This window comes from Podarcis vaucheri (genome assembly GCF_965113315.1).
Source record: "Podarcis vaucheri genome assembly, chromosome: 2".
NCBI classification, from domain to species: domain Eukaryota; kingdom Metazoa; phylum Chordata; class Lepidosauria; order Squamata; family Lacertidae; genus Podarcis; species Podarcis vaucheri.
The window spans coordinates 33974289-34089069 of NC_138760.1; the positions used below are offsets into that span (position 1 = coordinate 33974289).

At 44.2% G+C, this 114781-nt stretch overlaps 1 protein-coding gene and 1 long non-coding RNA gene across 3 annotated transcripts; both read right to left on the minus strand.

The window, feature by feature from the left end:
- Positions 1-1227: 1227 nt before the first annotated feature.
- On the minus strand, positions 1228-99679 carry LOC309525586 (E3 ubiquitin-protein ligase RNF213-like). The gene is made up of 62 exons (XM_082210933.1): positions 99512-99679; positions 98758-98916; positions 92032-92228; positions 90687-90958; positions 88993-89264; positions 81503-81712; positions 80639-80834; positions 79468-79523; positions 78748-78901; positions 78444-78599; positions 75607-75705; positions 74476-74598; positions 73187-73364; positions 71702-71875; positions 69542-69700; positions 67636-68225; positions 61684-61849; positions 61308-61525; positions 59882-60022; positions 58446-58607; positions 57007-58141; positions 55651-55844; positions 55108-55260; positions 49581-53177; positions 48628-48764; positions 47907-48002; positions 46977-47095; positions 46357-46473; positions 45773-45928; positions 43125-43260; positions 36673-36864; positions 36121-36260; positions 35369-35514; positions 33822-34040; positions 32915-33096; positions 26433-26547; positions 25338-25438; positions 23887-24069; positions 23241-23398; positions 23045-23153; positions 22648-22762; positions 20615-20831; positions 19953-20143; positions 19298-19420; positions 18480-18590; positions 18031-18273; positions 17712-17793; positions 15701-15735; positions 15304-15398; positions 14258-14420; positions 13087-13267; positions 10940-11028; positions 6014-6265; positions 4932-5064; positions 4428-4508; positions 3734-3911; positions 3403-3604; positions 3197-3274; positions 2739-2936; positions 1951-2040; positions 1657-1835; positions 1228-1512 (listed from the first exon to the last, which is right to left on the minus strand). Exons 3-62 carry the CDS (start codon positions 92168-92170, stop codon positions 1359-1361), a joined length of 14040 nt encoding a protein of 4679 aa, XP_082067059.1. The 5' UTR covers positions 92171-92228; positions 98758-98916; positions 99512-99679; the 3' UTR covers positions 1228-1358.
- Positions 99680-101061: 1382 nt separating this feature from the next.
- Positions 101062-113805, minus strand: LOC309526154. 2 transcript variants are annotated; one of them, XR_014216692.1, is made up of 4 exons: positions 113700-113805; positions 108767-108855; positions 107496-107680; positions 101062-101206 (listed from the first exon to the last, which is right to left on the minus strand). It is a non-coding gene; the product is annotated as an uncharacterized lncRNA (long non-coding RNA). The 2 variants fall into 2 exon arrangements; XR_014216693.1 differs by lacking the exon at positions 113700-113805 and adding an exon at positions 112000-112268.
- Positions 113806-114781: the final 976 nt, after the last annotated feature.

Sequence of the window (114781 nt, forward strand, 5' to 3'; positions counted from 1 at the left end):
CCTGCTGAAAAAGTTTGCTGACCCCTGGTATACATACTTCTGTATCAAGAAACAATTTTCTGCAGGACTGGGTAAGGGTGTCTGCACCTATTGAATTGAGCTCATTTATGGTTGAAACAATTCAACCCCCATCCCCAAATAGTTTGGCTTAAAGATTATTTTATCAACCAGAATTTAAATAATCCAGCATTTCCCTACTATAGCACATAAAGACAAGTCATTGTTAATGCAATGGACGCCTTTTTGTAGCAAACATTTGGTTTATTAAATGGAGTGAGCAGCAATAGAGCTCTTATACATTGGTGAAAACTGACCATGGGCTCATCCATAGTAGGATTCCAAGTCTACTGCTCTGTTAGCACAATGAATTGGAACACCACTGCTAATGACATCACTTTAGCCAATGCATTGTGTAAGCACAACTCTGAAGCAGACCATGAGTATTGCTTACTCATTAACAATGTGTAGAAGAAGTGTGAGGTTTGTTGTCTTCACATCAGATTCACAGCTCAGTCACTCAGTTCAAATGTCATATTAAACACAATCATAATTTAGTGCAATGAAAATCAGGTACACGTTTTTTTTTGCATGCATGTTCAGAAATACCAATTAATATCTATGTTTTTATCCAACAGAAGTAAAAGTTCTTTCATAAGGGCAAAAGAGGGGGGATAGGCTAAAGGCAACTTAGGTCACACCTAAGTGTGTGCTTTTTAACTGAATTGCTTTTAAGGCATAACTTAGGGCCATGTTCACACTCATTTAACTGTGTACTTATAGTTTCCAGTGCTGGGCTTCTAGTGTGTTCACATGTTACCCAAAATATGTATCCTGTACTTCTTTATAAAATGCTTATAAAAAACTACTGTTTGATGCACCGTCTCTGAAATCAGCTTCACACCCATCAGTGTACTTCAGCTGTTGCTAATTCATTTCTTGCCAAAGTGTGAACATCATTGCACAGAGTAAAATACCTGAGAGGAGGAGGATTAGTTCATTGCCTCTGATCCAGCGGCCTGTGACACTACACATCTAGTTCTGGCTATTGAATCCAATTGCTTTTTCTACCCCTTTCTTTGAATACGATTGAATCACTAAATTGCATTTTATATGGGGAAAATGTATAGTTAGTTGTAGGGAGGGTGGGTGTTTCCTTCAGCTTCTGAAGCAGTAATTATTCCTAATACACTTTCAGTTAGGATCTCCTTTATTATTATTTTTTTGGTGTGTTGTTTTTTTTGCTCAGTGCAAGGAAAGCAAGACCTAAAACTCCAGTACTTTGTTCTTCAGTAATTTTTTTTTTAAAAATTGGTTTGGCAAGAAGATAGGATGCACTGTCTGCCGTTGATGCTGCTGCATTAACCAAGTCTTCGTTCTCGTTTCAGAGCAGCAGCCACTTTCCAGGCAGCGATACACTGGGAGAGCGGGATCTCTTCTGGGAATGTAGCCTGTAGTTCTTCTAATATGTTGCTCCCTTTCGTTTCGAGGTATGAAGTAAGTGTTTCCTTAAGGCTGGGAAATAGAGAGTGAAAAAGAGGGAGTGAGCACAAGTATAATCAGCTATTCTGCAGTACATCACACTGTTCAAGAGCACAAAAAGAGCTACATTCAGGTAATGAAGAAAATATGCAAAGATTGGGCTTGACAGGCTCTTACCTCCACTTGGGATCGAACACCTCCTGAGCTTTGGGATGTTTGAGCTTCAGGATGATCATTTCGTGCAACTCTTGGAGGAAGGACCCGAGCCCAGCCTGCATAAGGAAGGCATGGAAGAGTTCTGTGTTCTCTGCAGTAAGCTCATCTTTATAGGCTGCACCAACCTCTGCGAAGGGATCCTGAAAGGTAGATGGTAAGGAAGAGAGACACAACAGCACTGTTAGGAGCAGAGGGGGAAACAGAGAAATGAATCATCAAGTTATCACACACTTTACCCCACTTTGTCCTTCCTACCCTTTTCAGATGCAGCAGCCGTTCGGATTTATAGCACGAAAGGAGCTGCCACAATGCAATGGTGTGCTCGAGGTGACACTGGCTCAGTGCCTGAAAGAAACACACAAACATCTGTTTTTTGAAAGAGAGTTACAAGTCAGAACTAGTTTTACAAAAGCTATGAAAGACAAATTTAGAACTGGGATGGGGAAGCTTAAAAGAACCCATATATAAGAACTTGAGCAAAAACAAGTTTTGTGGCACCTGATTTACAAATTCAGTACATTAGGCTGTCATAGGGCACTTGATTTTATGCATTTTCCCACTGTAGGAGGCTAACACAACTAACCCGCCGTAACTATAAGCAGGGAGACTGGCAAGAACCAGGTAACTGAAGCAATCTTGATGAGGGAAAAAAATCAACTAAATAACAAGAACAATTCAATAAAATAAAAAACTGAAAGTTAACCATTGCTCATCACCATCCCCACCACACATCCTTCTAAGAATGGCAAAAAGGGCTGGGCATATTCCCAACTTTTGCCATACTGTAAGCCTCTTTTAATTAAATGTGTCTCAACACCGGCTGCATTAAGCTGTTCTAGGGGACTGCAAAGGGCTACCTAAGAACATGCGCCTGCAGTCACACCTACCTGAGGAGCAAAGATAAATTATGAAGAATATGGGGCAGGGAGAAAGGTAGCTGCCTTCCTTGAACTGGGGGCAAGTGATATATTTATTATTTTAGTCTAGCCTGGTTTACCCTCACCCCATAGAGACAAGTTAAGGCCCTGATCCCCTGAGCTCACCTTCAGCACGTGGTCATTTGTCTGACTGCTCATTTGCAGGATATCTTCGACATATTCAGTCAAAGTCATCTTTGAGTCTCCTCCAGCCTTAGCCAGGAATCCTAAGGTTATTTCGGTGACAGACAGCGCTTCACAGATGTCACTGTAGGATAGCAACTTTCCACTGATCATGCCAATTGTGGAATTTGGAAGAGAAATCTGTAATTCAAGGGAACAAAAATCCACCATAATACATTCATCACTGCTTCCTTTTTCTCTAAAGAAAAGATGAGCAGGCAATCCTACAGGATATGAAACAATTATAAAACATAGCCAAATGCAGCATAGGCTGTCATAACTTCATGTTCAGTCTCCAGAGAGCAAATATAGTATAGTGTTGGACTAGGATCAGGAAGACACAGGTTCAAATCCAGAGTCTCCCTTATCTCTTTACCATGAAGCTCATCTCAGAAGCGTACCTGGCTCAGCTTACTGTTGATATCATTGAAGAGATGCTCATAATTTTGCTCATGTCTGTACACCAAGGTTGGTATGCCCTGTTAGGGAAGAAAGCAGAAAATATGCCAGTGAGCAGAGCTTTGCAATAACGTTCTCTGGGATGAGAGATGGATCTTACAGGCACCAAGAAAGCTAAGTGGCAGCATCACAATCCTTTTATACATACTTTCAATGTGATTAAGGGCTTCCCCTGTAGGAATCTACTAGCAAGTTGCTGCTCAATTTTTTCCAGATCAAATTCCTGGAGGGCCTCCCCTCCTTTCTTCATGCTATATTGGCAGTTGGACAGGATCAATGGGATCAAGTCCCTCTCCACATTGTAAGCGATCACATGTAGATCTGTCACTTCAGCAGGGCTGACAGAGTATCTGTTTAGAAGGGGAGGGGGAGCACAAGAATGAGAAATCTTGCTCTGCTGCTGATTTAGCAACAGATAAGGCTATCTGTCACATTGCAAGAAAAAGTGTGGATTCTAACAGATGCATACACAGGCATACCTTATGGCATCTGTTGTATCTCCTACAGCATAGACAAAGTCATTGTGTAGGCCAATCAGATAACGAGCCAAGGCAGTGGAACAAAGGCCTAGGCCACGTCGGCGAGGCAAAAGGATCTCAAACTCACTCTCCAGGGTTAGGTCAGTATCACAATAACCTTTGGGAAGTTTAATTTCACCTGCAATGGAGGAAGGAAACATCAGTGAGCAACAAGCTCAGACCACTGGTGGGTGCTCCCCTTTTCTTTTTGATCATTTCTGGCTTTTTAAAAATCATTTGTTGACTCCAATACTTTCTGAAAGCCAGAAGTAAGTCTTGGGCATTCTGGATGAACAAATGGATCATGGTACATCCTACCATTTAATCTCTCTATGTTAAAGGGAAACGAGTATTGCAAAGGGAGAGAATACTAGAAGGAATAGCTTATTTAGACCTCAACAGATAAGACTAGAGAGTTTCTTTCAAAGTTAAAAAATAAAAGGGAAAGTTTGGCCTCCCATGAATAAATAAGACCAGATCTTCACTTGGGTGATAGGGGTGGATGAAAGTTCAGTGTGCCCTGTTTCTATTTACATTTTTGAAGTTTTATAAGCAAAAGTCTGCATAAAAATTATGCACATTTCCCTAAGATATTTCCCAGTCTAACAGAATGCATTTAGTACATTAAATTTAACAATGTAAACTGACAATTTACCGTGGGTTTCCAAGGATAATCTCAGCTTGTTCCATACATCCAGAAATGTATTCACTCTGCTTTTCATAAGATTCTTGAATTCTGCAGAAAGCATAAGGAAACAAACTGCAAGTCAAGACTGTGAAGTTCTGTAGCTCTTTCTAAGAGTGCCTCAAGTGCAGTTAGATGTGTTACAAAGAATTAGAATCTACAAGCAGCCCTGCTGGAGGGGGTCATCTAGTTCAGCATCCTTAATTGTACTTCTATTGTGTCCTTTATGCCTATATCATGTACTTTGACTGTACACAATATGTCCAAAATCAGAAAAGTGATGGTTTTCCCCAGGAATCCATCTGACTTTCTCCTTTAGGCATGCAATGGGTATAGAGTGATAGATATACTGTACACAAGTTAACAAACTCTCCTGTCATTGGGGCTGTTTTGTAAGTTTAAAACTTGGTGTGAATCACTTGCCTTAATGCTGTTTATGCTTTGTTAACTTGATCTATGGCATGGCAGTCTCACCTGGTGAAGTCTTGTTGAGGAAATCTCTAATTGTTTGGTATTCTAGCTCAGAAATGTTCTGGAACCTCTTCACCAAGTCTTTCTGCAGGGCCAGAATTTCTGGCAAAAACTTCACCAGCTTCAGTTCAGCTTCCTAGAAATGAAGCAAAGTAAGGCAAGTCAGACGGAAAAGGTTGAAGATACCTGAATTAAACCTCCTCTGCACTTATTGAATTACTTTTTCTACTTTCTGCTAGTTTTTAAATAGGATTACATTTCCACTTGATAAGTATGAAGTTTGCTGAATTTGAAAAGGCATTTCCAAGATATGTTATGCAACAGGCCATAATTTTCTTGATGTAATAAGTATTGAAGAACATATATAGAACATTTTACACAAACTTTAGTTAGTAGTAGTATTAAGTGAAATAGAAGCTTTTATACTGAGCAAAAAGAATGCTCAAGGGTTGTCAAATTAATCAATTTCCCCATTGTGATTTATATTTTAATGGTGAAATCGGGATTGATCAAAATCACATTAATTTTTGAAAGGAGTCATTTTTATCTGAGGGCTGTGTATTAAAATTTGACAACCTTTCTCCCCTTCATATTAATTTTTTCTACTCATTAGTTGTAAATAAACTATAAGAAGTTTTGATTAGGTAATAGTGCAGTACCATACAAGTCCTTTCCTAACTCCCCAGAATCCTATTTTTATGTATCATTTAGCTAGTTAAACCTTTGGAGAATGTGCTCATTAAGGAGCCTCCAGACTAAGAATGATGTTTAATCTTCACGTGAACAGGTAAAAATAGTATTTGAGTGAGAATAATAGTACAGATTAATCTATGACTTAAAAAAGGTCAAACCACCTGCATTGTTTGAAGTTTATCAGCTTTTGACAAGTAGTTGACAGGAGAGCATCTGTTCTTAAGATCAAAGTGAAAGGAAGATGCAAGGCTGTGTATTGTATTATTCCCTTTATTTATGAAGATTAGCTCATATTCATTATGAAAAGCAGCCTGCACTTCAGTGCCTGCACTATGGTTTCTGACTCATATATCCCATGCCAGGGCCACTGATAAAGAACTCGACATGCTCACCTTTTGCAAAAACTTCCACAAGATGGGCACCGTTTCCTTGCCATCTTTCTGCTGGACAACATGCTCCAGGTGCTCAACTGAAATCCGCTTCCTGCAGCTCCACATCCTGGAACAGTGTACAGTGCTGTTGCTGGGTAGTTCAGACAGGAAGGTTGCAGGGTCACCATATATAATTTTTGCTATTGAGTTGGAAGCCATTGTCTTATCTTCACTGATCTGTTGATTCACATCCAGAAGTGTTTTATCCAGAAACTACATGGGTGTAAAAGAAAGCGAGTCAATATAAGAAGTGGCCTCTTTCTTAAAAAGAAAACAAAAGCCTCCCACCATGTCAGGCATTCTGATAAATAGGGCATTGTGTTTTACAAATATTCTTAAGTAAAAAAAATATGGTAGTTCACTGATTGTTTTGTTCAATAAGCAAGTAGTAAAATGAAACATTTTAAAATTTTAAAATTTTAAAAATGAAGCGAAAGGAAAGTCCAATGCTGTAAAGAAAAATATTGCATAGGAACCTGGAATGTAAGAACCATGAACCTGGGTAAGTTGGATGTGGTCAAAAATGAGATGGCGAGAATAAATATTGACATCCTGGGCATCAGTGAGCTAAAATGGACGGGAATGGGCGAATTCAGTTCGGATGACTATCGTATCTACTACTGTGGGCAAGAAACTCGTAAAAGAAATGGAGTGGCCCTCATAGTCAACAAAAGAGTGGCGAAAGCTGTACTGGGATGCAGTCTCAAAAATGATAGAATGATCTCGATACGAATCCAAGGCAGACCTTTTAACATCACAGTAATCCAAGTTTATGCACCAACTACTGGTGCTGAAGAAACTGAAATTGACCAGTTCTATGAAGACTTACAAAACCTTATCGAAGTGACACCAAAGAAGGATGTTCTGCTCATTATAGGGGATTGGAATGCTAAAGTAGGGAATCAAGAGATAAAAGGAACAACTGGCAAGTTTGGCCTTGGAGTTCAAAACGAAGCAGGGCAAAGGCTAATAGAGTTCTGTCAAGAGAACAAGCTGGTCATCACAAACACGCTTTTCCAACAACACAAGAGACGACTCTACACATGGACATCCCCAGATGGGCAACATCGAAATCAGATTGATTATATTCTCTGCAGCCAAAGATGGAGAAGCTCTATACAGTCAGCAAAAACAAGACCTGGAGCTGACTGTGGCTCAGATCATCAGCTCCTTATAGCAAAATTCAAGCTTAAACTGAAGAAAGTAGGAAAAACCACTGGACAGGTAAGATACAATCTAAACCAAATCCCTTATGAATACACAGTGGAAGTGAGGAACAGGTTTAAGGATTTAGATTTGCTGGACAGAGTGCCTGAAGAACTATGGATGGAGGCTCGCAACATTATACAGGAGGCAGCAACTAAAACCATCCCAATGAAAAAGAAATGCAAGAAAGCAAAGTGGCTGTCCAACGAGGCCTTACAAATAGCGGGGGAGAGAAGGCAAGCAAAATGCGAGGGAGATAGTGAAAGATACAGGAAATTGAATGCAGATTTCCAAAGAACAGCAAGGAGAGACAAGAAGTCCTTCTTAAACGAGCAATGCAAAGAAATAGAGGAAAGCAACAGAATGGGAAGAACCAGAGATCTGTTCAAGAAAATCGGAAATATGAAAGGAACATTTCGTACAAAGATTACCATAATAAAGGACAAAAGTGGTAAAGATCTAACTGAAGCAGAAGACATCAAGAAGAGGTGGCAAGAATACACAGAGGAATTATACCAGAAAGATATGGATGCCTCGTACACCCCAGGTAGTGTGGTTGCTGACCTTGAGCCAGACATCCTGGAGAGTGAAGTCAAATGGGCCTTAGAAAGCACTGCAAATAACAAGGCCAGTGGAAGTGATGGTATTCCAGCTGAACTGTTTAAAATTTTAAAAGATGATGCTGTTAAGGTGCTACACTCAATATGCCAGCAAGTTTGGAAAACTCAGCAGTGGCCAGAGGATTGGAGAAGATCAGTCTACATCCCAATCCCAAAGAAAGGCAGTGCCAAAGAATGCTCCAACTACCGCACAATTTCACTCATTTCACATGCTAGCAAGGTTATGCTTAAAATTCTACAAGGAAGGCTCAAGCAGTATGTGGACCGAGAACTCCCAGAAGTGCAAGCTGGATTTAGAAGAGGCAGAGGAACCAGAGACCAAATTGCAAACATGCGCTGGATTATGGAGAAAGCTAGAGAGTTCCAGAAAGACATCTACTTCTGCTTCATTGACTATGCAAAAGCCTTTGACTGTGTTGACCACAGCAAACTATGGCAAGTTCTTAAAGAAATGGGAGTGCCTGATCACCTCATCTGTCTCCTGCGAAATCTCTATGTGGGACAAGAAGCTACAGTTAGAACTGGATATGGAACAACTGATTGGTTCCAAATCGGGAAAGGAGTACGGCAAGGCTGTATACTGTCTCCCTGCTTATTTAACTTATATGCAGAATTCATCATGCGAAAGGCTGGGCTGGATGAATCCCAAGCCGGAATTAAGATTGCCGGAAGAAATATCAACAACCTCAGATATGCAGATGACACAACCTTGATGGCAGAAAGTGAAGAGGAATTAAAGAACCTTTTAATGAGGGTGAAAGAGGAGAGCGCAAAATATGGTCTGAAGCTCAACATCAAAAAAACGAAGATCATGGCCACTGGGCCCATCACCTCCTGGCAAATAGATGGGGAAGAAATGGAGGCAGTGAGAGATTTTACTTTCTTGGGCTCCATGATCAGTGCAGATGGTGACAGCAGTCACGAAATTAAAAGACGCCTGCTCCTTGGGAGAAAGGCGATGGCAAGCCTAGACAACATCTTAAAAAGCAGAGACATCACCTTGCCAACAAAGGTCCGTATAGTAAAAGCCATGGTTTTCCCAGTAGTGATGTATGGAAGTGAGAGCTGGACCATAAAGAAGGCTGATCGCCGAAGAATTGATGCTTTTGAATTATGGTGCTGGAGGAGACTCTTGAGAGTCCCATGGACTGCAAGAAGATCAAACCTCTCCATACTGAAGGAAATCAGCCCTGAGTGCTCACTGGAAGGACAGATCGTGAAGCTGAGGCTCCAATACTTTGGCCACCTCATGAGAAGAGAGGACTCCCTGGAAAAGACCCTGATGTTGGGAAAGATGGAGGGCACAAGGAGAAGGGGACGACAGAGAATGAGATGGTTGGATGGTGTTCTTGAAGCCACTAGCATGAGTTTGATCAAACTGCGGGAGGCAGTGGAGGACAGAGGTGCCTGGCGTGCTCTGGTCCATGGGGTCACGAAGAGTCGGACACGACTAAACGACTAAACAACAACAACAACAAAAATGAAACATTGTTAATGTGCCCCCTGCCAGGGATACCAGGAAAAAGAACAGAATAGCACAAGTAAAATTTGGTATTACAATAACAATAGTCTTCTTTATGTGATAGTGGAATTTCTGAAGGACAAAGAGCTTCCAGCTTACGGGTGTCCACTTGGAAGTACTGTACGTTAACTATGAATATATTCCAAAATCAACAGTTAAGCAATACCTTTCTTGGGACCCATCAAAATGTCACAGTTTTAAAGAACTCTTCATCATTTTTGAGAAGAACACAAAAGCTTGCCACACTTTTGTGACATTTTGGTTGGTTCCAACAAAGGTATCGCTCAATTGTTAAAAATGCCTGATTTCTCCAAGGAGATAACACTGGAGATTTTGTGTTTCACTTTATTTAGAAATATACAAGCAGAACCTAATTGAACCAATCGGGCAGGCCGATTGAAGTGGTATCATCTCTGATTCTACTGGAGCAATGAAAAGTTCTGACCTTCTTTTCCTTATTTTTGGAAGGATTTGAGAAACCCTTTCCATGTCAGTCTCCAACAATACAACTCTCTAAAAGTCACCAAAAATATGTTTGCCAGTAAACAGAATACTGGCTAGGTTGGAGCAGATTTAGCATCAATGCCTCAGTTCCATAACCTGCAATTATGTTTGGCAACTGTGTTAGCATTCACTAATCTAGCTTCCATTTGAAAGGCATTTAAGAAGGCAAGGAAGAATGCAGAGAGGTTTTATTGGAAGTGTAGCTGAAGTCCTTATCCATGTTCTCATGTTAAAGTAATTTATTGCACTAAGTGAAGAGAGCTCCAGTGATGGCAGAGCCAATGGATGAGTGCCATGAAAGAGGTATCAAAATCACCTTGAAAGTAGATTATGCTCTCCAACACATAGCTTGGTCTCAGAGGGCAGAAGAGCCCTGAAAATCAAAACCACAACTGGGGCATCTATCTTGGGAGATGTATATATGATAATATTTGGAGAAATATTTCTCCCTAAAAGTACATATATGTGGAACAGATTTTAAAAGGGGGAGAAAATTATTGTTAATGGCTGCTCATTATTCAATCTTTTTTGGGGGGTGGGTCTTTACAGCTCCTTGATCCCTGTTTTGAAATTTAAGGGGAACATGGCAGGAGAGGTTTTACATGCCAAGGACAATATTGCCATGGATTTTTACATGTGCAACTAATAGTAAGGGCATACTGTTTCACTTACATTTGTCCTGCATATTTTCATTAAATCAGATTTTTAAAAAATGAGGTTCTCATGTTACTAACATGCATGGTAATCTCTTCCGAAAGATTATGCCTATTTGCACTTCATTGGCTGAATGTTATTGTCTCCCTTGAGATGTAGGTCCAAATCATATCACACTCAGCACTCACAATATTTCTTGTCTACATATTCAGATATGCTTCTGCATAAACAGGTAAAATACATGTTCAGTGTTTCACTGTAGTCATAGGCATACATCATTGTACTGTATACCTGTTACATGGCTTAGCAATGGAATACATATGATCCATTGATCAATAATTAAATCAGTATACTGTTAGTGATGCACTTAATTTTATTTACCTCTAGTTCTGGACGAACAACATTTTGAGCAACAACTCCTTCCCAATCATTTCTGTACTGCTTCGTAGAGAGTAGACTGTCAGATCTCCCTGCAAAAGAGCGTTTATTGTGTGTCATTCCTCTCTCCTAGCATGAAGTTACAGTACAATCGTAAAGGTAAAGGTAAAGGGATCCCTGACCATTAGATCCAGTCGTGACCGACTCTGGGGTTGTGGCGCTCATCTCTCTTTATTGGCCGAGGGAGCCGGCGTACAGCTTCCAGGTCATGTGGCCAGCATGACTAAGCCGCTTCTGGCGAAACCAGAGCATCACACGGAAACACTGTTTACCTTCCCGCCAGAGCAGTACCTATTTATCTACTTGCACTTGAAGTGCTTTTGAACTGCTAGGTTGGCAGGAGCAGGGACCAAGCAACAGAAGCTCACCCCGTCGCGGGGATTCGAACCGCCAACCTTCTGATCGGCAAGTCCTAGGCTCTGGTTTAACCCACAGCGCCACCAGCGCCCCTTACAGTACAATCGTACCTTCATGCAAAACTTGTGTGATTTCAACCTTGTGCAGCTGCAAGCCAGCCAGCTGAATTTGTGCAAATTAAGTGCACACAAGGCAGAGAACTTAAAAGCTCCTTTTGTGCTTGGTTTTCCTGGACCTGAAAGAGCCTTTAAGCTCTCTGCCTTGCTGACCAGGCTCTGGGATGCTCTTGTGCAAGCTTTTAAGATGCTCTCATGAGATCTGACAGGAAGTTGGATGGCCTTTTGAGATCTCATGAGGGGAGGGAAGTAGAGCCTTCAATGTGGGGTTCCTCAGGGTTCAATTTTGTCCTTTTTTGTGTTTAACATCTACATGAAACCACTGAGTGGGGTTATTCAGAGGTTTGGGGTATATTGTCAGCTAGATGCTGATGCCACACAGCTCTACTCCTTTACATGTGCAAGTGTGGCAGTGGATGAGCTGGACCATTGAGATACCTTGGTAACAGACTGAATGAGAGCCAACAAACTGAAGCTCAATCCAGATTAAGACTGAGGCACTGTTAGTGGGCTGTTCCCTAGACCAGATGGATGGGAAGTTGCCTGCTCTTGTTGGGGTTACACTCCCTCTGAAGGTGCGGGCATGTAGCTTGGGGGTACTTCTGGATCCTTTGCTGTCGCTTGAGGCTCAGGTGGCCTCAGTGGTATGGAGCGCCTCCCTTCAAATTTGGGTGGTGGCCCAGCTGTGCCCCTATCTGGACAGGGACAGCTTAACTTCTGTACTCTATGCTCTGGCAACCTCAAGGTTGATTACTGCAACATATTATACGTAGGGCTGCCTCTGAAGATGGTTTGGAAACTTCAGCTGCTGCAGAATTTGGCAGCCAGGTTGCTCACCAGGGCAAGGCAGTTTGAGCATATTACACTGATCCTGGTCCAACTGCACTGGCTGTCAGTTAGTTTCCGGGTTCAATTCAAAGTGCTGGTTTTGACCTATAAAGCCTTAAAGGACTGCAATACCTCAGTGACTGCCTCTCGCCATACAAACTGAGCTGTACCCTGCTACCATTATCTGAGGCCCTTCCTCATGTGCCTCCTCCACAAGAGGTCTGGATGGCAGCAACATGATGATGATGATGATGATGATGATAATCCCAGAGCCCAGAGAGCAAGACGGAGAGCTTAAAAGGGGTAAGGCCCACTCAGCATGCTTGCTCCAGAAGGTAAGGATGGTCACATGGGGGTGGTTCAAGTACACACTTTTTGCATATACACATCATCCCCAGAACGTAACCCCTGCACAAGATGTGATCATACTGAATTTAGGATGGGGCAACTATGTAAAGTGGGCAGTCATTTAAGATTATTTGCAGCACTTCCTACAATATAGTCTTAAAAACAAGGTGCTTTTAAAAGCAATGTATCTATATGACCATTCATTACTACTACATCCTATAATTATTTGCTTTATCATAATCAATATTGCAGTTCAACCCTACATAGCTCTGAAAGGGACTTTTGCAGCAAAATACAGAACAATAAATAACACAAACTGGGCCATTTTAGAAAGCTGTGTGCTGTTGCCACTACCACATTTGAAATACAATGCCGAAGTCTATGCTGTGGGTTTTATCACTGATTTATGTAAGCAGCCCGATGATAAGCTGCTCTCCTTACATTGGCCTGTCTGTTGCTGAGGCTCCTTGAGAAGGCTACAAAGAATGAGATGGACAACATTGGTGGTTTCATCAGCACTCTTCCCAAGAGTATTCTTCAGTTGCTCCAAGTCCTTAAGAATATGCTGCATGAGAAAGCTCACTGGATCTTCAACTGGTGGTTTTATGATCTGTAGCAGGGACTTCAAGAACAGAATGCAATATTCAGAGCAATCAATGTGCAGTGCTATTGCAAGGCATGCAGTCAGTCATTTATTTCATAAAATTTATATGCTGCTTGACTAGTGAAAAATCTCAAAGTGCTTACAAAAAGAATAAAACAGAAAGATTATTAGTAAAAACAATCAAAACATTTATAAAAATTAAAAACCAGCAATACGTTTCGGGGTTTTTTAAACTCATCATTCTAAATACCTGAGAAGGCTTGTCTAAACAAAAATGTTTTTAGGAGGTGCTGGAAAGCGTATAGTGAAGGCATCTGTGTGATGTCAATGCCACCTGATGCCAAATTGTTGGACAACTGTGATAAATGATTTCATCTCTGAGGAAGCCAGAGGTCTATTGTAATGAACTGTCTACCACAAGTGTCCACTATAGTATGAGAAACCGAGTACAGTGGTACCTCGGTTTAAGAACTATTTGATTTACAAACTACCAGAAGTAGTGTCCTAGTATGCAAACTTTACCTCAGTCTAAGAACGGAAGCCGAACAGTGGAAAGGTACCGGCGGCAGGAGGCCTTATTAGGGAAAGTGTGCCTCTGTTTAAGAATGGTTTTGGTTTAAGAATGGACTTCTGGAATGGATTAAGTTTGTACACCGATGTACTACTGTACCTTTTCAGCTTCTAGGAAGCATTTATCCATGTATGAAGCTTGTTAACAGTCTTACTTTCCCTCCATGTATTACTGAAATGTAACAAATGCATTTCTGCATGAATCGTTAACAACCACATTAAAAAAAATACTTTAAAAAAAACCCAGTGAGGCACTTTGCCTCAAGTGGAAACACATCCCAGGCCAGTCCTGCTGGCATCCGATCATCTCCTTCACACGATACTGAGAGTAAACCTTTTTATAAAAATTGAGCTCCATTTCAGATATGCTTTCTTAGTTTCCACGCAGCAATGCTTTTCAGACAGAATTGTGTGGTTCCTAGTTTTATTTGAAAATACCTGGCGATCTTTTGTGGCTCCCAAAAGCAGCGACAAATGAGTGAGCAAGCGAATCAGAATCAGGACAGCTGCTGGAGACATCTCCCTCTCAGATGCAACCTTAGCCTCTCTTTTTTCAGGTTTTCCAAGCACATGGCCGGTTTGTGACCTGTCTTGAATATTCCTGTACAGAATAATATATACAGTGTGTGCACACTTGCTACAAAACAGTACTTTTCCGCGCTTAAAAATTCTATGATTCCCAGACATCCAGACAGTAATTATCATCACACTAAAACAAGAGATACAAACATATTACATACGTAGTATATAAAATATTAAAATACCATTATTTGCTGTTATATATGTTTTCACTTAAAATACCCCCTTGACTTGTATACACTGCTTTAATTATTTGTTTTTAATGCCGTTGTTGTATTTTTAGTGAACTGTTTATCCTGTAAATTGCCTTGACGTGCCTTATATAAAGTGATGTAGAAATACTTCTAATAAATAAATAAATAAAAATATGGGGTGGTGGCTCAAAGTTAAGAAATTAGGAAAGCCATCGTACGATCCTGCCTTCTTTCTTGTTTGTTAATACCTGTTCTATACCTGCCTACTCAGAAGTAAGTCCAACTGAGAATTACTCTCAGATAATTGATAATTGTGAGCAGCGGAAGCCACAGTTCTCCACTTTGGACATAAAATAGGGAGTGCTAGCTCAATACAAGCCCGGTCTTTGGGTCAAAAGTGGAACATGATAGAAAGAGGAGAAAGGATAGGGAAGGGGACAACCACAACTTCCTAAATAGAAGGTTTTGAAGCCTTGGTTGTTCTTCTGAACATGGCCATTGAAATAGGTGAACTGGAAATCACTGCAGTATTCTAAGAAGGTAAATTAGTTTTTTCTACCTCTAAAGTTGTTATAACTTGATGGGGCAGAGCCCTGTTCTAGAATAGATTCACCTTAAATAGCTGCAAATATCCCACCTCCCAATCTTTACGGAACACTCTAAAAAAGTATATGCCATTCCACATTCCAAAAAGCTAACATAAAAACATACCCTGCTTCACGAAAGCCGGACACTGATTTGTGGTCCTCACCTCCTATTACAGCACCACACTCATTACAGAAACCACGCTGCATGGGACGGCCACACTGAAAGGAGAGAGGGAGGGAATATTAGAAGCAGAAAACTGAAGTAATTCTGCTTGGTAAAGCTTAAGCTAAGGTTCAACTATTTTCCAAAATGTTAAGGAATTGCAAAACTAAACTAAACTAAACAAACAAACAAGCAAAAGCCACACACACAGCAAAGTTCTGATTTAGTTTGCTTTACAAAGCAGCCCTTGAAAACATGACAGAATGTTGAAGGAGAATGAAGTGCTACACAAACTGTAGCACAGACTGCTTTTAAAGAAATAAACCAGAAGATACATACAATCTGTGAAAGCTCTTACCTCTCCAACACCGCAGGGATGGCCATTTGGACATACTGATTTGGGGAAAAAAGAAAGGATTTATTTACTTATTCATTCATTTGTCCTTTACCTGGAGGTCACAGGGAAGTTCACAATATAAACTCACAATATAAAATCACAAAATACATATCAAAATAAAAACAACCCAATAACCCCCCCCCCATTTTTAAAGGGCATCGGATGTCAATCAACCAAAGGCCTGTGTAAAGTGGAAAGTTTTTGGCAGGTGCCTAAAGGTGTATAATGATGGTGCCAGGCAAACCTCCCTGGGGAGAGAATTCTACAATCGGGGAGCCACGGCAAAAAAGGTCCATGCTTGTGTTGCCACCCTCTGGACCTCTCATGAAGGCGGCACATGAAGCAGGGCCTCAATACAATGGTACTATCAATGGAACACAGGGAATTCTAACCTATCGAGAACTCATCCCCTGCCCTATACCTGATGGAGTTAAATATAAAATAACCAAACATATAGAACAGGGATGTCCAACAGGTCGACAGCGATCGACAGGTTGACCCTCGGTTGTTAGAAGTTGATCGCGGGTTCATTTTCGTCCGTGGGTGAAAAGGATCATTCGATCATTCGGCCCCACCCCCTCCCTCTTTTCTCTATCTGCAAATGATTTTAAGAGCAGAAGACGGGATGACTTATTGCTTATGTATTTTTGTCACCGCCCTCCTTAAAAAAAGGTCAACAACTTTGAGATCACTGCCAGTTTTTCATTCTGAGAGTAGATCACAGTCTCTTGGGAGTTGGATGTCCCTGATATAGAAGAACAAGCCAGCATGGAATCAGAGTCAGCATGGCTTCTGCAAGAGCAAGTTCTATGTCACAAACCTATTAATGCTATTGGAGAGTGTGAACAAGCATATAGAGACGATATGGTTGACACGGGGGACCTGGACTTTCAAAAAGCTTTTGACAAGGGACCTCACAAAAGACTCCTGAGTAAGCTTAGCACTCAAGGAATAAGAGGAAACCTCCTCCTGTGGATCAGGAATTGGCTACGTAGCAGGAAGTAGAGTAGGAATAAATGGACAGTTCTCTGAATGAAGAGAAGTAGGAGAGTCCTTCATATATTGGGACTGGAACCTGTGATTGTTCGTAAGTTATCTAGTTAGGGCTGAGCAGTGAGGTTGCTACTTTTGCTACTAAATTGTTAAGGGTTGTTAAAAAGAGATTGCAAAGAGTTCCAAAAGAAAGAAGTGGGCATGCACACGAAAGCTCATACCAATAACAAACTTAGTTGGTCTCTAAGGTGCTACTGGAAGGAATTATTTTATTCTCTTCAAGCTAATTACTGGGCAGTAAAATGGCAAATGCAATAAAATGTAAACTAGTGCAAACTGATGCATGATGGGGCAAATATGAACATATTTCTGCTAATTCTGACAACAGAATCTGATCTCAAAACACCTCTGGATGCTTTCAGAAACAAATAGGATATTTCTATCAATCTGCTACTTGTTCCCATGGTACACATCAAAATATATTGGAATGTTTCAGGTCTGCTTATTTCACTTGCACAAAGTACATTTAAAGGTTTTTTTTTGATAAGTACTTCACATTTCTGAGAAGTTAACACTACTATCAAGATTCTTTTTAAAAAGTCCACACTGGGTGGTATTCAACAAGCTCATTCTGTCAGCACAATGACTGTGGGCTGTTCTGGGGTTCCCTCAGCCTCCTGAAGCTGTTCTGAAGAGGTCACAGGGGTGCATGGGGAGGAAAGACGGGGGGGGGGGATCTGCTGCAGAAGTGGAAATCCTTGCACTAAAAGATTGAGTGAATTGGGTACCACCCACTGACACTTAACCATATGTCTTTGTGCCTAAATGGAGAGATACGACACAGTAATTTGACAGGAGAGTAATATATGGAAGCAAACCCCATCATTCCCTGGATTATTTCCACTGTTTTCGGGGGACAAGACACCACTGGGGGAAAATAGCTCTCTAGACTGCTCCCAAGCTTGAGCATGGTACTTACAATAAAATCGAAGTCCTGCTGCTCCTTCCCATCTCACAGCCTGAGCCAGTAAGTCTTCTGGCATTGTTGGCAGAAAAGCACCCTGGAAGGGGAGAAGGAGAATATCAAAGTGGAACTAGAATAATATGCAGTGTCCTCCTACTCATGCATTAAGATCTTCAATTGAAGTCTTTTGCCATGTGCTAAAGTGTGTTATGCTTGCATGCAGGAGAGGACTGTTTCTGTGTGATGGCAGACAAACAGGAAATGCAGGTAAAACAGTAATGAGTGCAGGAACTGATGGGAATTGCAAAGGAAAACGGAACATTCACTACTTTACCTGCATGATATGAGGTGAGAATGCCAGATTCCTTAGAGGTTCAAGGATTCGATTCTGGCCAGACAGCAAGACAGCAGCAGTGTGAATTGCCATTTCAATCACTACCCTCTTGCGGCTGGAATCTTGGGGGCTCAGTGCCAGTGAGGGGGGATAGTTATCCATCAGAGATTCTGCAAATCTCTCCAGCTCTGGAGAAGGAAGAACGTTGGAGCTCTGGATGAACTCCTTGATAACATCACGTTGCTGAAATAAGAAGAAAATTATTTTACAAAAAGTAAGTTGAGATTTGTCAACTAGACTCACCTCAATGGATTTTCAAATGAAATTTGGGGAAAACGACAGCCTTTGCTCAGTTCTATAATTGATATCCTAAATCTTCCTCTCTCCTAAGGAAGCAGCACTTGTGCACAAGGCAATATGCAAACTGGCACCAAGACAAAGGCATTTACCTTCTGTTTCGGATGAAGACTTGGCTCCTTGCATCCATACAGAGATGTGAACTCTCTGAAGACAGCCAAGAGAAAATGAACAGCCTGGGAAGACTTGGAGCTATTACTCTCCTGAAATCAGAATGTGGAGAGGAGAAGAAGGCAAGAAAGAGAGATTACCAAGAGTAAAACTTACATCTTTAGCTAGCAGCAGTCATGGATATTACTGTTGGGCATTGCAGAAAACAAAAAAGTAGCAGATCACAAATATTTTTTAAAGTGCACCGGTCCAAATATATCTTTAGAATATATATGTGTGGCCAAAAAGGAAACAAAAGGCACACCTTTTGTAAAAGGTTTCCTGAAACTTCCAATTTGGTAGTCAATAAGGTCCTATCAGCTATAGCAAACATATTTCAGTTTGCCAAATTTCTCCCTATAGGTAGCCCCACCCCAATATGGAACACAATATATAAAAGCACACTATGAAATGGCACTGTGAAGAAAATCAGCCACTAATAATGATTTTATAGTAGAGTCAATGTTTCTAGTATGACATGGAGTACACTGAAGCTCAGATCCTATTTGCTAGTCTTAACATTCCAGTCAATGCAATAAAGGTTTGCAACCTGATAAGCCCTGGGAGAGAGTATCAGAATACAGCTTGGGACAATTTAAAGATAAGTACGAAAACCACTTTAATACAGCCCAGATCTAGAAGGAAGGAAGGAATGGAAAATCACCAGAAGCACATGAAATCCTAAATGCTACAAAATAAGAGACAGTCCTCTTTAGGTCACTATGGAAGAGCTGTTTTGGCCAGAATTAAATAGCTGTACCTTCAAGGCTGCTGCAATGCCATCCACCTGGCATTTTATCACTGCTTTTCCCAAAGCATCACGCACCACTTTATAGTTCTTGCCATGTACCAGGAACTGATCAATCAGACTGGAGTGAGATTTCTGAGGCACAGAGCACAAAAAGTCAGTTGTTTAAAGCCTAAACACTGTATAGCATGTGATACAACTGAATATCAGACATGAAAACACTGTTGCTTAAAAAAAATAAAAGAGGGCATGAGGTTGGGGGGTGGAAGAAAGCTGAGAGGAGAGAAAGGGACTCTGCTGTTCTATTATAGCAATGTGTAAAACCCCTAACAAACCATAGATAAGAAATATGCAAACATCAAAGCAAATTGTATGAATATCATATCACTATGATAGGATCCATGGGTCATTCAGTATGAACTCTTTGGTACAAAACAGAATTCACTATACTTAAAAGCATCTCTGAAAGATGCCCTTGTCATACCTTGATTCCATTTAATCACTACCCTCTCTGGGCAAGTCATCACATTCTCAGCCTAAGCAAAACACATTCGTTTAAAAAAATAAATCCCCCTTAACATACACACCATTTGACCATTTCTACTTTATCCAAACTACTGCCCAAGAATTAATAAGATGGTAAGTGCTCAAGAAAGAGCTGTACTACCTGTTGAATTATTTCTGCTGGAAATATCCAGTTAAACTCAGACTCATTAGAAAGTCTCTGTGTGAACTCCATCCCATGTTGTTTAGTAAGTGTGCGGATAAGGTAAACTCGGTACCAGTCATTTTGAATCTGACTGCAGAACTGCTTCACTTTTTGCAGGTAGTGTTGCTTCTCTGTTTCTTGACTACTAGCTGGAGAGAGAAAGGAAAAAGGAAAATGCTTCCGAATTATGTTTCTGTGCGCTCTGGCTTCCATCACGGTGCTCCGTTGTGCCAGAAGCGGTTTAGTCATGCTTGCTACATGACCCGGAAGTCTGTCTGCATACAAACGGTGGCTCCCTTGGCCTGAAAGCAGAGTACGCCGCATCCCATAGTCGTCTTTAACTGGATTCAACCTTCCAGGGGTCCTTTACCTTGACCCAACACTTTCAGAAGCACTGAGAATAACAAATATAATACAAAGCTTTGCATTCAAAAGAGAGTACAAATCTACTGGTAGGAAAAAGACAACTACAGAAGCACAGAACCAGTATTTCCCCCCCCCCCTGTTAAATATGGACACAGAGGATAAACCCATCCTGTAATGCATCTAGTGGCAGGAACTCTTTCATACACCAGTTATTTGGTACATATTTTATTCCGGTTTAACAGAATCCCACTTACCTGAAGTTCCATAAAGTTCAAAGAGCAGCTGTGCAGCCCTATCTATACACAGGCGGATGTGAGCCACTCCCTGCAAGTACTCAATGGTGACTTTTTGAGAGGTTTCATGGCTGCTCCTGCTTTGTTTTATGTAGTTTGTTAGGAAGTGTCCATCTTCTCTCAGGCAGTTTGCCTTGCTTTTCTCTGAGGAGACTCCCAATTTCTCATACATAGAATCCTGAAAAATGAAACATAATGTTTTCCAGTTATTGCTCACCATTGCTCACCATACCAATCTTTGTTAAATCTATTGAACGAAGCATTTCTTATTACTGTGTGCATTGACACTGCTAGAAAATAAAGTGCTCAGGGCTTTTCCACATTTCCCCTTGTCCCATGCCTAGAAAGTACAGGTCCAAACAGTTTTCTGTTTGTCCCATGCTTTGTAGGCACAAATCCAAGATGTTCTGCCTTTGCCTTGCCATGGAAAACCAGCTCTTTAGCCCTAAATCTGAACAAACAGCAATCTGCACAAAACTCAGTTGCTGTTGGTTCTGATTCAACACTAAACTGTGGGTTTTCCCAGGGGAAAGTGACAAATGGAGGTGTGGATAAGCCCTTAGTATTGTAGGGAGAATCTTAAGAGACCCTAGTCATCCACTTCAGAAGGCAGAATTTGCAGAGGCATTTGAAACCTTGGCTGGGTGGACATAATTGTGATTTGAGGACCCGATCCCCGCTTGGGGAATAAAGACACGTGGACACAGAATGTAAGGTTAATGGGTAAGGTAAAGGCCACAACATTATTGATTACAGCATGTGAGAAGGTACTGACTTAGGCATTGGACCACGGAACATTAGACTCCACCCACTCGTAGAGGGGTGAGCCTGAGGAGGGGTTAACCACCAGTAGGGGAAGCCTGTTGATGCTAATCCAACTATAGGCTCTCTTCCTGATGTCACCGAGGGTCGTGCCATGGCCCCCCGCCACACGGGCATCAGACAGGATCCACGACCGCCGGATTCCTTTAGCGGAATACCCAAAATTGTTGGGGAAGGCGATGGCCACACCTTGCCCCCCGAAACACCAACAACACATTCCAATGCGTAACCGCCAAATACCATGAAAGTTGTGACGGTTGCTACGAGGTAGGCGAAAAAAACCAAGAGGCCAGGCCAATTTAGCCAATTGGAAAAAACTCCTACCAGGCCCCCTGGTTAAACAGGGCGACCAACCAGAGGTCCATAGCAAAGTCTCAGGAACAGCTAATCTAAAGAGAGTGGAGGGTGGGTGACTCAAAGAAAATGTGTGTACAATGGTGGGGATGGCTGGCGCGGCTGCGTTTGAGCAGCAAGCCACGCCCCCGCCAAGCTTCCCTATTGGGTGCCCAACCGGGGAGGGGCGTGGCACGCCAGCCCTGGAGTTGAAGCAGGGGGCGGAGCGCCCCCTGCATGACGCAGGAATCGTCTCCCGATCACAACCCCTTCCCTTCCTGGGAGGAGGAAAGGCTTTATTTGACTTTGTCATGCCTATATTGAAGGCTCTAAGGAATGGCTTCACTTTCAGAGGCTTTGCTTTTACCCTTCTTTAACCAGTTTGGTTAATTAGGAAGGGAAGGTTTTCCTAATTGTTCTTTATTCAAGTTTCACTTAAGTGGGGGAAAGGGCCACATGAGCCTTAAGTACTAAGAAGCATGTCACATTTTTCCAAATACTCCTCAAGCAGAACTCACTTAGTCACAATGAGGCACAGCAGCCTGTTCATTCATTTTTCTTACTGTAGCTGCTTCTCATTTTTCCACAGAAGACAATGGACCACTGCAATTTATTAGACCAGATAGCCAAAAAAATCTAGTCTAATCAGTTGCTCTACTGTAAATGTATACAGGCAGAGCTGGCCTTACAGATACTGCATGTCTGTTTCTGAAGAGCCACACAACCTAAGACTTTGGCAAAGCAAAAAGAAACTGAAAGTATACAGGGAGCACGGCACAGGTCTGGAAGTTCAAAACATCTGGAGGTACCTTGAAAAGTTATGGGGCAAATATACTTACCTCAAGGCAGCTGGCAAACAGCATGTACAGTACTGTCTTGTCTTCTTTGTCTAGGTTGCATATTGATTCTGCTTCTGATAAATATTTTTGAACATGGACTTTCACATCATTGAAACTATAGAAAAAGAGAAACCTCCCCTTATTAATGAACAAGGCACATGCTTCTCTATTCTAAAAATGAAAGGAGACCTCCACTGTCAGAAGTATGCATTCAGATGATGTTGCACAACAGGGCTAAGGGAGAGAGCATTCAGAGTTTCAGAACAGCAATAGCTGAACTCATATGAGGACCACTAAGACATCAATGAAATCAGAGCAGGTATCAGTGGGGTGAACACTGAAGGAGAAGCAGGGTATATTGCCCCCAAATTGCATGTCCCAGATAAAAGTTCCTTACCTGTATTTTAGAAGCAACTTTAGCACCACAGAACGGATTACAGGAGTTTTATCCACCACGTCGTTAAAGGGGGATAGAGTTTTTGTGTACACACTGTCATTATTTGAATCTAAAGAAATAATGAAATATGGTACAGAGACATGAAGAAGTCAATACGTTCAGGGAAGGGCAAATTGCTGGGAGCACATGAACATACCTTTCAAAAGCGGCTTGTGAACAAAGAGGAGGTTCAGCAGCTCTTGGATCACAGCTTCTTCTGGGGGCTCATTGTCTTTGAAACACATAGTAGAAACCAGCTCTATGAAAAAACGATTGCAACACTTGCGGAACTGGGTCATTTTTTCAATGGCAACACTGTGGTGGTGGAAGAGAATTGGGGAGAATTACTTATCTAATTGACTGCAGAACTTGCATCACATAGTTTGTGAGCAATGCTAAAAAATGCCTGGCCAACAGTGTTATAAGCAGGACCTACAAATAAGGTCAAGTTTAGGGGTCAATCCAACTAGCCATGCCTTCTTGCAGGATACACCATTTCATTACACATTGCTATGTTTTGAAGGGTTGCTCCTTAAGGCATTTTTCTAAAGGTTTTATGTACTTTTGCAAAACTTGGGGTACCCCTGAACCTGTAAATTTCACCTTGTTGTGTGTGAATTATGCCACTTTAGCTTCCCAAAGATCGTCCCCTCTCCAACAAACATTGATAATAGAGGGAATGATTAAATCCTCAGAAATTAAGGGCCAGAAGCTGAAATTATCACCAGAACTACCAACTGCTGTGGGATATAAATGCAATCAATCCAATCAATCAATCAATCAATCAATCAATAAGGCATTACCGGATCTCCTCAGATACTTTGGGAGAAAAGTCATCTGGTAATTCAACATTGCAAAATGGACAGCGCATCTCTCCTGGTACCAGCCGTTGTTTTATGCAATGATGACAATACACATGATCACAAGGAAGGTGGACTGGCTCCCTAGGATCTTCCAAACAAATTGGACATGGCCTCAAACCATAACTGTGAATATAACACAAACATGTATGTGGGTTTAATGTATATTTAATTATAGCCCACTGCCCAGGTCAGCAACAAGGAAACAGGCTTAGGAGCTACATGAAATTCTTTGACTGTTCCATTGCTGTTCTTGAGTCATCATAAGTGCCTATATATTTTGCAGTTACTGGCGTCCTACCCAAGATGCCTGCACACCAAGTGCTCCTTTGACTATGAGTTGGCAGGTCTCAAGGCACACAAGAGGGATGGGTGCTGCTGCTGACATGTCTGAGGCTGTTACAGCAGGGTGGGAAGGAAGGAAGTGAGGAATGGGAGGTCTGCAGGAATGCTACTAGGCAGATGTTAGTAGCCAAGGGGAAGAAAGAGCCAAAAGGGTGGGTTGGTCCATGCAGTCTATACAGCATGTTCCAAAACATACAAACAATCATGGGATTGTACTCTTAAATATAAAATGTATGGTGTTCCATCTGTCTAAAGCTCCTCCCACCAGCAGAGCTTCAAGCTCTGGCAGGGGGTGGGGTGGAGAGAAGGCGGGGGCATGGCTGGCATGCGTTCCAGAGGGGTGGCGTGTGTCCCGGGGGCGTGATGCACCGCCTGTGGGGGAGTGGCGCCCAGTGCAGGGGGGAGCAGCAGCCGCGATGGCACACCACCGGGATCGTGTCGCTGGGGGCAGTGCACTCCCCCACACCCCTGTTCCTCCGCCAGTGGCTCCTCCTGCAGTCCCTGCCCTCTTGGCATCCATCCATGGCATCCATGTGTGGGCACCGAAGCTGGGGGTGGGAGCAAAAGGCAAATGCCTCACAACATACCCAACACCTGTCTGTTGCTGTGGCTGAGCGATTAAGAAACTAGTCCTTGCTCTTTTACCTCTGTCATGACTAGTTTTTTTACTAAGCATGCACAAGGTGCATGGGGCCATATTACCCCTTCTCCCGTGTACTCTGCCCTGTTTGGTGAGCCACTACCTCACAGCAGGTCTGTAAGCCCTGCACAGGGAGCTATATGAGTACTGTGTTAAGAGGACTCTCATTTTTTCCCTTTGTGCACTATGTTCCAAGAATGACGTGAGCATGAAGGGACTTGAACCACTGCTTACAGGGATGCCTGAGAATTTGCACTACTGAGGTCATTTGGGCTTGGTAGTGGCATTTCTCTCCCCTTCCTAATCATAATGAGTGCAGGATTACATAGCCTGCCACCAATTCCAGGATCCAAGGGGAACCAAAAAGGCACTCTCATAAAATGGAATGGGCTCATCCCAAAGGCATTACCTGCAAAACACTGAACTGGCATCCTCCTTGCACAGACATAGGATATTCATGACTTTACAGAATGTGTTATGGGTTTTAATGTCTGAATCCCCTTGAAAACACTAAAAAGAAGAAAAGCAATAGTATCACATTCCAAAAGTGCAGTTTAAAAGTATAGGAACATACAGATAAAACTATCCTGTTCCACTCGGTTCTAAACACTTATCACCACAGTAACTACAATAACACTGCTCTGTTATGGTCTTTGTGTCGAATGCTTTTAATACTGGTTTCGATACAACAATTCTCATGTTTTATGTTATTTGCCTTCTTGAATTTTCGATGATGTTGATGCTCTGTGTTAAAAAAATAAAATAAAAAGGATGTTGCTTACTTCCTTTTTTAAAAAAAAATTATTGGTTTTACAACTTTTTTATAGACAATACACACAAATAAAAAGACAGAACAAACATGTATACGTTCATCTCCTTTTTTCATAAACTTCTTTTCTCTGACTCCCCCAAACCTCCCCTTTCTACATCCCAATTCCAAAAAATATTTCAGCAAGTCCTAAATTAGATTTTTAACAAATTTAGTTCTTTATTGGTTCTTTTCTTTTACTTAATCTTTGGTCGCTGTAATCTCCTTTTCAAGAACCTCAACATTTTAGCATTCATTAATTTTATAGTATTTCTTAAGATAAGTTGTGAATTTATTCCAGTCTTCATCTGCCGTCTCTTTCCCCTGTTCACGGATTCTGTCAGTCATTTCAGCCAATGTCATATAGTCTATTACCTTCATCTGCCATTCTTCCAAGGTGGGTAGTTCTTGAGTCTTCCAATGTTTTGAGACAAGTATTCTTGCTGCTGTAGTAGCGTACATAAAAAAGTTTCTATCTTTCTTCGACACCAATTGGTTACTAATGCCCAAGAGAAAGGCCTCTGGTTTCTTAGGGAAAGTACACTTAAGTACCTTTTTCATTTCATTATATATCATTTCCCAGAAAGCCTTAATCTTCGGGCACGTCCACCAAAGGTGATAGAAAGTACCTTTGGTTGCTTACTTCCTTAGTACAATAAAGAGATGCTTTGCACCAAGTGAGAATAGAATTCTTACTTCTCCAAGGCGTGAGGTGAACTTTTTTACCAGGTTCTTCACCTCTGGAATTTCTACTCCAAGGAGCACATGTTCCACAAAGAGGGACAGTGAGAAAATCCTATTCCATTGGTTCCTGTGTTGTGGAGGAAATCCAGAGTTAGACAACCTGCCCAGCTCTTCAAAAGAATGTTTGTGCAAAAACAGCAACTTGAGAAAACGTGTGACCATTTTTGAGGAAGATGGAGCCTGGATAGAAATTGCAGGTGGATGAGGTGGAATTACAGTTCACCTACAATTCAACAGCAAATAAATTCTGCTACTGAAACAGGTGGAATCTACAGATTGTAAGTGAGATTTATTGAGGAGAGAGGCAGGCCAATGTAATAATCATTTAGTGTATCAGGATAGGCTTTCTAGCAAAGGAGGCATAAAAACCAAATGAGGCACAGGAAATCAAAACATAAACTTGAATATTAATCAAGGTTACTGGCAATCTCACATAGTTCTACCCATTAGAACTCCTTAAATAAGATCTTGTATCAAGAGTTTATAAGGAAAGAAAGCAAAAGGCTTTGGCCAGTACAGTGGCGTAGCGTGGGGGGTGCAGGGGGGGGCGGCTGCACCAGGCGCAACATCTGGGGGGCGCACTCGCACTCACAGCTCTCTGCCCCTACCTGGCTCACTCACTCTCTCTCACTACCTGGCTGTGCGAATCCGATCTGAGCCGCTGGGTTGCCACCCACTGTGGAGGGGGTGGGTGCCAGGCGTGCAGTGCGGGGAGAGAGCGAGGGACTATCTGGGGCAGGGACAGTGCAGTGGCCGCCCAGCGCAGCACTGAGCGCAGGAGAGAACCACACCAGACCAGACCAGGCAGCAGCAAGAAGAAGCTGGCAGCAGCGGCAGGTTAGGGGTTAGGGGGCGCAAATTACTTGCCTTGCCCCGGGTGCTGATAACCCACGCTACACCGCTTGGCCAGTAATCTCCCAAATTGTTGGTTTAATACTGGGAATTAATGGTCTATAGAGTCGCTGCATCACGCCTGGCGCTGTCTCAGACCCTTGGCAATGCTTCTCCCACCAGCAACCAGAGTAACTGACTAGCACATAGTCCCCCCTCAAACTGCTTTAATGTGCTATCCTGGAATGTGGCAGGATGGACGTCCAAACAGGATGGCGGGGATATGAAAGAGTTCTTAGCGAAATTCCAGATTTTGGGTATATAAGAGACCTGGTGCTTAGAGACGTCACCCCCCCCTTCCCTACCGGGCTATGACGCCTTTGTGATTCCTGCGACCAAAACACATTTGTTTGGGCGCCCTAGTGGAGGCCTGGTAACATTTGTCTCGCAGGAGCTTCAACTTAATATCTCTCCTCTCTTTTGGTTAGAGAGTAATTGCATTCAAACTTTACATATCACTAACAGCCCGATTGGGGACTTCATATGTGTAAACTTGTACAATCCATCTACCTACTCCTCTTCTCATTCAAGTCAGCTTTGGGAGGATTTAAGATTTATCCTCAATAAATCTGTGGCTGAATTTCCAAAGTCAGAGATCCTTATAATGGGGGACTTTAATGCCAGAATCGGAGCAGATATAAGCTCATTCACCGATAAGTCGCAATTATTCATAGAAGAGGAGTGGTTTCCTACGTGGAATTCACATGATAAGACCATTAATAGGGCTGGCATCATACTGCTGGAGTTTACCATAAACTACGGGCTGCACAGCTTGCATGGCACACCCAAAGACTGGTCCGGGGGATTCTATACTTTTCTAGGATCTAGAGGGGCAAGCGTTATAGACTACATCTGGTCCTCCTCGGCATTTAATGATAAGGCATATTGTTTCAATGTGTTCAACAGAACCGAAAGTGACCACCTTCCAATCGCCATCTCCTTCCTCCACACATAGCTGGGGCTTCCCAGCTCACTCCACCCCCAGGATCCACTGATCTTAGCTCCCGGACGTAAGAAGTGGGATTTCTATCTGGAGCAAGACATAAAAGTCCTCCTAAATTCCCCTGAGATCCTAGCCCTGAAAGCTCAGCTGTTAACAATGACTGTGAACCATTTCTCAACTTTCCAGCAAATTCTAGCCTTCTTGCTTCCTTCACTTACGAAACCTGCCCGTGCAATTCTAACCTGGAAGAATCAAACTTGGTTCGACCAAGAATGCAAACAGTGCAGAAGTAGGCTTAGATTTCTTCAGTCTGATATGAAATCAGACAGCACCCAGAGCAAAATCAGGGAGTTAGCCCAATTCCGTTCATACTACAAGAAGCTGCTCCATCATAAGAAATTGCTCTTTGCGAAAGAACGCTGGACGGCACTGTCAGTGGCCATTAAAACCCGTGACGACAAGAAATTCTGGAATTTAATTAATGCAGGTTTAAGACCCCCCTCATTCATCGCTAATAACATTACAGCAGCCAGTTGGCACTCTCACTTTGCTCAGCTGTATTCCGCCCCAGATCCCGAAGTAAATGTTGTCTCCACTCTTCCAGCATCTGCCTTGCCCCCCTGGGAGCCAGTCTCCCCAGAGAGATGTATACAACTAATCAGCACGCTCTCAGGGGATAAATCCCCGGGGGAGGATATGATACCACCTGAGGTATTCTTATCGAACCAGACGTGGTGGGCCCCTATTTTAGCATCTCTCTTTACCACTATTAATGCTACTCTTAAGATTCCACCTAATTGGAAACAGAGCATAGTCATCCCAATACATAAAAAGGGGGACCCACAAGATCCGCGTAACTATCGTCCTATCAGCCTGCTAGATATATCATACAAGGTCTACTCTAGATTCTTGCTAGAGAAATTAATCGAGTGGGCTGAAGAAACAAAGCTATTCCACCCGGAACAGGCTGGCTTCCGTAAAGGTCACAGCACATCTGGCCAATGTCTTGTTCTATTTACCCTGATTGATAAATACCTAAACAGGTTCAACTGCAAACTGCACGCGGCTTTTGTGGACCTGACCTCCGCTTTTGACTCCATCCCCAGAGATAGGCTGTGGCAGAAGCTTAGTTACACTAACATAGATAAGAGACTCCTCCACCTTCTTATGGAAATTCATAATGACATATCGGCCAGAGTAAAATTCGGCCCTCTGGGTGCTCTATCTGATCCTTTCCCTCTGAATAAAGGGGTCAAACAGGGCTGCCTCTTGGCCCCTTTTCTATTCAATTTCTACATCAATGACATCGTTACAACCATGAAGGCCCTAAATCAATCTGCCCCCTCTTTACAACAGCTCAAGATCCCCATATTACTCTATGCGGACGACATGGTGATACTGTCTTTAACCAAGCAGGGCTTAAACAACATGCTCAGAGGGCTCATGACATATTGTGATACCAACTCCCTCAAAATCAATTTCGCCAAAACCAAAATTCTTACTTTTGGCAAGAAAACTCGGAAGCCTTTCTGGAATTTTGAGGGCCACTCTATTGAATACTGTTCAGCATTCAAGTATTTGGGTATCACTTTTCAGCATGGGCTTAGCTGGTCAGCTCACCTAAATATGACCATCCTGGCTGCCCGCAGAACCATCAAAGCCTTGGAGAAATTCTTCTATGCAAAAGGCGGCCAGTTGGTTCCACCAATCAGAAAAGCTTTTATCAGCAAAGTCCTCCCAATGTTACTGTATGGGGTTGAAATCTGGGGGTGGAATTTAAAAACACTACAACGGCTGGAGATTCTGCAAAACTCTTTTGCACGAAAGATACTGGGTCTCCCCAAGGGCTCGGTTGCTGCACAGTTGAGAACAGAACTGGGCCTCCCCTCCATTGTTGCGAGAGCCCACATTAGAATCATTAGTTTTTACTGTAAATTAATCAATGCCCCAGGTTCCCTACTAGCTAGGCAAGCCTTTTTAACTTGTTCTCAAACCAACAAATGGTCCAAGGCCATGGAGACTATTACTGCACACTACTCCGTCCCAGACCTCGACACGCTGTCATCTTGGCACCAACATAAAATCCGGGCCTGGATTCTTACAAGAGACGAAGCCATGGACCGGGCACAGTCCTCCACAGCCCGCCTCTCCATGTGGCTCCCTAAAGTGAAAGTGGTAAGATCACTTGCCAACTACTTGATAGACCTGACGGAGCCCAATTTGAGAAGAGCATTTACTATGGCCCGTTTCCATTCTATACCCACGGCCTTCCTGCAGGGGATCTACTCTAAGACCCCTATTACTCAGCGTTTATGTCCATGCACAATGAATGAAGTAGAGGACTTCATACACTTCTTTTTCCATTGCCCTATTTATGAGCTAATAAGACCTAAGCTCCTCCTCCTGATCCCGTCCACCATTACATCTAAGGAAGACTGTTTGAAATCGCTTCTTGTGGACGCAAATCCCCAAATTTCACGTGGGGTGGCAATCTTTATAGTGCAGGCTCTGAAACTCAGGGCTACTTTGACTGGGTAGTGTGTCCTAGACCTGGACCTGTTTTAATTCTTTTATTAGTTTTTCAACCCAATGTGCTGAGACTATTTTGGGGCCATTTTATGTTTTATATACATCCGCATTTTAGATTCTTGGCGTTGGCAACCAAATCTTTACATTATTGTATTGTTGTTTTATTGCTATGGCCAATGGCTGATGCAAATAAAGATTCATTCATTCATTCTATAGAGTGGTACCTTGGTTTTCGAACAGCTTAGTTCTTGAACTACTTGGAACCTGAATGCTTCAAACCCGGAAATGAATTTTCCAGTTTTCAAACTTTTTTTTGAAGCCAAACATGATCCGTTCTGAGTATAAGTTCCATTTTGAGTGCCACACTCAAGTGGCACTGCAAGTGAGTAGGCAGCTGCCACCACAACAACCACCCACTCCTCCAGCAGTCCCGGCACTGAGTGAGGGAAGGCTGGGCCGGGTGGCAAGTGAGCAGGTAAGGGATGTCGCCGCCGCCACCACCACCCAGCCTGCTCTTGCTTGCAGCAAGTAGGAGCGGGAGCAGGGCTGCTCTGATAGGCAGCGCGAAGCCTCTCTTCCCAGCTGAGAGATCCCCACCCTGCTCTTGCTTGCACACAAGTAAGAGTCGGATCGGGCAGCTCAGCTGGGGAGCACCTGGCTGCCTTCAGGTGGTGCAGGGGCTCTCAGATGCAGCTTCCAGGCTGCCTCCACTTTCTCTGACCCCAGCAACTATTCAGCCCCGCTGCCTTCAGGTGGTGCAGGGGCTCTGATACTGAGGTGGGGGCTCCTTTAAACTTCTCCCTTGAGGGGAATAAAGCCATGAACCCCTCAATGGAAAGTGTGATGGAGCCTGCACCTCCCCAGCTGAGCAGCCCCGATCCAGCTCCTGCTCTTGTGCAAGTAGCAACAGGTTGGTGGGCCCTGCACCACTTGAAGGCAGCCAGGCTGAATAGTTGCTGGGGTTGGGGAAGGTGGAGGCAGCACGGAAGCTGCATCTGAGAGCCCCTGCACCACCTGAAGGCAGCCAGGCGCTCCCCAGCAAACCAACCAGAAATGAATCAAAATCACAAGAAAACATAAAACAACACTGACCCTGACCCTAATTCTAATCCTTACCCTAACCCTAACCCAGAAATGGTCTTGTCAGATAGCAAAATTCACGTTAAATTGCTGTTTTAGGGGTTGTTTTTAAAAGTCTGGAACGGATTAATCCATTTTGCATTACTTTCCGTGGGAAAGCGCACCTTGGTTTTGGAACAGACTTCCGGAACAGATTAAGTTTGAGAACCAAGGTACCACTGTACTTGGCTTAAGAGAAAACAAAAATCTCTTTCCAGTCGCCTGTAACATATCTAGCATCTCATATTTAGCTAAGAAAACCAGAGTAGAAAGATGACACAGAATGTTGAATAAAATATTTCTCTGCATGTTCTGTCCTCTAACATTCCCAAACATCTTCCTGGCTCAGAAATCCATGTTGACTTAATTTAAGGTCCTCTAGTAAAATCCAAATAAACTCCTTGTTTTGCAGGGAGTTTATTTATTATTATTTATTTATTAACTTTTTATGCCGCCCTTCATCTGAAGATCTCAGGGTGGTTCACAGCATAAAAATACAGGATAAAAACATGAAATACATAGTAAAAACAAGAACATTCACATGTTGCTCATTCCAAGCAAGAAGATTGTGTTTGCAAGTACAGTCATACCTCGGGTTAAATATGCTTCAGGTTGAACGCTTTCGAGTTGCACTCCGCGGCGACGCAGAAGTAACAGAACGCATTACTTCCAGGTTTCATCGCTTGCGTATGCACAGACGGTCAAAATGACGTCACGTGCATGCGCCGAATTGCAACCCACGCAGGTGCAGGTTACGTTCACTTCAGGATGCAAACAGGGATCCAGAACGGATCCCATTTGTATCCAGAAGTACCATTGTATACACAACTACAGGGGATGGGATGGCTGAGTCTGTTTGCCTCAACACAGATGCCAGCCTGTCTTTGATGATGGCACCTGGGTCCAACTCTCCAGTGTTTCCTCTACCTCCAGTTTGGTCCATGTGACCTACCTGAGTTCCTGGAGCAGATGGTCACATCGGCTCCCATTGCTTTGAATGTAGTTTGCTGTACACACAAGTTCAATTGGCATTTGAAGCTTCTTCACCTGCTGCAGCCACGTTTGAGATCTGCAGTTCAACAGTTTTTCTTCCAACATCTCAGTGCAAGCAATTGCAGCAAGTACATCCAGAACCTAAGCAATCAGGCATGAACAGGGCTTTAATACAGACATGGACAATACATAATAGTAACATTTATTTCATTTTTTAAAAATGGGTGTGAGAAAGCAAGTTATGACTCTTCTCCTTTCATTAAGCAGAATAAATAATTCAACTGCCAATCTGGAAAATGTGAGAACCTGCTCTGAAGCCGAACTATGACTATCCACATTCCTAACTCAATAAGCAGATCATGACTCTTCTGTATTAGCCGCAATGTTCATAGCTGACTTCCCTTCTGATTATATCAATAGAAAAGGTGAAACACATTTCCACTTTGTTTTCTGTTATGGGGTGTGTGTTTTTTGGTTTTTGGCAAAATGGAACAGACACATTCCTTTATTCTTTCTTTTTAAGATGTGCATTTTAATCCTCACTTGCTAAATTTACATAATTTTTTTTACACCTTGTTTAGTAAGGAATTTTCATTGGAATCCTACTTCATTTGTAAGCTTTCCCTATCATAGATCAATCTAATTCCTGCACTTATAAGGAGACTGTGGTTTGTGCTGATTGTATATATTTACACAAGAGACTAATTATCAGAGCATCAAAGAACAAATAAGACACATAAATGTTAAAGCCTTGTGTGACTTTTAGCAATCGCCTTTAAAAGATATTATCCTTTCCCCTAACATTTTAAAAACACACTTTTTCTAGTAGGACTAAAATATTACCACCCACCCAATATGATTCCTACCATTTGGCGATGTAAGAAGCTGTCTCCTTTCTCAACATGTTCAGTGAGAGCATTGGACACATCAGGGTACACAGTGAGAATCCTGGAAAGGTTTTGCAGACGACTCGAAAAATGACGGTAACAAAGATGGATAAAGGGGAGGGGCAGAACCCTCTCTTCTGCATTGGAAGAAGCTGCCTTCATTTCCTCCAAACATGATAAGAGAGCTGTCTGCAGCAACTAGAAATTGAAAAACAATGTCACTGGAAGCAAATCTTGTGCGGTAATATCTACAGATTCTTATGTGGGTGAGACTTTTATCTTTAGAATTATAACACATTTAGGAAAACTGTTCCAATCACAAATGCTGTATTACTAGGGTAAAATGTATCTCACTCCACATGTACCTGCAGGACTTTTTCTTACTTTTGTTTACAGTAGTTGGGTGTGTACACTTTGGAGCTAGTTTACCTGAAAACGCATTTCAAAGTTTAATTTTTGGTGAACTCATCTGAACACAGAAGACAGACATTAAACCTCTTTAGATGCAAATGCCTTGCTTAGGCTGCTGTCATTCCAAGAAACACCTGACTGGGGAAACAACTTGTCAGAAACTTCTACCGTAGGGAATTTTCCAGTAGATTGAAGGTAGAGTCAAAATAAAGTAGGAGGGGATATTTTGTGCATTCATCTACTTGCCATGCTACTGTAAAATGAAAGTAAAGGGGAAGAAACCCCTCTAGTGTTGTAATGATTTCAACCCAAAGAAACACCCCCAAGGGTTGGAAGTCGAAATCACATTTTTAAGTCATCCTAAGGGATAAATCCAGGACAGGAGGTTATATGTGCAGGCGTATTTAAGTAGCTACACCTCAAGATCCCCGAGCTAATGCAGTGAGAGAATACTGAACATGAAACAGCTAGGACAGGGAAGTGGGATCAAAATCCTACTTGTTGAGATCTAATAACATGAGCTTTCAAGAAGTCTGGAATTTTCTTCATTCAGATAAAACAAATGTGTGCAATCACCATCACATTCCATATCTGTGTGATATTCATCTACTTTCGTGATAATCAAATGCCAGCCATATGCTGCTGAAGTATGTGTTTCAGTCAAACACTACAGCACACAACTCCTGGGCATTACAACTGGCACACACGCTGTTCTAAGCATCTTGATGTCTCATGTTGCGGGACTTACCGTATTTTTTGCACCATAACACTCACTTTTTTCCTCCTAGAAAGTAAGGGGAAATGTCTGTGCGTGTTATGGAGCGAATGCCTGCGGGTGGCGGGGGGGATCTGCTGCAGTCGTGAGCAGAGGATCCATGGTTCCCCTTCCTTCCCTCCTCCGTGGTTACAAAGCATGGATCCACATGGATCCTCAGGATTTTTGCATTGGGCTACTCCAAACTTACTGTCAGATCACATGTCTGTGGCCACAGCATGAACCACAAAAATCATATATCCACTATTTCGTTTAGAATATTTTTTTTCTTGTTTTCCTCCTCTAAAAACTACGTGCGTGTTATGGTATGGTGCGTGTTATAGAGCGAAAAATACGGTACCTTTAGCTCCTTATGAGAAGATATGCCCATTGTCAGGAGGATGAAGTCTCTGACGTAACAGTGAAAAAGGTGCTCCCTCTCTTCCTCAGGGAGATCAGCAATATATTGCCCCAGTGATTTCTTCTGAAAGACCCTTACAAATCTGTCTGTAGGACAACAGTAGAATGGGAATATTTAAGTTATATGAGAATTTTAATTACGATAGCATCTCACCAGTGCTACTTTATTAAAGCATGTTGCTGTATAATTTTCTAATCAATATCCCATAATACTGGAGACTGCTTTGTTGTTTACAGTGGCTGGTCAAGATTCCCTGCTAAATCTCCTAGAATTTTTAAACTATCTATTTTAATATAAAACCTGGCATGCCAAGTTTGGACAAAGATTTGAGCAGGAGGCAGAACTGTGTCTCATTTTAGCAATGTTTTTAGTAGTCATCAGTAACCCAAATTATTTTTAGAAAGACCCCTCAAGCCATAACAAGCTGCTTCTGGCTATTTCCATATGGGAGGGGACAAATAACCCCTCAAGGAATGAAAGTGTTGAGGGGGTCCACAGAGCTGTAGAGGCTAGCCTCACATACTGCCATTCTCCCACACCATCCCCATACTCCCCTCACAAATGTTTGTCAGAGAGTTTTCCCAGGTTATAGATGCATGTGTAGAAAGCTCATCTACACATGAGGAGAGACACAAGCCAATCCGGGATCCCTCCTACTGGTAATTCTCTGTGTGTTCCCTCTGAATTCTCACCTTCATTACCAGGGATGTATTGAGCTTGAACCCAAAGATCTTCCAAATAATCTTTTATCTTCCAGCTGAAGGGCATTTCATTGCCAGCCCCTGTTGATTTCTTAAAGTAGCTCTGCACCAGAATAGACTCAGTTTGGGAACTGGGCAAGACACAGGTAAATTAAGTTAGCAAGCTAGAGATATCCCATTACTAAGCAGGAAGCTCAATGTTTTGTTTCAGCACTTAGAAAGAAGCAGGGAAAGAGTTATGTTTACCAATCCTTGAGTTTTGAGCGCTCAAAAAAGCATTTGATAACCACAACATTATTCCTTTAAGGAGAGGAAAACAGCAGCTAGATCTGGCTTGTAAGTCATGCCCACTGAGAAATGTGCTGCCAAAACATCATGGCATACAACTGACACGTGGGGGGGGGTTGTTGTTGTTTTTGGCTAACTGAATAAACAGCTTTCAAGATAAGTCCCTCACATGAAATCAAAATCACATTCACCATTCACATTTTTGCAAGCCATCAATTCATTGGCAACCATTCAGGCTTTCTTTATGCCACTTACTTGTTCTGGCCCATAATGTAAGGGATGTCCAGCAGCTTGAGATCATTGAAGATGAATAGCCACAGAGCTTTCACACACTTTTCTGTTGTTGGTCTAACCAATAGGTCCAAGTTGCAGTCACTGTCTAATACAGACACAATATAGGCCATAAATGGAGTCACCACACTCTGGACCCGCTTCCACAGGGTGTCTCTGCAAGTGTCAAGAGGGGTAAAGGAAACAAAACGGCAATACCCAATATTAAGAAAGGCATACACTCCTTCAGGAACATTCTGATTGAACATCTCAAGGGAGAATGTTATGGAGAAAAGTGCTTGTGGAATGCTCTCCCTAGGGACGTTCATCTGGCATTTTCATTATATGTTTTCAGGCACCTAGCAAAAATGTTTCTCTTCAATCAGGCCTTTGGCTGATGTCAGGGAACTGACATCGGAGGAAAGGGAAGTGATAGGGCTCCCAGAGACTGGGAGAGAGTCAACAGCCAAAGCAGGGACCAGCAGGGGGAGCGCGGGGTCTCTGGAGGAGGATCTCAGTAATGCTGAGAGACACGCAGCAGCCCAGGCAGGAAGCAGAAGGGGAGAGAAAGGGGTGAGAGACACTTCGAGCGAAAATAGCGGGGAGGTGTCAGAAGCAACTGCAGGGAGACCTATGCTTCGCCGGAAGCTGTCACGTCGTGAGTCCAGGAGACGCGTTTCCGTTAAGGAACTTCTTTGCTGGAAGCGCTTCCGCAGACAGCCACTGTCGGACTCTACAAGTGACTAGAGCAGACATGTCTGAGGAGCTCTGTCACACACAGAGGTTTGTGGGGTCGCACAAACTCTGAAGGGGCACTATTTTAAGCACAAGCAGCTAATCATCCCCTGATAGCAGTCCGACAGACTCTGTACGCTGCCTGTGCAGGAGAAGGCATCATGAGCGACCCAGCAGGAGCCGGAGCCGCAGGGGGTGGAGCTGGTCCAAGCTTGGAAGACAGATACCGAGCATTGGAGGTCCAACTTGCGCTGCAGACGGCGAGGCTCGAGGAGAGGAGGGCTCAAGATGCAGACAAGAAGGGGAGAACCACTCAGTTCCCCAGAAAGGTACCAGGATTAGTGCAGAAGTTTGGGGGGGACCCCAAGGATTACCATGCCTTTAGGACTGAAATGCAATATGCCCTGAATGTGCAGTTTGATGAGTTCCCTGATGAGGAATCCCGAGTTGCTTTCGTAATTGGGCATCTTGAGAAGGGGGCGCGAGATTGGGTTCGACCCCTGATGGCAACGCACAACGATATCCTGAAGGACACTATGAAATTCTTTCGCGCAATGGATATCATGTTCTCCAGCGATATTGAGGAGGGGGTAGTGCGCAGACAGCTAATGGCTTGCAAGCAGGGAAGCAGATCTGTCCGTGAGTACTGGACTGAATTTACCATGCTGATTCACAGATTGGGGTGGGATTTAGCGGCAGCACCCATTCAGATGCTATTTGAAGAAGGTCTTTCTTCAGCTGTGAAAGACGAGCTGGCCAGGAGCCCCAGGGCGGTGTCTATGGATCAGCTGACCAAATCTGCGCTGACCATTGGAGCGCGCCAGGAGGCAAGAGCCTTGGAGAGGCGGGAAGGGAGAGGGGAACGTTGGAAGGAGTTACGCATTCCAGACATTCCTGAGCCAGCTTTCCCGCCGGCAGAGCCGATGGAAATCGGAACAGCCCGCGCGCGCGCATTTTCAAAGCCCAGTGAGGGGGCGAAGAAGGAGGGGAAGGGACCCCGGAAATGCTATCTCTGCCAACAGCCAGGCCACTTTGCCAGAGTCTGCCCCCAGAGGAAGGAATGGCAAGGGATGGTGGGAACTGTTGAGGGGGAAGAGCAGGGAGAAACGGAGCAGGTAAAAGCCAACGCCTGGTTGCCAGCAGGGCACTGCAGCCAGGCCAAAGAGCAGTGAAAGTGCCCCTTCCCCAAGTGCCAGTGCCAGAAGCTCCTCGACCTGCTCTAGTGATTGAAGTGTCGCTAGAGTTGCAAAATGGACACCCCCTAAAAATAAAGGCGCTGTTGGACTCAGGCAGCTCCTGCAATTTCATGAGCAAGGAGTTTGCTGCTGAACACCAGATACAGACTATCCCCTTAAGCAACCCCCTGCAGGTGACCACGATCGATGGCAGAGAACTGTTGGGAGGAGGCGTCAGCTTGCAGACCATCCCAATGATAATGAGGGTGGCAAGGCACACAGAACTGATAGCGTTTAATGTGGCCACCTTGGGAGGCGCTCCCATTATTTTGGGAATGAGCTGGCTAGCCCTACATGATCCGCTGGTGGGCTGGCATCAAAGAGTGGTTTCTTTCGGTTCCGCACATTGCTTAGAACACTGCAGGGGGGAAAAGGGGTCAGCAGGGGCCCAAGCCACCCTAGCAGGGACGGAAGTGATGGAGAAGGGGAAGGTGCCATCACAGTATGCTGATCTCAGCGACGTGTTCAGCGAGAAGGAGGCTGACCAACTACCCCCGCATAGGCCCTTTGATTGCCAGATCAATTTACTCCCTGGAGCACAGCTTCCTGTAGGCAGGTTGTATGCCATGTCAGACAGGGAGATGCAGGAGTTGCGAGCGTTCATTGACAAGAACCTGAAGAGAGGCTTCATCAGAGAGTCCAAGGCAGCGGGGGGTAGCCCAGTGTTTTTTGTGGATAAAAAGAACACGGACAAGCCGAGACTGGTATGTGACTTTCGGGCCCTAAATGCAGTGACAGAGCCGGTGGCTTTTCCTATGCCCAGGATTGATGATATTTTGACCAGGGTGCGAAAAGGAAAGATTTTTACAAAGCTGGACCTAAGGGGGGCGTACAACCTGATACGTATAAGGAAAGGGGATGAATGGAAGACCACCATGTTCACCCCTTTGGGGGCATTTGAATATCTCGTTATGCCTTTTGGATTACAAGCAGGCTCCGCGTGTTTTCAAGCCTTTATGAACCATGTACTGGGGCCTTTGCTCTACAAGAATTGCGTGGCCTTCTTAGATGACGTGTTGGTGTATTCGGAGAATGAGGAGCAACATGTGAGAGACGTCAGAGAAGTGTTAAGCAGGCTGCAAGCCAACAGACTGTGGGTGAAACTGGAGAAGTGTCAGTTTCATACCAATGAGGTGGAATTCCTGGGGTACCGCTTGTCAGACAAGGGGTTGGCCATGGACCCCGGCAAGGTTCAAGCGGTGCTGGAATGGAAAACCCCCAAGACTAAGAAGGATGTGCAGAGGTTCCTAGGGTTTGGAAACTTTTATCGTAAGTTCATCCGAAACTTCGCTCACCTGACGGCGCCCATCACGGACTGTCTCAGCAGCAAAAAGAAGTTTGTTTGGACGGGGGAGGCGGAGCGAGCGTTTGAGGAACTGAAAAAGGCCTTCGCCTCTGACGAACAACTTCTACATGTGGATTTACAAAAAAAGCTGAGGGTCGAAACAGACGCTTCTGACAGAGCCATAGGGGCGGTGCTTCTTCTGCAGCCGGGGAAGGAGGGGTCCGAGTGGCGACCGTGTGCCTTCTTTTCGCGAAAGCTGAACAAATCTGAGAGAAACTACACGGTGTACGACCGGGAACTTCTTGCGATTTATGAGGCCTTCCGGAGATGGAGGCACCTACTAATTGGTGCACAACAGAAGGTGCAAGTGCGCACGGACCATAAGAATCTAGAGTATTGGAGAACTGCGCGAGTGCTCAACCAACGGCAGTTGAGATGGGCCCAGGAGTTCTCCAAATTTAACTTTGAGATTTGTTACGTACCAGGCCCGGAGAACGTTAGGGCGGACGCTCTCTCACGCAAACCTGAATATTTGGAGGGAGAGGGTGCACCCGAAGAGACCCATGTCATTCCCGAGGATCGCTGGGTGTGTGGGGCGGCATTGGTGGGGCTAAGGGAACTGATAGAGGGAACGGTGCAGGATGAATATGCCCAGGACAAACTCAGGGGTCTCAGGAGGGAGGGAGACAAACCCGGGGGTTTTGAGGAGAGAAACGGGGCGTTGTACTACAAGGGAGCGTTATACGTACCTGAAGGAGAATTGAGGGAAAAGGTACTCAAGCAACTGCACGATAGCCCCACAGCAGGGCATTTTGGGCAACACAAAACCATGTGGCTGGTTACCAGGGAATTCTGGTGGCCCAAGGTCAGGGAAGATGTGCGGGAGTATGTGAGAGGGTGTGACCGATGTCAACGAGCCAAGGGGGAGAGGCGGGCACCGGCAGGTTTATTAGAACCACTACCCACGCCGGAAAGACCATGGGAGGCAGTGGCAATAGATTTTATGACTGATCTGCCCAGGTCCAAAGGGAAGACAGCCATTATGGTTGTGGTAGACCTGTTAACCAAGATGGCCCACTTTATAGCCTGCTCACATGCGGTCACAGCAGAAGAAACCGCTAAATTGTTTGTGGAAAATGTGTTTAGATTGCATGGTGCCCCCTTGAGGGTGGTTTCGGACCGAGGGAAACAATTTACTTCCAGGTTCTGGAGGAAGCTCATGAGCTTATTGCATGTAGAGGTGAATTTTTCCACTGCCCGCCATCCAGAAACCAACGGGCAGGCGGAAAGAGCTAATGGTGTCCTCCAGCAATATTTGAGGTGTTATGTGAATGACAGAGAGAATGATTGGGTGGAGAAGCTGGCGTTGGCAGAATTTGCCTATAACAATGCGGAGAACGTGTCCACGGGAATGAGCCCTTTTTTGGCCAATCACGGGTGTCATCCCCGAGCCTTCCCAGGGGGGGAGGGGGAGAACTGGAGCGTTCCAGCCGCAGAACAGTTCGTTGAAGAAATGGAAGCGATCCATCGCCAGCTCCAACTTAATTTAAACAGGGCGAAGGAGGAATATAAGAGGCAGGCAGACAAAACCAGAAGGGAAGGAGAAAGCATTAGGGTGGGGGACCAGGTGTGGTTGTCCACCCAAGGGTTACCATTTAAAGGAGGTTGTAAGAAGTTAAGACCCAAAAGGCTGGGCCCATTTGAAGTCACGCAACAGGTCAACCCAGTGGCTTTCAGACTCCGGTTACCTAACCACATGAAGTTACACCCAGTGTTCCACAGATCATTGCTGTCACCGTATATAGGGGACAGAGAGGGGAGGGTCAATAGGGGACCAGCTATGGAGGAAAAAGAACACAGCTACCATGTAGCGGAGATTCTCGATTCCAGGTGGAGGGGAGAGCAAGTAGAGTATTTGGTAATGTGGGAAGGGGAGCCGGAGTCGGAAAACACCTGGGTCAGGGCAGAGGATGTAGATGACGAGGTTTTGATTGAAACTTTTCATCAGAGATTCCCTCGGAAACCCCAGCCAGTGGCGAGGTTCCGGAGGGAATACTTCGCCACCACCGACGAAGAAGAAGAGTTGGAGGGGTTCGCCGATTCCGAGGTGGAGGAGGATTCAGCGAGTCGGAACGAAGACCGATGGAGGGAAATGTTCGAGACGTCGGAAGATGAAGAGGATTCTTTTAGGGGTTTCAGCTCCTCACCGCCCAGAGGAGAGAGTAGGGGCGGGGGAGAGGGGGGCCCTGGAGGGGAGGTGGATGTCAGGGAACTGACATCGGAGGAAAGGGAAGTGATAGGGCTCCCAGAGACTGGGAGAGAGTCAACAGCCAAAGCAGGGACCAGCAGGGGGAGCGCGGGGTCTCTGGAGGAGGATCTCAGTAATGCTGAGAGACACGCAGCAGCCCAGGCAGGAAGCAGAAGGGGAGAGAAAGGGGTGAGAGACACTTCGAGCGAAAATAGCGGGGAGGTGTCAGAAGCAACTGCAGGGAGACCTATGCTTCGCCGGAAGCTGTCACGTCGTGAGTCCAGGAGACGCGTTTCCGTTAAGGAACTTCTTTGCTGGAAGCGCTTCCGCAGACAGCCACTGTCGGACTCTACAAGTGACTAGAGCAGACATGTCTGAGGAGCTCTGTCACACACAGAGGTTTGTGGGGTCGCACAAACTCTGAAGGGGCACTATTTTAAGCACAAGCAGCTAATCATCCCCTGATAGCTGATTAACATTCTACAGCCTTTTAAATGTGTTTGGTTGGGAGGAGGTATTTTTGTTGTTGTTTATGTTTATTTGTGCTTTTATTTTGAAGCAAAGTAAATACATATTTTACTTCCAGGATTAATGGTACCAGCAAAAATGGAATCAAATCCTTTGAAAGACAGCCAAATATTAACATAGCTTCCAGTGAACGCTTTTGATTTCAGTATTGTACCCAGTTACACTCACTGCAATGTACTGAACAGCTGAGATCTAAAGAATAACTCAGCTTTTTAGGCTCCTGCAAACACACCCAGAGATCAGGGGACCCCTCTGAAGCAGCACTTGATATAGTTGCAAGTAAAATCAGCACCCCCTCCATATACACTTAAAATATCCTAAACACGTATGTACAAAGAGCTTCCTCGATAATGACTTATCTTTTTTAGAGCTGGAAAAAGTGTAGTGATTTAACTTCTGTGTATACCTGAAAGTTCCTGCTTCTTGGAGGGCATTGAGGTTTGATGCCTCTCGGCGTACCCACTCTTTCATGGTGTAAACATTTTCTTCTTGCTTCCCCAAAAGGCTTAACAGGCGAGTCTTTGTTATATTCAGGAAGGAGGCTGAGGGGAAAGACAGCATGAAATTTGCCAACTGGCACTACTTATGGTTAAATTTCAAGTTTAACCATAAGTTAAACAGCAACAGCTCTGCACAGTGCAAATTAATTTTAGCTTCCCCCTTCTTCTGTTATAAATGTTCCCTATGAAATTATAATTTATAGAGCTGCAGGAACGGCTGTATAGTTAATCAGTTACATTTATCAATATTCTATTATAAAATATGAAAAATCTATGTAGGACATAAATATATTTATTTATTGCATTTATATCCCATCATTCTGTGAAGGCACACAAGGTAATTTACAGTTTTAAAATACTTTTTAAAAAACCTACAAATGAACAAATATTACAAAATATACAGACAATTCCCTATTTACATGGGGGTTATGTTCCAGGCCTCTGTGCATGTAACTGAAATCACATATATTGGGAGCACCCTGGAGAGTAGGCCTGGGCAATATATCGATATATCTCCAGCCAGAGATTATTATACAGCTGGAAATTATTATACTCACAGAAGCCAAAGGTGGGGAAGGAGACTTCTTTAAACTACTCCGCAATGAGGGTCAGGTGGTTGCATGAAGCCCACCCCCCACCTTGCGTGAACCTGAGAGGCACCAGAGCTTACTCAGTTGGGGGGCAGGAGGCTTCCCTCTCCCCCCCAGCTGAGTGGTTCAACGAAGCCCTACTGGAGAGTCCTCCTGGCTCACAAGGAGACCCTCCCCCAAGCCCAAAGAAGATACAGTGGTGCCTCGCAAGACGAAATTAATTCGTTCCGCAAGTTTTTTCTTCTTGCGAGTTTTTCGTCTTGCGATGCACGGTTTCCCATAGGAATGCATTGAAAATCAATTAATGCGTTCCTAGGGAAACCGCTTGCCAGGCTGGCGGTGCGGAGAAGGGCTTTTCTCCCCACCGCAAGCCTTCAGGACAGGTACGGGAATAGAGGGGAAGGCGCGCAGCGCTTTCCCTCTGTTCCCGGGGCTTGCGTGGGAGGAGGGTTTTTCCTCCCCACCGCCAACATTCAGAACAGCATTTTGAATGTTGGCGGTGGGAAGGAAAACCCTCCTCCTACCCCAAGTCTTCAGGAAAGCCATCCGATGCCCGGCGGCGGGAGGAGGCTTCCCCCCCCCGCCCGGCATCGGAGCTTCGTTCCGATGCCCGGCGGCGGGAGAAGGCTTCCCCCCCCCGCCCGGCATCGGAGCTTCGTTCCGATGCCCGGCGGCGGGAGAAGGCTTCCCCCCCCCGCCCGGCATCGGAGCTTCGTTCCGATGCCGGGCGGCGGGAGGAGGCGTTCCCCCCCCGCCCGGCATCGGAGCTTCGTTCCGATGCCGGGCGGCGGCGTTCCCCCCCCCCCGCCCGGCGTCGGAGCTTCGTTCCGATGCTGGGCGGCGGGATGAGGCTTCCCCCCCCCGCCCGGCATCGGAGCTTCGTTCCGATGCTGGGCGGCGGGAGAAGGCTCCCCCCCCGCCCGGCATCGGAGCTTCGTTCCGATGCCCGGCGGCGGGAGAAGGCTTTCCCCCCCCCCCGCCCGGCATCGGAGCTTCGTTCCGATGCTGGGCGGCGGGAGAAGGCTTTCCCCCCCCCGCCCGGCATCGGAGCTGCGTTCTGATGCCGGGCGGCGGGATAAGGCTTCCCCCCCCCCGCCCGGCATCGGAGCTTCGTTCCAATGCCCGGCAGCGGGAGAAGGCTTCCCCCCCCGCCCGGCATCGGAGCTTCGTTCCGATGCCCGGCGGCGGGATAAGGCTCCCCCCCCCCGCCGCCGGGCATCGGAGCTTCGTTCCGATGCCCGGCGGCGGGAGAAGGCTTCCCCCCCCGCCCGGCATCGGAGCTTCGTTCCGATGCCCGGCGGCGGGAGAAGGCTTTCCCCCCCCGCCCGGCATCGGAGCTTCGTTCCGATGCCCGGCGGCGGGAGAAGGCTCCCCCCCCCCGCCCGGCATCAGAGCTTCGTTCCGATGCTGGGCGGCGGGATAAGGCTTCCCCCCCCGGCCCGGCATCGGAGCTTCCTTCCGATGCCGGGCGGCGGGAGGAGGTCCGAGGACAGTGGGGAAGACGCGCTGCGCTTCCCTGCTGTCCCGGAGATTTCCCTATGGGCTTTCGTCTTGCGAAGCAAGCCCATAGGGAAATTCGTTTTGCGAAGCGCCTCCAAAACGGAAAACCCTTTCGTCTAGCGGGTTTTCCGTCTTGCGAGGCGTTCGTCTTGCGGGGTACCACTGTATCCTCTTTGGGCTCTGGTGTCTCCTCACAAGCCTGAGGTGCAGAGGGGCTTTGCTGAGGCCTCCTGTCTAACAGCTGGTGTGTGGGCTAGAGCAGCAGCTAAAGTCGCTTCCCCACACATCAGCTCTGCAAGTTCATCCAGTGGGACAGGCAGATCCAAAATTACAAATTGTGATCCAGATCTGTGGAACAGATCAATCTGGCCCAAACTGGGACCCAACCCAAATCGGATTGAGGAGGGGGCCTGCACATTCCTATAAAATACGTTCCACTTCCAAGTGCTTCTAGTCCTTCATACCTTTTACGTCATCTTCCTGAGACAGAAGGCTAAGGAGGATTTCAATTCTCTTAGTACTGCGGCTGCCATCCTCGTTTTGATCCCTTAGCATGCCCACAGCTCTTTGCACACAGCTCCGTAGAAGAATGGTGGTGTCCAAGACTTGGGTCACCCCATCTAACCCCAAAGAAACAAGGGATAGAATTAAACACATTGGATCTAAACTTACGGTCAGTTTTTGGGTTTCAGATGTTGCTGACCTCTCCACCCCCATCTCATCTTCCTTTTCTTCCATTCCCTCCATTATCACAGCTGCAACAACAAAGAAGGTGTCATACAGGGATGAAAGTTGCCTGCTGATAAACTTAGGGCAAGAATAGTCAATATAACACTGTCCAGTTATTGCTGGACTACAACTCCACCATCCCTGATCATTGGTAGGGTTGGTGGGGGCTGGTGTAGTCCTTCGTTCAACATTGAAAGCTCAAATTATTCTGTCAAAATTTGATGCTGCATACATATATAAAACCCAAGACATACAGACATGCCTCGATGTTTTCTCACTTGTGTACTGTCTCTCAACATGCATTTATTTACATTCTTACTTTCAGGAGGCTCTGCAGAAAAGAGCTGGCTGATGGTGACATTTCTCAGGGCAGTTACATCAGAGATAATATCCTTGGATTTCCTCAGGTCATCAATATGCACAGACTGCCACAACCCTAGCAACAGAAAACAAGAGCATTTCTTGGTTGTCAGACCTCTTTACATTGTCAAGCTGCAGTAACTGAAACTGATCCCACAAATCTCAATCTGATGTTTCTCTGCGCACCTCTACAGGACCTGCCCTATCTGTGGTACCTTTTATTCACAACGTGCTTTGTAAATCCATTACAGCACTCCTAAGAGTGGTTAGCTGTTCATCATTTGCTGGGTGGTTTAACAAGGCAATGGTGGCAAAGAAGTAAGGTTTGTTTGCAGTTGCCACCGCCACATGGCAAGTGTGATTATGCACTCTCAGCAGAGCTCAGTCGCTCTTGGACTGAGACTTACACCACCTGACTAGCAGTCATCCAGCCTGAGCCCTGAGCTCCTTGGGAAATTAAGGCTAGATGTCCATCATAACTCAGCACAAGTCCACTGTTAGCATATTATATGATGGCGATTAATAATAAAAAATGCACTCCAGTAATTATTCTAAATCTCTGAACACAGATAGTTCTACCTCCTTGAAATCCTACATAGGAACTTCCTCCTTCACCTCGTGACAGTTTAGTGATGAAGAACACAAACACAGAGGTTTCACCCTGATCTGTTTTGTTGATTTCGTTAACAACTGAGTATCTGCAAGGGGAAGGAAATAGCTTCCATCAGTTTCACGCAGCAGGGTTAAATACCCATCATAAAGCACCCACCAATCAATCAATCAATCAATCAATCAATCAATCGACATCTCCCATCATGATTTCAGTATTCATAAAGCTTACATTTCCACTCCATCCAACATAAAGTATTAGGATGCCTACTAAGTATTACATACACCATAAGAACACAAGAAGAGCCTACTGGATCAGGACAATGGCCCATCTAGTACAACATCCTGTTCTTGCTGTGGCCCAGCAAATGCCTATAGGTAACATGCCTCGGAATGGCTTCCAAGGAGTGTTTCTCATTTTTTCCCCAATTAGATTTGCCAGCTGCCCTTTGATCCTCAGTTTTCAAAAGTTTCGGAAGTCAAACAGACTTCCGGAACAGATTATGTGAAAAAACCGAGGTTCCACTGTATTGCTTTTGGATCAACAGGGCCAGAACTGTGCACAGTATTCCAAATATAGTTGTACCTTAGATTTGTATAATGACATTATAATATTGGCAGTTTTACTTTCAGTTCCTTTCCTAATGATCCCTAGCATGGAATTGGCCTTTTTCACAGCTGCCACACATTGGGTTGACATCTTCATATGGCCCATGGTTAGTCACGTCTGCCCAATCTTCACTCCCCTATATTTCTTAGAGCTTATGATAGACCTGGGGGGGGGGACCCAACCCTTTATTTTCACTATATGTCATCTATGACTATTAGCCCTGTGCTCAATATTTCTCTAATTAAAACACTGAAAAATGCATCATGCATGCCACTTAACATGCAACATACCTGGCTGAAGCAACGAGCTGGGCACTGAGAGATCCATTTTCAAAGTGTGTCTGAATAATCAGGATTTTACTTCCAGATGTAGCATCTAGAAAATTGCTGGAAGAAAAACCCAAAGATTGCACAAAACTGGTTAGATGTATGTGTTGTTTAAAAGCTTTTTATTTAGCAAGAAAGCAGAAAAAATAATTGAAGTAAAATCCAGTGCCATTAAATACACATAAAAGAAGTCATCTTGTAATCATAGTCCAATGTAATGAAGACAGATTAACAATAAAACTGAATAAACATCTGCGTGACAAAATCATTCATATTGTTTGTTCCTAATTGACTGGGCATACTTGCCTCAGTTGGTAGTGTTTATGGAAGAGAATATTCTTAGTGTGGCCCTTTGTGTAAGCCAATGGAAAGGCTACTGGCTGCAGATGTCCCCCGGCACTGCAGGCAATTTAAGGTTGTAGCCTACCAAGTTCTACTCTGAAGTTAATGAAACCACTGAAGTTAATGAATATAAATTAGTCATGTCTATTAACTTGAATGTGTCTATTTTGAGTAGGATTAGGATTGGATACAACTCATCATGTAGAATTCAACTAAGTTTTTCTCAGGGTATACCAACTGAAATTAATAAACAGGACTAAGTTAAGTCCATTAGATTCAGGTATACTCTGAATAAAAGTCAGCTGAACACCATGCTATGTCTATAAGGGCATTGGACACTCACCGAATCTCTTTCAAAAATGAGTATTCTGTGTCAAACTGTTGCAAGAACAGAACTTTGAGGCTGCCCAACTCGCCTTGTACTTCTGCCTTCAAAGTCTCTGTATCTGCGGCTGTCAGGAGCCTGGAGAAAGTAGAAATCTAACAGGAAGGAAGAAAATGAGTTTCAGGGGTTGGGGAAGAATATGGTTCAGAACACATTTAAAGGTGGACTTACATGATTTGCAGTTTCCAAGACAGTATGTGAACTGAAACACTTGTGTGAAAGTCACATTTGTCTGAATTTTGCAATGCAGTTCTCAAGCAAAGAAATGTGTACACAAATGCATATTTCAGGATTAAGTGTGCATTTAAGTACATATATTAGTGAAAATAATACACAAAAATCCATTATATTATGGAAAATGCTTGCAAAACTGTGTATATTTTTGTCAAAACTCCATGCAAAAATGTCTTCATTAGGAGAAATTACATTAAAATGCTGATGAATTTTCATATATTCATTCAAGAATGGAAAAATGAGCAACTAAGTAACTAAGGAGGACGGAATGTGGTTTGCTGTGCAAATATTTAGTTCCTGATCTAGGTACTTTATTATTATTACTACTACTACTACTACTACTACTAATAATAATAATAATATAGCACTGTGTGTACTTTGCAAAGTACAAAAAGATAAGTGCCTGTCATGGGAGCCATGCAATTAATGAAAGGAAATAAAAAGGATAGATGGGGAAAACGTGTTCCATTCAAACATACACATTTAGACTTTGCAGGTTCTGCATTTAGTATAAAGGAAAACACGGCATCAATGAAGAGATTTGATGTGGGAAATATTTCCATATGCCAAAATTCTCATGCATTTCTCAAAATGCAGCCTCATGGCATCCTCAAGGAGTACAGATTCTTAATGTGCTTTAAAAAACAACAACAAAGAAATATTATGGAACAACTCACCTCAGTAAAGGTTGTGTGACCCCTAGACTCTGTCTCAAGGCAAGCACGAAGGAACTCTGCAAGCGAAGTGTGATGTTGCTGCTGAAAGTATACCCTGGCCAAGTCATCAGCCAGAAAGGAACCCAGCCGCGAATCACCAAGGCGGACTACAGAATCGGGCGTTGCACAGTTTAACAGGACCAACTTGGCTTCTTCTTGTACTTTTCGCATCAGTTCCTGAGGGGAAGCATCCATTTTCAGCTTCTCCGTCACCTGCAAGACAACTGAGGCACAGGTGTCAGGATGGTAGCCAACAAAGACATCAGAAGGGGTATATTTCTGCTGGCCCAAAAAGTATTTTTCTGTTTCAACTGTTGTGAAGCTGTCCACCCATTTCTTCAATTCTTCCACAGTGTCTCTTTGCCTCTTGCCCAACACAGTATTGATGTCTAGGTAGTGCTTTTCAAGCCTGTTGATCAACGGGATGGGGAAATGTTTGTAGACCACCTCTTTCTCCTCAATGACAATCAAACGGAACTTAGGGTGCACTCTGCATTTCACTCGATGGGTCCCCAAGCCCAAGTCAACATACTTTTGACCAGCAAGTTGAACATAATACTGGTTGAGGGCATCGTAGAGGCTTTCATACAGATTCTGCAGGTTGAGAAGAATGACCATCTGCCCTGTCTCCATACAGATCTTCACTCGGTTGATGTTTCTGCAGATCTGGGTGTATTCCTGGTCTTTGGGAAAACTGGAACCAAAAATAATTTCTGGCTGCTGTATACCTTTGAAAAAAGCCTGCTGCAGGATCTGGAGGGCTGCATAATTTTCCGTCAACACCAGCAGGTAACGGCATTCACCATCCTCATAGTCACTGTAAATGTTCTGCTGAACTAGATCAATTGTACCAGTGTCCTCACGGATGGCATCTCCTTTTTCTGAGAACCTAGACATAAAAATGTTCAAGGCCTCAATACCTTCTTTACCACTGAAATTACGGAGAACTATCTCTGCTAGTTCATGGGGAGCTGGCTCTCTTTTCAGTTTTTTGGTTAAAGCAAACACCATTTTTATGAGACTGTAATAATCACGCAACCCAAAGAACTCCTTGCCTTGGGTCTTGCAAATTTCCTCATAAGCACTTGCAAAGATGGGAAAGAAGCGGTCAACTTTGTGCAGGACGGAGCGTTCTGAAGAGCAGATACCCTTTGCGCTTTCTATGAGTTCCTTCTTGTTTGGTTCTCCACGGGATACAAAGATGCCTCGATTCATCTTAGCTGGATCCAGCGCCCAGTTAGAGATCCCAATGAAGCCAACTTTTTTATGAGGGAGTGGATCATCATCAACACAGCCATCTTCCAAGAGCGGGTGAAGGGTCTTCAGAGGCATTTTGGGGGAGTCTTCAGCCAAGCCAATTTCATCTAACACCACCACAGAGACATACCCCTTTAGGTTCTTTCCTTCTTGGAAGCGAGCACAATGCTTGAAAGTGTTGATGATTCCCTCAGGCGTAGAGTGTGGGCTGCACTGAAAGGACACCAAATGGATTTGCTTCAGTTCTTTATAAAGATCAGTATATGCTGCTTGGCCTTGCATGGCATCAGCCACAATCGTTTTGGCAAGAGATTTGGAACTGCCAGGTTTGCCAATGAGAAACAAGGGGATTTTAAGTTCAATGCAGATAACCATCATGAAAACATTTTCCTTCAGTGCTAAGTTCTTGGCAATCGTTTCCCTCAGAGGTAGGTCACTCAAGAAGAGATCCTGAACTAAGCCAATTTCTTCAAGGATTCCCTTTTCATCATCATATGGCTTTGGAAGGATGGTGCTGATGACTCTGCGGTACTCCCTTTTCCTTTCCAGGGAAGCATGGTAGCAAACACCCACTGAAAGAACCAAGGACCAAATGACTGGGTCTCGCTGGACAAAACCTTTAGCTGCCTTCCTCTCTGCAACATGCTTCTCCAGATGTTTCATTAGTAGTTCACTGTGGCTGTGGAACCACTTGAAGACTTCCACACAGCGTTCCACATCCCTGAGGCTGATAAAGCTGCATTCATCATTCCTTTGCCTCATATACGTCTGAGACTCAAAAAGCACATCTGTTATTAACTGGAGCTCAACATCAGACATTGGTATTGACCTAGTAAGTCTTTGCACAATCTGCTGCATATAGAGTTTTTCAGTAATGTTGTTCAACTGTCCAAAATCCCACACTAGAGGGATCATGCTAGGAGGGAGCGCATGGACACGGTATACCAGCTGCCTAAGAGGAATGGAGCCAAGCTTTTCCTTGGTCTCCTGTGCTTTGACACGGTAGCCTAAGCCAGCCGATTCCAAGCGCTGAATCATTTCCCCTGTATGCTTGCGATACGGATTGCATGCAGCTATGATTTGCAAACCTGAGTTGTGGACCAAAGACTGTCCTTCAACTGTGCGATCACACAAGACTTCCTTGATGCTGCTGACAGCTTCAGTGGTGTTGGCTTCATCAAAAAACAGGATGGTGTCAAACTGGTATTGTTGTTTATTGTTAATAGCAATGTCTTCTGCTTCCCTGACTTTGGCATAGATCGCATCTGCTGTGGTGCCTCCATGGACCTTGACAAGCTTCATGTTATTGGCATCAGCACCGCTCCTACGTAGTTCGCACAGGAATTTTATTAGCCTGGTTTTTCCACAGCCAGTTTCTCCCATGAGGACAACAGGGATACCACACCTGAATCGCATTTCAATGGCAAGGATCTTTAGCATATTGTCTGTTGTGAGCTCATACGTATCATCAGGATCAATTGGCCACTGTATTCCTAAAACCATGCAAAGTTTCTCAATTTTGTCATGTCTGGGCAGTGCATCAAAATTAATGTTGAATGGAACTTTCTGAAGGCACAATCCCTGGTATAGCTGAGCTGTCATTACATTTCTCTTGATGACACTCCCATTCAAAGGATTGATGGCATCAATACCACCATTAGCACTGGGTTTGAGATGAAAGCCAATGAATGTCATAGATACAGAATCCGCATTGAAAAATATATATGGGTGGGGTTCTGACTCCCACTTCTTCCGAATATGAAATGGAGCAAGATCTTCTTCTGTGACTCCTTCCATGTCAAAAGACTGATTCCCAGGGCTTTCATCAGAAATGTTTAGAGATGGTGTAGCAAAATCCTTTGCCATTAAAATCATAAATGTGACCACAAAATTTTTGAAGCCGTGTAAAGTGTCGTTGACAAAATCAGCATTACAGAACACCGATGTTTCACAATTTCTCAGTTGAAGGTTCAAAAACCAAGCAAAGTTTCTCAGTTCTGACCAGGAAGGATCTATCACTCCACAGTGGATCAGGAGCATCTGCAGGCACTCTACTGGTGTCCCTTCAACAGAGCCTTTTTCATACTGGAATGTGTCAAGGCAATCTCCTCTGCTAGATCTTCTCAAGTACTGGTAGGGTCTCTGAAAGGCTTCGCTATGGAACACTTCCTGATCTATACCTGGGTCTGAGCAATCATAGGACAGATTCCTCTGCATGTCCATTTCTAGGACTTCCTTGGGAGATCTGCAGGTTACTTTGGGGAACACATCCATGAAGTTGTACTTCAATCCTGGAAAAGTCTAAAAGAAGAGGGAAAAGCAGTGAATAGGAAGGTATCATAAAATGAAAGACTCTTGAATGTTATGACTGGACATTTATTTCTCCCTTATAAACTATGTTACTCCTCACAATATTTCTATCCTTAAAACTCTTTACTTCCTGCCAGCTATCTGTTCTAACATTTGCATGGGAAGGACTAATTAAAATTGCATGTATGTTGGCTAAATCGGCCCCACAAGTCTGACAGGTAGAAATGGAGATCAAATTCCAGCCCTTCACCCAATTCTGGAGCTCTCTGCAAAAAGGAGAAGCTGGATTAAAGCTGTGAAGGTGAACAAACCAACATAATTAAATTCAATTTCATTTCAATTTTAAGTTATATTTAGTTAAATGGTTCAGGATCATGGTTGATAATGGAGTATGACAGGGTGGGTTCTTAAATCCCAATGTACAGTGGTACCTCGCAAGACGAAATTAATTCGTTCCGCAAGTTTTTTTTTCTTGCGAGTTTTTCGTCTTGCGAAGCACAGTTTCCCATAGGAATGCATTGAAAATCAATCAATGCGTTCCTATGGAGACCGTCCAGGGACAGAGGGGAAGCGCTGCGGGCCTTCCCCTCTGTCCCCGGACCTGTTTTAAAGCAAGGGGAGGGGCAGCGGGGAGAATCGCTTCTCCCCGTTGCCGCCCCTTGGTTCAAAAGGGGTCCGGGGACAGAGGGGAAGGCGCGCGTGCGCCTTCCCCTCTGTCCCCTCTTTTGAAGCAAGGGGCGGAGGGGAGAAGATCGCTTCTCCCCGTTGCCGCCCCTTGGTTCAAAAGGGGTCCAGGGTGCGGGGGCAAGCTTCGTTTTGCGAAGCAAGCCCATAGGGAAATTCGTCTTGTGAAGCAACTCGAAAACGAAAAAACCTTTCGTCTTGCGAGTTTTTCGTCTCGCGAGGCGTTCGTCTTGCGGAGCACCACTATATAATAAGTTTTAGGGCTAAATGTAGAGTGAGCTGTGCATTTGTCCCCAGAGCCTACAATAAAGCATAGTGTTGGGAGAAGATTGAGCATGCTGGAACCTTAGGCTGAACATTGCTCTCAACTTGTATATATAGATTTTTAACTTTTCCAGAGGTGAATTCTCATATAATAACCAAGTAATATAATCTAAATGAAATAGATAAATGAACCAATTCGTGCCTAAATTGCTTAACCACAGCTAGCTGCCTTATATGAAGTAAGACAGTTAATTCATCTTGCACAGTACTGTCAACACTGGCTGGCAGTGGTTCTCCAGGATTTCAGGCAAAAGTCTTACCAGACTACCTGGAGATGCTAGGGACTGAAGCTGGGACTTTTTGCATGCACAGAATTAGAGAGCCAGAGAGCACATATTAATTGGTTGGGTTGAGAGTTAAGGGTTCATCTGTTATTTTTTAAAAGCTATTTAAGTCCTCCTATGCTAATAATGCAGAATGAAAAATACAATATTAATTAAAGATTACTTTTCCTGCTAACAATGAGTGGTAGGTTTTGCTTATTAAATTGTAAATTAGACTTCTTTCAATATTTCCAAAGAGCCTCTATATTGAAAATTTGGGAACAAATAGTTTTATTTAAATATAATTGCTGATCAATATACAAATACTAATAATCCACTGTCTAGAAATAATGTCAAATGCAAGCAATATACTAGTAAAAAGCTGCTAAGACCATTATTTCTAGGCATCTGACAACCTCCTTTTTGATCACAGAAAACTACAAAGAAAAATTAAACTTCAGAATTTCCCTAAGTAATAAACACTGCAATAATCTTGACATGCTGCACGATTGTGATGTATATGAAACAGTACAGTGGTTGTACTGTATTATCTATCTTAAAAATACTATCTCAAAACACAATTCAATGTAACTATATGATTACAGGTGGGTAAATATTTATATAGTCGTTACATATCTACATGTACTTACTGATCTCGTGTTTTTCTTTAATTGTGGTGATGGTTCAAGAATTTCTACAACATACAAATGATACTGTTTCCGCAGCCAGAGTTTCCCATCTATATTTATCAGGTGCTGTAAAACTAACAGCTTGAACAGAAATTCTGGAATTCCAGTCTGGACCTAGGAGAATACAGAAACTCAAGTAGACAAATTAGTGAGTAGAGATCATTTAATCAATATTTATTTATCCTGATTAGCCTACTGATATAATCCCAATTGCATTAAGAGATGTCTTCCTGTCCACTCCCAGATCCTGCACAAGCTTCCCTTTCTTAGCCTATGGCCCTTCAGATGATGCTGAACTTCAGTTCCCATCAGCTTCAAGCAACATGGCCAATATTCAAGGATGATGAAAGCTGTAGTCACTCCTGTTCAAAATCCTGCATGGTCTCCCTTTCTCTTATCTCTCCACTTAATATGCTCCTTCCTGAGACCTTTTTTAAAAAGCTAGTTATAAAAATGTCCCACAACATTTGATAACAACTTCTGCCAAAATAGCAATATACTCACTGAAGAGGTGATATCAAAATGAAATATCATGGGCTGTTTCTGGTACTGATTTTCTAGGAATGGGAGGAGAGTTCTCAGCACTTTGCCTTCATCCACATCTGGATCGATCAGCCTAATTGTTTTTAAGATTACTCCACGGCCTTGCAACTTTGCTTCCATTTTCTCTTGCAGCCTCTTTATGTACAGAGATTTTCCTGTTATTAGTAACAACAACACATTTTATCAGTTCTTTTAACAGAGAGATAAAAACCCAGTGAACTGACTGGAAACTGAGGACATCCAGTGTTTGGACTTTTCCATCCACAACAAGCAAAAAGAAATCTAATTTAGATAAAAACATAAGAAAAGCACCGTTGGGTCAAATCAAGGGTGTACCTAGTCCAAAGTGGCAGTCAAGATACTTACAGAAAAACCACAATAAGGCCTGAAGACAGCAACCCTAACCCAGTGTCTGCCCTGATAATTCAACAACTGGTATTCAGAAACAGCAAACATGTGAAAAGCACATCCTTTTTCTTGTCTTGAATCCACTGCTAACCAATTTCATTGCATACCCCCAAGCTCTAGCATGAAAGAGGCAGAAAAATATATCTAACATCAATCCACTTTCTCTGTACCATGCATGGTTTTCCAAACCTCTATCCTGTCCCCCCCACCCTTAGTTATTGATTCTCCCAAAGAATAGAGAAACAAATGCTTTGTGTTGTCTGTTGAACCTCAGCTATGGGAACATCTGATAATGACCTATACAGATATCATTACAAATCAGTTTGAAACCAGGGGAAAGTAGATCTGGGAGTCTAGATGTACTTAAAGGAACAATGCATATATATTGTGCATGTATACAACACATACTGTTAATCCCTTTCTTAATCTCCTTTTTAAAAAAAAACTGCTGCTGCATATTGAATTGACATTTTTATTCAGAAATCTAAGTAAGACCCCAAGATGTCTTTATTTTCTGGGTATCCACCACCCATTCAAACTACATTAGAATGCACTGTGGCAGTAGACTTTTTGCCCCAGTGGAAATTACTCATTTGCTATTTTGTTGTCCATTCATTCAATTTAGTGGTAGTGGGGGACTCTTCAAAGCCATCATTAATAGTTTGGTGTCACCCACAAACTAGACCCTCTCATTGTTTTTTACTCTGGAGTATATATACTGTATGGAATGAAATGAAAGCTTTTGAAATGAAAGACCAACATGTTATATCACAGAGTGGGTATCATCTAACAGGCTACAAATTAGATCTACAGATCACAGACACAATGTTTTTATACTCTCAACCCTCAAGTTATAGCCTACGCATTTTGAAACGTAGATAGAATAGTATATGTACTTAGTTCACTCACCTGCTCCAGCTCTTTCAGAAGCTACAATCCCAACACACATCTGGTCCTTGAAGACAGAAGCTGATGAACTTTGTGTTGCTTTGTAATGATTCCCAAGGTAGCCCTGAATGTCCTTCAGGGGCTGCTGAGGGATCATGTGAACTTTGAACTGGCTGAAGACAGAAGGGACATAGCAGTGCTCTCTCTCACAGTTGCAGAGAATCACTAGCCTATAATCATTATGGTGATTAAAGTGAAGACTCTGGAAAAGTTTCTCAGACCTGTAGCCAACATCATAGCTCAACTCATCTGCAAACAGCAAGGTGTAAATCTTTTCCCCCTTATAGCCTGAAGTGAGGCACCGCCTCAAAAACAGTGCCACTTGTTCATAGCTGGTTTGTGGTGTGCAGAGCAGCACTTCATCGTAAGAGGGTAGCATCTCCCCTGGACTGTTCATGTAGATGGCCAGTGCCGAAGCCAACACCTCAGAGTGAGGACAGAGAATGAGGTTAGGCCTGCCAGCATGAAGACCCTGTGGCAATTTTCGCATAACACTCTTCTTCTCCAGATCTGCCAGGGTGGCCAAGTAAATGCCAAGGGTTTCAATGTCCAGGCAGCCTGGAAGGAATGAGCCCATACTTCTCATGTAGGACTCCCACATATATTCCAGTTGTACAGTCAACTCTCTCCCTCTTGCCACCGGCCCAAGCAGATCAGCAAAATTTCTCTTTGGCTTTTTAGATACTACTTGGTCGGAGACCTCCTGGACATCTTGCTTGCTGCAGTTGTGCTTTATAAATGACAGCATCGTTAAGGCAGCCTCACTGGGGCACTCTGAGCCAAGCTCCTTGCACAAGTATACAAACTGTTCTGCCATATAGTAATTCAAATAATAGTACTGGGATCGCTTCTCCGACATAAACTGGTTCCACCTTTCCAGGAAACTCTCCATCTTTTGGCAAACAGTTGGCAGAACTTCTGTGACATCTCCATTTCCAATAAGGGCACAACCAGAATTTAAATTGAAGTCCATGCTAAGGCAGAATTCATGGTTGGGTGAGCAATATACACGAGCGACCCAAGAGCGGAAAAGCATGTTTCCAGCAGAATAAAGGTCGATGAAAGACAGTGCAAGCCTCTGGACACTAGAAAATACCTGGGTGCAGATTAAGCAAACACAATGGGGAATATGATGCAAGTGTATTGAGTAAGAAGATGCTACCAAGATTGTCAGTGAAAAGGATATCATGATAATAAAATTATACCACTATCAATCAGAAAACAAAGCACTACGATAGCTTCAAATTACATTTTGGGAACTCTTGAGCACATTATTTCCTATTAATTTCTCAATATGGAGTCTAGAAATGTGGTGTGGCTAGAAGCAAAATACTATCATTCTGTCCTTCCCACCACACCCCTATCAAGATACACATAGGAAATTGTGATGGAAAACTGACCTCAGAAAACTTATCCACTTCTGTACTTTGTTCTATCTTTCCTGACATCAGCATCAGCTTATTCATCAGTTCTTGGAGCTCTTCCAGGGAGTATTGCCGTATCTCTTCTTGGCCACCGTGGGTTTCTGAGATGGTCAGGCACAGGACGGTGTCCAGAGAAACCTTCCAACACATGATAATGACTCCAAATAAATTTGATCTTTGATTTACTTCCTTATACAAGGGAAGCCCCTCTGGCTATACCTAACTAGGGCAACTGAATGGTATCAGTAAACAGAAGCATCAGCTACACCCAGAAACTATTACAGTGGGAAGCTCCAAGTTCCTTGGAAACAATGATAAAGCAACTGGCAGCGTTAGAAAGCAGTCATTATTTGCTGTTACATGTAAATACTGGAAGGAGGCTGCAGTGGTTAGCTGATTACTGGCATCCCCCTAATTACATGGCCGATCTTTTCTTGGCCACTGTGCACATAAGTGAAATCACATAAAATGGGGAGCACCCTCTAAACACCCTTCAAATGCCCTCTCTGTCGGTCTCTTCAATCCACACCAAAATTACTCTATCCAAAAATATCCACAACTAGAATTGAAAATCTAGGGCCGGCAGGAGTTTAAACACCCCATGGTCCCCAAATGGCTAGAGCGGATGAAATAACTCCCAGAACAGCATGCTGGAAGAAGGGGGGGGAGAGGAGAGAGGGGAGGATGTTTCATCTGGCAAGCTGAATTGCTTGAGCTGACAGAACGGTTCTCATTGCACTATACTGAACACCCGACAGATATCAAAGAGTTAAACAGCTACAGTGGGACCTCGGGTTAAGAACTTAATTCATTCTGGAGGTCTGTTCTTAACCTGAAACTGTTCTTAAACTGAGGTACTACTTTAGCTAATGGGGCCGCGTGATTTCTGTTCTCACCCTGAAGCAAAGTTCTTAACCCAAGGTACTATTTCTGCATTAGTGGAGTCTGTAACCTGAAGCGTCTGTAACCTGAAGCGTCTGTAACCCAAGGTACCACTGTATATAATTTTTTGTAGAATCTGAGGGCAGTCCTGTTTCAAGAAGCTTTTAATGTTTGGTGTCCCCCCACCTTTATTTGTATTTTTGTTGGAAGCCACCCAAGGTGGCAGGGGCAACCCAGTCAGGTGGGTTGGGTAAAATAAATAAATAAAGTTATTGAATGTACATAAAACCAGCACTGCTACTTGAGAAGTCCTGTTCCCCCTTCCCTCTCAAACAGAAAGGAACGTGTCAGTATTAATATTGTTTGGAACACTGGCACTCACTTTTTTATATGAATACTATCCTTTGCTAGCTCTTTCAATTTACAGCTGGTTGTTTGTTTGATATTAAGGAGATAGCTAGAAAAATATGAGCAGAAGGGCTACAAAAACTGAAACAGCATGCAACGTACCCTTTCAAGCAATGTCTCACCTTCTGGCCTTCCTCTGGTGCCCTAATTTGGTAGATTCCGTTGCTATTGATTGCTGTTGCCAGTGATAAAGATGACTGCTCCACAGAGCCATGAGTCTCTTTTATGTCTTTCAACCACTTCAGGTATCTTGCAGAATCACACTGTGTATGTAAGGAGAATAAATTCACTAGATCTGTCTCACTACCCCCACAATGTTATTCCAGTTCAACACACAGAGTGAAACTAGGCAATATGACAAAGCTGGAGAAAAATATTTATTATTAATTATATTTCTAGTTGCTTTTTTCCCACAGAAATGGCTCAGTGCTACTTACAAAACATATAATGCATTGCAGTAATCTAAGTGAATGTTAGCATAAAATAAATATCAGAAGACAGGCTAACCCTGTCTGAATGGGACATTGTTGGGCCCCCATCCAAAGCTGGTGGGAGGTACATTGCACCACCAAGGGCACTTCAGCCTCATGATAATAAGGGATCCAGAAGTACTGTAAAGTTACACACCTGTTCCTTCAAAGGGAGTGTAACCTCATACAGAGGCGGACAAACCCCATACTTCCATTCTAGGCAATCAATAACTAACAGCACCTTATCAGGATAAGTGCCAGTTTATTGGCTCTCATCCAGTCCATTACCAAGGCAAGACTTCAGTCTAGCACATCTGCTGCTACTCTTAAATGAGATAACAGAGCTGCATATCATCAGCATATTGCTGGCAACACACTTCAAAACTCTAGGTGAACCCTCTCAGCAGTTTCATGTAAAGTTAAACAGCACAGGGATAAAATCAAATACTGCACACTGAAGGCTTTATGGGGATGGAGCCACCACAAAGCAGTGCAGCTAACCCCCAACTCAAGACAGCTGCTCCAGAAGACCATGGTTGATGGTATTGAAATAGGAAGTCCCATTCTCTGAGTAAAATACAGCTTGCCTTGTACAAAATATTTCATTAAATCAGGCATGTCTAAAGTCTCGGGGGCCTAATCCGGCCTGCCAGTCAGTTTAATCTGGCCCCTGTGGAAGTTTATTTCTTGGGGTAAAATCCTAAAAAAACCTCAACAACTTCAATCCTTAAAAAAGGTCAACAACAAGGTCAACAATTTTGGTTGGCCCTTCACTTCACCAAATCTGGCCCTCTTTGAAAAAAGTTTGGACACCACTGCATTAAATACATGTAACATGCTGTTGCTTCTATAAATTGTGTATGAGTTACACTGGGTAGCCTTAAAACATAAGTAGTTAAAAGGCAGATATGCCCAGTAGCTGCAACTTTAATCTCTCTTCACTTGAGCCAATAATTTTATGCAGCATAGTAGTACATCAGCAGAAAATCACATCAGGCATGAAGCAAAGTTAACCTCTCTATCAGATATACAGCTACCTAAGAGCAGGTACAAGCTAAGGTAGTGCTAAAGAAATTACCAGTTTTTCAGGGAGTTTAGGATCACTTTCCAGGGCTTTCCACAGTTTTTCCAAACACACCAGAAATTCCTCAAACCCTGACTCCTGTTTCAATTCAAACAGCAGAGAAGAATAGCCAAGCACAGCATCATGGAAACAGGCCACACGATCCACATCCATGTCATTTTCTCCCGCAGAGATTGAGGCCAGGTCCACAAATACTTTTAGCTCATTTATATCTAGGGGAAACAAACAACACACTTTCAGGGCTGAACTAGATGCACAGTTAAAAGAGATAGATGATAGATAGATATCACTCCCAGGTTTTTTTTAGGACCTTCAGCAAAAAAAAAGAAAAGAAAAGAAAAGAAAAAGAACAGATATGTATCTGTTTTACCTTTTAGAACCTTTTTGACCCAGCTGACAAACTCCCTCCTCCATGCAAGCTCTTCAAGGCACCTACGACGTGGTTCAGTGATGCCTTGCAGCACTTTTATAGCATGTATCAATGAAGCGCTTATGGAGGATAGCTTTTTTCTCTTGAAGGACTGGAGTTCATCTTCCTGAAAAGCAAATTAGATGAATGAACAATGACATAATTACACATATGTCATTCTGCAATTTTTTATGCCATGTAGCCACCATGTCCACAATCTGTGGCAGATAACTGACAGGATGTGTGTGCATCTGTGCATGCAAAGGAGTTCCTAACCTTTTCCTACTGTGCCATTTTTCTGTGGAAAATAGCCCTCTCAACTGTTTTCACCCCATAGGAAAAATATATCGGTACTTTTTTGTGGTGAAAATGGCGTGTGGGGAAAGGATTATGTGCTTCTTTACACATCAAACTGCAGTCTCAGCAGCTGCATTGCTAAACAAACACACCTGAACTACCCATAAGTAAGTCCTGCTCCCAATAAAAATTGTATGCTAACATTTATTGATATTCCTTTCACAGAGTCTTCTACTGTGCTGTGAAAACTGGATACTTACCCCCCCCACACACACTCTCACTCACTCTCTCTCTGTCTGTATGCTTTACATGTGCTGTGAATTTGCTTTAAATGTATGGTGTGAACCCGCCCTGAGTGTAGGATAGTTTGTTTCACTAACCATATGAATTTACAAATGACCATCATAAACAAACATTTGGACATTTGCATTTGTCCACTTATGTCTTGCTTTCACAGCCTATAACATCTGTCATGCCTCTGACACATTAGCATACATCTGACACACAGATCTGAGGGAATAGGAGGTTTGCATTATGATCCCTGCCTAATCCATCAGGCATTCTCCTATGTTTACATGTTCACACAGTAAGATTGGCTAGTGAATTATGGGCATATTTACTTTCATGCAATTGAGAACTGTTGGTGAATCACACAGAGCTATATGCTTGGAAAACAATTTCAAGAGTCTAGGTCTATTGTACAGCTGACAGCTTCTATGATGAATAATAAATTCCAAAATAATTGCATCTGTATTATATTCAGATTTGCATGGTAGCAACCATATCTAGTCCAAAGAATAATGATCAAAGAACTCAAAACCTCTGAAGTGCTTAACAAACCTATACCTTACCATACAAACTGAGCCTGTGATAATAATGCCTATCCATCACAAAACAGCAGTGCCCCTACCTCTGACAAAACACAGGAAAACACACTATGAACTTCATACCCATTCCACCTTCTTCAGAGTACATTCAGTTTACCCACTCAACCCACTGGATAGGAAAGACCATTGGAGGTTTGGCCCAGCTCTACTAAGAAGTGCACCACTACAATTTTAGAAGCCCTTTAGAGACACAGGTGGATTCTGAATGCACTGTAGAATAGCCTTTTTTGCACCTGAACACCCAGGCTTCATGCAGTAAGAGAGAACTGATTTTCTTGAAATAAGGGTCGCTCTGCCTCAAAGACATCTTCCTGGCTGTCTCATGCCAGTGGTTTGCAAGGCCACCAAAGGAATAAAATGGGTAGAACAAAGGATGGGGTTGTTGGTTTTTCCCCTATTGTAGGTTTAAACACACACAAACCTCCCTCCAGACAAGCGAGACATAATCACAGTTCAAGACACATTCCAGCCAAAGCACCTGCGAAGGATGCAGAGTAGGGTCTGGGAAAGAGGTTGGCCATGTCTTGAGGCTCCCCGCTCCATTTTTCATAGTTGTGTAAAAGAATGAATTTCAAAAGGGATAGCTTTTCATGCTGAAATTCCCTTTTCTGCACAACAATTTAAGGTGCAGAAGCCATATTCTTTTTTGCACCTGAACACCCAGGCTTCATGGCAGCCTTTTGGGTGGTGGGGTTTAAAGAGATATACTTACAACTACTCGGAGCAACAGGAGGCAAATAGTTTCAATATGGCTCTGCAACTTTTAAGTTGGAATTGTAATGGTCTGAACTTCACTCGAAAAAGAAGAAATGTGTTTCACTTACTGAAAAAAGAACATTTGGACTTGATTTGTTTACAGGAAACTCATGTGACAAGACTGCATAGGAAACTACTCATCAACAAGAGATTAGGTCAAGAATTTATTTCATCAGATAAAGTTAAGAAAAGAGGAGTGTTAATCTATGCAAAGGAAAAACTTTCCCCGAAAATTATGTTTAAGGATGAACAAGGGAGATATTTGGCAATTGAAATTCAAGTCCAAGGTGAAACATTTTTGATATTAGGGATTTATGCACCCAATGAAGGGAAGTCAGAATTCTTTAAGAAGTTGCATGAGACACTATTGGACTATCTGGATTATAATCTAATTATGATGGGAGACATGAATGGAGTAGTATCTACAAATATGGACAAAGCACAAAGACAGGTAATTTCCAAAGATGGGAGATTGCCAAAGACCTTTTTTGAAATGACTGAAAATATGGACTTGATTGATATCTGGAGAACAAAGAACCCTCTTGAGAGAGAGGGAACTTTCTTTTCTGAAGCTATGATGACCTGGACTAGAATCGACCAAATTTGGATTACTAGTGGGATGGCTCCAAAGATTAAGAAAGTGGAAATCTGCCCAAAGACTTGCTCCGACCATAACGCCATAAAGATGGAGATGAAATTTACAACAGCTGGTTCATTTAGATGGAGGATGAATGACACCCTATTTAGAGATGAGGAGATCCACAAAAAGGCCCAAAAAACTTTGAAGGACTATTTTGAAATAAATCTAAAAACAGATGTGGAAAAAAGAGTAATCTGGGACGCAAGTAAAGCGGTGATGCGAGGATTCCTAATACAACAAAATTCAATAAAAAGGAGAAATCGAAGTGAAAAGAAGGATAAGATTTTGGAAAAGATAAAAGAAGGAGAGAAGAAACTGAGATCTAAACCAAAGTCCCAGGAGATCCTGAGAGAGATCAAGTTATATCAGACACAATATATGGAATTGATGAATCAAGAGATTGAATGGAAGATTAAACAAATGAGACAAAAGACATTTGAATCTGCAGACAAATGTGGCAAACTTCTGGCCTGGCAATTGAAGAAAAGACAGAAACTGAACACGGTTACAAGCCTAGAAGTTGATGGAAAGAATATATATAAACCTAATGAGATTAGAAGTTGTTTTTTGAGCTACTTAAAAAAATTATATTCACAAGGGCCACAGAAGGAAGAAGATATAGATGAGTTTCTTAAACAATATGGATTACAAAAAATCTCTTACCAAAGTAAAGTGGATCTAAACCAGGGTGCCATCCAAAACATGCAACTGGGCAAATCTCCAGGACCAGATGGGCTGACTTCCAGATATTACAAAGCTTTGAAGGAGTGGTTGGTACAACCGTTAAAGGAAGTCTGCAATGAGATTTTGGAGGGGAAAAGGGCACCAGAATCGTGGAAAGAAGCGTATATTACACTCATACCAAAAACAGAGACTGAAAAGACTCAGCTTAAGAACTACCGCCCTATATCATTACTTAATGTGGATTACAAAATTTTTGCAGACATTTTGGCAAAAAGATTGAAAAGAGTGTTGATGGAAGAGATTCATAAGGACCAAGCAGGCTTTCTCCCAAAAAGACATTTATCAGATAATGTGAGGAACATAATAGATATTTTGGAATTACTAGAGGTGAACATAAACACTAAAGCAGTTCTGATATTTGTGGACGCGGAGAAAGCCTTTGACAATATTTCTTGGAGTTTTATGAAAAAGAATCTTCATGGGATGGGGGTAGGCCAAGGATTTGAGAATGGTATGGGTGCTATATACTCTGAACAAAAGGCTAAGTTGATTGTAAACAATGTGATAACTGAAGAATTTAAAATAGAAAAAGGGACACGACAGGGGTGCCCAATCTCCCCACTAATTTTTATTTCAGTTCTGGAGGTGTTGCTAAACATGATTAGAGGTGACCAGCTGGTTAAAGGGGTACAGGTCGGAGCTAAACAATACAAGTTAAGGGCCTTCGCAGATGATTTAGTACTTACTTTACAAGAGCCAGACACTAGTACAAAAAGGGTTTTAGAGTTAATTCAAGAATTTGGTCAAGTTGCCGGATTTAAATTGAACAAACAAAAGACTAAGGTTTTGGGGGGAAAATTAACAGTCATGGAAAGGGAGAAGTTCCAGAATGAAACAGGCTTGACGGTGGTTAAGAAGGTGAAATATCTAGGGGTTCATATGACATCTAAGAATCTGAATTTGTTTAAAGATAATTATGAGAAATGTTGGTCAGAAGTTAAAAAAGATCTAGAAATATGGTCAAATTTGAAGCTTTCAATGTTAGGCCGAATTGCAGCTATAAAGATGAATGTATTGCCTAGAATGTTATTTTTGTTTCAAACATTGCAAATTCTTGACAAGATGGACTGTTTCAAGAGGTGGCAGAAGGACATTTCGAAATTTGTCTGGCAGGGCAAAAAGCCCAGAATAAAATTTAAGATATTAACGGATGCAAAGGAAAGAGGGGGATTTGCCCTGCCGGACTTAAAATTGTATTATGAATCAGCAGCGTTCTGCTGGATGAAAGAGTGGATGCTCCTCGAGAATACAGATATCTTGGACTTAGAAGGTTTTAATAACGCATTTGGATGGCATGCATATTTATGGTATGACAAAGTCAAGGTGCATAAGGCCTTTAAAAATCACATTGTCAGAAAAGTACTATACAATGTTTGGACTAGATATAAAGACTTGATGGAAAATAAGACTCCTAGATGGTTGTCGCCTTTGGAGGCTAAAGCTGTGAAATAACTCAATATGGAGGCCAAATGGCCAAAGTATTGGGAAATTTTGGAACAAGAGGGTGACAAATTGAAACTACAGAGTCATGAGAAATTGAAAACTAAAGTACGAGATTGGCTCCATTATTATCAAATAATGGAGGTTTATAAACAAGACAGGAAAATTGGCTTCCAGGTGGAGAAATCAAAATTAGAAACAGAACTGTTAGAACCCAATGCTAAGAATTTGTCAAGAATGTATAACTTGTTGCTGAAATGGAATACACAAGATGAAACAGTTAAATCACCTATGATTAAGTGGGCACAGGATATTGGTCATAATATTATGTTTGCTGACTGGGAACAGTTGTGGACCACCGGTCTAAAATTTACGGCATGTAATGCCTTAAAAGAAAATATTATAAAAATGATTTATAGGTGGTACATGACCCCAGTCAAGCTAGCAAAAATCTATCATTTGCCTGATAATAAGTGTTGGAAGTGTAAAGAAACTGAAGGTACTTTCTATCACCTTTGGTGGACGTGCCCGAAGATTAAGGTTTTCTGGGAAATGATATATAATGAAATGAAAAAGGTACTTAAATGCACTTTCCCTAAGAAACCAGAGGCCTTTCTCTTGGGCATTGTCGGCCAATTGGTGTCAAAGAAAGACAGAACTTTTTTTATGTATGCTACCACAGCAGCAAGAATACTCATCGCAAAGCATTGGAAGACTCAAGATCTACCAACTCTGGAAGAATGGCAGATGAAGGTGATAGACTATATGGCATTGGCTGAAATGACTGGCAGAATCCGTGATCAGGGGAAAGAGACGGCAGATGAAGATTGGAAAAAATTTAAAATTTATCTCAAGAAATACTACAATATTGATGAATGCTAAAATGTTGAGGTTTTTGAAAAAGAGGAGATTACAGCGGCAGAAGATTAAGTAAAAGAAAAGAATAAATAAGGGACAAATTTGATAAAAATAAGTTAAGGACTTGCTGAAATAATTTTGGAAATTGGGATGTAGAAAGGGGAGGTTTGGGGGAGTCGGAGAAGTGAGGTTTATGAAAAAAGGATATGAAATTATACATGTTTGTTTGTGTTTTTTTTATTTATTTGTTTGTATTGTCTATAAAAATTTGTAAAACCGAGATATACTTACAAATTTCAGTAATAGTTGCAGGTCGTTGAAGTCACCAGAGATGTTTAAACCTTCCCTGACCTTGTCAATAACTTTAACACAGCCCAAAGCCAAATGTAATTTATGATACTGCTGGATCTGCTCAACTCGTTGCTCTACCCATTTCCCACTGTCTTGAGGCTGAAGATGGCATATAATCTGAAAATCCTTTTTCAGTCCATCATAATGGTTCGTAAAATTCTTGAAGAGAAGGTCCACTTCAGCAAATGTGAGCTCTTCAGATTTCAGGCATTCGTAGAGTCTGGAGAATTCATTGTAACAAGATTCAAATAAAGATTCAGGATTCAAAATGGCAATGCTCTCCTCTTTGCTCAAATCCTCAGTACTGCTTGCCAGCTTTTTGGCTGCCCACTCCCAGCAGTACTGGAAGATGTTGCTTTCTTTAAAGTTATTCATAGTTTCAGTCATCTTCTTTTGGGCTGGACTCAGATGGTAATGTGTCTCTATTTTATCATCACTCTGCGAAACTGAATGCCTCACATTCACAACATCATGCAATGCTTTTGAGGCCAGGTTTTCACTGTGCTTCTGTTCCATTTCAGCAATATCCACTGAAAAGTAAAGAGAAACTCTGAAGAAACACTCCAAGTTTAACATCTTTCCTTTGCTGGGCAATGAACTATATTAGCATCAAACACATTTATTGGTAGTTTGCTAAAAGACAAGTAAACATTTTCCACTGCCTTTCCATCTAGTTTACTTTGAAGCCCATGAACAGTTTTGAACAAATCTAGTTTTTACAGGTTTTCCTTTTCCCTGAAATGATTTTTATTTTTGTTTATCTTCTTTATTCCCTTGTGAAGCTCGCACTTCATGATACCATTTTCCCTATATTTATTCCCTAAACATTTCCCCTGTATTTTTTACCTGAAATTCTCATTTGGACCATTCTGGATACTATACATGGTTCTTGGATTAATCTTTCTCAGCTTTCACCCTGAGTCTACAGAAGCCAAATTCTTGGATACTTACTTGATTCAAAGCTATAGCATACTCTTTTTACGCCAGTAAACTTTTAATTAGTTTGAAATTTGGAGTTTCAGAAGGATGTAATTCAGAACTTAGTAACAGAAATGCTTTATGGATAGCTGTTTGATTAACTACCTTTATTTTAGAATTTACTATGGTTTTCCATTTATAAATTGCTCTCTTGTATTTCATTCATACATTATTTTTATTCTTATATTTCAGATATTCCTGGATTTGTCATTTCTATGCTTTGATTTAAATATATATTTCCAATTTATTTTATTTTTGGTCTGGCTCTGATCTCTTTCTGATTACTACCACTAGCTCACTGAAACATGCTCAACTGAGTGTAATTTAAAAATCTGTTTTCACTACCCTATACCTTTTCAGGCAATGAGAAGGACAACATAATTAGCTAGGGAAATGACTGTACTCTTCATCCCTCTCCTCCTCCCTGGAGAAATTTGAAAGTGATACAGTAAAGCAATAGATAACACAAAACCTCTGGTTATTCCATTATCTGCTCACACAAAATTCTTTAATTGTATTTTATGCTTTTTTCCATTATTTGGTGGGAGTAGAGTCCCAAAACCCATAATGGAGGATTGGAGAAGCCTTCCCTGGTTGCGTGTATTATGTCCTTTATATATGTTTGAGATGTTATCTTATATATGTGTATGTTTGTGGCACACACACTTTCAAAGTATTTCAAGATTTTAAGATGTACTGGCTAAGCATGTAAAAGAAATGAATGGCCTCGGCATTTGATGTAACAATTTTGCTCACTTATTGGAAACTTTTGCTGCCTTTTTATTCCTTAGTCTTGCCTTACTTTCATTCCCAACATTAGGAGCAAATATGAGCAAAAGAAAATCACACTTATCTTAGAAACCATTACCTTTTACAATGTCTTCCACCTTCTGAAACATGCTCAAAAAGAATCCCAACTGTTTTTGCTCCTCTTTGACAGATGTTAGTTCTTGCAGCCTCAACTGAAGTACTACTTCTAGTTTCGGTATTTGCTTTGGTTTCTCTATGGATGAGAGAGATTTATTCACTGAAATCAGAATTATTATTTACAATAAGCACTGCAAAATCCTGCCCTCCTAATGATGCAGAAGCAAATCCCTGCTTGACCCAAAAAAGGAATTCCCACCCATCACCTTGAGCACTGAAACTTCTCATGAGAGGATGTCCAGTGGAGAGTCTGAAGGCATCTGATGCTGTTTATAATGACTAGCTTCCTGGTAGGGCAGCATAAGCCAGAACAATGGGTGTGGTGCCTGAGGATGAACAGAACATTCAATTTCTCCTCAATCAGGGCACTCCATTTCTGTGCTGGTTGTGCTGGAGGGAAGCACAACAACAACAACTGTATAGTGAGCATAGAAACACTGGATGTTGGCAGAAGATGGGAGCATGTCAGCACAACCCATCACGAGCCTAGATACCAAGGAAGAGGGTATTTCTGCTCTATGACATACATAATGGGTAATACTAGTTGAGGAAAGATGAAGTCATCTGCCTCTCCTTGTCAAGCACATCCCACACCCAAAGCTTCTATGTAAAACTTCGGTGGTTGGGGCAGGAAGGCTAAAAAGGTTTGGCTGTTTGGAAGGTGCCAGTGTGCCTGGTTGACAACAGGTCAGATCAGTGCCTTGGAAGGCTTCCCTTCTCTTGGTTAGCATAAATTGGAGGATGCTTCTCCTTTACGCCAAACAACAGAAGAAAAGCTACACTACTAAGCAAGGGATGCTAGCAATAATAACTCTGGGGTGGTAATGTTTTCATTGTTACTATGTTATGTATTTTAAACTGCCCTGTGACCCTCAGGTGAAGGGCAGTATGAAAATTTAATAACTTATTTATTTAATAATAATAATAATATAATAGTAGTAGGGGCAGCATGACTGCTCTTCAGCGGCGTAGCGTGGGTTATCAGCACCCGGGGCAAGGCAAGTAATTTGCGCCCCCTAACCCGGGGCAAGGCAAGTAATTTGCGCCCCCTAACACCTAACCATGGTCATTAATACGCCAAGACGCGTGTCTTTGGGCGTCGCGGCGCAGCCTTCTCGGTCTCCCTCCCCGGCCTGGCTAGTCCCGACGTGGCTTCTTTCTGGCGCGGGGAGGGGGCGGCTCTGGGGCCAGTGCGTCGGCCGGCCTCCGGCGCGGGTGGGGGGGCCCCGTTGGGGCGGGTGGGCGGTCTTGGCGCGCAGGCACTAGAGCGCCACCGATGGCGCGTTTGGCGGGCTGCGCGCGCGCGTCCAGACAGCGACCCGAGCCTGGGCGGCGTGGCGCTTGGTGCTGGAGCCTCCGCCCGCAGCACCCCGTCGGGAGACCCGGCCGGAAGGAGCCTCGAGCCGGCTGTCGGACGCGGTTGAAGCAGCCAGGGCAGCATGGCAGGCGGCGGCGGCTCCTCGGCGACTCCACGCGGCCAGCCCAGCGCGCTGGCCGAGCCCCGCAGGCGAACGCTGCCCATCGGTGAGGAGGGGCTACCTGGTGCGCCCTCCGTGGCCCTGACGCGCGGGGACCGCGGCGAGCGCTGAGAGCCGCTGCCAGCTACAGCCTGCGCCCGAGGCTCTTCGGCGACTCCAGAGGCAGCGAGCGCGCCTCCCCAGAAGTTGCGCCCGGTGCGGCTGGCACCCCTGGCACCCCCCACGCTACGCCACTGCTGCTCTTCTCTTTTTCTGCTCTTCAGAATGGAAAATAGACACTTTCATGCTCAACAGCAGAAGTAAACACTTCCAGTGTGCAGGTCCAGCTAGCTGTAAGCCAGGTGGATCTGAACCTCCTGCCTCGGAAGAGAGAGGTGAAAGTAAATGTGAGCCCAATTGAAGCTAAGGGGTGTTCTGCCTACCTTAATTAGCTAACACTTTTAACTAATTGAGCACCCCTGGCTAAATGCTCATTTTCTGTCTTTGTCTCTGACTTGGATTCACTATTTCTGATACTCTGATGCAAGCCATTAAGACAGCATAAAGAAAACATATACGATATCTTTAAAAAGCCTATTGATTGATTTATATTTTACACATGAAGGGATAAAAAACTCACTTACTTAATTCCGAAATGGATACAAATTGCTCCTTGCACTTTATAATTAATTCCAAATGTCTAATTAAGATCTGGCCTGTCATGAGATTGTCATAAATTTCTTTATGTACGGACTCAGTGATCTTCATTAATGCCTTGGCATCATCAGTAAGTTGGCTCAGGAAGTCCCCACTTCCTCCTGTGAGATTGGTCAGATATTAAAAACAAGCAAATAAACAGTTTTCATTCTTGTGCTATAAACCAGTACATACGGTAGTTAGTAACTACATTGAAGGTCCCTTTTAAGTTTTGAAACATTTTACTTAAATATAATGGTGATACCTAGTTTTTTTTTAAAAAAAAAAACCACACACAAAAGAATTGTAACAATCTGGAAGAAATCAATACCTTCCTCTACTTACAAAAACTGTCAGTGCAAACAAACCAAATCATAAAAAACACACACAAACCCCTCCACAAGTGGCCTGAGGGGCAACATGAGAACAGACCTTTTCTATGGTGGCGCCCCATTTTTCAAATGTTCTCCTCAGGGAGGCTCACCTGGCACCTTCGTTACATATCTTTAGGTGCTGGGCAGATGCTTTCCTCTATAACCAGGCCCTTGGCCTTTAACTATCTGTGGCCTTTTCAATGTGGGCAGGATATTTTAATGTATTTCTCTTTCTTCTTGGTTTTAATGTATCTATGTGGGGTTTACTGTCTATTTGTTTGCTTGTTAAGTCACTTTGGATTGCGCTGGGGAAGATAAAGAGAGTAACAAATATAATAAATAAAATAAAACATATAATCTATACAGAGCAATAAACCAATTTTTAAGGTGATACTCCTTTTCCACAATGTCAAGTTCAATTCCATTTTATTCACAGGAGTTTTTAATCTCACTTGCCATGGTATCCCTGGGGACTGCTTAGCCATTCCTCAGTGAGCCTGAGGATTTCCTCTCAAACATGGTCCCCCCCCTCTCTCTCTCTCTATATATAAATAAATACTCTGTTTGCCATGTGAAACAGAGCCAAACAAAACCTACCTCCCCACCCCTGCTTCAGCTCCAAGCTGAACAGGGACAGTGGAGACACACAGGCTGGTGGGCGAAGACATAAGCAGACACACTTCTGCCTCCCCTCACAGATTCTCCCCATGTCCAGAATGCAGGAGGGAGGCAGGTGCGTGTGTGTAGCTCAGAATGCCACAGAGGCAGAGCAAACAGACATGGCTCTGGCTCCTGTCACCAGCTCTAAGCTGGAAATGGGAAGCGGAGGCACATTGGCTTTCCTCTGCTCCCAAAAGTGACCAGATTGCCTGATTTGCCTGTCTTTGGCTCTGAGCCAGAAGAAGGAAAAGGTGAAGGGCAACTGTGAGGTTATTTGACTCTGTTTTGATAATGTACTTTTGATAATGTTTGTTTTGATAATGTCCATTGAGTACTACTAAAATATTTTTCCTGCTGTCCATAAAACACCCTTCCCAATTAAGTGCTACATGTGAATACCTCTGAAAGTGAAAAGATGCTTGGTGTCCGGCCAAACAAGGAGATGATGCAAAACACCTTCCAGGTCACTTAGAGGTTTTCCTTCTTTATCCGTTGGCCATGATTTTGTGATGACAGCAGATGCAAGCCTGCCCAGCTTGCTCAAGTTGTAAGAGGCCATCAGGCCAAGGAGATCACTCTTTTAAGACATAAAAATATGTAAAGAATTGAATGGCAATGAGTTCATCATAATGCAAGCTCTCAAATTTGCCACATCATCCAAGCTAATAGAGGGTAAGGGTTAATTTCATTATGCAGCTCCATTCTGTCCAAACTCACTGATTTCAGTGGAACGAATGCCCAAATATGTCATGTTAAATCAATAGTTTCATGAGGCATGCTTAAAAAACAAGAACAACATAGCAACCTGAGTGATTAGTTCACAGCCATAGCAATGGAACGAATTTTTAATCCTTCCCTCTTTTGCTGCAGGTCTGACAAAAGTTGCCCCCACCAAAAACTTGTTATTATTAGTTGTTTAGCAATGAAAACTCGCCAATGGTTTCTTTGACAAATGCAAATGAAACTTTTGGAAAATCTCACCCCACATTGCTTCCCTGTTACAATCCACAGGTTGATGGGTGACTGTATCCAGCAGGGAGCCTACTCCATATGTATAGTTGTCCCCTTGCAATGATTTCCCAGAGTTCTGCATTGTGTGGGAAGAATATGCAAATAGAAACAACTCCCTGCTACTACTGGACACCCTCCATCTCATGGGGACCAGGGGCTTTTCAAAGGTAGCATGCTCATTCCCATTCCCCTCTCATGAGCTGATTGAACACAGCAGACAAATGCTTGAGCAGGGCTACACTTTGTCAGGAGAGCTGTGTTCTGTAACCTCTATTTCAAATGGCTGCTGCACCATAGAAATGAGAGTACCGGGTAGATCTAAGCCACGGTTAGCCTTAAAGGTAAAGGTAAATGGACCCCTGACTGTTAGGTCCAGTTGCAGTTGACTCTGGGGTTGTGGTGCTCATCTCACTTTATTGGCCAAGGGGGCCGGCGTTTGTCCGCAGACAGCTTCTGGGTCATGTGGCCAGCATGACTAAGCCGCTTCTGGTGAACCAGAGCAGCGCACAGAAACGCTGTTTACCTTCCTGCCGGAGTGGTACCTATTTATCTACTTGCACTTTACATGCTTTCGAACTACTAGGTTGGCCTTAGGGAGAAATATATATATAATGGTTTGTATTTTAGACTGTGAAAGTACTAATCATGGTTTGGTGCGGTGACCAAACTGAACCTACCTTGTATTCTAAGTTAACAGCTTCTATGGCACAACTTTCAAAAGATTTGCCAATCAGAGGCTCATATTTTTCAAAATCTGAAAGCAAGCAGCAGTAGGCTTTAATCTGCTGAAGTGGAGGTACCTGTCAGGGAAGAATATCAAAAATAGTATCACTGATTCCAGATATTTGCATTGATCAGAAAGAGAAAAAAAGGAATGGGAAGAAAGGTACTGCAATAAAAGAAAATCAATGTTATTCTTCTAGCATTTAAAATTATTTCTATGTACAAAGACAAGCATACTTCCGCCCCTTTATGTTACGAACCATGTATGGAATATATTGGATTCTATCCAACACTGCATAAAATTCAAGCAAGAGGGCTTCCTCTTACTCTCTTCTCCCCATGCACCTCCCAAAATCTGCTCCAGAGGGTCCCCCAGCCTTCTGGAACAGATTTTGAGAATTCATGGGGAACTGCAGGAGAGTTCCATTGTGCAAGCAGAAGTCTGCTCCAATAAAAGAACAGCAGTTTTGGATACAGACCATTGTCTCTTGTGTTTAAAGACAAACTAAGGAGTAAATATGAGAGACATGTATACCCTAACTTATCTATCTATCTATCCATTCATTAACTAATGGCCCCAAGACAAGTTACCATAATACAATATACAGCTGGCGCCGACCGGAAGTGAGTGGAAGCCCTTGTCCTGGCTTCTGTTAACAGGATTTGTTAGTTGAATCCCACCCACAGTTATAAAAGCAGATGAAACAATTAACTATCATAAAGATGAATAAAACTATACTAATCAGAACTTCAGACACGAATATAAGAGAGTGGCATACCTGCTCTGTCTAAAAGGAAAGAAAAATATTCATTTTCTGTCTTAAAATGTATGCATATGACCTGCAGAGAGCTTTGAAGCTCTGACATGAATAAGCAGTAAGCAATGAAAATTAGACCAAGTATTACTTTGATATAGTGGTGGCAAAATGGAAAAGGAAAAGTATCACAAAAATGCTATATAAGAGAGTTTCCAAATATGATAATAGAAGGTAACAGGGGCAGCATAACAAATATATTAAAATTAAATGTTCAATTATAGTCAATAGTCTCACATGAAAAGCTGAGCCTAAATACTATCTTTGTACCTGCTTGATTCTGCTTTGCATGTCTTTAATTAAAGTTCCCTTCCAGTCCTCTGTGAGGTTTGCATCACGAAAATTAATTTTCAAAAATCGATTCCATGCCTAAAAAAGAAAATGCAATTTAATATACAGTAAAAGCAAATCACTAAGGATACAAGCGGATTTGGAAAGTTTATTCAACTTATATGCCAAGAGTTTCCCACCTTCAGCATCACAATCTACTAAGAGACAGGATATAGTCTAAAGAACAGGTGGCAAAACTTTTTTACACAAGGGCCACATTGCCTTGAGACAAACTACAGTGGTCCCTCTGGTTACGTACTTAATTCATTCCGGAGGTCCGTTCCTAACCTGAAACTGTTCTTAACCTGAAGCACCACTTTAGCTAATGGGGCCCCGTGCTGCCGTTGCACTGCCGCAGTGCGATTTCTGTTCTCATCCTGAAGCAAAGTTCTTAACCCGAGGTACTATTTCTGGGTTAGCGGAGTCTGTAACCTGAAGTGTATGTAACCTGAAGCGTATGTAACCCGAGGTACCACCATATAGGCTCTGTACAAAATATAGATGGGACCAATAGCAAATACCGTAATGGGGGCAGCCATTCTCTCTCATACATACATACATACAACACACACACATATATAGACAGGCACACGTTGTTCCCCACTCTTCAGTGAACACATACAGCCCAGAAAAGGAGAAGGATGGTGGCAGGATTTTCCTTTCCATCAGTGCTGGGAGAGGCAGAGAAGTTTAAATCTTTTTTAACAGAGGCCTAGTGCAGCTCCACAAGGCACAAAAGCACAAAAGGACTAGAAGGAATAGGGTTTTTCCTCTTCCTCCTGCCTAGAATTCTCCAGAACTGCATGAGCAGGTTTTGGTCACTGTTGAAGATCCCAGAACAGCTTCATTATAGCTGCGCAAAGTGAAGACTGGAATGAACAGGAGCACTCCAGAAACCCAAGCAATACTGGAATGCTCTAGGGACAGTGGGCTTTGATGGTTGGGTTTCTTTTGTTTGGTTCTGCTGATACCACCATCATGGAACAGGAGATGTGGCTGTCAGTCCACTTTTAAAAGCTTTAGGGACCAGTTCCAGCCCATGGGGCAGAGTTTATCCTTTTCTCCCCTAAACATGCAGGTAACAGAGAAGCATAAGTTTCCAATTCTAGCCTTATGCAGGCTTATTCCCATTGCCTTCAACATCTGCAGGGCATATAGAGGTCAGCTTGTGAAGGGAAGAGCCTTCTGCACCCATGGAAATTCTCCATAAATTGGGGGTGGGGTAGGCAAAATCATGTGGTATCCCCTTGGTATGGTCTACCACTGTAGCTTTCCCTCCCAAGGTCCCCTTATGATCATGTGGACATGAAAAGAATAAATCCCCTGCCTTTCCCTAGCCTCTACAAATCTTTGACTGCAACATGTGATGGGTAATCTTCAACCCAAAAGGAATACATGCAAGCCATGAATATCATGCCATTTCATCTCCCCCAGCCAACTGGTAATGATGTTGAGTATCAGTACTCCAAAGACTAAAAATTCAAAACTGGACATTCCAAATATGAAGTTCTCTTTGTGACATAAAAGCCAGCTAGAGGAAAGGAAACATTTGTTGTATTGCGTTATATTTTTTATATTCATTTTCTTTAGAACAGCTTTGGTGTATTATAAATAAAGAAGAACAAAGAGAATAGTAATTACAATAGTATGTAAAAACGTAATGTCACTTTAGCAACTCCAAAGAAGGGAAGGATTTCCAAAAAAGAAAGAAAGACAACGTGCATCAAATGAGAGGCAGGTAAGCCCTTACATCTTGGCTGAGGCATTTGTCACCAAAAGGTTAGTCAATAGGAGAGGAAGAAGAACTACATGCTCCAAGCTCTCTAAGTTTCCATGGGCTGAATTGCAAATACATAGATTCTCCTATGCAAGACTTCAGAGCCACCAAGGAGATGGAAGAGACCCAGAAAGAAACACTCCCTCGAGAGTAACACCCTGGAAAACAAACTGCTTTGCAGCACTGGCCTGTTTCTTGCTATGTGCAGGTAAGGCACAGCAGGCACTACCAGGGCAGACAAGAGTATTTGGGCAACCGTGACTCTACAGCAGAACAGGCGTATAGCCTCCCCTCCAACAGCCTTCGTGTATCATTTACACTTGAAATCAGCCTTGTAGTCACACCAATTGATGGCTACAGTCAAGCCTCATTGCAGTGCAGCCATTTTTTATGAAGGGGTGAAATACAGCTAGGGATGGAAGGCAAAAACCTGCCAAGACACACACACCAAATATGCCTCCCATGCTGGACTTATGCTTGAAAATGGGACCTTTTGAAGTCATGCATATCCTTGTTGACAACCCTCTGGGGCCAATGTGTCAGTGATGGGCTGAGCCAAGGTTGGCATGGGTAGGGTCTCTCTCTCTCTCTCTCCCCCCCCCCACACACACTGACATACACATGCAAACAGGCACCACACACATTCAGATTCTCTCCCCGCCTCCCCTGTGATTAGGCTTGAAAAGGTATTTTAACTCCAGCTCCCCAGCTACAGTGTCCACAAAGATTGACCATCCCACACACAGCAATTATGCTGGAAAACAGCCTTCTAGCAACATGAATAGAAGGCTATTCCTCCTCTAGAGTGATAAGCTTTGGAGAGATTAGTCTTGCATCTTCTGCAAAGCTACCCCAAAATAAAGCACAATCTTAATCCAAACAATATTCTCTGTGAGGTTGGCTAACACATCAGAAGCAGCAACTGGTATCTCTCCACAAAGGCCAAAAAGGGGGAGGGGAACATCTACAAGAAAACAGTGTGGAGTTCCAGATTACAAACCTCAAGCTCCACTGGAAAAGTAAGCTCTACAATTAAATGTGAACCAGGTTTCAGCATATGTGCTGGTAGAAGAAGACGAAACCACTCCCTGGTAGCATTACGAAGTCCTTGGTATACTGTCTTTGGAGTATTCTGCATAGCCTTGTCTCTTAAAGCCTATTGTGAAGAAAATAAAGAATTACAAACTGTTGAACCAAAGAACAACTTTCTGCTAAGCTAGCCACGTGAAGAGAGGCAATACCCAACCCATTCGGTTCATCAGCAACCACCTCAAATAACAAACAGCATACAGAGAGATGCTCACCTCCAAAGGTGCAAATTCAAAAATCCTTGAAAAAATGCAGACAGAAATAGCTGGTATCTTGTAATATTGTAGCAGCAGGAATTTTCTGCACATTTTCTCATGAAGTCTTTGGCAGACAGTCACATATGAGTTCCAAGTGTCCTGCTGTAACATTCTAAATTGTGGGAAATGCTTGTTATTTTTGCTAGATGGATTGGATTATGTCTAAAAATATGAGTACAACAAACAAAACCTGACAATCACTGTAGTGTGTCTAATACAGCTTTCATTTGTGCAATCCTAGAGAGTGCAAGGCTTTCCTTTGCACCCTATTCAGCTCACTTTTGGTGAGAGATAGCCTCAGAATGCAGCCAATGGGCGTTCAGATCTTTTTCACCCCACTTTGGAATCTGTGCTGTGTCACTTTCTTATGGTTTTAGAAGGAAGCAAAATATCACTGGGTGTGTGCATACAATTTTGCTAAATATCTGCTTTTGGGTGGGTGGGAGTGAGTGAGTGAGTGAGTGAGTGAGACAGAGAGATCTTGCAAAATACGGTAGCTTCCTGTGTATGAGAAAAAAAGATCTTGCATACATGGGCAGATATTTTGCAATATCCCTCTCCCACACACACATGGCAGATGTTTTTCAAAACAATCTGTTGTAAACAGAATAATGCATTTCAGTAGAGTTTCCTCTGGTTGAACACTATAATGAAGGTATACACGTATCTTTTACTTACTCATTTTGTTTGTTATTGAGGGCATCCAAAACCTTCATCAGGAGTTTTTCTACCTCCTAAGAAATAGTGGCAAAAATTAATGTCGGAGAACTAGAACACTGCATTATCATCTAGTCTAAAGGCCAAACTATACAATACATTACATCAGGGATCACCAACCTCTGTGTGTGAGAGAGAGGGGGCTGGAAATACTGAGCTTTTCTGAATGTGTATGTGGGGGTGCTCTAGTATGTTCTGTTCGTGATCAAGAGCAATGCACTTGGGCAGAGAGAGAGATGCATGTGTGGCAGTGTGTATGTGAAGTGTGTGGACTGAAATGCATGTGTGTGCATGTGCTGTGCATCTTGTACGTAGCAGGAGGAAATTCCAAAGATTAGGTGCTTCCATGCTAAAGGTCTGATTCCTACATTCTACAGAATGGAGCTCATAATGAGATGGTATCTGCAGGAGGTCCTTTCCTGCAGTGAGTAATGATCAGATGGGCAAGACAATCGTTTAGGTTTCCTGGTTCCTGCACAGGGCTTTGCTCACCACTATCAGCAGCTTGAACTTAGCCTGGTGGCTATTTGGAAGCCCGTGCAATTCTTTCAGCAGTGGCTATATTCTGCACTAGCTATAGCTTCCAGGCTAATCACAGAGGTAACACAGAACACAAAATAGTAGTTCACTCTGGAAGTTACCAGTGCAAGGGCAACAGCAGTCAGGCTATTACATTTCAGAAATGGCAATAGCTGTATTATCAGCCAATGCTGAGGTCACCTGGGTTTTTAGAGACAGTGATTAGTCTAGGAGCACCACCACACTATGACCCTGTCCAATACCAGGGATAGCAGGGAGAACTTTTTCAGGAGTCGTATCACCACCTCCTTTTTCAAGATGTAATATTTGTATGACTTCAATAAGGACTACCAGGATTCTGTTGGGTAGAACTTTTTATTTTAAATTGTTTCGTTTACTGACTTAACAGGCATATCATAAGCTGTGTTACATTTTGGGTCAGGGATGGGGGACCTGTGGCTCTCCAGATGTTGCTAAACTACAGCTCCCATCATCCCTGATCATGCTGGTAGGGGCTGATGGGAGTTGGAGTCCAACAGCATCTAGAGGTCCACAGACTTCCCACCCATTTTAGATGGATATTACTTTCTTTAAAAAAAAAATCAAAGCATACCATATAGGTATGATCAGTGGCTTGCAAATTCTCCAGTCTATGAAAAATTCCTAGAAGACAGTCCAATGGTTCAGCAGGAAAGTCAGACATAAATTCAGCCAAGTCTCTTTGAGGAAGCAAGGAAAACCATGATCTGAACAGTGCTCTGTTTTCTTTCACTAAATATTTCTTTTCTTTCATTTGTGGTAGTAAGAATCTGCAAAACCAAATAATAATAACTTAAATATACATAATGTCTTCATATAATATACAAAAAAGAATGCCATGTTCTCAGGAAACTGAACATTGCCAGGAACAGTGGAATAATATTTGTAAATGGAAAATTCAATCCTAAGTAGGGTTCAGGATGAGCAGATCAGCAAATCTACCACAACATCCCAAGCTTTGCTGGCTCGTACGGGCTAAGATGGAAAGGAGAAATGCAATGTGTTTCTAACTTCTGCATTATGCCTGTGCCATGTTGGTTCAGCTGAGTAGTTCAAGGATTGGGGCCTTCAGGTCATCTGTGGTGTTTTGAATCCAGTGAATCCAAAGTTACTGTTGCCCCCACCACATCTTCAGGGCTTTCTGCCAGCACAGCTTTCCAGCAGAGAGCTAACAGTGCACCATCTTAAGCTCCTCCAGCCATAAACCTCAGAGACTTAGGACTGCATTCAAAGGCTACAATCCTAATCAAGCTTTTCTACACAGTGGGATTGATTTCTGAGTTAACAAGCATTGTAATGCACTGTCAAATCTCTTCTAGTGTAGCATATTGATAATGTATGTATCTATTTATCAAACAGGAACTCTAGACAGCTTAATCCACAGATGATAATATTTTTAAGAGAAAGGCAATAAGAATACTAACATATTCCAACTTACTTCTCAGAACCCTTTTTTTCTTCATCAATCCTATATTTAACAAAGGGAAGACCTTTCAACCTTGCCCATGTGTCTTCAGATTCAAGTTGAGCATTCTCTTGGACGTATTCAAAATCAGTAAAGAGATGAAGAACTGGGATTGTCCACAGCCACTGATGAACTTGCTGTACAATGCAAGAATTGCAGAACGATATCAAATACAACCCCAACCTGAAAGAGAAAAAGAAAAAGAAAAGCCAATGAGATGGTTGAAGAGGAACATTGGGACCTTTCTCTGACAAAGTCTCACATGCAGAAATTCAGGAGGTGTACCTCTTATTAGGGAATTCAAGAGATGTAAATCTTATTGATGGGGCAGCTGTGGCCTTCCAGATATTGGTGGACTGCCAGATCCCATCTGCCACGGCCAGCATGGCCATTGATTAGGAACTATGGGAGGTGAAGTCCAGCAACATCTGGAAGGCCACAGGTTCCCAATCCCTGCGTTATGTATGGGGATGGTTGAATCCATTTAATTTTTGTCCAACACACAGTTGCTAAAGTCACACCTCTGTTTGGACAAAGGTAGCAACGGAATCATAATGCAATACTTTTTATTCAATACCAATCCCTCTACTTTTGAGCCCCAAATTATTATTTTATTTACAAAATTATTCATATCCCAAGGCAATTCACAGTATCATAAAAACAATCTAATAATAAGCAAAACAGCTGATAAAGGTAGTAACAGTTATTGAAAAGGTCAATTACAACTGGTTAATAACTTGTCAGGGGTTCAGGAGCAGAGGCGAGGGCAAGGGAGGAAACAGAGAGCGAGGGGGAGGAGGCAGAAGAAAGGATGAGTGACGACGACGACCCGAGATCTCCGAGTCTGTCCAGTGAATCAGAAGATTCACAAAGAGGAGCACCAGTGGCAAGGGCAAGGGGGGAGACTAGGGGGACACCCCAGGAAGAAAGAGCCAGAGGGGACTCAGAGGGGAGCAGTTGGAGATCGGGACCTACGTCACCGCCAGAGAGTAGGGAAGAGGAAGAGCGCCTGGGAACTAGCGCTGGCAGCTCACAACAGGAGGGAGGGCACAAGTCAGGAGTGGCCACACCTTCATCGGGGAGCGAAGTGACGGTTAGACGGAAAGTGGAAGGTTGGGCGCGCGCGCCAAGTTCAAATGCACAGGAAGGTGGCGCAGTAGGCAGCCCGGAAAGAGAGCCAGGTCCTAAAGCCCGGCGCAAGGAGACAGGGGAGTCAGGGGGGTCAGCGTCAGAAGAATCCCGGAAGGGAGAGACCCAGGGGGGCAGAGGGACCCAGAGGAGAACTGTCAGGCGGAAAAGGTGGAGCAGGGCTAGGATATTAAGTTGGTGCGCAAGGGGCGGAGACTCAGAAGGAGCTTCGCCGACCTAAGCATAAGGCGTAGGGTTGCACGCAGCAGCTCAAGAATGGAGACTGTAACTCAATAAAGACTTTTAATCAACAACCGCTGGCTAGCGTGATCCTCTGTGAGCTAGGATCTGGAAGTAACCCTGACAGTAAGCTCCTTCTCTTCAAATTGTGGACATCCACGACCTCGCGGAGAGGAGGGAAAGCGGGTGCCTACAAGAAAGCTCACGAACGGTAGACAATATGACGGCCGAACAGCAAATAACGGAACTCAGAGACGCGGTTTCACGACTGACTGCCGAGGCGGTGGCGCCCAGGAAGAGAGAGGAGGATGCAGCGGCCGCCTACAGGGATCTCCAGGTCAGGTTGGACGTGCTTACGAAGCAGGGGCAACAGACACCCAAATCAGAGGGGATTGGGTTGGGGAGACGCACAGGCAGTCTGGTCTCGCACTTCGATGGGAATTTGCAACAGTACCCCAATTTTAGAGCAGACGTAATGTGTGCACTACAACTACTGCACAAAGACTTTAGAGATGAACAAGAGAAAGTGGGGTTCATCATGTCCCATTTGCATGGAGACGCTAAAGCATGGCTGCGCAATTTGTGGAGGGATAAGGATCCTGCGCTCCAAAATGCGGACGCCTTTATTAAAGCGATGGATGGCTGTTTTTTATCAAGCATTGACGTGGATCTTGCCCGAAGGGAGGTGCACAGACTAAGACAAGGGAGGGCCAGCGTACGGCAATATCATGCCCGCTTTTTCGCTTTGGTCAGTGCCCTGGAATGGGACAGAGATTCGGCTCCCGTCAGAGACCTTTTTTGGGAGGGCTTGAACAGCTCGGTGAAAGATGAGATTGCGAGGGGGGAGAGACCCCGGACCACGCAGGAGATCGTTCAGAGGGCGCTGGCGGTGGGAGTGCGGCTGGAAGAACGTCCGTGGAGCAGGGACGAAGGGCGCAGCGGGTGCGAACCAGCCAGGGGCTCCTCCTTCCTTCCCAGAGAAGCAGCGCGTGTGCAATCCACGCCCCCAACAGGGGGAGGGGTGGAACCGATGGAGGTTGGGAGTGCAAGGGCTCAGTCAGCAGCCAGAGCCCTAGCACCGGCAGCAGTGAAAGCGAAGCCTCCTAGAGGGAACAGGAAGTGTTACATCTGCGAGGATCCAGGCCATTTGGCGAAAGAGTGTCCCCGGAGGCTCCACAAGCACACTGCAGCCTCAGCAATGGTGACTGCAGCAACGCAGCAAGGAGAACCACAGCAGGGAAACGACGATGTCTGGCTGGAAGAGGAGGCACTGGGGCCCAGCCAGACGTGTCAGTGAAGCAGTCCCCAGAGATTTTACCGCCCATGGACCCCCTCCCGCCCAAGCCAGTAGTGAGGCTCACCGCATCGCTCCAGCTACCCAATGGAATCACCATGGACGTGCCAATCACCGTCGACTCGGGAAGCAATGCAGACTTCATAGGGCAGGACTTTGTCGACCGGCACGCTATACAGTCGCTGCCTGCCGCGCTGCCACTGCAGGTTGTCACGGTGGATGGCAGGGAGCTGTTAGGGGGGCAAGTGGTGAAGCAGACGCCACCTATGGTGCTGCAGCTTGGAAATCACAAGGAGATTATCAGCTTCAACGTCACTCAACTCTCAGACACGCCTATCGTATTGGGCATGAGTTGGCTGGACAGGCACAGCCCGACGCTGGCTTGGTACCAGAGGCAGCTGACCTTCGGCTCTTCCTTTTGTGCTGAACACTGCATCATGCCCCAGCAAGAAGGGGAGCAAGAGGAGTCACAGCTGCTGCTCGGCACGCTGCAAGCGATTCCCCACAAGTACGCAGAATTTTTGGAGGTTTTCTGCGAGAAGGAGGCAGACAAGCTACCCCCCCACAGACCATATGACTGCAAGATTGACCTGCTGCCGGGGGCGGCGCTGCCCAAAGGGAAGCTGTATTCCATGTCTGAAGACGAACTGCAGGAACTCAAGGAGTTCATTGATCATAATTTGAAACGCGGTTTCATCCGAGAGTCCCAGGCAGCGGGGGGCAGTCCTGTATTCTTTGTGAAGAAGCGAGACACGCCCCAGAAAAGGCTCGTGGTGGACTACCGCATTTTGAACAGTGTCACCAAGCCGTCGGACTTCCCCATGCCCCGAATCGACGACCTCCTCGCGAAAGTACGCAAGGGCAGCGTGTTCACCAAGTTGGACCTGCGAGGGGCGTACAACCTGATTCGCATGCGGGAAGGAGATGAGTGGAAGACAGCCATGTTCACACCCCTGGGCACCTACGAATATAGAGTTATGCCTTTTGGATTGCAAAATGGCTCCCACGTTTTTCAAGCTTTCATGCATCACGTGTTGGCGGGGCTCCTCTACAAGACGTGCGTCTGTTTCTTGGATGACATCCTGATCTTTTCGGAATCGCAGCAGGAGCATGACAGACACGTCAGGGAAGTGCTGAGCAGGCTCCAGCAACATAGGCTTTACGCCAAGCTGGAGAAGTGCCAATTCGACGTGACGGAGGTGGATTTCCTGGGATACAGGTTGTCTGACAAGGGGCTCGCCATGGACAGCGCCAAGGTTCGAGCGGTGTTGGATTGGAAAAGCCCACGCAACCGGAAGGAGGTCCAACGATTTGTCGGCTTCGCGAACTTCTATCGCAAGTTCATCAAAGGCTTCGCTATGCAGACTGCAGCCATTACAGACACGCTCAGTTCCAAGAAAAAGAAGTTCATCTGGACAGCGCAGGCGGAGCAGTCCTTTCAGGCACTCAAGCGTCTTTTTGCCTCGGAGGAACAGCTGCTTCATGTCGATCCTAGCAGGCCGATGAGAGTTGAAACAGACGCCTCGGACAGGGCCGTCGGAGCAGTCCTGCTGCAGAAGGACCCGCAGGGGGTTTGGAGGCCCGGAGCGTTTTACTCCAGGAAGCTCAGCAAGTCCGAACAGAATTACACCATCTGGGACAGGGAGTTGCTGGCTATTCATGCAGCGTTCAAAGCATGGAGGCACTTCCTGATTGGAGCCAAGCACACGGTGCAGGTCTGCACGGACCACAAGAATCTGGAGCACTGGCGCACGGCACAGTTCCTGAACCAGAGGCAGATACGTTGGGCTGAGTTCTTTGCGAATTTCGACTTCCGAATAGAGTATGTCCCGGGGGACACCAACATCATGGCGGACGCGCTATCCCGTAAGCCACAGTATCTGGAGGACGCCACGCCAGCGGCCGCCATGCACATCTTCGCGCCAACAGTGTGGGCGTGCGCTGCGGCGACAGTGGACCTGGAGGCGGTGCGACAAGCGTTGCAGAATGACTCTTTCGCGCAAGCAAAGATGGCTGAGATGCGAAGGGGCACGGCAGCGACCAACGGGTTCCAGCTGAGAGATGGATTGCTCATCCGCAAAGGGGCCATCTACGTGCCGGGAGACGAACTTCGCGCCAAGGTACTGCATCAGCTGCACGACGCGCCCACTGCCGGGCACTTTGGCAAGGAGAAGACGGTGGAATTAGTCGCCAGGGATTTCTGGTGGCCCGGAATGAGAGGGGAGGTCGCGGACTACGTGGCGAGGTGCGACACCTGCCAGAGGGCCAAACCAGTGCACAGACCGCCGGCCGGACTGTTGGAACCGCTGCAAACTCCGGTCGAGCCATGGGAGAGAGTCGCCCTGGACTTCGTCACGGATCTGCCCAGCTCGAGGGGCAAGACGGCCGTGCTGGTGGTGGTGGACTTGTTCTCCAAGATGGCGCATTTCATCCCGTGTGCGAAGGTGGCCACGGCGGAACAAACCGCCAAACTGTTCATAGACCACGTGTTCAAGGTTCACGGTCTGCCACGGTCTATTCTGTCCGACCGCGGGCGGCAGTTCATCTCGAACTTCTGGCAGAAGCTGATGGGCTTCCTAAACGTCAAGATCAACCTGGCGTCGGCGAGACACCCGCAGACCAACGGGCAAGCGGAGCGGGTCAATGCCATCATGCAGCAGTACCTGAGATGCTATGCGAATCAACAGCCTGCGACGTGGGTGGATTACCTGCCGCTCGCCGAGTTCGCCTACAACAACACGAAGCACGTGTCCACGGGGGTCACGCCGTTCTTCGCCAACAACGGGAGGCACCCCAGAACCTTCCCGGGACTGGAAAGACTGGTGGAGGGGGAGCCGCAGACAGCAGATGCGTTCGCGTCGGAGTTGCAAGAGGTTCACGATCAGCTGCGGCGGCACCTGGAGCTGGCCAAACACGCATACAAGGTGCAGGCAGACAAACACAGAAGGGTTGGCGAAGAGATCCAGGTGGGAGACTGGGTCTGGTTAGCAGCCCACGCAGTGCCGGCCAGGTCGTTGGCCAAGAAGAAACTAGGGCATAAGCAACTGGGGCCCTACCAAGTCGAAGAGCAGGTCAACCCGGTGGCTTTCAGGCTGGCGCTTCCGGAGGGTTCCAGAATGCATCCGGTGTTCCACAGATCGGTGCTCACTCCCTACAAGGCACCGCACAGGTTTCAGGAACCCGGCACCGCGCCGAGTCCGCTCCGAGAGGGAACCAGGCAACGGGGAGTGGCACAGGAGGTGCGCCTCAACGAAGTCACGGAGATTTTGGACTCCAGATGGGGGGAAGAGGGGGTAGAATACCTTCTCGCTAAGGAGGGCACCCCGGCCAATGCCAACAGCTGGGTGCCGGGCTACGCTCTAGATGAACCTCTGCTCAAGGAAGAGTTTCATGCCCTCTTTCCCCATAGGCCAATGCCGGCGGACTTTTTCGACGACTGGCTTTTCACGCCCACGCTTTCAGCCAGCACGTTCCGGGGGTTCGACTCGGATGAGGAACCGACACGAGACGCCCGTTCCCCGGAGGGGTCACCCTCGGGATCTGCCTCAGAACCCTCGTATTGGTGGGATGATCGACCAGAGGAGCAGTGGCGCAGGAAGTGGCTGGAGGGTCCAGGACGAGCTACGCCTACAGAAGGAAGCGAGGGAGAGACCGACATGGACTTTTTCGGGGACAACCAGGGTCTCGAGCACGGCGGCACGGAGATGGAAGCAGAGGTGACCGTCGTTGACGAGAGCAGGGAGGAAGAACCGGGAGTCTGCGGATGGAGGCCGGCCACGGGAAGCGAACTGTACCCGACATTCGTCCCTTTGACACTGCAGCACCCAGTTCCCGCACCGGAGGGAGGGGAGGGGGGAAGGGGGGGCTTTGAGGGGGGGATGGATGTCAGGGGTTCAGGAGCAGAGGCGAGGGCAAGGGAGGAAACAGAGAGCGAGGGGGAGGAGGCAGAAGAAAGGATGAGTGACGACGACGACCCGAGATCTCCGAGTCTGTCCAGTGAATCAGAAGATTCACAAAGAGGAGCACCAGTGGCAAGGGCAAGGGGGGAGACTAGGGGGACACCCCAGGAAGAAAGAGCCAGAGGGGACTCAGAGGGGAGCAGTTGGAGATCGGGACCTACGTCACCGCCAGAGAGTAGGGAAGAGGAAGAGCGCCTGGGAACTAGCGCTGGCAGCTCACAACAGGAGGGAGGGCACGAGTCAGGAGTGGCCACACCTTCATCGGGGAGCGAAGTGACGGTTAGACGGAAAGTGGAAGGTTGGGCGCGCGCGCCAAGTTCAAATGCACAGGAAGGTGGCGCAGTAGGCAGCCCGGAAAGAGAGCCAGGTCCTAAAGCCCGGCGCAAGGAGACAGGGGAGTCAGGGGGGTCAGCGTCAGAAGAATCCCGGAAGGGAGAGACCCAGGGGGGCAGAGGGACCCAGAGGAGAACTGTCAGGCGGAAAAGGTGGAGCAGGGCTAGGATATTAAGTTGGTGCGCAAGGGGCGGAGACTCAGAAGGAGCTTCGCCGACCTAAGCATAAGGCGTAGGGTTGCACGCAGCAGCTCAAGAATGGAGACTGTAACTCAATAAAGACTTTTAATCAACAACCGCTGGCTAGCGTGATCCTCTGTGAGCTAGGATCTGGAAGTAACCCTGACATAACTGATAATAGATATTTAATATGAAAACTAACAAAACTATATTCTGTAAGATGGCTCTCAAGCAAAAAAACAAAAAAGCAAACATGTAAGAAAAGATTGTTCAAAATAGGTGGGTTTTAAAAACTTGTTTAAAAATCTAGAGTGCGGAAGTCTTACACACCTTTCATGGGATGGTCTCTGAAAGCCTGGGGGACACCATGAAATCTTTGAAAACACTTCTTTGACTTTATTCATTGCCTTTGCTGGTGGTTGCTCCTTCAGGCAAAGAAGGCTGCAAAATCTGATACACTCTTGTTTTGACTTTGGAATAACACAGAAATCTCCAGATAATAGAAAGATGGTCAATGTCAGGACTAGTTTATTATATTCTGATGTATTCCAAGCTGAACTCTTTTGGTAATTTTCCAAGTAATCTTCAATCACCTTTTGAAGCTAAATAAAAGAAAATAATAAATTCAGCTCCAAAAATAACCTATTTTTCTCTAGAAGCCATTGTGTTCTGTGTCACATTTGGAACCAGTGGTAATGGCTGAGTCTCTCCACCTTCTCCCTTCCTAGAGCAAGTCAGGAGGGGGAAAATACCTTTGCCAGTACTGCCAGTGCTAAAGCAACCAAAAATGAAAAATGTAAGCAGTGTGTTTTGTTTTGTTTTGTTTTAATCAATTTTATTAGGTTTTTTTTAATAAAAAAAACACCAATCATTACATTACATTCAAATTTCAATTTCCCCCTTCCCTGCTGACTTTCCTCAACTTCCATCCCTGGTTTATTACATCTCATAATACATTCTGCTGTTTATATAGACTTCTATATTGTCATACTATTAGGTTTCCTATTTTTTATAAATAAAATTGCAAATGTTTACTTAAATCCTGCCAATGACTCCATGTTTTTTTGTTGTTTCTGCAAATATAATATAATGCAGTGTGTTTATATAAAGAGCGTGAATAGAGTGTGTACAGAGAGTAGCTGCTGCCACTGTAGTAGCAGCAAATACCTGAACAATAACAAGAAGTAATGGGGGTGGGGAGGTATTGCCATTATCACCATGTAGAGGAGGAAAGGAACTTAAAGTGCATTACAGTTTTTTGGCAAGTGTGGCTCACTGATTGCTGCTGATAGCAAGCCACTTTGGTGTTGATTGTTCATAGGCAAAAATACATTTTTCCTCTGCAGACTGATTTTGCAGATCACTTTGCTGGTCCAGAGAGAAAGAAAATCTGTTTGCAAGCCAAGTGTGAATCCAACCTGTGCCTGCAAACAGAAAAGGCAGGTCTCACGGTCAATGCCAGTCAGCTGTCAGCTGAAGATGTGATTGACAAATCTATCTGTCAAAAAAACCCATGAGGAGTGGGGGAGGTCAGGATCCAACCCATCAGCCAGTTATTTAAGAGATGGAGCTTTTTCAGGAGCAGCACCCACCAGATTATGGGATGCCTTGCTTCATGAGCTTTGCTTGACCCACTTGCTTGTTGCGTTTTGCTAGCCGGTGAAATAGTTTTAATATTTCAGTGAGCATTTGCTTTGTTGAGTAGAAGTTTTTATGTTGCTATTATGTTTGGTTTTGTATTTTTGCTTTTATTATGGATTATTTGTAATGACTGTAAGCCAATCTGAGTAATGCAAAAGCATGAGAATATGCATTTACACAGTCCCAGAATATCTATTTTATCCCATGTCAGTTGGTAGGAAAAGCAGTTATAGCTGAAAATCTCAATCAATCACAACTGACTTTTTCATTCAATAAAATCAGCAAGCAACACAGTCACAGAGGACTTCAAAAGATGCTGGTGATATAGTAATATGAACACTGACACCTTAAGACAAGTTCCTGATAACTTGCTTTTACAATACCTGCTTTTCATCAAACTGTAAATTTGTCCATTCCTTTGGCTCTCCCTCATGTACCATTAGCTTCTTATTCACCAAGTAAAACTGATGAAATTGCTGGAAGAAGTTCTTGATACTGCGAGAAGTCAAGGTATTCAATATAGAGAACAGACTATCCAGCATTATTTGTAAAGCCTTTTTCTTCCTTTCCACAATATTGGCATTTTTATTGCTTAAAATATTCCAGATGCTTGAAGAGGATTCTTTACATATTATATCATCAAACTGATGCCACTCTGTTAATAAAACAAAAACAAAAAAGTTTCTCCCCATTTTTTGAACAACAACAAGGAATTTTCATGATATAAGATAATCCTGCCATCCTCCTATCTATATGGGTAATATACCAGTAATTTCATCATTCAATATTCTACAAGCCATTATCCCCACCCCTCAAAAAAAGATATTGATGACCTCAATTTTAGAAACTTGGTTGCTTAATATAATATACTTTCAGGTCTCAAAGATATAAGCATGCATTCACGTGAAGAAAAAATTATTTCCCCTGTAGGTTTTTCTGTGGTCCACCCTTCCCATGTATATAGATTATGCCTTTAGGAAATGGGAATTCCTGTTTTCCATCATGGCAGCAAGCCCATATACACAGAAACATGATGCAGGGATCAGGTACGCTGCTAAATCAGAATGCTAGTCAGTGCTATGGTGGGAGTCAATGTGGCATAGTGATTAGAGGTGCTAAGGAAATGCCTAGTTCTTTAAATGAATTCAAATCTCTAGGGTCTGATGCACCTAGCATTGCTTTCCTTTTGGGTGAAGACAGAAGCAAAGCAGTGGGCAGACACCATGTGCTCGCCCATTTCTGAACAAAGATGATTAAGGGCCTGGAAACCAAATCTTATTACGAACAGTTGAGCAAGCTGGTTTTCTCCTGCTCTGGAGAGTAGGACTCAAACCAACGGCTTCAAGTTACAAGAAAGGAGGTTCCAACTAAACATCAGGAAGAATTATCTGATAGCAGGAGCTGTTTGACAGTGGAACAGACTCCCACAGGAGGTGATGGACTCTCCTTCATTGCAAGATTTAAAGGAGAGGTTGGATGGCCATCTGTCATGGATGTTTTAGTTGAGATTCCTCCATGAAGTTTGGACCAGTCACCTTGGGCCAGTCACAGTCTCTTGCCCTAACCTTCCTCACAGGGTTGTTGTGAAGATAAAATATAGAAGGGAGAACCACCTCTGCCACCTTGAGCTCCTTGAAGGAAATATGGGTTATAAACCTAGTACATGCATACATACATGCATGCAAGCACGCACACACCCACACCCACACCCTGGAAACAGTTCCTTACCTGTACCACTTAAATACTTTAACTGTATAAACAAACAGCGATTCACACAGAATCCCTCTGGAGACTCTTTGGGAATAACTTCATACTCTCCTTCCTCACCACATACCACATAATATTTATAGGGAATTTGTTTATCCATGTTGTCCTTTGAAATGGTGACACAACCTTTGAATAGGTGTCCATGTTTATCAATATCCCTGTTTTTAAAACAATCCATGTTTGTGATTATATTAAAAGCAAAGTACATCCATGGTTGAGCAATAAAACTTAAGCTAAAAAAAAAAAAGCTCTCTCAACAAAAACAAACAGAAAAGTAATGGTCTAAATGTAAAGTATCAGTTGCTGCATCAAAGCATAATCTCCTGGAGTAAATAGTGCTTCCAGATCACATGTGTCAGGGAACTGCCATCGGAGGAACAGGTGGGGAGAGGGCTCATGGAGGCTGGGAGGGACTCAGCAGCGAAAGCAGGGACCAGCAGGGGGAGAGATGGGTCTCTGGAGGAAGGTCTCATGAATGCGGAGAGAGACGCAGCAGCTAAAGCAGGAACTATCAGGGAAGGGGGAGGATCTCTGAGGGAAAGCGAGCAAGAGGGAGGGCTCAGGGACACGTCCAGCGAGAACAGTGGGGAGGTGTCAGAAGCTCCCATAGGGAGACCCTTTCCTCGCCGGAAGCTGTCACGTCGTGAGTCCAGAAGACGTGTTTCCATTAAGGAGCTTCTATGCTGGAAGCGCTTCCGAAAACAACCACTGTCGGAATCTGCAAGTGACTAGGGCAGACATGTCTGAGGAGCTCTGTCACACACAGAGGTTTGTGGAGTTGCACAAACTCTGAGGGACCACGATTTTACGCACAAGCAGCTAATCATCCCATCACAGCATTCCGACAGTCTTTGTAAGCTGCCTGTGCAGGAGAAGGCATCATGAGCGACCCAGCCGGAACCGGAGAGGCAGGAGTTGGAGCGGGTCCAAGCTTAGAAGAAAGGTACCGAGCGTTGGAAATCCAACTGGCGCTGCAGACGGCGAGGCTTGAGGAGAGAAGGGCTCAGGATGCAGACAAGAAGGGGAGAGCCACCCAGTTCAACAGAAAGGTACCAGGATTGGTGCAGAAGTTTGGGGGGGACCCCAAGGACTACCATGCCTTTAGGACAGAGATGCAATATGCTCTCAATGTGCAGTTTGATGAATTCCCTGATGAGGAATCGCGAGTGGCTTTCATGATTGGGCATCTTGAGAGGGGGGCGAGGGACTGGGTTCGACCCCTGATGGCAACGCACAATGACGTCCTAAAGGACACCATGAAGTTCTTTCGTGCAATGGATCTCATGTTTTCCAGCGATTTTGAGGAGGGAGTGGTACGCAGACAGCTAATGGCTTGCAAGCAGGGAAGCCGATCTGTCCGTGAGTACTGGACTGAGTTCACCATGCTGGTTCACAGATTGGGGTGGGACTTATCGGCGGCACCCATTCAAATGCTATTTGAAGAAGGCCTTGCTTCGGCTGTGAAAGACGAACTTTCCCGGGGTCCTAGGGCGGATTCTATGGATCAGCTGACTAAATCTGCGCTGACCATAGGAGCGCGCCAGGAGGCGAGAGCTTTGGAGAGGCGGGAAGGGAAGGGGGAACGCTGGAAGGAGTTCCGCATTCCTGACATTCCAGAGACAACTTTCCCGCCGGCAGAGCCGATGGAAATCGGAACAGCGCGCGCGCGCGCAGTTTCAAAGCCCAGTGAAGGGGGAAAGAAGGAGGGAAAAGGCGCCCGGAAATGCTATCTCTGCCAACAGCCAGGTCACTTTGCCAGAGTCTGCCCCCAGAGGAAGGAATGGCAAGGAATGGTGGGAGCTGTTGAGGGAAGAGAGGAGGGAAAACCGGAGCAGGTAAAAGCCAACGCCTGGTTGCCACAGTCGGGGCACAGCAGCCAGGCCGAAGAGCAGTGAAAGTGCCCATGCCAGAAGCTCCTCAACCTGCTCTAGTGATAGAAGTGTCCCTAGAGCTGCAAAACGGCTACCCTCTAAAGATAAAGGCGCTGTTGGACTCAGGCAGCTCCTGCAATTTTATGAGCAAAGAGTTTGCTGCTGAACACCAGATACAGACGATCCCTTTAAGCAACCCCCTGCAGGTGACCACGATCGATGGCAGGGAGCTGTTGGGAGGAGAAGTCAGCTTGCAGACCGTCCCAATGATCATGAAGGTGGCAAGGCACACCGAACTGATAGCGTTTAATGTGGCCACCTTGGGAGGGGCTCCTATTATCATGGGGATGAGCTGGCTGGCGTTACATGATCCGCTGGTGGGCTGGCATCAGAGAGTGGTTTCCTTTGGTTCCGCACATTGCTTAGAACACTGCAAGGAGGGAAAGGGTTCAGCAGGGGCCCAAGCTACCCTAGCAGGGACGGAAGTAACGGAGCAGGTGAAGGTACCACGACAATACGCAGATCTCAGCGACGTGTTCAGCGAAAGGGAAGCTGACCAACTACCCCCGCATAGACCCTTTGACTGTCAAATCAATTTACTCCCTGGGGCACAGCTCCCTGTAGGCAAGTTGTACGCCATGTCAGACAGAGAGATGCAGGAGTTAAGAGAGTTTATTGACAAGAACCTTAAGCGAGGTTTCATCAGAGAGTCCAGAGCGGTGGGAGGCAGCCCAGTGTTTTTTGTGGATAAGAAAAACACGGACAAGCCGAGACTTGTGTGTGACTTCAGGGCTTTAAACGCAGTGTCAGAACCAGCGGCCTTCCCTATGCCCAGGATCGACGACATTTTGGACAGGGTGCGGAAGGGAAAGATTTTTACAAAGCTGGACCTCAGGGGGGCGTACAACCTGATACGCATAAGGAAAGGGAATGAATGGAAAACCACCATGTTCACCCCTTTGGGGGCATTTGAATATTTAGTAATGCCTTTCGGCCTACAAGCAGGCTCGGCGTGCTTCCAATAGTTTATGAACCATGTACTGGGGTCTTTGCTTTACAAGAATTGCGTGGCCTTCCTAGATGACGTGTTGGTGTATTCTGAGAATGAGGAGCAGCATGTGAGAGACGTCAGAAAAGTGTTACGCAGGCTGCAAGCCAACCGGCTGTGGGTGAAACTGGAGAAGTGTCAGTTTCATACCAAGGAGGTGGAATTCCTGGGGTACCGCCTGTCAGACAAGGGATTGGCCATGGATCCCGGAAAGGTCCAGGCAGTGCTGGAATGGAAAACACCCAAAACAAGGAAGGATGTGCAGAGGTTTCTAGGGTTTGGGAACTTTTATCGTAAGTTCATCCGAAACTTTGCTCACCTGACGGCGCCCATTACAGACTGTCTCAGCAGTAAGAAGAAATTCGTTTGGACTGAGGAGGCGGAGCGAGCATTTGAGGAACTAAAAAGGACCTTCGCCTCTGAAGAACAACTTCTGCATGTGGATTTACAAAAAAAACTGAGAGTCGAAACAGACGCATCAGACAGAGCCATAGGGGCGGTGCTTCTTCTGCAGCCAGGGAAGGAGGAGTCAGAATGGAGACCGTGTGCCTTTTTTTCGCGAAAGCTGAACAAATCCGAGAGGAATTACACGGTGTATGACCGAGAACTACTTGCCATTCATGAGGCTTTCCGGAGATGGAGGCACCTGCTAATTGGCGCACAACATAAGGTGCAAGTGTGCACTGACCACAAGAACCTAGAGTATTGGAGAACGGCACGAGTGCTCAACCAACGGCAGTTGAGATGGGCCCAGGAGTTCTCCAAATTTAACTTTGAGATTTGTTACGTGCCAGGCCCAGAGAACGTTAGGGCGGACGCTCTCTCACGCAAACCTGAATATTTGGAGGGGGAGGGAGCACCCGAAGAAAGACATGTCATTCCAGAGGACCGCTGGGTGTGTGGGGCGGCATTGGTGGGGCAAAGAGAACTGGTAGAGGGAACGGAGAATGATGAATACGCCCAGGACAAACTCAGGGGTCTCAGGAGGGAGGGAGATAAACCCGGAGGTTTTGAGGAGAGAAACGGGGCGTTGTATTACAAGGGAGCGTTATATATACCTGAAGGAGATTTGAGGGGAAAGGTACTCAAGCAGCTGCACGATAGCCCCACAGCAGGGCATTTTGGGCAACACAAAACCATGTGGCTGGTTACCAGGGAATTTTGGTGGCCCAAGGTCAGGGAAGATGTGCGGGAGTATGTGAGAGGGTGTGACCAATGCCAGCGAGCCAAAGGGGAGAGGCGGGCACCGGCAGGGTTATTAGAACCGCTACCCACACCTGAAAGACCATGGGAAGCAGTGGCAATAGATTTCATGACTGATTTGCCGAAATCCAGAGGGAAAACAGCCATCATGGTTGTGGTAGACCTGTTAACCAAAATGGCCCACTTTATAGCCTGCTCACATGCTGTCACGGCAGAAGGAACAGCTAAATTGTTTGTAGAAAATGTGTTTAAGTTGCATGGCGCCCCCTTGAGGGTGGTTTCAGACCGAGGGAAACAATTTACTTCCAGGTTCTGGAGGAAGCTCATGAGCTTACTGCATGTAGAGGTCAATTTTTCGACTGCCCGGCATCCTGAAACCAATGGGCAGGCGGAAAGAGCCAATGGCATCCTCCAGCAATATTTGAGGTGTTATGTGAATGACAGAGAGAATGATTGGGTGGAGAAGCTGGCGTTGGCAGAATTTGCCTACAACAATGCGGAGAACGTGTCCACGGGGATGAGCCCCTTTTTGGCTAATTACGGGTGCCATCCCCGGGCTTTCCCAGGGGGGGAAGGGGAGAACTGGAGCGTTCCAGCTGCCAAACAGTTCGTAGAAGAAATGGAAGCGATCCATCGCCAGCTCCAACTTAACTTAGACAGGGCCAAGGAGGAATATAAGAGGCAGGCAGACAAAAACAGAAGATAAGGTGAAACCATTAGGGTGGGGGACCAGGTGTGGCTGTCAACCCAAGGGTTACCATTCAAAGGGGGTTGTAAGAAGTTAAGACCCAAAAGATTGGGTCCCTTTGAAGTCACGCAACAGGTCAACCCAGTGGCTTTCAGACTCCGGTTACCGAACCACATGAAGCTGCACCCAGTTTTCCACAGGTCGTTGCTGTCACCGTATAAAGGGGACAGAGAAGGGAGGGTCACTCGGGGACCAGCAATGGAGGAAAGGGAACACAGCTACCATGTAGCGGAGATCCTCAATTCCAGGTGGAAGGGAGATCAAGTAGAGTATTTGGTAATGTGGGAAGGGGAACCGGAGTCGGAAAACACCTGGGTCATGGCAGAGGATGTCAATGACGAGGTTTTAATAGAAACTTTTCATCAGAGGTTCCCACGTAAACCTCAGCCTGTGGCGAGGTTCCGGAGGGAATACTTTGCCACCACCGACGAGGAAGAGGAGTTAGAGGGGTTCACAGATTCCGAGGAGGAGGAGGATTCAGCGAGCCGGAACGGCGACCGATGGAGGGAAATGTTCGAGACGTCTGAAGATGAAGAGGATTCTTTTCGGGGTTTTACCTCCTCACCGCCCAGAGGAGAGGGAACGGGAGGGGGTGAAGGGGGCCCTGGAGGGGAGGTGGATGTCAGGGAACTGCCATCAGAGGAACAGGTAGGGAAAGGGCTCACGGAGGCTGGGAGGGACTCAGCAGCGGAAGCAGGGACCAGCAGGGGGAGAGGTGGATCTCTAAGGGAAAGCGAGCAAGAGGGAAGGCTCAGGGACACGTCCAGCGAGAACAGTGGGGAGGTGTCTGAAGCTCCCATAGGGAGACCCATTCCTCGCCGGAAGCTGTCACGCCGTGAGTCCAGAAGACCTGTTTCCGTTAAGGAGCTTTTATGCTGGAAACGATTCCGAAAGCAACCACTGTCGGAATCTGCAAGTGACTAGAGCGGACATGTCTGAGGAGCTTCGTTACAGACAGAGGTTTGTGGATTTGCACAAACTCTGAGGGACTACGATTTTACGCACAAGCAGCTCATCATCCCATCACAGTACCACTGCAGCAGGAAGGTAAACTGTGTTTCTGTGTGCTCTGGCTTTCATTGCACCAGAAGCAATCTAGTCATGCTGGCCACATGACTCGGAAAGCTGTCTGTGGGCAAATGCCAGCTCCCTTGGCCTGAAAAGCAAGATGAGCGTCGCACCACATAGTCGCCTTTGACTGGACTTAACCATCTGGGAGTCCTTTGCATTTTACCCTTTTTACCTCCTCTGTGACCATATACAGTCATACCTCGGGTTGATGTAGCTTCGGGATAAGTATTTTCGGGTTCCGCGCTACGGAACTCTGAGTGAGAGGCAGGGATGGGAAGACTTCTCAGGGTGAAAGATTGGGAGAAGAAAGAAAAGCTCCCATGTGAGAGCTGGGAGAGTGCTCCACTTTCTGGGTGAGACAAGCTACCTTTGAGAGAGAACTCTGTCTTTTCTATTCTCTTTCTTTTGCTGTTTTTGATTTTATTTAGATTAGTTTCTTTTATCTTATCACATTATGAAAAAAGCTTTAATACAACCTTATTTTTTAAGGAAAGAAATACACCTCACCTTCCAAAAAATTATAAAAAGCAAGTATTAATACGTAATAAATATTATATGTATCTGCACGCGCTCTTAGTAACCTTAATTTTGAGAATGTAGACAGGAAGTTAAAATGCTCGCCTACAGAGGCACAGAATAAAAATATTAAGAGTTTCGGTAGAAACAAACAAACAAAAAAATCCCCAATTTTTAAAAACATGGTATGTGGATGCTGTCTTTTCTGGCCACTACAGAACTGTACTTACTTTGTGCAAGCCAGCTCACAGATACTGTCTTCCCAATCATTATATCCAGAAATGCCTTCTGCCCTAATGAAGACTCTAGGATCCTCAGACTCTCCTTTGAAGTCCTTGGACAGTATGGCATGGAAAAATACTGTAACACCATCTTCATAACTGACTTGGCTGCAACAGTAAGAAAAAGGTCAGAATAGCTTGTTTTGACAGATGCAAATACGTTCTGATACTTAGGGATAGAATTCAGGCTGTTGCCCCATCAGCATAAACATTTCTGCTTGCCTAATGAAATTATTTCCTCTCTTCTCCCCCATGCTCTTTTCTAGATTTTCAGGGCGTGTGAGGGGGCGCATGGAAAGAAGCTCTGTTGCACTAGCGGGATTTGTTGCGCTGGCTTCTGCTAGGGAAACTGGATAGTTGAATCCTGTCCTTAAACTGTAATCCTATGTTCACTCACTTAAAAGCAAACCTCACTGAAGTCAGTAGGACTAAGTTCTGAACCGGACATGTACAGGATTGCACTGCTAACCACTGCAAAATTTGGAAGGAAATGTTAGGGTTTTGTGGTTTTTTTATATATTGGTGGCATTTGAATGCTTTAAGAACACCACAAAACCACACATTTTACATGACCATTCTCGATAGTTTTACATTTGGTCAAATGTGGATTCCCTTCCCTTTCAGACCAGAATGAAAATGAAATCACTACTCATCAGTTCTTATTACACTTAATACCACTTCAATATATTTACGTGAGTAATACCTTTGCTTAACTTCCCAGTTTCTCTGTTTCTTTGTTTGCTTATGCTTTCTTTTTTCCACATTCTGATTTGCAGGCAGCTTTCCCTTCTCAGGTCCTTCTAAAGGAGTTTCTGTTTTTTCTTCCTTTTTAAAGATTTGGGTCACTTTTGCTTTCTGTAACACAGCAATGCATCCTCCTATGAACCCATGTTTAAGAAGTTTCCCTGCCCAGCTGATGTGAGGAAATTCTTGCTTTCTACAGGAAAAGGCTGGAATAAGATACCACATGATCCCAGAACACACTGCTTTCATACAAATAAATTTCCTCTTCTACAAGATCATGCACAGTACACTGTACATAAAAGTAAATTATTAATTTAGGCACCCGTGTAGTTTGTCACTTGTCTGTGTATAAACTGATTGCAGGCAAGAAGTTGTTGTCCTTTGTGGAATCCTAGCTTACACTGCTTCCCTTGATCTCTGCTGTCACCTCTCCTTATGTATTTCTCAGCAGTTACCTGGTCTATGGCACACTTTTCCTGCATTTGAGCAATGTGTGTGTGTGTGTTTGTTTCAACATTGTTCTGTTAATATGTTCTTCAAAGACCACCTCTGTGCACCTTTTCCCCAAGGGAAGTAGTCTGTAGTGCCTTCCTTCCATTGGAATGCCTTTCCTGTGTGCATTTTTTCTTATTTGTATATTATTTGCCTTTCTTTGGTCTCATCATGTAATGGACTGGGGTTGAGGAGGACTAAGCCACTTCTACTTCCTGCAACTTTGTGTGTATTCCCTGCCTTCAGACAACAGGTAGTGCCATAAACCATGTGATGAACCTTCATCCCAGATATATGACCTTCAGCTAAGGATGTTTCTATCCCATTGGGTGATGGAATAAAACTGGAAATTATTTACAGAAATAATATGCCTTTAAACTTTACTAAGGTGGAATCTACACACCTTAACCACTGTGGAAATGCTTTAAAAAAAAAAAAGAAGTTTTAAAAATATATATTGAATTTGCCATAGTTCACCATCACCACCTAGTGTTACATTTGTATCTTGCACTTTACAACACAGTTAAAACATTTTATTTTTATTTATACACAAAAGTGTGATTGCTGCAGGCTCATCCCTTTGTTTCTTACTGTCAGGAAAGAGTTAGAGTTAGAAGATTCCAGTTTCCCAGAGGGAGAAAGCATTCCCCAAGGGGGGGAGGAGAGCAGTGAATTGAAGAGAAGAGAGCAACAGGAACAACAGGGAGGGACCGGCTGTTCCCAGGAAAGGCAAGGGTTAAGTTCTAGCTCAGATTCGGAGGAGGGGAGATACAAGCCAGCTGGTAAAATATGCTCCCTCCACAGCAACTTGTCAGAGAAGAAAAACCAGTATATCCCATCACTCAGAAGCAGAGATTCCACAGAAAGGGTTCCATAGCACTATCACATTTAGTTCAATGGGGCCTACTCCCAAGTAAGTGTACAAAGGACTGAAACAATAGTCATGTTAATACACAATATTCTGGAAGGAAAAACTTAGGATAAGAAGGCACACAGAGGACCTAATACTCACCACTTTGTCAGTCAAACTTTGATCCTTTCCTGGGCTCTTCGTTGGCACATTTCTTTCAGCTGCAGAATCAAAGGCAGCAGGGTTTCCTTCTGAGCTTTTTCCAGCATTACTACCCTCTTCATAGTTTATTCCAGAGGTAGCACTTTGGTCCTAGAAATTAAATACAAGATTTTTACACAAATATTTGTATTTTGGCAATTTGTTTCATCATGCATTGAGGGAAGAAATTCAAATTTATCATGACAAAAAACAGGGAACTGGGTAACTATGGTTTGAAAGCAATCCCTTTAAACCAAGATTGCAAACCACAGTTTGATCCTGTTTGACAATTGCATCTAGGATGGATTGCTTGAACCAGTATGCTGGTTCTGATCAAATATAACAATGAAATGTGGCTTCTGCAATTCTGAAAGCAGGGCTGGCCTGCCCATTACCCTCACAGAAGCCTCAGGCAACAGACTGGGGAAAGCTGGGAAGGGCAGCAGATCCAGGCCCCAAGGATAGTGCAGCTTGCCACCTCCTCCATTCTCTCATGGAAGGAAAGCCAAATATCACAAGACTTTCATTCTCATTGTCTCTCTAAGGAAATGAGGAAGATTGGGATAAAAATCAAAGCATAATGCCACAGTGGAGGTGGAGCTACTGTTCAATAGCCATTGTACAGCTGAACTGTAGCTGCTGTTCAACAGTTTTAATCCATAATTCGTTTGTTTGTTTGTTTGTTTGTTTGTTTGTTTATTTATTTATTTATTTATTTATTTATTTATTTATGTACATTTCTGAGCACTATTCAAAGTGTTGTTGCTGACCTGTAAAGCCTCAGCCATGTATATTTGAAGGAATGTCTCCACCCCCATTTTTCAGCTCGGACAGTGAAATCCATAGTGATATCCATACATAGTTGTAATTCACATTACAAAAAGTAATGTATACCCAAGCTGTGTCCCATTATTAATTAATCATTTAATTAATTAATTCCCTGCCCATCTGACTGTGTTGCCCTATTCACACTGGATGGCTCCCAACACATACAGTATAAAAACATAATGAAACATCAGACATTAAAAACTTCCTGATACAGAGGTGTATTTCAGTGACCAGGCTGGATGATGCGGGTAGAGACGCTCCTTCAGGGATACTGAGCCGAGGCTATTTAGGGCTTTAAAGGTCAGCACCTTTGAATTGTGCTCGGAAATGTACTGGGAAGCAATGTAGATCCTTTAGGTCTCCTTGAGGAATACCCACCCATCAGATGTCAAGGAGATAAAGAACTACACAGCTTTTAAAAGATATCCGATTCTGAAGGGAAGTATTGGAAAGTTTTTAATGTTTGACATTTTATTGTATTTTTATACTGTATCTGTTGGGAGTCACCCAGATGGGTGGGGTATAAATAATAAAATGATGATGATGATGATGACACACCATTTCCCTATATTGTTCACACAGCACATTTATTACTGTGGCTGATACTTCTTGCACTCGATTATATCTAACACTCAGGCCCAGATAAGTTAGTAATTATTATTTAATGTTTGATGTTTTATCTCTTTTTATTATTAATAATATTCTGTTGGGAGTCGCCCAGAGTGGCTGGGGAAACCTAGCCAGATGGACAGGGTATAAATAATAAATTATTATTAAATTATTATTATTTATGGGTTTTTTTTTAGTGACAGTGTGAATCATGAGAGCTATACAGTGGGAGGGGTGTTTTTCTCTCTGAAACATGGAGTACACTCTGAGCATTTTCTTTTTGTTCATGTTTGGTGCTGTTAAATCAAATAAGGGGGGGATGAAGGTTTTATGATCGTATTTGCAGGGGGTTGGACTAGATGACCTTTGTTGGTACCTTCCAACGCTACAATTCTATGGTTCTGTGATTTGGGGGGGGGTTAATCCTGGTGTTTATTTTGCTCTAGGAGGCTTCGTTTGGTAAGAATGCCAGAGTTAATGTAAAATAGATGACTTTTTGTTAAATGAGCCACCATAGCTGCTAGAGGGCCATGAAAATTTGTGTCCTGGGCTTTTTAGACTCATCTACCTATGTACTATCTGGAACCAAATTGGCGCATTGGTTGCCAGATGTGCAATATTTTGGCATTATTTTCAGCTCTCCCACCCCATTACCAGCTCCAAGGTTCCCTCACTCTCAGAAGTGAAAGTACACGGAGCCAGGCACCTTCTTGGTATTGACACCCACCCTGTGGAATGCCCTTCCATCAGATAGCAAGGAAATAAACAACTTTTTGACTTTCAGCAGACATCTGAAAGCAGCCCTGTATAAGGAAGGTTTTTGGTTTTTTTTAATGATTTATGCTTTATTGAGTTTTTTTATATTTTGTTGGGAGCTGCCCAGAATGGCTGGGGCAACCTAGTCAGATGGGAGGCATATAAATATTATTATTATTATTATTATTATTATTATTATTATTTACAGTGTTTGTACCCAGCTCTTTAAAAAGGATCCCAGAGTGGCTTACATAAAATCAAAACAAGACACTTCCTATCCACAGGCTTACATTCTAATAAACAAACAAACAAAAATACAATACACAAGGAGGAAAGGAAAATAAAACTGAGAAACTCAGGCCCTAATGTCTAGACAGCTGTTCCTATCTCTCCCACTGAGGCAGCCTGAGGAAATCACTGCCCCCAGATGACAGTTGAGAGAGAGGAGCCCTGATGGAGCTAGCCTGTCGCTGCAGAGCCAATGAAACCACTAAGGAAGACAGGCAGTGATTTAAATACGCACATACCAGAATATTTATTACTACCAACCTTTTTCAAAAATTAGGCAGATTATTGATCACAACCGAACACTGACTTAAGCTGCAATCCTATAGCCACTCACCTAGGAGCAAGCAAGCCTCACTGAACTCGGTTGGACTTGTTTCTGAATAGACCTGCATAGGATTGCACTGTTACTGCAGGAATTGGAAGGCGATGTCAGAGTTAACATGGTTTATATTTCAGTGGCACCTGAAAGCCTTCCAAACCCCACACAGCCAGTCAAATTAATATGACTTTTCTAGACAGTATTACATTCAGTCAAATTTGGCTTCCCTTCCGCTTCAGAACTGCCTCACACCCTAAGACATGGATTGGGGGTTTAATTAATTAATTAATGGGACTTCTGCGACGGCGTGACGGCACTTTCCCCCCTTGCGCCGTTGGGCCTGCCGTCACTTAAATGTAGTGCACCCACCTCACAGAACACCACTTCCTCGAATTCCCACAAACTACCTCAGATTATCTTGTGGGGGGCGTGTGTGAGGGAAAACTTAATAATTTGGAGTCTCAGGCAGGATTAGATTAAACAAACAATAAAGATTTTATTTAACAAAGGAAGTTTATGACATGAGTGGGTAAAACATAGGATACTTCAGATTATAATGTTATTTCACTTCACTGCTTTCTCAGATGTTGCACAGCTGTTGCCACTTAATACTTTGATTCTTAAACAAGGTGGTACTTCCTGTCAGTTACACACCCCTTCGACAACCCTACTCCTGAGGTGCTCCAAGTAACAGACCCAAGGGATCACTGGGTTGGGAGTCTTCTCTTTCTAGAAGAATCTCTCTCCTCCTGACTGGAATGAGACCTAAGTAGTCTCTCTACAACTTCTACTTCTCCTGGCTCAGCCTCAGCCTCCCAGTTATTTCCTGGCCCTAATTACTCTTACAGGACACCAAACACTGCGCTTCACACTAAACTCAGAGACTCCTTTCTCTAGCTTGTGATTATATTCCTCAGAGTGGATGTTTCTACCCAGAACCAACTCTCTCTCCTCTCTCTCCCAACCGCAATCCTAACCTACTCAAACTGCCTCTCCAAATCCTCTCCTTTTCAACTCCCCCTCCTGGAACCCCAGCCAATCATAGGCTGCCATTTGTTAACCATTTGCTGGCAGGGAAAAAGAAAAAGAAAACACTTGGTGAACCAACCTGCCCAGCAAAAACAAACTTTTCTGTCACAACTCCCAGCACCCCAAAATCCAACAACATTTGGAGGGCCACAGGTTCTCCACTCCTGATTACTTTGGATTAATTTGGTTCACTAAGACAATAGCCAAAGGAAGGTTAGAAGGCAAAATAATGAATACAGTCATATCTCATGTTACGTTTGCTTCAGGTTGTGCGTTTTCAGGTTACGTCCCGCAGCAACCCGGAAGTAATGGAACAGGTTACTTCTGGGTTTCGCCGCTTGCACATGCACAGATGTGCAAAATGATGTCATGCGCATGCGCAGAAGCAGCAAATCGCAACCCACACACGTGCAGACGCGGGTTGCATTCTTTTCAGTTGCAAACGGGCCTCCGGAACGAATCCCGTTTGCAACCAGAGGTACCACTGTATAATCAAACATGGGCTACAGTCCATTTTAGGACCAACTCTGTAGCAGTGATGCCACTATTGCATCTCTTCAGTGCTGTCTAGAGGAGTTTGTTCTGAGTGGTGAAGGTCTGTCCTATGACTTTGGGTGGGTTATATATGGATGCGAGGATGTGATTGCACTAATTTACCTGAAGCTCTCTATCAGTGTGTTCAAAAACAGTTACCAGGGTATCAGTTGGAACCACTTTGCAGGGGTGAAGCAAGTGGGCATAAGGTTTATATGGACCTAGTTGTTCCTCAAAAGCAGGGCACATAAAGTGATGTTCAAAGACTCTTGCTGCACCCCATAGTCACTGGCCTGACAGTGGTTTTCAACCAGTGTGCTGTGGCACCCTGGGGTGCCTTGAATGATAGTAGGGGTGCCGCAGGCAACACTAGCCTCTGTTCATGTTTCTTAGCCTCCCTCCTCTGACACCCTTGTGTCTCTGCTTCCCAAAGGCTTGCGCAGCAGCCCTGGCTACAAGCTTCCCAGACAAATGGTGCCTCTGGGGCTGGCCAGGGGGTGCTGCTTGCCAGGAACTGAGGTAGCTCAGAGACCAGGGGTGGCTGCGGCGGCTTCCTGGAGGACTCCCAAGGGGAAAGGAGAGGAGGCTTAGGGAACACTCCACAAGGGAGGGTGTTTGAAAAAGGACAAGAGGCTGCCAGCCTGGCAGGCAAGGGGTGACATAACAAGGCTCCTGAACCCTACAGGGGTGCCGCAGAAAGAATGTAGTTGATCAAGGGAGCCATGGACTCAAAAAGGTTGAAAACCTCTGGCCTATGAGGTGCCATCTTGTCCCTCGTGCTTTTGAACTTTTATATGAAACTACAGCATATGATTATCCAGAGTTTCGCCTGAAATATCATCACAATGCTTGTATGCTAATTTTCATCAGATTGTAAGGAGGAAGTGAAAACCCTGAATCGAGGTCTGGGGGATGAGAAAACAAGGAAAATAATCAAGTAGAAGCTGGATACTTCTTTCCTTTGATGGAATGCCTACTTTATTCTAGTTTAAAAATCTAACATTTCTATGCATGATTGTTTGTATTTCTAATTAAAAGGGTTTCTGAGGCTTAGGTTATTTTGTTGAAATCTTACTGTGTTTTACAAATCGAACCTATGCACTCAGAAGTAAGCATCACTGAATTCAATGGAGCTTACTCACAGGTAAACTATGCATGAAAATACTGTTTTGCCACTTAACTGATCAGGGATATGAACCTAGGCCTCCCTGGTCAAATTCTAACATGCTGACTACTAAACTACCCTTTAACAGCTCAGTAATCTGTGATTGTCCACTATTCCAGTATGCGTAGGATCAACACATGTGTCTGCATTTGAGATTCGGCTTGAGGATATGGTTATGTGGGCTGCCATGGTGAGCTCTCCCTCTTCAAAGAGCACCACGACAGCACTGGTTTCTCCTGTCTCCCCTTTCTGGAAGGAAGCTTATTGCCTTCACCCAACTCATTCCAGTCAACATTGTTCACAGCTTTTACTGTTGAAAAATAAGCCTGCTTTCAGAGAATTTGGCATCCTGAAGCAAAAGGTAATTGCTTGCTTACTAAGGCAGAAGCTATAAACCAGTATTGCATCCACTGTTTATGTTAACAGTGTTACAACCCAGCAAAATATGTTTAACAGCCCCAAGATATCAGTCATCAGTAAGAGGCGTGTCTATCATTGTCGATTTTTAGAGACAGAAGCAGTGCTTTTTTCTTTTAAAAAAATGTTTAGGGGTACTCTCAAGAAAATCACCATTTTATAGTTCAAATTGGGAAAAGTAAATACAGTATATGGATGGAAGTACAAAGATTCACAAAATGTTTAGGGGTATGCATACTCCTGCTTCCCCCCAGAAAAAAACACTGGATAGAAGGGACCTTAGAAGTCATTCAGTCCAACCACTTGTTCAGTACAGGACTCTCAACTACAGCATCTCTGGCAATACAACCTCTGTTTACATTCCTTCAGCAAAATGGAGCAATTCTCTTGCATCAGGGAATAAGAAACATTGCCAAAAAAACCACGGTATACAATCTGTATTGAAATATACTCACTTCCTTCTTGAGGTGTAGGGCCTCAGTCTTAAGGTGCTTTACCAGAGAGCCTTCTGGCTTCCCCTGTTCTTCCTTAGTGGGTTGCTGCTCATCAACAGAGAATTCCACGGGAGTGGGGCTTTCTGCCCTTTGTTCAACCCCAAGGTCCATCTCCAGCACGAAAGTCAATTTTGCATCTCAATTTTCTGCAAATAAAACAAGCATTCCCTGTAATATTATCTAATGGAAATCTATAGTTGATTCAGAGGAAGGGTTATGGTGGGTAATGATGAGCAAAAGCTCCCAGTTAATGGAGGAATCCTTTGGAGGTCAACCAGCCAAAGGCCAGTTGAAGAAGAACGTTTTCACCTGGCGCCTAAATGTGTATAATGAAGGCATTAGCTCAACCTCCCTGGGAAGAGAGTTCCACAAACAAGGAGCCACTGAAGAAAAGGCCCATTCTCATGTTGCCACCCTCTGGACCTCACCTCTGTGGAGAAGGCACACAAATAAGGACCTCAGATGATAATCACAGGGTCCGGGTAGGTTCATAAGGGGAGGGGCGGTCCTTGAGACATTGCAGTCCTGAGCTGTTTAAGGCTTTATAGGTGAAACCCAGCACTTTGGGGTTTTTTTTAAAATATTTTTTATTGAATGATTTTATGTTACAAAAAACAATAGAGCCATACTACCACTAAATATAATTACATACATCAATATTTAGTTTGTTATTTGTTATTTACCGTCTTATTTCCTCCCAAACACTCCATACAAAAACACACATATGTGCAGACAGATAAAAGGGGGGGTAAATATTTACTTTCATTATTATCATTTTGTGTGCGCGCGCGTGTGTGTCAAACCCAACACTTTGAATTGGACCTGAAAACTAATTGGCAGCCAGTGCAGTCGGGACAGGATTGGAGTAATATGCTCAAAACGTTGTGCTCCAATGGTTGCCAAATTCTGCACTAGCTTAAGTTTCCAAACCATCTTCAGAGGCAGCCCTACATATAACATGTTGCAGTAATCTAACCTAAATGTTACCAGAGCATAAACAGTAGTTAGGCTAGCCCTGTCCAGATAGGAATGCAGCTGAGTCACCAGCCAAAGCTGATGGGAGGCACTCAGTGCCACTGAGGCTACGTGAGTCTCAAGTGACAGCAATGGATCCAGAAGTATATTCAAGATGCATACTTGCTCCTTCAGAGGGTGTGTAACCCCATCAAGAGCGGGCAACCACCCATCCAAACAGTATAGGGAACCACCCACTAACAGTGCCTCTGTCTTACCTGGGTTGAACTTCAGTTTCTTGGCTCTCATTCAGACAATTACCAAGGCAAGTCAATGGTCCAGTACATCCATTGCCTCTCTACCTTACCTGCAGATGTAAAGGGGAAGCAGAGCTGTGTCATCAGCATATTGCTGACAATGTACTCCAAAACTCTGGATAACCCACTCATTTTAAACAGGATGGGGGATAAAATCAAGCCCTGAGGAACCCACATTGAAGGAACCTCCATGGGGCTGAAGAATACTCCCTAAGCAAAACCCTCTGGAAACATCCATCCAAGTAGGACAAGAACCACTGCAAAGTACTACCATCCACCCCCAACTGAGATGACTGTTCTAGAAGGATATCATGATCGATGGTATCAAAAGCCACTGAGAGGTCAAGGAGACACATTCGCCCTGCCTCTCTCTCCACACAGGCCATTGTACGGGGCAATGAATGCAGTTTCTGTGCCAAAACCCAGCCTAAACCACAATTGAAATGGATCTAGAAAATCAGTTTCCTCCAAAAGCACCTGGATCTGGTCCACAATTTATCTTCCCACTCCCCTACAAGATACCGTACTTTTCTGTCTATAAGACGCCCCCATGTATAAGAGCTCCCCTATTTTGGGGGACTCAGTTTTAAGAAAATGAGGAGAGATGGCCCAAAGCTGTTGAGCTTCTCCCCCCACGCAGCTGCGGGCAGGAAACACTCCCTAGATCATTTCCCACTCGCTGCAGCACCGGGGGAAGTTGCGTTCCCACCAACCGGCTGGCTGGCGGGCGCACCGCTTCTCCCCCCCCCATGCCACTACCCATGCATTGGACAACCCCAGTTTTTGGACATAATTTTTAGTCAAAAAACCTCGTCTAATACCCGGAAAAATACGGTACTTTTTGGGCGTCTTACGCAATTTTTTAAAGCACTACCTATGTCTGCCCTAAAAGGGGAATAAAAATGCAAGGGAAGTTGCAAGCATGCAGTGAGAGAGATGGAACTTGGAATATACAGTGGTACCTCGGGTTAAGAACTTAATTCGTTCCGGAGGTCCCTTCTTAACCTGAAACTGTTCTTAACCTGAAGCACCACTTTAGCTAATGGGGCCTCCCACTGCCGCCGCACCGCCACCGCACAATTTCTGTTCTCATCCTGAAGCAAAGTTCTTAACCCAAGGTACTATTTCTGGGTTAGCAGAGTCTGTAACCTGAAGAGTCTGTAACCTGAAGCATATGTAGCCCGAGGTACCACTGTATGCATGTGAGATGGACAAAGCCAGAAAGAAATTATTATCTTAACCTCCTTCACACAGTACAACCATGAGCACCTCCTTTCCCTCCCCCAAGGTACCATTTTTTAAAAAGGTGTTTAGACTGCAAGAATATATGCATTACCTAGAAATAAGCCCTACCAATTCACTTCTGAGTCAACATGCCTAGGATTGCACCAGAAGTCTCTTTTCGTTCTGTTCCTTTAGGCTCCTTTGCATGCAAATAGTCCCCCTGGTTGATTAAAAATGATAATACAGGTAAGATCCTGTGGTTCAGGTTTGAACAGCAACAGTGCAGAGTTAGAAGTACTGTACTTTATTCACAAATAAACCAAAGACTGGAACCGAGGGAAGTCGGGGTGGGTGTGTAGGAGGGTGGGCGGAGGGAGGAAAATGGGGGGGGAAATTAAGGGTGACATGTTTTTGGATAATATGTTTTGTTTAAATCTTTAATAAAAAATTATAAAAAAGAAGTACTGTACTGTAGTAAATAAAGCTTTCCAGATGACAAAAAAGAAAAAAGAAAGGAAAGGAAAATGTGCCTCCTTGTGGCTAGGCAAGAATATTGTCTTTGACCCACTGCTCCCTTGGGCTTGCTTGACCACAAGATGGTGCACAAGAGCCTGGATCAGTGAGGCACACTAAAAGACTTCTGGGCTCAAATGACTGGAACAGATCCTATAGTCAGGATAACACAGGATTCATTTGATTATTGTATGTAGGCTCTAAGACTGCAAAGGCCATAGTTTAAACTATCACCTGAGTTGCACAGATCAAGAATGGTGACTGCCAAAAAAAAAAAAACCCCGAGACACCTTAGTCCATGCTTAAAAATCCTATGAGACAAATCTAGTGCTGGGGTTTGATCCAGGTGTTCCCTCCAACAGGACTATGACAGAGGAGCATTTTCTATCTGATCCCTAATTACAGCAGTTAGTGCAGGCACTTTGTCAACACAATTAAGAAAACAAGAGCAAAGGTTAAGAAATAACAATATGGAAATTAATTAAATGTAAGATGTAATTGAAAGAAAACTTGGTATAAATACGGTAAGAATATAAGAGCACTTAGACAAAAGATGGAAGGTAAGACATAATTTGCGCAGAAGTAGCAAACAGTTAAAGAACCAGAAGGGGAATTTGAGGGAAGTCAGGGGGGAGGTCTGTTTTACTGTATTTTATTTTTGTTTACATGTTAAATGTGTTGAATATCAAACTGTAAAATTCAATAAAATTTATTACAAAAAAGAGAACTATTTCAACCCCTAGACCCAAGACCTACATACTGTACTTACCCAGTGAGCTCATCTATGAAGTACTGTATCTTTCCCGTTACAGATAGGTAGCCGTGTTGGTCTGCCATAGTCAAAAATAAAAAAATTCCTTCCAGTAGCACCTTAAAGACCAACTAAGTTAGTTCTTGGTATGAGCTTTCGTGTGCATGCACACTTCTTCAGATACACACTGGAGGTGAACACCCAAGTTTATCTGAAGAAGTGCATGGACACGAAAGCTCATACCAAGAACTAACTTAGTTGGTCTTTAAGGTGCTACTGGAAGGAATTTTTTTATGGTATCTTTCCCGTTTAAGGCGGAAACTAGCCTAGCTAAACTCATCGTCCACAGTACTGTAACATACAAAGGAGCTATTTGAATTCTGGAGACTCAGGAAAACTAAAGCCCCCACTCCCCAACCCCAACTACCTTTCCGTAAGTAAGCGGCATTGCAAAGCCCGCCACCTCCCCTCCGCTTGGAGGAGCCCTTGCTGGTGTTGTCCTCCCCGTCTCCACAAAAAGGGCCAGAAAACAAAGCCAAGCTCCATAGCAATAGCCCGCAAAATGTTTGGTGTGATGAAGAACAAGAGCCACCCTCGACCCCAAACAAAAGACCACCGTCGTAACCGAGCAATAGCAATCGTCGTTAGACACTGCGAAACGAATTCCCTCCAGCGACGAATCTCCCCCCATTGGTGCGCTACCCACCTCTGGAAAAAGTGGGTCCCCTTCACAGCCCGGCAGGACGACCTCTTCCCCCAAGCCCGCTCTGCTTCGACTGAAACACCTCAGGCAGAAGCAGAATATAAGGCGTGCCATGCTCGTGTGCAGGACTCGGTTTCGCTTTCGTTGCCTCGAGGCACCTGCTTTTTCCTGTCAGGCCATCAAGACATAGCCTGCGGGAAGAGCCTCGAATTTCCCTGTCCTTCAACGAACTTTCTCTTTCCATCGCTTCCTTTGCAAAGCGTTTGCGAAAGACCATTTAAAACTAAAGGTCATGGGGAACAGCTGCTCACTCAGTGGTCTTTACAGGAACCAAATGACCAAATGTAAATAAATGCTTAGCTTTCATATGGCAGTCTTCATAAGGTGTTCACATTTCTGTGGCATTTGTGACCTTGCATGGTAGGCCATTTCTGTTTCCCCAGTGGAGGAAGGCAGGCCTGTGTGAGAGAGACACAGAGTGAGAAACCCCTGCAGTCAAACTCCACTGTGTCCTCACCACTCTCACGGTTCCAGTTGCTCCACTACAGTACCTGGATAGAGAATGTGCTTGTTTTAATTATCTTGGGAACTGCCAATGCTGAAATAAATGCAGAAATTTTTGAACTCAGAAGAAACATCAGTAGCTGACAAGAGCGTGCAGGAGAAATTCTAAATTAGGGGAAGAAACCTCAGAATGAAAAGGTGTGCAAGGACACTAAGTTTTTGTAAAGGCTTAATCCTATTAATCTGTATAGGTAAGACTTGGGAAGAATGCCTCATGTATCAAAACAGGCACAGGTGGTAATTCTGACAACTATCACAGGCAGGTTAATAGATAAAAAATTATTAAGAAGGCAACCAAGTACAGGCTGTAGCCAAACAGTAGTGTATTGTTACAGGCCACCCCAATCCCTGCTGAGCTGTGCACAGGATTCCAGAGGTCATGGCCCTCAACCAGGATCTCTGCTCCTTTGGAGAACTGAAGATGTGGCGGAGACTATCGTCCCCTTAGAAATATGGTTTCATTACACGTATTTACACTGTTAGTCTACATAGAGCAGGCATGGCCAAACTTGGCCCTCCAACTGTTTTTGGGACTACAATTCCCATCATCCCTGACCACTGGTCCTGTTAGCTAGGGATGATGGGAGTTGTAGTCCCAAAACATCTGGAGGGCAGAGGTTGGGGGTGCCTGAATTAGGGTAATTTCTAACAAACCTACTTAGGTTTAGAGTGAAACTAGGCTTTATTTCACCTGGGTCAAAAACCCAGTTTGGCACACACACCGACATGCACATTTGTGTACACACACACAGAGGCTGGCAACCTCAATGGTGCCCCTCTGGACGTTTCATGCAGGGCAAAAAACCCAGCTAGCTCCCCTTGTCTCTCCCCACCCCCCGTCCCCTGTAGCTACAGCACTGCCTATGCACAGCTCTTGAGAACATGACAATACCTATTTTAATCAGGGACAGACCAATTCAATCATAGTAAATAACGATCTCTTTTTAAAGCCTGATCTCATGTGCAAAGTCCTCACAATTCTGCCATGAGTAGAGAGCAGCCACTCCACCCAGTAAGGCAGCATGTCAGCAGATGGCACATTCCCAGCACAATGTCAGGTAATGCTTCACCTGATGAATTTGGGCTGCGAAACCAATTCCCTCCAGCGACGAATCGCCTGCCCTTGGCATGCTACCCACTTCAGGAAAAAGTGGGTGCCCTTCACAGCTCGGCGGGACGACCGCTTCCCCCAAGCCCGCTCTGCTTTGACTGAAACGCCTCAGGCAGAAGCAGAAAATAAGGCGCGCCTTGCTCTTGTCCAGGACTTGGTTTCGCTTTTGTTGCCTCGAGGCAGGTGCTCTTTCCTGTCAGGCCATCAATATATAACCTGCGGGAAGAGCCTCGAATTTCCCTGTCCTTTGACGAACTTTCTCTTTCCATCGCTTCCTTTGCAAAGCGTTTGCGAAAGACCATTTAAAACTAAAGGTCATGGGGAACAGCTGCTCACTCAGTGGTCTTTACAGGAACCAAATGACCAAATGTAAATAAATGCTTAGCTTTCATATGGCAGTCTTCCTAAGGTGTTCACATTTCTGTGGCATTTGTGACCTTGCATGGTAGGCCATTTCTGTTTCCCCAGTGGAGGAAGGCAGGCCTGTGTGAGAGAGACACAGAGTGAGAAACCCCTGCAGTCAAACTCCACTGTGTCCTCACCACTCTCACGGTTCCAGCTGCTCCACTACAGTACCTGGATAGAGAATGTGCTTGTTTTAATTATCTTCAGCTAATGCTGAAAAACACCAAAATTTTTGAATGCAGAAGAAATATGAGTAGCTGACAGGAGCGTGCAGGAGAAATTCTAAATTAGGGGATGAAGCCTCAGAATGAAAAGGTGTGCAAGGACACTAAGTTTTTGTAAAAGCTTAATCCTATTAGTTTGTATAAGGAAGACTTGAGAAGAATGCCTCATGTGTTAAAACAGGCACAGGTGGTAATTCTAATTATCTATCTAACTATCACAGGCAGGTTAATAGATAAAAAAATATTAAGACGGCAACCAAATACAGGCTGTCGCCAAACAGTAGTGTATTGTTACAGGCTGTGCTGTTTTGGGACTACAATTCCCATCATCTCTAACCACTGGTCCTTTTAGCTAGGGATAATGGGAGTTGTAGTCTCAAAACAGCTGGAGGGCCAAGTTTGGCCATGCCTGACATAGAGGGTGTACAGATCTTACAGCATGGTCATCTCAAGAGGGGCTTGTTCTCCATAGCAGTGGAGT

What these genes read in the sequence shown, in the direction of transcription:
- LOC309525586 (XM_082210933.1), bottom strand. Translation starts at nt 92,170, where the DNA reads ATGGATAAACAAATTCCCTATAAATATTATGTGGTATGTGGTGAGGAA. An exon ending in TCATTTTTGAAAGAGATTCG is followed by an intron (nt 48,003 to 48,627) that starts GTGAGTGTCCAA and finishes TTTTTCTTCCAG; the next exon opens with CAATTTTCTAGATGCTACAT. An exon ending in GCATTGCAGCAGCCTTGAAG is followed by an intron (nt 18,591 to 19,297) that starts GTACAGCTATTT and finishes TTCTGATTTCAG; the next exon opens with GAGAGTAATAGCTCCAAGTC.